At 45.7% G+C, this 144,179-nt stretch overlaps 2 protein-coding genes across 2 annotated transcripts; both read left to right on the top strand.

Moving 5' to 3' along the window:
* Positions 1-1,359: 1,359 nt before the first annotated feature.
* Positions 1,360-2,118, top strand: NEUROG1 (neurogenin 1). The gene has a single exon (XM_049858466.1). The coding sequence runs from the start codon at positions 1,360-1,362 to the stop codon at positions 2,116-2,118; it is 759 nt and encodes a 252-aa protein (XP_049714423.1).
* Positions 2,119-44,284: 42,166 nt separating this feature from the next.
* On the top strand, positions 44,285-129,816 carry TIFAB (TIFA inhibitor). Its single transcript, XM_049868642.1, is given in 5 exon segments — positions 44,285-44,473; positions 44,863-45,040; positions 45,715-45,779; positions 129,128-129,287; positions 129,290-129,816. Coding segments are annotated over 5 exon segments (1,119 nt in total).
* The last annotated feature ends 14,363 nt before the right edge of the window (positions 129,817-144,179 follow it).

Here is a 144,179-nt window from a genome sequence, read left to right as displayed (position 1 = left end):
CACTAAGGCGGAGAAGTCCTCTCCTGAGCGTTTTGCCTATCTCTGTGGTCCCGCTCTCTCCAGTGCGCACGCTTGTACGCAGTTTCGGTGGGCCGCGGAGGCCGCAAAAGCCAGTCCAAGAGGCACAGAGAAAAGACCGAGTTGAGGGTTCTCCGAGGCCAGGGTCTCGGGGCTCCTTGAGAGGCGGGGATTCGCGTGTTTCGGTTATTTTGTCGTCCCGCAGCTCTTCAGGGGGAGGGGGCGGTCAATACCTAACCCAACCTGGGGAATTATCCGACCCTTTATTTTCTCACACCATCCCCCCAGGTGAAAGTCAGCAAATTCATTCCGCAGTTTCTTCACCATCCCCGACGGAGCAGAGACGGCCATCCTCGCCTATGCTCTGTGACCCGCAGCACGGCTCCTCTTCCGTCTATTTGGATATGGGTTTTCCCGGGCTCCGATACCGTTGCATTTCCAAACCATTTATCCGGCGCTCCGTTACAAAAGCGCCGCGGAAGTGCTCCAAGAACATCATTTCCTATCATATTCAACAGGGCAGACTTTCGTCCCGCTTTAAACGTGGGGAAACTGAGGCTCAGAGAGGTTAAAGAGCTTGCCCAAAGTCAAGGGTCCACCTAGTAGCTGGAGAAGGGATGCGAACCCAGGCTCCTGGGCAGCTCGAGGTTGCCGCAGCTCTGCGCAGCTCACACTCGCCTGCCGGTGCCCCGCCTCCCATCCCCACCCCAGCAAGGGGCGCCAGAGCCGCCCCCGGAGGAGCGTGCCTCGGCCGCTAATCACCCGCCGCTCCCTCCTCGGTTTCACTGCTTGGAGACGCCCGGGCAGGCTTAGCCCGGAGACGACTCCCGGGGCCCCGCGGCGCCGCCGATTGGCCGGTGGTAATTACGGGCACGCTCCGGGAGGGGGGAGGGGCGAGGGCGGCCCCCCCGCCAGCATAAATTATGCAAATACCCAGGAGCCGCACGGGGCTGACCTGCCGCCCAGTTCCATTCAAGGGGGCTGCCGCGGGGGCAGAGGTGGCAAGGGAGGGGGGGCCCATTGTTGCGCCGGGTACTTAAGGGGTCCTGAGGCCGGTCGTGTGCCACACTCGGTGCTCACACGAGCTGATCTGATCGCCGGCAAGATCACTCGGGAGACCGGCTGGGCGCGTGGCCCCTGCAGGCGAGGCGAGGAAGCGAGGCCAAGTTCCCGGTGCGCCCCTGAGCCCTTTCAGGCTCTCGCGCCCGCAGCAGGCACACAGTAACCCGGGGCCGTTCGGAACGTAAGTGCTCCCTGGCGGCCCTGCCTTTAGCCTGGGCTTCTGCCCTCTAAGCACCCTCCTATCCGTCCGTGCCTGCGTCGGTCCTGCACAGCGCAACGATGCCCGCCTCTCTGGAGACCTGCCTCTCCGACCTCGACTGCTCCACCAGCAGCACCAGCAGCAGCAGCAGCAGCAGCAGCAGCAGCGACCTGTCCGGCTTCCTCACCGACGAGGAGGACTGTGCCAGGCTCCAGCCGCCTGGCTCTGCCTCGGGGCCACCTGCGCCACCCCGCAGAAGCCCGCCCGGGATACCCGGGGCGCCCGATGCTCCAGGGGCGCAAGACGACGAGCAGGAGCGGCGGCGGCGCCGAGGCCGGGCGCGCGTGCGCTCCGAGGCGCTGCTGCACTCGCTGCGCAGGAGCCGGCGCGTCAAGGCCAACGATCGCGAGCGCAACCGCATGCACAACTTGAACGCTGCGCTGGACGCTCTGCGCAGCGTGCTGCCCTCCTTCCCCGATGACACCAAGCTCACCAAGATCGAGACGCTGCGCTTCGCCTACAACTACATCTGGGCCCTGGCGGAGACACTGCGCCTGGCTGACCAGGGGCTACCCGGAGGCGGTGCCCGGGAACGCCTCCTGCCGCCGCAGTGCGTCCCCAGCCTGCCAGGGCCCCCGAGTCCCGCCAGCGACGCCGAGTCCTGGGGCTCGGGCGCCGCCGCCTCCCCCTGCGCCGCCGCCACTTCGCCACTCTCCGATCCCAGCAGCCCCGCCGCTTCCGAAGACTTCGCTTATGGCCCCAGCGATCCCCTTTTCCCCTTTCCCGGCCTGTCCAAAGACTTGCTCCACACGACGCCTTGTTTCATGCCCTACCACTAGGCCCTTTGTAGACACTTACTTTCCCCTTCCTTGTCAACAGTTAGTAGATGGGACCCCAGCTGCGGCCTCGGGACCCCCACTCCAGGCGGAGGGAGGAGGCGGGAGCTTTAAAGGAGTGGAGGATACCTGAGCCGCTGGTTAGGTCGCTGCACCCTCGCCGCCGCTGCCCCTTGGTCTGTTTCTCCAGCCCTCAGCCTTGGGCCCCTCCTGCCCGCCCCTAGACGGCCTTTCCTTTTGCACTTTCTGAACTCCACAAAACCTCCTTTGTGGCTGGCTCAGAGCTGACCCCAGCCACCACTTCGGTGTGATTTAGAAAAGGGACAGATCAGCCCCTGAAGACGAGGTGAAAAGTCAATTTTACAATTTGTAGAACTCTAATGAAGAAAAACGAGCATGAAAATTCGGTTTGAGCCGGCTGACAATACAATGAAAAGGCTTAAAAAGGAGAGACAAGGAGTGGGCTTCATGCATTATGGATTCCGGGCCCCGCCACCGCAGGCTTACTCTAGGAAGAGCCCAAGACTGTTGCATAGCTATTCAGGCCCAGGGCTGGAGAGTACTTTAATTTATTCAAGATGCTTCATTCATATGAAAATGTATTTTTGTACATAAAGAGTTTATTCTATTATTATGAGCTATCAAAGTTTACATTTTTGTACTGCAGATACTTCATGTAAATAAAAACTAAGAGAAAAAAACTGACCAAGTTTCTTGACTACTGTCAGTGTCTCCCTGGGGCTTTTCTTCTCCCCCGCCCCCTTCAACCAGTAAAGTGAAACACTATCCCCAACCCACCAAACCCTCCAGTCCTGCCTCAAAAACAATAAAATAAATAAGTAAATAAATAAAGTGCACCTGATTTCCACCAAGAAACGAATAAAGGCAGACCAGGGCATTTGGGGTCCATCATTTCCTTTCACCTTGTAAACACAGGGAGATCTTTCAGGCTCCCCATAAGCCAATTAAGACTTTTTAGTGGGGAATTAGCCCCAGATTTTACACAGCTACCTGTAGAGGTAGGGGCGGTGGGAGAGTCTTTCTTTTAAGGAACTCCACATCAGCTGGCCCTGTGTTTCAAAGAAAGGGGATTAAAAAGATCAATACAGTGTGACCACTGGCTAGGAAGTCCCAGTGACAGGTGGGCACAAGCTGGCCGAGCAGAAGGGTCCACTCTTATAACACTCTATTTAGGGGAGGGGAAATTGATTTGTAAACAATGCCTCCAAATTGTGGTCCATTGAGCCTGGGTTCACCCTGGTTGTGAGGCTTAGGGATAGATTACACTGGCCTGGTGTCCCTGGGTGGGGTATGCAGCTGCCTAAAATTGTGAGCTAGGGTGCCTGCCTTCCCACCCCACCCCACCCCCCACACACACACTTACACCCACTGGGGCCCACAGTATTGGGGGGCACATGCTGAGAACCCCAGTGCCTGGCTTGCTCAGCTAATCCTCAGGGGGCAACCGCCAAAGCTTTCATTTGCTGCCAGAGAAATCAGCCGTCCAAACTCAGCGGAGATTTTCCTGGCTGCAGTGTGTTTATCTGCTGTCTGACAATTAGCTAACGAAACCGGCCAGTAGTGGCCTTTGTTTTAAATTTCAGAACGTGAAAGATTACAGAGCAACAGTTCCTCAGATCCTGTTACTGCCTGCTCACCAGGTACTCTGCATTATGACCAATTTTTTTTTTTTTCACTGAGCTGCCCCTTTCATGCATGTAATCATTTAGCGGAGCAGGGGGATGGGGAGTAGGAATAGGTTCAGGAAAATACTATTCTGTAATGTTAGAGAAATTATATCCATTTAGGAGGTGAATAGAAGCAGAGGACCAGAAGCAAGGCCACTGATTACCATGCTCCCTTTGTGGAAGCGTTTTCCTCCTCACGCACATTAGACTGGTGAATTGATGCGCATCTCCATACGCTGGGTCCCCAGCAGGCAACGTTAAGTGCAGCCTTAGGCAAGGAGCCCTTCAGACAAAAAGGATCCTTCGTGGAAGGTTCCAGAAAGATGCCTTCCCTTACTGCCCCCAGAGCAGAAACAAAAAGTCCTCAAGCTTCGAGGGCTCAATGGAATCGCTACTGCTAAAAGTTCCCAGAAAAAAAAGTTGTACTCTAGAATAAACCCACCCTGTCTCAACCTCCCTCCCTTCCCCCCAACCACCAACTTCCCCCCCCCCCCATTGTGTGTCACAGAATTAATTTGCTCTCCTAGGTTTGAGTTTTCCAATAGCAAAAGACACAAATGGCCTGCATCACATTTTCTGCTCTCCCGCGCATAGCAGGCTTGGGAGTGACTCCCTCCAGCTTTCTGAGGGGCTTAGGCTGGGTCTGCAAGAAGGGCAGGTCCCCTACGGGGCCTCTGTTCAGGCATGATGTAGGTGCACGTGTCTGGGGCAAAGAAAGAGAACAGCCAATTGTGTTTATCATTGTCCCAAACCCTTGGGAAAACCACCGGCAAACAAATACCCCGAACACCCCGGGGCATCCTGGAGCTTTGGCTGGAGCAGGAGCTTTGTCTCATACAGCTGCATACAGACGGCTTTGAAAACAGGGGGAAACTTCAATACCACCAAGACTGAAGAATAGCAAACTGTATTCCCAACTTTGCAGCCATAATAGGCTCACAACTCTAGGTTCAGGGCCCAGAGCACCTTTCCATAAAGAAAGGCCTTTAACAACATCGGTTGCTGGGGGCATCTCCACCCCTGCCAGTTAATACCATTCTTCCAAAGAAGCAAGCATATGTGCACCTTGAAGCTCTCAAATGGAAGGAGGAAAGAGGGAAGGTGATTTAAAATGCTTATCCTCAGCTCAGAGGTTGCTTGCTCCCTGCAGCAAACTCTCATTCATCCACTGGGATCCGTGAAGGCAGTGTCTCGGTTACTAGAACATTCTAGTCATCTAGAGCTAAGAACTTCCCCTCAGGCAGCCATGTTTCATTATCATCAACATAGTTTTCCACTAAGGAATCAGGAGGCACTTAAGAAGATAATTTATTCTCTACCGTGACCTCTTTATTTGTTTTTGTCCTGGCTTAACATCTATAGTTTTTATAAACTTCTTCCAAGCCTTTGAGAAACCAGGGAAGGAAATCATAGGATGGAGTAGGAAAAGGAAGCATTTCATTTTCTCATATGTCTACTTTTTATCAAGTCTCTGCTTTGAGCCAAGCACCATTCTAGCCATTGAGGTGACAGAGACAAAGTCCCTGCCCACAAGGAGCTTAAATTCTGGTGGGGAACACACAAAATAAATCGGTGACATATGGTGGTAAGTGATGAGGAGAAAAATAAGGCAGGATACCAGGACCAGCTGCCGTCGAGCTGACTCTAACTCATGGCGACCCCGTGTGTTACTCTGGCAGAACTGTGCTCCATATGGTTTCCAATGGCTTGGTTTTTTGGAAGTAGGTCACCAGGCCTTTCTTCTGAGGTGGTTCTGGGTAGACTCAAACCTCTAACCTTTAAGTTAGCAGCCAAGTGTGTTAGCTGCTCTTACCACCCAGGGACTCCAAGGTAAGATACCAAAAACCAGACCCAAACCTGTTGCAATCAAGTTGATTCTGACTCATAGTGATCCTATAGGACAGAGTAGAACTGTCCCATAGGGTTTCCAGGGAGTGCACGGTGGATTTGAACCAGCAACATTTTGGTTAGCAGCCAAGCTTTTAATCACTATGCCACCAGAACTGGGGGGATATAAAATGCCAAGGCAGGAAGGAGGTTGCTATTTTAGAAAAGATGGTCAGGGAAGGTCTTTTAATGAAGTGACATTTGAGCAAAGACCTGAATGAAGAGAGGGAGTAACGCATGCCAATATCTGGGGGAAGCGCACTCCAGGCAGAAGGCACAGCCAGGGAAAGCCCTGACCACGTGCAATATATCAGAGGAGCAGCAAAGGGGGCTAAGGCTGCTGGAACAGAAGGCATGAGGGTGAAGGGGCAAGGCAGTTTATGAGGACAGATAGAGAGATGGGGGAGTGCAAATCACGGTGAGGCTTGAAAACCGCTTAGAAGGATTTTGGCTTTTGCCAAGGCAATTGAAGCAGAGTAGTGGGTGAATTGACTTATGAAGGCCACATTTGTTGCTATATGAATAATAGACTTTAGGGACTGGGGCAGAATCAGGAAACTAACTAAGCACCTGCACATTAGCCCTGGTGAGAGGAGTATAGTGGTAGAAGTGGTGAAAAGTGGTCAGAACCAGAATATATTTGGAAGGTGAAGCCAGTAGGATTTGTTGTTGGGTGTGGAAGAAAAAGAAATCAAGAATCTGGGCCAGGAGCAATTTGAACACAGAACTCATCCCAAAAACCTCTCTGTAATGCTGAAGAGGAGTCATTAATTTTGCCTGAAACTGCTAATTTTAGCATCTGAAGCAAAGATGGACACATGAGTCATAAGGTCCATAAGAGACAGGTGGATTGATACTCAAGAGAACCAAAACTTTCCCTGGGCCTGAGGCCTTAGGGAAATACTTCACACAGAATTCATACTGGGGAGACAGAAGGGAATTGTGATGCAATGAACTATGTCCTCAATAACGTCCTCCTCCTCCTCACCATCATGCCTAACACTTATACAGCACCTACCATGTTCTCTGCACTGTTCTAAACACACTGTTCATATTGCTTGATTTAATTCTCACAACCCGTGATATTAATATCATTATCCCCATTTTACAGACGAGGTAACTGAGGCAAAGAGAAGTCAGGTAACTTGCCTGAGACCATACAGCTAGTAAGTGGTGGAGCTGAGATTTGAACCCAGAAAATCTGGCTCCAGCACTCCTGCTGTATCTTACTTTGTTTATCGAGGAATGAAAATAAAGTACAGTTAAATAAAAGCATTGTGGGCCAGAAGCTTAACTCTCTGAGGTCTACTCTGATTCCTGAGTAAGCTTGATCATAGCTATAGGCATGGCTGCAGCTGCCATATAAGGCCTTTGGCTGAATGAGGAAGAGGGCCCATTCCCCCATTCTTACAGGTGCACCAACCTTGTGCCAGGGTGCCCTTTTCACCCATTCCCATGGGGGCCATGTACAGGGCATCATCTGTACAACCTTATCCATCAGCTCTGCTTAGAGGCAAGGATGAGACCCTCCAGTGTGCCTTTTCCTGATTGAGTGCAAAGGAGAACTAGCCTGCAGAGGGTTCAAGGGTGGGTTCTCTGGCAAGGACCTGGAGTGTCACTACTTGAGTTTGCAAGACCAGTAGAGCTAAAAGCCTGGTGGCATCTCTCTCTGTCTTGTCTCTCTCTTGTTTTTTTTTTTTAATTTTATTTTTGGTGAAAATACACACAGAAAAACCCATTCCCATTCCAGTTTTTAGACATAATGATCAATTACATTGATTACATTGTTCATGTCGTGTCCATATTCTCATTATTTCTGTTCTAGTTGTTTCACTTCCCTTTATTTAATCTTCCTACCATTCCCTACCCTCCCCAAACCTTTTCATCTATGCTTTATAATAGCTGTTGACCATTCAGTCTTATAATAGATAACTTTTTTGTGAAAGAAATGCAATGTTCAAAGGCGATGATCTTTGGGTTAAATTGTTACTTAGTTTAAAGGTGGGAAATAATTTCAATTCAAGATTTGGAGAGCAACTCAGGGCCAGTCTTGGAGATTTCTCCAGCTTCAATAGGCCTAGTAAGTCTGGATTCTTTAGGAATTTAAAGTTCTGTTCCACATTTTTCTCACTTTTTATCAGGATTGGTCTATCGTGTTCCTGATCAGTACGTTCAGTAATGGTAGCTGGGCACCATCTGGTTCTTTCGGTCTCAAGGTGGAGGAGGCAGTGGTTCAGGTAGAAAACTAGTACTGTAGCCTAGCTCCTTCTCTAATTCTTGGGTTTCCTTCTTTCTCTTTTGTTCCAGATAAATAAAGACCAATAGCTTTTAAGAGCCCAGGCACTACTCATTATATTGGGAGGTAGAACATAAACTTCAAGAACCGTATTATGCCAATTGACTGCTTTGTCCCATGAGACCACAGCCCTAAGCTGGTGACTCCAAGCTTGTGATAAACAAGTCTTTTCACCAATTTACACCTGGCTAGAAAGGCCTCAGACATCTTATCAAGGCCTAGATGTTGCTTAGAAAATATTTCTGACATCACTCCAAACAAGGTATCAAAGTCCCAAAGTTTAACACCAAAATGCTTAATGTTGAACATTTTAGCCTGGAAAATGTTCATCGCAAGTTTTGTCAGTGGTTTGTGATGGCCATAAAATAATAACATGTCGAGGGTGCATCTAACTTTAGGAGCTGTCCCTTCCAAGGGATGGCTCAGGACAAACACACCTCTCAAGTGCTGACCCTATCTGCTGCCAGCTAGGCTGATGGCTGCGAGCCAGGCAAACCCTGGCAGTGGGCTGCCAGACTGGAGATCGGGGTTTCAGATGGCCGATCTCATGCCATCCTTTCTTGCAGTGATTAGGTGTCAGTATTGATTGCCTGCTGAGGTCACTCTCTTGTTCAGGTGATGCCCACCATGTCATTGATGGATATGTTTCTGTCTGCCTTGAGAGCAAGGGGCAATTGTTGTGCTAATTGTGCTTATTGTCAAAGTAGTCAAAAAGTCAAAAGATGGGGGCCAGAGCGTACCACTGGTTTATCAACTCAAAATCGATCTTTGCTCTGTAGAAAGAACTATTTGTACCCCTTACTAACAAGCTGTGTGGTTCCATTAGGTTGAGCTCAGCCTGGCAGAACCTAAGTACTTACTGTGCACCCAGCATGTGAGCTTGGTAGAGTGTATTCTTTGCTCACAACTATGGGCTGCCTTCCCACTTTCACCATGCTCTCCTGTAGGTTGATGGCATTTCCCATCCCATCAGCTTTGGGCTTGGTCATGTGACTGTCTTTGGACAATGGACTGTGGGTAGACATGAGCTACACCACCTCCAAGCAGAAGCTTTCATTGCACTTGTACAACTTGTCTCTGTCCCCACCTCGAGTTTCTGCTTTCTGTATGAGGGCAGCAGGGCTGAGAAAGTGGCTGCCCTTTCAATTTGGGTCCCTAAATGAGAAGATTCATGTTTCTGAGCCAACCTAACAGAGCCCAGAAGATCCACTGATGACCTCCACAGCTGACCCTCATATAACACAAGCAAGAAATAAGTTTTTGTTGGAGGCCCCAGATTTGTGGGTTGTTTACTCCTACACCAAATGTTCACTATACATGGGTAAAGCACGTAAACTACTTGTATTTGCCTTTGTCCCTTTGCCTATGCCATGCTATGTCCATCACCCATACAAATCGCCCTGGCCTTCAAAGCCCAGCTCAAATGCTTGCCTTTCAGGAAATCTTCCCCGACCCATCATTTCTCTTTTATTCTCAACCCAAGAGCATTAAGAGCATTAGACTTACCTCTCTTGTGGCCTTGGTCAATGTCTTATCTCCTATATAAGCCTTGTAACCTTGCTTTTGTTTTGGCTGCATATCAGCTCAGAGGTACTTAAAGCTATCATACATCAGAATCATCCAGGAAGTGCTTCTTTGAAAAATGTAGATGCCTCCAAAGAGTTTTCTTCAAATATCTAGAGTGAAAACCCAGGTATTTGTGTTCTTTAAAAAGTTGCACAGATGGTTAACACGCACAGCTAAGACTGAGAGCCCATGGACTTGGAAGGCATTGTGACTCTCACAAGGTCCAAACCATTGCCCCAGGTGACCCCAGTGGGGTTGGAGTCCAGGTGTGCACAGGCCTGGAGTGATCCTTCACACATCTGCCTCATATGCTCATGGAACAAACATGAGGGGGCAGTCCTGGCCCTCTCTTCAGATTTTTTACCATCTCAACAGGACTAACACCAAAAATGGGACCAGTAAAACTCACTGTTTTACAGTGATTCCCAGTTGTTCCAAGCCTAGAATCATTTTAGATTTTACTGCTAAGGGCCTGGTGATAGATCCTGCTGGTTAAAATCCACTAAAATCCATTCTCTCCTTCTTCCTGGCCTCATGACTAGACTACATTTCCCAGGATCCTCTGCAGCTAGATGTGACCATGTGACTCAGTTCCCCTCACTGGATCATGAGTGAAGAAGCTTTGGGCTATTATTGAGACTAAGCCTTTAAACCATAATAGGAACTTGCACTTACGTATAGACTGTAGAAAGCTGCAAAGAATGTCATTCATATCCTAAAAATGAGAAAAAGCCAGATAATCTACACAATCATAACTTTTGTTGAGCCAATCACAGAGCTGAGGTCACAAAATAATTAAATAAACTGAATTACAAAGAGGAGAAAGTCCTTTCAAGGAGAGACAACTCACAAACTGCTTCACCTTGGGCAAAGCTCCAGAGAGAGAAGTGGCTGCCATACAAGTAGGTAAAAAAAAAACAATCAGCTGAAGTTTTAATAAATCTTAAAAGCCACGTGTGGACTAAGATGTCAGTTTGGAATACCAAAAACCAAAGCTGTTGCCGTTGAGTTGATTCTGAGTCATACTGACCCTCTAGGAGCTCATATCCACTGCAAGCTCTTAGCTGTGAACTTTCGCCAGGTGCTTACAAAGAAGAGTAGGCCAGGGAGACTGGAGTGAGTTCTCTTGGTGGGAGAGGTGTTCAGGAGTCCCCAGTTTCTTGGGAATAGGCACAAGGCCCACTCAATTTTCTAGACACTTTTAGCCTAAGAAACAAAAGCATTAAGCCACTGGAAAGGGGTATTCTCTTCCCTAGGATATAGGCAAAGATCTATTGCTTCTGGAGAGGAATAGCAGCAAACCCCACCCACCTCTGGTAGAAGGGGAGGAAACTGTCTCAATGTCAAGACAAAGGCAAAGATCAATCACTGCTGGAGGACGGTTAGAAGCAAACATCCATTTTCCTGAGGGAAGGCCCAGGGTCCTACACTAATACTAAGCAGAGGTCTCCTACTGCAGGAGAAAGAACAGAAAACATCAATCTAGTTCTGGGGGAGGGACAACAGCATGGAGAGAGATCCTCTCTTGGCACAGGTATGCAGGAATGGCTGAAAGCTGAGGAGGAGCAGTAACACTGAGAAACTCCCTCTGCCCTCACTGCCTCCCCTAAATAATCTTTAGAGAAAGTAAACAGAAAATCAGTAAGGATGTAAGAGATCTGAAATACACTATTAACCGACTTGATCTAATTGGCGTTTATAGAATGCAACATTCAACAACAGCAGAATACACATTCTTTTCAAGTACACGTGGAATATTCACCAAGACAGACATATTTGGACCATAAAATAATCTCAATAAATCTAAACAAAGTTGAGTCACACTAAAAATGTTCTTTGACACAATGGAATTATACTAGAAATTAATAACAGAAAGATGCCTGGAAAATTCCCACATAATTGAAATTGAACAATACACTTCAATAGCCCATCAGTCACATCAGTCAAAACGGAAGTCACGAGTTAATTTGGAATTATTTTGAATTGAATGAAAATGAAAACACAGTATATCAAAATCTGTAGGATGCTGATAATTTATAGCATTAATTGCTTATATTAGAAAATAAGAAAGGTTGCAAATCAATAGTTTAAGCTTCTCCTTAAGAAAGTAGAAAAAGAAGACAAAATTTAACTCAAAGCAATCAGAAAGGAAATATTAAGGAAAAGAGCAAATTTCAATGAAACTGAAAACAAAGAAATAGTAAACATTCACAAAACCAAAAGCTGCTTTTATTTAAACAAACAATACAATTGATGAACTTCTAATGAAATCGATCAACATCAAAACAGAAAAGAATATATTACCAACATCAGAAATATAAGGGGGAATAGTCTACAGATCATACAGACCTTACGAGGATAATAGAGAATATTATAATGTATTATGTATGCCAATGTTGTTGTTGTTAGGTGCCATCAGTCCATTCCAACTTATAACAACTTCATGTAAAACAGAATGAAACACTGCCCAGTCCTTTGCCATTCTCACAATCATTGTTACGCTTGAGTCCATTGCTGTAGCCACTGTGGCAATTCATCTCATTGAGGGTCTTCCTCTTTTCTCATGACCCTCTACTTTACCAGGCATGATGTCCTTCTCCAGGGACTGATCCCTCCTGATAACATGTCCAAAGTATGTGAGACATAGTCTCACCATTCTTACTTCTAGGCAGCATTCTGGTTATATTTCTTCTAAGACAGATTTGTTTGTTCTTTTGGCAGTCCATAGTATATTCAACATTCTTCGCCAAGATCAGAATTTCAAAGACATCAATTCTTCATCAGTCTTCCTTATTGATTGTCCAGTTTTTGCATGTATATGAGGCAACCGAAACACCATGGCTTGGGTCAGGCACACCTCAGTCCTTAAAGCAACGTCTTTGCTTTTTAACACTTTAAAGAGGCCTTTTGCAGCAAATTTGCTCAATGCAATGTGTCTTTTGATATCTTGACTGCTGCTTCCATGGGCATTGATCGTGGATCCAAGTAAAATGAAATCCTTGACAACCTCAATCTTTTCTCCATTTATCATGATGTTGCTTATTGGTCCAGTTGTGAGGATTTTTTTTTTTTTTCTGTTTAGGTGTAATCCTTACTGAAGGCTGTGGTCTTTGATCTTCATCAGTAAGTGCTTCAAGTCCTTTTCACTTTGAGCAAGAAAGGTTGTGTCATCTGTATAATGAAGGTTGTTATTGAGTCTTCCTCTAATCCTGATGTCCCATTCTTCTTCATACAGTCCAGCTTCTCAGATTATTTGTCCAGCATACAAACTGAATAAGTCTGGTGAAAGGATACAACCCTGACACACACCTTTTCTGACTTTAAACCAAGCCTTATTCCCTTGTTCTGTTTGAACAACTACCTCTTGATCTATGTATAGGCTCCTCATGAGAAAATTTCAGTGTTCTGGAATTCCCATTCTTTACAATGTTATCCATAATTTGTTGTGATCCACACAGTTGAATGCCTTTGCCTAGTCAATAAAATGCAGGTAAACACCTTTCTGGTATTCTCTGCTTTCAGCCAGGATCCATCTGACATCAGCAATGATATTCCTGGTTCTACATCTTCTGAATCCAGCTTGAATTTCTGGCTAATACATTAGATTATTTAGATGAAGTGACAAAGTCCTTAAAAGACACAAACTACAAAAGCTTAATCAAAGAGAAATAGATAACCTGAATAGTTCTATATCTATTTATAAAATTGAATTTGTGCTTAAATCCTTTCCACAAAGAAATCTTCTCCACACCCAGATAGCTTCACTGAAGAATTCTGTTAAACACTTGAGGAAGAAAGAATACCTGTTCTATGGAAAGTCTTCTAGAAAATAGAAGAGGAGGGAACACCTCCCAACTCATTTTATGGGGCCAGAATTACCCAGATTTCAAAACCAGAGAAATATTTCTTTAGAAATAAAGTTATAGAGCATATCTGTCATAAACATGAATGTAAAAATCATCCACGAAATAATAATAATTGGAATCTGGCAATAAATAAAAAGGGTAAATGTACCATGATCAAGTGCGGCTTATCCCAAGAATGCAAACTGGGTTCAACATTTGAAATCTAAGGTAATTCATACCATATCAGCAGACTAAAAGAAAAAAAAATAATGATCAATCATTTGACAAAATTCAACATCCATTCATGATAAAATTGGTAAACTCGGAATAGTTATGAACCTGATAAATGGCATTTATGAAAAATCTTCAGCTTATATATTACAGTTGAAAGGCTAAATGTTTTCCCCCTGAGATCAAGAACAAGACAAGGAAGTCTGCTCTCATCACTCCTACCCCACACTTTATCGAAGGCCCCAGACAGTGAAATAAGTCAAGAAAAAGAAATGAAAGGCATATAGATTTGAAAGGAAGAAGTAAAAATGTCTTTATTTGCTGACAACATGATCATCCACATCTAGAATTTTGAAAAAGAACAAAGCTGGAAGACTCACGGCACCTGATTTGAAGGCTTAATATAAAGCTACAGTAATTGAGACAGCGTGATATTTGTAAAAGGATAGACTCAGAGATCAATGAAATCAAGTAAATAATTCCAAAAGTAACCCACACGTATATGGCCAATTGACTTTAGACAAATGTTTCAAGGTAATTAGAAGGCTATTCTTTTCAACAAATGGTGTTGGAACAATTAAACATTCATTTGCAATAAAAAAATGGACATTGACCCATAATCATACCATATAGAAAAATTAACTCAACACATAAGACTTAAAAATTAAAAACTTTTAGTAGGAAACGTAGAAAAAAAATCATTGTGACCTTGGGTTAGGGAGAGCTTTCTTAGATAAGATACAAAAAGCATAAATCATAAAAGAAAAAATCAATGTTAGATTTTATCAAAAATTTAAAACTTCTGCTCTTCAAAGGACACTATTAAGGGAACGAAAAGACAAGCTGTAGACTAAGAGAAAATGTCAGCAAAACACATTCTGATAAAAGGTTGAAATCCAGAATATATATAAAGAACTCTCACAACTCAGTGATAAGAAAACAAGCACCTCAATAAAAACTGACAAGAAATAAATTCTGGACACTCCACCAAAGAAGAGACATGGTTAGCAAATGAGTACACAAAAAGATTCTCAACACAACTAGTCATTAGGGAAATTCAAGTTAAGACCACAATGAAATGAGATACCATGACTCCACAATTCTTAGAATGGCTAAAATTAAAGCAACTGACAATGCCAAGTGCTGACTAGGATACAGAGCAACTCAAATGCTCATATATTTCTGGTGGGAGCACAAAATGGTACAAACACTTTGAAACAGTTTGGCAGTTTCTTATAAAGTTAAGTGTGTATGTACCTTATGACTCAGCAACCCCACTCCTAGATATTGACCTAAGAAAAATGAAAACATAGGTTCACACAGACTTCTATGCAAATGTTTATATTAGCTTTATTCATACTGTCCAAAAACTTGAAGTACGCATCAACAGGAGAATGAATACAGAAATTATGGTATATCCAATTGAAAGCAATTAATAGGAAGGAACTACTGACACATTCAAGAACATCAATAAATCTCAAAAGCGTTATGCTAAGTGAGAAAAAAAATAGACTCAAAAGGCTACACACTTGATGAGTCCATTTATACAATGTTAAGAAAAAAGCAACACTATGGAGACATAAATCAGATTAGTGATTGCCAGGGGCTAGAGTGGTGAGTAAGAAGGTTAAATAAAAATGGGGTAAAAGAACTTTTTGGGGGTGATGGAAATATTCTATATCTCGATTGTGGTGGTGGTTACACAACTGTATGCTTTTGTCAATACTCATACAACTGATCTCATACAACTGTACAAGGGCAAACTTTATGTAAGTTATATTTTCATTAACATCGCTTAAAGTATAAAACATGATCATGGAATAAGGTGGGGCCACTTCTGCACTCTATTCTCCCTTCCCATGATTACTCTTGGACTTGTTGACGACCTGCTTCAGCCACACAGGTGATGAAAATGCTCCAAGTCAGTGCTACTCAAAGGCTCTTCCAACACAAGTCCATAATAAGTACAGAAGTTGAGAGGACATATTTAGTAAATTTTATAGAAATTTAAGAAAATAATTGTATTATGTCTGTTGTATCTAACACTGTAAAAAAAAATTAGCCTTGAATTTTGTATGTCTTTGGGTTTTTTCCTTCATTTTTTCGCTAATATATTTTTATTATTTTTTAATAAAAACTTAGTCTGTAATGAATTAAAATATAAAAAATGGGTCCTTCACCCCAGATAGGCTGGGAAGCACTGCCTTAGGGAATGCAGAGCAAGTTGGCAGGAACTCGAATCACTGAGTGACTGCATGGAGCAGTCACCTGGCAGCACGGAAAGCATCTCTTGGACTCTTCCACGAATGAGAAATCAACTTTGTTCTTCAAGCCACTGTGTCATTGGGTCTGTTACAGGAGTCAAACCTTACCCTGTCTGCTCTGCTCAAGTGGCATCCTCACAAAGGCACGAAACTGGTTCACTCCAGGCCAATGCTTTAGACCCAGGAAGAGCCAAAAGCAAGCTCTTTCCAGAGAGAACACAGGCTCAAAATATTTGAGAAAGGCAAGCACTCTGAGCATTACTTTTCACATCACAGAGGGTCCCTAAAAAAGAGAGGACGTAAAAGTTAAGTCCTCACTTCTTCAGCGGAGCACTCTGACAGAGGTGGAAGAGCAGTGTCATCCCAATTGCGTGCAAGTCCCCAGAAAAACGTGGCTTTCTGTGATCTGGTTGTGGGAGGAGCAGGACTTCTAGCAGCAAGTACAACAGTGGCAGCTTGAACAACCACGGCTGCCTGGAAAGGTGGCGCTTGGTCCTGCCTTTATGGGGCCAGTTGGGGATGGGTGATTCTGAATTTTATTGAGGGAGCTCAGGCATTGTAATTTGCCAGGCTATTTCTGTTAATCTGTAATTGTTGGCCTTGGGCAATTACTTGACCTCATTTTGCCTCGGTCTCCTCATCTGTAAAATGGGGGATAATAAATCACCTACCTATATCATAGGATTTTTCAAGGTTTTGATGAGAATTCATGAAAGAGATAAAACAGTGCCTGGCTCATTGAAAGAGTTTGATAAATGTTAGCTATTGACTGATTTAGCTGCAAGCCAATTACCCTTTGTAATGAGGTGATCTTTCTTTGGTCACCAGATGGTCCCTACAGTGCTTGAAGGCCTTAGATACAAACCTGGCTGGTGTAACCTGATTCTAATGCAGCAATTTGAGTTTAGCACCCAATGCTATACTTCAAGTGTAAAACTGTGATTCGAAGACTTAGGAGGGATATTAAATTATACCCAGCGATGGTCTGGTTCAAGCCCAGACTCAAATCTCACTGCCTGAAAGAATTCGTCATATCTAGCTTGAGTACAGTGTCTTCCAGTTTACAAAGCAATTCCACATCCATCATCTGGTATTAGTCTCACAGTGTCCAGTGAAGTGGAAGGGATTATTGTATCTGTAGCACAGATGAGGCAAGGGGCTCAAAGGTTAAGTGGCTCACCCAAGGTCACAGGGTTAATGAGAGAAGAAGGTGGTGCTCAGAGCTGCATCTGGCTCCAAGTCCATTTCTTTTTTCCAGATACTTTTCTGCCTTTCCAGCCTTGCCTCACCTGACCCAGAGCACACCTCCACTTCATAGTCATTTATACATCATGATTTGTACCCAACCAAAAGATTAATAATAATGCATGTACAATTAAATTGAGCCACACAAAACTGCTGATATTTGAACTACAGAAATGGCACTTTCATATAATTCAGCCTAGTAACTAACACTTATTTGGATACTCGCCAGGGGTTAGGCACCAAGCCAAACACTTTACAATTGCATTGGCTTAGATAATCCCCACAATAACTCTATTCCCTCCGTTTCAGAGATTAGAAATCTGAGCTCAGGACAGCATAGCTAAGTGATGGCGGGATTCAAATCCAGGCATCGGAGCCCAGAAAACAAGCACCTAACCACTGAACGGTCCTACCAATTCATTCTCTAGCACACATCCATGAACTCCAATTGACAGAAAGCATGTCTTATTTAACCATGTAGTGCAGAATACAGCACCTAGTATTCACTCATTCATTCAACAAATTTGTTACAAGACAATTTCCCATAGGTCTTCAAGCATTTCTGCACATCCTGTGAGTGGAAGCACTGACTGGTATTTGTTCTGGACTACCTTTTCAAAGGTATTTGTATATCAAACAACCTTGGAAGATAAAGATAATGTCTCTCTCCAGAACAAAGTACAGACACGCTTAATGTCTGTATAAAATAATCAGGTTTCCTAAACTCAGGGTTCCTCTCTTGCAGTCCCCTGAGTGTGCACGTGTGCCATTTTACTCTCTTTGTATCATCCTATGGAAATTAGGGATTGGGGAACCAGCACAAAGATGCTGATACTCTGGTTATAACTATTGCTGTGAGTAATAAGCTATCCTTCATCTCGGAGCCAAGAGTCTCATGTCTTGTACCAGGATGAAACTGTGGCAGACTAACTTGTTAACTTGCAAGCAGCATAAAAGCTCAGACTCACAGTTCTTGACAAACCCTTTGCCACTGAGTCAATTCCGCTTCATAGCCACCCTGTAGGACAGAGTTGAACTGCCCCATAGGGTTTTTAAGGAGTGGCTGGTGGATTTGAACTGCCGACCTTTGTTGGTTAGCAGCTAAACTCTTAGCCACAACACCACCAGGGCTTCTTGACAGTACTACGCAAGTACTAGCCAAACGAATAAAATAAATGAATACTCATAATGAGCACTCCCTGTGTACAGAGCACTGTGTTTTAAACATTCTAATGGTGTCTCTCAGGAAGCTGTAACTGCCACTCTCAGAGAGGTAATGCAAAGAAGTAGCCAGGAGAGTGGGTCCAGTCTCCCTGGGCTGACCACTGATCTGTAAGAGAGCCATGCCAACAACAGAACTTATTGAGAACCTACAGTGTGTCTGGCTTCAAACTTCTGAATTCCACAGTGCCTACCTAGATGGCACGAGACAATTTTATAAGTGCTTATTAAGCAAAGGATCCATTAGCCTATCCACCAAATATTTACTGTTGTTGTTAGTTGCCATCTAAGTCAGCTCCAACTCGTGGTGACTCCATGTACATTAGAACAAAATGTTGCCCAGTCTTGCATCATCTTCATGATCATTGGTATGCTCAAGTCCGCTGTGGTCACTGTGTATTTCTGAGTGCCTTGCAACCTAGGGGATTCATCTTCCAGCACTATACAGGACAATATTCTGTTGTGATCCACAGAGTTTTTATTTGTTAATTTCAGAAGTAGACTACCAGGACTTTTTTTCCTAAACTGCCTCATTCTGAAAGCTTTGCTGGTAGTATTTGACCTGATGGGTATTTGAAATATCATTGGCACAGCTTTCAGTGTCATAGCTACAGATAAGACACCACAGTACAACAGACAGATGGGTTGTGGAATACTTACTGAGTGCAGCACCATGAAAGAAAGGTCTAACGCTCTGCTCCTGTAAAGATTATAGCCAAGAAAATTTGCACATTGGGCCACGATGAGTAGTAATCAACTCTATGGCAAACGGGTTTGGTTTTATTACATGCTTGGCTCTGTTCTAGACTTTGTGAGACTAAGACAGACAGGACCTCTGCTCTCATGAGGCTTATAAACTAGAGGAAAAGACAGCCAACAAACGAACACCCACGTAGGTAAACAAGAAAATAGCAGAGTGACAAGAGCTCTGCAAAGACTTCAAAGAGAAAGATGTGCTTAAGAGTGAGCAAAGACCACTTTAAATGTGGTCAGGGGAGAGTCACCTCTTCCAAGAGGGAACCTCCAACCTGAGACCTGAGCGATGAGCATCAGCCTTGATACGATCTGGGGGATGAGCACCCCAAGCAGAGGGAATAAGATTGTTTGAGGAACAGAGAGGAGGCCAGTAAGGCTGGGCCCAGTAAAGCTGAGGGAGGAATGGAGGTGAGACAGAGAGACAGAAGCCAAATCATGTGGGGCTTCCTGAAACATGCCGTCTGCTCCAAGGATGTTTCTTATCAAGATGACAGAAGGCACAACCGGGTGCCCTCAGTCAGAGCCTGTCAGCCACAGTAGTGAGAATCACCACACGAGAGAATGTGCTCAGCCCTATGTTGTGAGACACTTTCACCTCAGCAACTCTGTCAGCCATAAGACCACCATTGGCTGAAAAAAGCAAATAACTATGGTAGCATGAATCTCCAGAGAGTATTTAACAAAACTGAACTTATCATGGAATTTATTTATTTATTTTAGAGCAGGGCCTCTGTGACACCCAGGTGAGTTCAGTCGACATGGGCTCACACAGAAAACCCTTCCCAGAGGTGGCTTGAAGAACAAAGGTAGGAGTCTCCCAGTGATTACAGGCTACAGAAGGCCACTGACATGTGAGGGACTCTGCTATAGACTTCAGAGGAGGGGCTGGCGAAGACCCCGCAGGTGCGTGTCAGGTCTGGAGTTTTTAAAGGAAGTGTAAGGGGACGGGATAGAAGGCTGGGGCCCCTTGCAAATCTCAGAGCACCTCCTGGAACCATCTTTTCTGCTATAGGTAAAAGAAATCATTTTTTTTTTTTAAGTCAGTGAACAAAGAGGCAAATAATCCATTTATAACAACAACTACAACAACAAACTTCTAAATACTCAAGCCCAGGCAAACAGAAAGAGCAGAATAGCATCAAGTAAAAAGTAGTACCTATTAAGAATTGCTATTAAGTATACTATTATTAAGTATGTAAGTATACAAAGCTTGAATAAAACCTTAGGGGAAAACAGATAGCAAACTTTACATATACATTGATCAAAATTATTCAAAAAGTAGCCATTTGTAAAAATCAGGATTAAGGAGTTAGAGGGAGACAGACAGTAATTCAAAAGTAGTGAGAGGGTAAAGCTGTAGGTTGTACAAAGTTGCTTACTCAATTAAAACGTTTGCAACGAATAGTCTTTCCTGATTTCAAAACCAGAATATAAGTTGAGGAAAATATGTTTTCCAGAGCTAGCAGTATTTAAAACAAGTGAGGTATCTCCATTCAGGAGCCCGTTACCCCATTACTCTGACCAAGAGATTCGCTTGTGAAGATACTACAAGGAGTTATTAGAAATTTTAAAAAGCACATCAAAAGCCCTTGAATGTCCTTAGGTGGTATGGCTTTCTCTCTGCTGTAGGCAGCAGTTTTAATAAGTCGCCCTGTCCAGATTCCCCTAATGATATGCTTTCTACATAAAAAAGGGCTTGTGAAACCTAATTCCTCTGACAGAAGTGAGCTCGGGTCTCTGAAGCAGCGAAGATTTCAGATTTCCGCTGGGTTTCCTTGCACCTGCCCTCGTGAGGCATGAGGTTTTGTGTGCAGAAGCCTCCAGGGGTTGAAATTTAGCCCTGTCCATGTAGCGGGAAGGTCAGCCCAAGTCACTGGGTCCCAAGACACTGGACTTCAATCTCCGACAAAAAACAAAACATCAAAACACTTCTATTCACGAGGACGTGCTTAGCAGCGCGCTGGCATTTACAAATGTAACGCAGCACCGCGCGGCTGGGAGCAGGGGCTCCGCTTGGAAAGTCAATTGTTCTTCAGAGATCTGACAACCTCTATCAGATCTGTGTCAGGCCGGCTCCAGCAAGCGCTCCAGAGAAAGCCAGCTCCTTGGGGCTGCGCCCTGGCAGCCACCTGATACCTGAATGAAGAGCAGAGCCAGCAGAATCCAAACTCCTTTGGAGACGTCTGCTTCTGTGGGAAATGGTTTTGACTTTCTCAAAAACCATTAATGAGGAAGAAAATTAATTTTCAATTGGCTTTTAAAGACTGATGTTATGTGCCTACTAATCGGAACAGCTGTTAGGGGAAAGAAAACATTTGCTCCATTTTCCAGTGTACTCCTTAGTTAAGGAGTATCTCAGCTGGGCAATCCCTCACTTTATGTTATTATTGTTATAACTGGAGATAATGATGATAATTAAAATAGAAGCCTGCGCTAACTGAGCACTTACTGCATGCCAAAAAAAGCAAAAAGCAAAAAACAAACCCATCACCATGAAGTTGATTCCGACTCAGGGCGACCCCATATGTGTTACAGAGTACAATTGCTCCTTCTGGTTTTCTTGGCTGTAACCTTTACCAAAGCAGATCATCAGGCCTTCTGTGTAACAGTGGGTGAGTTTGAACTACCAACCTTTAGATTAGTAATCAAGACCAAACCATTTACACCACTCAGGGACCTCTGAGTGCTAAGCACTATATATTTAGGCCTCACACCAAACCAGGGAGATATCATTGCCCCCATTTTGCAGAATGGACACTGAGGCTCAGAATGGTCAAGGAGTTCATAGGAGGTTACATGGCTAGAAACTGGCAGAGCTCGGACTTGAGGCCAAGCTCTCACCTGCTCTGGGTCCTGCTTCAGTTTCCTCCCTTCACAGGGGGTGTATATACATGATGGCAGTCCTTGAATCGTACAAGAAACTCCCTGTCAGTCTGACAAATCCCAGTGTAATTTGGCAAACACTGAATAACTACCTGTCCTGTTTGGGGCCTGGTGCTAGGGTCAGCCCTCTTATCCACCAGGTGTGTCAGGGTGAGGAACCAACTACACAGGTAGTAGTCACCAGGTGTCTGAATGGACTCTGTGGCAGCTAACAACGGCACTAGCCCAAGGCAGAATGCAGCTGGTACCCGTGGCCCCAGCAAGGGCAATGGGGTATGGAAGGGGGACTGCAAGAGGAGACAGCACCTCGGCTGAGCCTTCACAGACGGAGAGAACATTTTCACATTAACAGCATTTGTTTGAAAAGTGATGAGATTACTGCAGAAAATTTAGAAAGACAGAGAAGCATACAGAATTTTTTTAAAAAGAGCTTTAATTCCATCACCCAAAAGTAACCACGTTTCTTTTTTTTAAATCAAAACAACTTAATTGAGGTATAATTTACATGTAATAAAATGCACACATTTTAAGCACACGATCTGTTGAGTATTGACAAATGAATACACCCGTGTAACCACCACCCCCAATCAACATATAGGACACTTTTACAACCTTAGAAAGTTCCTTCATGTCCCATCCATCCAATTCTCTTACTCCCCTGGTCCCAGCAAAAACCACTGATCTATTTTCTGCCACTTGAGTGCAATTTTCCTGGTTCTAGAATTTCTTATAAATGGAAGCGTACAATAGGTATTCTTTAGCATCTTTTTTGCTCAGCATAATGCTTTTAAGATTCAGGGATTCTGCTATGTACGTCAGTGGTTCATATTCTTTTACTTGCTGAATAGTATTCCACTGTGAGTACCACAATTTGTTTATCCATTCACCTGCTGATAGACATTTGGGTTGCTTATGGTTTGAGACTTTTATGCATAAGGCTTCTAGGAGCATTTGTGTACAAGTCTTTGAGTGAACAAATATTTTCACTTCTTTTGGGAAAATACCTGAGTGGGATTGCTGAGTCATATGATAAGCATATGTTTAACTTCATAAGAAACTGCCAAACTGTCTTCCAAAGTAGTTGTACCATTTTTACTTTCCCACTGGCAGTGCTCTGAATTCTTGCCCACATTTGACATTCTTATTCTTTTTAATTTTAGCCATTTTAGTGGGTGTGTACAGGCATCACATTATGGTTTCCATTTGCATTTCCCTGGTGACTAACGATGTTGAACCTTTTCCTCGTGCTTTATTGGCTATTCATACATACCCTCTTTTGTAAAGCATATGTTCAAGGCTTTTACTCTTTCTTATGCTGATATTTTTATTACAAAAATATATTAGATGTGCAAGCAGATTAATATACCACAGATGATTCTAGTCATTCTCAAACACCACTGTGAGAGAGACAGCAAAAAAGAATAAAATAGTGAAATAAATTTCTGAAACAAAATCCGTGTTCTATATATTTTATTTAGATCAGAGATGATTACCGCTACTTACTTTTTTCCTTTGCCAAGTTTTTAATTAGGTTAGTTGTATTCTTATTGCTGAATTTTAAAAGTTCTTTATATATTCTTGAAACAGGTCCTTTGTCAGATCAATGCTTCACAACTATTTTTTTTTTCCCCATTCTGTGGCTTGTGTTTTCTTTTTCTTAATAGTTGTCTTCTGAAAAGCAGAAGGTTTTAATTTTTATGAAGTACAATTTAGCACTTTTTACCTTTATGATTCATGATCCTTGTTTCCTATCTAAGACATATTTGTCTAAACCTATGGTTGCAAAGATCTTCTCCCATATTTCTTCTAGAAATTGAATAGTTTTAGCATTTACACTTAGATATGTGATCCATTTTGACACAGGTCTCTTTTGGCATATGGGACCCTTTTCCTTCAAAAGATCACACGTTTGTTTTCAATGGGGAAGGCTGAGGATCTGAGAGGAGAGAAAAATGTTAGAGGTGATGACAGACCCTGGGAAGAAGCAACCATGACCCAGGCCGGACTATCAGGAGCAAAGGCAAGAGATGAGGATGCCAGGTGTGTGGAGCAGTGGCTAGCTGTGGTCAGCCAGCTGGTGCTTGAGGAGTCCCTGGGTGGTACAAATGGTTAAGAGCTTGAATACTAACCGAAAGGTTGGCAGTTCGAATCCACCCAGGGCACCTTGGAAGAAACCTGGTGATCTACTTCTAAATAGTCACAGCCATTGAAAACCCTATGGAGCACAGTTCTACTCTGAAACACATGGGGCTGCAATGAGTCGGAATCGACTCTATGACAATTTCTTTTCCTACCAAGATCTTGGGGGTAAGGACACGGAGAAGCAGGATACTAGGAGAGAAGGCCGAGGAAGAAGATGGGATCCCACCACAGAAGGACTCAATCTCTCTCCACTCTTGGCTTTAGGCCCTGTGTCTGAAAGTCCAGAATCAGCAGGAGGACTTTTCAGGTTGTGTCCTCTACCCTCTACCTCACCATCAACTATATTTCTGGCCCATCTGCTGACATTCTCCCTCCATTTGCCTTTCCAAGCCTCTATTCCTGAGCTCCAGCTCCTTTATGGTCTTTCCCAATCATCCCACTGAGGCTAGTCAGCATGGGGTCAGGCCCTGAGGGTGGGGAGGAAGGATATGCCCAGTTCGGACCAAGTTGTTGGCACCAGCATGGGCTCATACACCCATCTGAGACGTATAATAGGACAAGGTAATACCAACATGGCTTCACTCTCACATGGGGGTTTAGAATGTTCAGAACATTTTCCTCAACATTATTTCATGCGGTCATCACAATCCCCCAAAGGCAAGTGACCACCCAGTTCACCTAGCATGGTAAATTTGTGCAGAGTAGGTGCTCAATAAGTGTTTCACATCTAGCTAAGATGTGGTGGTTGAAGGTGATCACTGAGAATGAAGCCATGATAATTAAGAACGCTAAAATCTTTCCTCACCACCCTGTTTCCCTACGGACACAACATCCCCCAAGAAGTGGGCTTTTCCACCATCTGTGGACACAGTCTCTTTGAGCTGCTGCTACAGAAGTGTCCTGACAGCCTTGGCACATCAGAACTGAAAGTTCTAGGAAGCGCACTGGCACTGGGGGAGAGGGTGGGCAATACTTGCTTAGGCACATCTCAGGACTTTGTGGCATCGACATGGCTACTCTGAGTAATGGCAGCTTCATAAATATTAGTTCAAATGCTCCTAGTTTGCACCCAGGCACCCCCTTGAGTGAGAACAGAAAGCTTCATTGTATGATGCAGGGGCGAGCTCTCTGTGGACAAGGAAACCTCAGTCAGTGGCTGCTAACTTGCCCTGGGCAGTGCAAAGCGAAGGGGAGAAAGGCATGCTTCTCACTCCCTGGTGTAAGAACTGCATTTTGTTCTCTCAGATAAAGCAAGTGGATCTAGCTGTGGTGAGCAAAGCTGGAGGCAGAGCTAAAAACCATAGCCAAGCCAGAAGGACAGATGACCAACCTGCCATCTGGCTCCGCCCCACACTACCCTGAGACCCTCTGGAAAGAGACCTCCCCCTCAGAGCAGGAATTGCAGCAGGAGAATGCTTTTCCTCACGAATCTCAACCCTGGCACATGTGCAAACTCTGATGTCATCTCCTCCAGGCCCACATACCCTTTCAAGCTTTTTGATAAAGGATGCAAAGTCAGGAAAATGGGATGAAGGTGGTGTGTCAGAGCCGGCAGTGCAGAAAGGTGGAGAGAACAGGGCTGTCGGCTGCAGGCAGGCCTGGGTGCGCATCTCAGCTCCACTCTATACTTGGTGTGTCACTGGGTAAGTCTTTCCTCCTCTCTGAGCCTCAGTTTCCTCATTCATAACATCTGTCAGGGGTGTTCTATGACTAAAATGAAGGAGGGAACAGATACTGAGAGTCTCTCTGAGGACTGTCTGGGTGTGTGAGCTCTACAGAAGCTATATCAAACAGCAGCTGGGGCATACTCTCTGAGAGATACCTCCTCTCCGTTACCCCCTGACTTCCAGGAGATTCTTGTCGAAGTGGCAGCATGGTCTCAGTTGGGCAGTGGGGAATAGAGGGAAGGGTTTGAGAAATGGTGGGTCATGCCCACCTCCATTCTGCCAACTCCAGACCTGCAGCACATGACCGGCAGAGACTTGGACAGAGATCTGTGGTCCAGCACCAAGCAAGAGCCCAGGCAGAGACACAGACCAATGCAGTAGTACATATGTGACGCCATCATCCCTGGGGACCCTCCAAAGAAATGCTATAAGGAAAAGGGCACCTGGGAAGGGGAATGAGGCTCTGCATGAGTAGGTACAGGCTAGAGTTGTTACAATTTGAGCATAAACCATCTCTTTGGTACCCACAGGTTGATAAGTTACTTGGGAAAGTGTAAGCACTCTACAGGTTAAAGCTAGAAGGAACACATTAGTCCGCCCCGTCATCTTACAAATGAGACGCTGAAGGGGAGGTCAGGCCTTTTCCTATGTCACCAGCAGGGACTACAGCAGGAACTTGTAGAACAGGGAGTGCAGGGACAGTTGCCCTGGATGTTTTTCCCTCCTCTCTCCATCCTGGGCATTCTTTCCCTCTTGGGGAAGAAGCCTGGATCAAACAAGAGGCAGAATCTTCCCCTCTAAACACAGCTCTTCTCCACAGGAGGTGGGAGGGGAATGCCCAAGAGTAGAAAAAGAAATAACATCCATTAATTTAAGCGCTCAGCTGCTACCTGAAAGATTGGTGATTCAAACACACCCAGGGATGCCTTGGAAGACAGGCTTGGTGATCTTCTTCTGAAAGGTCACAGCCTGGAAAACCCCACGGACCACAGTAATACTCTGCACAGATACGGTTGCCATGAGTTGGAGCAACTAACAACAACAAATCTCACTAAAAATTTAGTTTCCCGGCCTCCAATTTGTTAAATCTACAATCTTCTGAATAAAAGAGCAACCTGATATTTAAGATGTGAGCGTTAAGCCTGAGTCCAGGGCATAGTTCACGTGGACCCTGTCTCCGCAGCCACAGGGCTTCAAACCAGTTCATCCTGGTTCAGTCACAGCTGAGGGAGTAAAACTGGAACAGACCTGAATTTTTAAAATTTGGGAGAACTGAAATGATAACCAGACGGGAAAAATTACAGCTCAAAGCCCTGCTAGAAGCCTAATCTCCCTTTTAGAAAACAAGGGCAGTGTAACTGTTGCATAGCAACCAAATCTCTTGCTGGTGGGATTTTGAGCAGAGTAGGAAACAGCGGTGCCCAGCTGAAAGGTGGTGGCCAGCCATACCACTTTGAATGTGTGTCACTCTCCACAGTCTTGCCTATAGTCCAAACTCATGCATCAGGCTCCTGAAAGGGTTCACTATGCCTCTTCTGAGTCTCCCATTCCAAGCCTTCGACCCGTAATTTTTTTCATTCTGGTTATCATTTCGGATCACCCAAATTGTTCTGGTTTTGTTTCGTCAGCCATGACTGAACCTGTTCAAACCGGTTTGAATCCCTGTTCAGCCAGCTGACTGCCCTAGGCAGAAGACCCTTCTAGTTTGTGGAGTCACCAGGGACCCTGAATTGTCCATGGTCTTCTCACCTCTATCCCTGCACGTGGGGCTGTAGTCAGTCTGGGTTAGGTCTGCCAATGAGAGACACTGTATGAGATCAGGAAGCTGGAAGGGGAGGAGAAGCAGTGACTCTCCCTGGCGGTGGCAGGTTCAGGGGGGCAGACAGCAGGTGAGAGGTTCACCTTGGCTTCCAGACATCCTCCTGACTTACCCCCTTCAGTGCTGCAGGCAGCTGACGTTATCAGAGGCAGTTTCCTGTGGGCTCTACAGCTTCTGAGTGCAAAAAGCCAGTGCCCATTTCCCTGACTTCATCCCCAGTCATGCAACAGTTCTGTCAGCATGTCATTTGTATCGATCTCCTTTCTGCTTGACACCTTTAGAGTGGCACATTGGTTTCCTAGAGCTGTAGTAACAAAATGACACATGGGTGGCTTGCAGCAGAAATGTATTCTCCCACAGTTCAGGAGGCCAGAAGTCCGAAATGCAGGAGTTGCAGGACCATGTTCCCTCAGAAGGGTCTAAGAGGATTCCTCCTTGCCTCTTCCTAGCTTCTGTTGGTTGCAATCCTTAGTTTTCCTTGACTTGCAACTGCATCACTTCGGCCATTTTCCTGTGTGTGTGTGTGTGTCTGTGTCTCTTCTTATAAGGACAGCAGTGATTGGATTTAGTTTTAGTTACCATTGAACCAGCTCCAACTCATGGTAACATTATGTATAACATAATGAAACATTGCCTGGTCATGTGACATCTTCCTGATCATCAGTATGTTTGAGTCCATTATTGTGGCCATTGTGTCAATCCACCTCACTGAGAGTTCCCCTCATTTTCCTTGGCCCTCTACTTTACTAAACATGATGTCCTTTTTTAGCGATTGTTCTTTCCTAATAATATAAACAAGTTGCAGTCTCACCATCCTACATTCCAAGGAATATTTTGGTTGTATTTTTTCCAAAATGAATTTGTTCTTTTGACAATCTACAGTATATTCAGTGTTGTTGTTAGGTGCCGTCGAGTCAGTTCCGACTCATAGCGACCTTATGCACAACAGAACGAAACACTGCCCTGTCCTGCGCCATCCTTACAATCGTTGTTATGCTTGAGCTCATTGTTGCAGCCACTGTGTCAATCCATCTCGTTGAGGGTCTTCCTCTTTTCCGCTGACCCTGTACTCTGCCAAGCACGATGTCCTTCTCCAGGGACTGATCCCTCCTGAAAACATGTCCAAAGTATGTAAGGTGCAGTCTCGCCATCCTTGCCTCTAAGGAGCATTCTGCCTGCACTTCTTGCAAGACAGATTTGTTCGTTCTTTTGGCAGTCCATGGTATATTCAATATTCTTTGCCAGCACCACAATTCAAAGGCGTCAACTCTTCTTCGGTCTTCCTTATTCATTGTCCAGCTTTCACATGCATATGATGTGATTGAAAATACCATGGCTTGGGTCAGGCGCACCTTAGTCTTCAGGGTAACATCTTTGCTCTTCAACACTTTGAAGAGGTCCTTTGCAGCAGATTTGCCGAGTGCAATGTGTCTTTTGATTTCTTGACTGCTGCTTCCGTGGGCATTGACAGTGGATCCAAGTAAAATGAAATCTGTAACAACCTCAATCTTTTCTCCGTTTATCATGATGTTGCTCATTGGTCCAGTTGTGAGGATTTTTGTTTTCTTCATGTTGAGGTGTAATCCATACTGAAGGCTGTGGTCTTTGATCTTCATGAGTAAGTACTTCAAGTCCTCTTCATTTTCAGCAAGCAAGCTTGTGTCATCTGCATAATGCAGGTTGTTAATGAGTCTTCCTCCAACCCTGATGCCCCGTTCTTCTTCATACAGTCCAGCTTCTCGTATTATTTGTTCAGCATACAGATTAAATAGGTATGGTGAAAGAATACAACCCTGACGCACATCCTTCCTGACTTTAAACCAATCAGTATCCCCTTGTTCTGTCCGAACAACTGCCTCTTGATCTATATAAAGATTCCTCATGAGCACAATTAAGTGTTCTGGAATTCCTGTTCTTCACAGTGTTATCCATAGTTTGTTATGGTCCATACATTCGAATGCCTTTGCGCAGTCAATAAAACACAGGTAAACATCCTTCTGGTATTCTCTGCTTTCAGCCAGGATCCATCTGACATCAGCAATGATATCCCTGGTTCCATGTCCTCTTCTGAAACCAGCCTGAATTTCTGGCAGTTCCCTGTCGATATACTGCTGCAGCCATTTCTGAATGATCTTCAGCAAAATTTTGCTTGTGTGTGATATTAGTGATATTGTTCTATAATTTCCACTTTCGGTTGGATCACCTTTCTTGGGAATAGGCATAAATATGGATCTCTTCCATTCAGTTGGCCAGGAAGCTGTCTTCCATATTTCTTGGCATAGACGAGTGAGTACCTCCAGCACTGCATCTGTTTGTTGAAACATCTCAATTGATATTCCATCAATTCCTGGAGCCTTGTTTTTTGACAATGCCTTCAGAGCAGCTTGGACTTCTTCCTTCAGTACCATCGGTTCCTGATCACATGCCACCTCTTGAAATGGTTGAATATTGACTAATATTCAATATCCTTCACCAATACCACAGTCCAAATGCATCAATTCTTCTGTCATCTTTTTTCATTATCCAACTCTGGCATGCATATGAAGTGTTTGAAAAGAGCATAGCTTGTGTCAGATACCCCTTAGTCATCAAAGTGAAAGATGAGAAAACCCTATGGATTGAATTCAGAAAATTGCCCTCAGCTGAGTAGAGCAAAGGACAACCTGGATGGCTACTCCCTCCCATCTGGGCATCCTGAGCCAATGACCAACCAATAAAGGTACAAGGTGGAACAATTCCAGGTACTATTCATACTCCAGTGGAGTCTTCGAGTCCACCTATAGGCTCTTTGGAAGAAAGGTCTGGCGATCGGTCAACAAACCAGCCATTGAAAACCCTGTGGAGCACAGTTCTACTCTGACACACAGGGGATCTCCATGAGTCGGAGGTGACTCAACAGCAGCTGCTTTTTTTTTTTTTTTTAATTCATACTCCAGAGCTTTCGGGCTGAGGGTGGACTTCAGCTGAACCCACGTCTTTGACTAGCTTCTTCCCTGGCCCCATGCTGTTTTCTTCACACCTGAACAGATTTTACCTGAGAACACTGGTTCAATAAACATTTGCATAAAAATCCCTGATTCAGGCACTGCTTTGGAGGAACGTGATCCAAGACAACTAACTAGGCATTCAAAAACAGACCAGTTACCTCTAAGGCCCACATGGAAAGCAGGAGCTGATCAGGACTCCTCTTAGGGCCTCAGGCTCCCCATCAGTCCAGGGGATTTGCTAAGAGCCTTTGCTGTGCTCACATTCTGTAGTGAGGACCGTGTGATCTAGCTGGGACAAATGATGCCTTACCCTCACCCTGCAGAAAAGGTATACACCATTATATACTGACCCATGTGGGCTGTCAGCGTGCCTTCTCCTCTGCCGGCTTTAATATATATAATTTTAACCAATTGTTGGGGACACCTACATCCCCCTCCTCAGAGTAAGCAGTGGTAAGCATCTTTTTTTTTCAAACTTATCATCGGGTATATGATATGCAAACTTGCTGAGATGCATCACACCACAATAGACTTGATTTGGGCGTCTAGAAAACACAGCTTTCAATTGTAAGCACGTGAAATGCTATACCATAATTACAGCTTCTAGGCACCTCTAATGACCCATTAAGATGGATTTGTAGAGCAGGCAGAGACTATGCAGCCAGAAGCAGGTGAGACTGCAGGGTCTAGTGCTTTCTGTCTGAGGACAGAGACCCACCAGAAATAATCTGTTATAGAAGAAAATCATGGGGGAAAATGAAGTCTGATCATGTAATACCTACCACCACAGAGAAGACAAATCCTGAGATTTTTATATTTGCTGAACTAAGAAATTCCTTTAAGCATGGAGAACATCTTGTACGTAGCTGATGGGAATGCAGATTGGTACAAACACTTAAGAAAACAATTTGACATTATCGCGTAAAATGCTAGTCTACTCACTACCTTGGGCCCACCAATTCAACTCCTAGTCATATATTCTCAAGAAACTTTTACACCTGAGCACCAGGAGGCAGCTACAAGAAGCATCATTTGAATAGCCCCCAAGTGGAAACAACTCAAATATTCATTTTCAGGAGAATGGATACATACAGTGGGGTACAGTACACAACAAAGTGTTAAACATGAATGAACTACAGCTATATAGATAACATGAATGGCTCTTAGAAATGTATTGGATGAAAAAAGCAAGGCAGAAGAGACTACACACACCACGTAATACCAATTTCTATAAAGCACAAAGGCAGGAGGGTGATGGCCATTAATTTCAGGATGGTTGTCACAGGCAAAGAAGAGGGATAAGACTCAAGAGGAGCACATAGGTAGATGCACTGGTATTGATGATACTCTAGATCTTACATTGGGCCATGAGTTTCTGAGTGCTCATTTTTAAATTTCATGCTAAAATTTACATATACATTAGGCAGGTAGCTCTGTTGAGTTGACACTGACACATAGTGATCTTACGTACCACGGAACAAAATGTTACCTTGTCCTGTGTCATCCTTACAATTGCTGACATGTTCAAGTCCATCGTTGTGGCTATCATGCCAATCCATCTCATCAAAGGTCTCCCTCATCTTCACTGGCTCTCTACTCTATCAAACATGATGTCCTCCTCCAGTGACTGATCCCTCCTGGTGATGTGTTCAAAGCAAGCAAGTCAGACAATGTTCTGTTGTGATTCATGAGGTTTTCATTGGCTTATTTTCAAAAGCATATTGCCAGACCTTTCCTTCTAGTCTGTCTTAGTCTGGAAGTGCTGCTGAAACCTGTCCACCATGGGTGACCCTGCTGGATTTGGAATACTTGCGATATAGCTTCGAGCATCACAGCAACGCATAAGGCACCACAGTCCGACAAACTGACAGACAGGTGATGGACATATATATTACACGGGTTCTATTGCAAGAATCAAATATTTCAAGGCACACTCAGGAAAAAAATTTTTTTTTTTCAAAAGCATGTGTTAGCAAAATAAAACCTCCTAAGCCTATTTAAGGTTATTCAAAGATTTCAGGGATTTCACGTGCATCAAGTCTCTGCTATGTGCCAGATGATGTGACATTTAATCCTCAAAGTAGCCTTGCTTTATTTAGCACTGAAAGTCCGGCATCCCAGGAACCCCCTTCTTGTTGTTGTTGTTAGGTGCCGTCGAGTCAGTTCCGACTCATAGCGACCCTACGTACCATGGAATGAAACACTGCCCAGTCCTGCACCATCCTTACAATCATTGTTATGCTTGAGCCCATTGTTGCAGCCACCATGTCAATCCATCTCATTGAGGGTCTTCCTCTTTTCCACTGACCCTGTACTTTACCAAGCACGAAGTCCTTCTCCAGGGACTGATCCCTCCTGACATGTCCAAAGTATGTAAGACGCAGTCTCACCATCTTTGCTTCTAAGGAGCATTCTGGTTGTACTTCTTCCCAGATTTCTTCATTCTTTTGGCAGTCCATGGTGTATTCAATATTCATCACCAACATCGTAATTCAAAGGAATCAATTCTTCTTCCATTTTCCTTATTCATTGTCCAGGTTTCATATGTACATGAGGTGACTGAAAATACCATGGCTTGGGTCAGGCGTACCTTAGTCCTCAAAGTAACATATTTACCCTTTAACACTTTAAGAGGGTCTTCAGCAGATCTGCCCAAAGCAATGTATCTTTTGATTTCTTGACTGCTGCTTGCATGGGGGTTGATAGTGGACCCAAGTAAAACGAAATCTTTGAAAACTTCACAATCTTTTCTCTGTTTATCATGATGTGGCTTATTGGTCCAGTTGTGAGGATTTTTGTTTTCTTTATGTTGAGGTGCAGTCCATACTGAAGGCTGTGGTCTTTGATCTTCATCAGTAAGTGCTTCAAGTCCTCTTCACTTTCAGCAAGCAAGGTTGTGTCATCTGCATAACACAGGTTGTTAATGAGTCTGTCTCCAGTCTTGATGATATGTTCTTCTTCATATAGTCCAGCTTCTTGAATTATTTGCTCAGCATACAGATTGAATAGGTATAGTGAAAGGATATAACCCTGACACATACCTTTCTTGACTTTAAACCACTCAGTACCCCTTTGTTCTGTCCAAACAAATGCTTCTTAATCTATGTGCAGGTTCCTCATGAGCACAATTAAGGGTTACATAACCCCCTTAGTCCTAGGCAAGCTGGGACAGTTACTCACCCTACCGGGGGGAATGTGCTCCTTTTCTTCCAGGGTTTTTTTTTGAGTGTTTTTTTAATTGTGCTTTAGGACACAGTTAGATGAGAGTTTACAGAGCAAATTAGTTTCTCATTAAACAATTATACACAAATTATTTTGTGACATTGTTTGCCAACCCCACGATGTGTCAACACCCTCCCCTTCTCCACCCCAGTTTCCCCATTTCCATTCTTCCAGTTTTCCCATTCATTCCTGGTGTATTGTCTTTGCATTTGGGCTGGTGTGGCCATTTAGTCTCATGTACATGACTGAACTATGAAGCACATTCCTCACGTGTGTTGTTGTTTGCCCTATAGACCTGTCTAACCTTTGGCTGAAGGGTGAACCTCGGGTGTCTTACAGGATTTGAAGTATTTACAAAGAGGTGAGAAGGGAAAGCCTGGGTCATCTGATTCAACCTTTTCCTACTTTCCGAGGCCCAGCTTGAAATCATGTCCTGCCCCCTATTTTTCCTACAAGAAAAGACACTTGTCAGACTCTGAGGCCAAGCCAGGATGCTGCGATGGACAAGGCAGGACTCCACTGGTGCAGGTGCCCACGGCTTCATTCTTCCTTCCCTGCCCCACTCAGCAATCAATGGATCTTAATTCATTGAAAACAAAGGTCAGCTTCCAGAGCTGCATCCCAGCTACCCTGCCAACATGCTCCAGAAGAAAAGTTGTGGTGACACCATGCACCAAAGTCCCAAAGCAGCAGAGTGCCGCTTCTAGTGTGATGCTGGCTCCTTAGGTCCTCGCATCATCATCAGCAAATGGCAGGTTCACTTCACTCTAGAGTTTATAAAACCTCTTGCATATATTGCTTATTGGGTTCTCAGGCAAACAGTGTGCCTATGTGTGCCTTCATTTTACAGATGGAAACAAACCTAAGGTCGCAGGTCAAGAAAGTGGCAGAGACTGGCCTGAAGTGAGGTCTGCCTCATAAAGCCAGCCCCTTCTCTGAATCTCCATGACCAGCAGTGAAGAGGTTAAGAAGGAATCATCAAGTTCCCACCCTCTACCTTCCCACCCCCTCAAAAAATGTATCATAACCCTGGAAAACATACTCAGCAGATGGTTGATTCAGGGATAAATTCAGGGCTGCCAGGTTTTCCCCACCACGAGAACCTGACACTTCTTCTCCACCGCTGGCACCTTACCCAGGGTGGGAGGTGGGGATCCGACAGGGAGAGCCTGGCGCCAGGGGAGGGAGCCATAGGGTGGGAGGGAGGGAGAGGTGCAGAAGCTTGTGGGTTCTCTGTCCCTTGCAAGTCAGTCGGCAGGTTCCCTACCACACGTCAAAGGCAGTGAGTTGGTTCAAGAGACTTGCAGACTGCCTCCAGAGGCCTGCCTCAAAGTCCCCAGGCTGGGCAGGACAGATGTGCAGCCCTTTCATTGAGACCTGAGTCATTTGACTCAAAAGGAAAAGCACGGGGCTCATCTTTCACTTCCCTGGCTTTAGACGAGGGTGGGAGGAATGGGGTGGAGGCTGCTCTGATAGATACTATTCTGAAGATGGCGGGGGGGTGGGGGGGACAGTGAGTGAGTATGGATGTGAATGTGTGCACACGAATAAGGCTCTCTGCAGAAAGGCTTTAAACCAACGCTTGAATCAGTTTGCCAACATCATCTGCTTACTGGGCCTCTGTTAAAAAGCCTAGACCCTCTACTAGGAGGGAAGGCCCCAGGTGGTGCAAACAGTTAACATGCTCGGCTGCTAACTGAAAGGTTATAGGTTCGAGTCCACCCAGAGGCACCTTGGAAGAAAACCCTGGTGATCTACTTCCTAAAAATTAGCCATTGAAAACCTTATAGTGCACAGTTCTACTCTGACACATATTGGGTCACCCTGAGTCGAAATCGACTCCACAGCAACTAGCTGGTATACTAGAGGGTGCAGATGGAGCAAAGGTGGGTGGGTCCCAGGCTCTGGTCTCCAGGGGAATGAATCAAGCAGACACTGTCATTAACCCAAGTGTACGCAGAGCCAGGCATAGAGTAAGTGCTGGGAGGACTTAGAGGATCATTGTAAAGGCATAAATTTCATGTCAAATGGAAGAAAAAAGGAAGGAGGGGGCAATGGAGCTCTTCTGAAATGGGCCCTGCTATTGATTAAATTGTGTCCCCTAAAAAGAAATATGAAATTTCTAACTCCAGTACAGAGTCCCCAACTTACAGAGTGTTCACGTTAGAAGGAAACCGTACTTACGACCGTCCGTTTTTTTTTAACGTCTTATGGTTAGTAATACCTACTGCATACAAAGGCCCAGCTCATGATTTGCTGATGTCATCACTCTCAGATGTAATGTTTCCCACCTTCAAAGACAAATAAAGATGGATTTATAAAGATACTGATGATAAAAGGCAATAATAATGAAAAAAAAAGTATTCAACTAGTGGCCTCACTAGGGTTGGTGTCACTCAGTGCAGTAACCCATGTCACTCCCCCCATGGACCTCCTTCCATGCCAGACCTTACAGAATTGTTAGTAATGTTTTATGTTACTCATAAAATGTAGTTCCTATATAAGCATTCCTTCTTTTAATTGCTACTTCATTCTCAGAAAAGTTATTGATGTAGGTCCACATATATTAATTACCACAAAATTGTAGCTAAAACACCAGAAAATCTGACAAAATCAGCAACTATAAAAACCAGCAGCAATGAAAATAACAGCTTTGTGTTGTAGCGCAAGTGCAAACGAAACCACATGATTCGAAGCGTGATTGTAATTGGGTAGTAATGACAGCTCTGACCAGAGAACATTAGAAGGTTCAAAGAGTAAATCAGCATACAGTTTTAGCCTTGTAGGTATATTAATAAATGTAAGTTGGGCTTACAAAAAATGTTTTTGTTGTTATAACTAACTACAGGAATATTTTTATAAAAAATAATAAATTTCTGCTGAAACACAGCACAGAAGTTTTATAGACAGTCGTTTCGGTGTCATTCCTTCTGACAGTATCACCCAGTGTAGTCTGTACCCCTTGTACCCCCCTAGTGACGCCACTGTATTCGACTTACATCAGAACTGGCTTACAACGGAGTTGTCATCAGAACAGAACCCCTTGGTATATTGGGGACTACCTGGACCTCTAAATCTGACCCTGTTTGGAAATAGGGGTTTTCTTTTGTTATGTTAATGAGGTCATACCAGAGTAGGGTGGTCCCCAAACCTAATCACTTCTGAGGGGTATCTTATAAAAAGGGAAAACAGACACAGAGTCATACACACAGGGGGAAGACAGACACCCATCTGTCTACAAGCAAAAGAATGCCAAAAACTGTTGGCTGACACCAGAACCAAGGAGAGAGGCCCATGGAAAGAACTGACACACCCAAGATCCTGACTAGGACTTCTAGCCTCTAAAACTGTGAGAAAAAATTAATTTCTGTTCTTTAAAGCCACCCAGTTGTGGTATTTTTGTTACAGCAGCGCTAGCAAACTAAGACAGGCTCCCTTTTATCTGTATCTATGCTATTGTTCATATCACTCAGAAGTGATTAGGTTTAGGACACACCCTACACTGATATGGCCTCATTAATGTAACAAAGAACACACTATTTTCAAAGAGAAGTACATCCACAGGTATAGGGCTAGGATCCTAAGACATATTTTGGGGGACACAATTCAACCCATAACAGTGTGGAAGCCAGCCTTCAAGATGGCTCCAATCATCCTCGCCTCCTGGTATTTATTCATGCTCTTGTGAGTCCCCCTCCCACACTGAACAGGACTGACCTGTGTAACCCATAGGCTATTGCAGAAATGACAGAATCTGACTCCCAAGGCTAGGTCATAAAAGACAGTGCAGCTTTGCCTTTGCTTTCTCTTGGAGCACTGGCTTTGGAGGAAGTCTGCTGCATGTCTGAGGGCACTCAAGCAGACCTGCAAAGGGGTCCACAAAGTGAAGAGCTAAGGGCCCTCACCAATAGCCAGCACTCATGCACCAACCATGTGACTGATCTATCTTGAAAGCAGGTCTTCCAACCCTTCAAATGACTGCAGCCTCTTGAGAGAGTCCACATCAGAACCACCCAGCCAAGCCATTCCCAAACTTCTGACCCACCAAAACGGTGAGACAATAAATATTTACTTTTGTTTAAGCTCCTTGGATAAGTGCTCTCCTGTCCCTTATCTAATTTGCTAGAAAATCTAAGAATCTAGGACAGCGCAAGGTTCCAATTTACAAAAATCTGATTTATATATAATTTTCAAAAAAATGCCTTCTAGAGACACAAAAAGCTACAGTCTGCCAGGACATCATATCAGAGCCCCAGAGAGTAAAACTCTGGGAATCAGAGCTTGCTAGCATGCTTGACTGTTAACTGAAGGGTTGGAGGTTCAAGTCCACCCAAAGGCACCTTGGAAGAAAGGCCTGACAATCTACTACTGAAACCTCAGCCATTGAAAACCCTGTGGAGCATGATTCTACTCTGACACACATTGGGTCAAAGTTGCAATTGACTACGTGGCAACTGGTTTTTGGTGAGTGTAGAGACAGAGAATCTCTTCGCCATCCAACTTCTCAGCCGGTGGCTGCTCTGTGATTGGGCTTTTTGTTTCTAAGCTCCTACCATGTCAGGCTTATGCTGACTTTTAGAGACTCTGAAAGGACAAATGAGGCCCAGCACACTTCATGTACTCAATAAACATTTCTTGAAGGATTATGAGCTCTTCTGGAATGGGCTTCTAAGATGCTTAAGGAACTTGAGCCTCAATCATCAAGTATCCCATGACCTTATAAAAAAGAAAGGAAATAAACCTCAGTTGTCGGGATACTTTTCCCAGCCAGTGCTGACCCAGGCCTTCTCCGGGGAGAACTCCTGGCACCTCAGGCCAGCCAAGGAAAAAGCCTGCTGCCTCACCAGTGGCCTCCATCTGCAGGTCTGAAGTAGGCCCCCCGGGTCTCTGTGCAGCCTGAGGAGCTGCTCCAGCCTCCATCCTAAACCACTGGCCACATCAAGCGCGGTGGGCTGAGGGTCAATGATTGTGCCTGTGCAGCCCCACACAGAGGGCATCTTAATGATTAATCGGGACAACAGGGTAAATATTTAGACAAAGAAGCTCCCTCCTCAGAGGCCAACCTTTGTCTTCCTTGGTCTGATGGGGGGTCTGTTACAATGGGATGGAGAAGAGGGAGCAGCAGCAGCCAGACCAACCCTGAGGCCAAAATGACAGAGAGCAGAATCCCAACCAGATGGAAGGGATCTCTGCCAGCATTTGCCAGAACACCTCTCCAGGCTGGGAGTCACTCCCAGGACAATTTCCATGCCTCTGGCACAGTGGTTAACAGCTCAGCTGCTAACCAAAATGTTGGCACTTTGAATCCACCAGCTGCTCCTTGGAAGCCCTATGGGCAGTTCTACTCTGTCCTAGAGGGTCACAATGAGTCAGAATTGACCTGACAGCAACCAGTTTTTATTGTTTTTTTTTTTGTTGTTGTTTTGTTTGTTTGTTTCTCTAAAAGGAGTTCCCAGGTAGGGCAAATAGTTAATATACTTGGTTGCTAGCAGAAAGGTTGGATGTTTGAGGGTACCCAGAGGTGCCTTGGAAGAAAGGCCTGGCAATCTACTTCTTAAAAATCAGCCACTGAAAACCCTATGGGACACAGTTGTACTCTGAAACACTGGGGTCACCATGAGACAGAATTGACTTGACTGTAACTGGTTTTCTCTAAAAGTATTTCCAAGTTTCCAGAGGACAAACAGGGCTCTGGGCCCACTCCTCCGGTCCTTTCCCAATCCCCTTCTCCCATCCACACAACCTGCTCTCCTCTCTTTGGTTATGCCAACCTCAAAGAGCCTTTTCCCCAAACCAGACTCCAGGGCCCTACTCTCGCAGCTGGCCAGCAACTCTGGGTGGTTACATTCCTCCTATTCTTGACTCTTTACCTCAAGACACTTACAACCTGGTTCTTAGAGAGAAAACCTTTTTAGACCCTTCATGCTAAGAGACCCTGAGGATCCCTTCTGTGATATAACATTTTGTTTCAGAAATAATGGATTAAGTCCCACCTGTACATGGTGATTGTGCAGACAAGGCGTTCTGGCGCTTGCCACCTCCTGGGTCTTGGTGGACACCAACATGAATGGTGGCTGTCAGCAGGAGCGACTCTAATTCACAGAAGGAAAACAGAATCCACATCTTTAAGCCAGCATCAGCCAAAACTAGTCATTTCTCACAACAGACTTTGTTAGAGATGGTGGTAAAGTTCCTGCGGGAAGTGTAAGTAAACGTTGATTGGCCTGACCCTGACTCAAGAGCAAGACAGAGCGTGCTGGTGAGGCCTTCCGCTCTCCTCCAAAATTCCAGCAGAGCTCCTGGCTGGGGAGAACCAGGTCTGAGTCTTAGCAGTGCGTAAGTAAACACTCAGCAGGCACACTCTTTACAGCTAGGCTGGCTTGTCCCTCACTGCACAAGCCTGGTTCTCTGTTTCTGGTGGTCTGCATGGAAGCTGTGGGGTCTGGTTAGATAAACGTTCAGAGGAGCCATACTTTTACAGTGCAGCATAAAAATGTAAAAATGTAGACATGGCAAATACTGTGTTATATACATATATATTTAGTACAATTTTTTAAGGTGAGAAAACCAATGTGATAGCATCCATTCTCTACTTCCCCCACCCCCCATTAACATTTATTCCAGTGCAGGGCTGGAAGAATGCCTGAGGCTGCCCACACCAGTCTTCATCTCTAAGTCTGGAGCCTGCACTTCTTGACACTCTCGAACAGACTACTGGCTCCCCAGTCCAGCCAGAGAGTCAGTGCCCATTTTGCCAAGGGAGGTGGACATTTGCCCCATGTGGGGTCACCCAGCATCCATTCGCCCATCAAAACAACACTCCGATTTCTTTTGGGGTTATTGCCACTACCCAGTTAGGTACAAAACCAAAAAACAAACCCATTGCTGTGAGTTGATTCTGACTCATGGCAACTCCATGTGTTACAGAGTAGAACTGCTCCACAGGGTTTCTTGGCTGTAATCTTTATGGAAGCAGATTGCCAGGCCTCTCATCTGTGGCACCACTGGGTGGATTCAAACTGACAACTTTTAGGTTAGGAGTCAAGTGCAAACATTTTGCACTCCTCCCCCAGGGCCCCCTCCAGCTAAGTACAGTCTCAGTGAAATGGTAAATCCTGGCACCTGTATCTCATCACTGAAGTGAAGGGCCTCACTCTCTTCTTACGAATCCACACAGCAGGCAAATGGTGCATAAAATTAGCTGGTGTTGATGATCTCTCTGCAGACTTTGAGTCCTTAGCTAGTGGCCTAGGTACTGCGTGCACTGCCCAGACGCTTCTGAGTTAACTACCTCCTGTTGCTCCAGACCTCAAACCAATGCTGCAAAGGATTGTCTGTGACAGGTGGGCATAAAGGGCACCACAGTCCCCTTCTGCAGTGGGCTGAAAGGAGAAATGAGGAGCTGGGTGGTGGATGAATTGAGGGCATTGGGATGGAAGCTTTAAAGGGATACATCGAGTCTATACAGCGGCCCCTGGGGCAGGGAAAATTAAAGGCACCAAAGTGTGCTTAACCAAAAAAACCAAATCTATTTCCGTCCAGTCGATTCCGACTCATAGTGACCCCGCAGAACTTCCCCAGTGCCTGGCAGATTGAAACTGCCTACCTTTTGGATAGCAGCTGAACTCTTAACCACTACGCCACCAGAGTTTGTAACAAGCCATACCACAAGCAAGAACCAAGTGGGGGCCCAAACCAAAAAAGGTCAAAATCCAAATGTCTCTCATGATGGTAACCTGTCGCAGTTGAGTCGATTCCGACTCATAGCAACCCTGCAAGGCAGAGTAAAACTGCCCAATAGGGATTCCAAGGAGCAGCTGGTGGTTTCAAACTACCACCCTTTTGGTTAGCAGCCAAGATCTTAACCACTGTGCCACCAGGGCTCCTGAGTGGTAGGTGCCTCTTAAACAACAAATACCATCCTTTGACCTGCCTTCTCAGCGGATAATAGTCCCTTAGCTGACAAGTGTTTACTGAACACCTTCTCTGAGCTGTGCATTGTTTTAGCTGCTTCAGCACTGATCCCGCCCCTGCCCTCAGGAACTGTGTTAATCAGGTAACCACACAAGTACACACACAAACAACAAAAAACTAAACGCATTGCCCACGAATCAATTCCATCTCATAGCCCTTAAAAATAAAAAAAAGAAGCCATTGAGTAGATTCCGACTTATATGGGAACAGATCATTAGGTCTTTCTTCCGCTGCTCTAGGATGAGTTGGAACCGCCAATCTTTAGGTTAGTAGCCATTGCAAACCGCTTTCCCGGTAAGTGTATGTAAGTACAGACTGTAATGAGCAAGACAAGGATTTGGGGAGATGGACAAGGTGTTTGGGTGCGGGGGTGTGACCAGCAAAGGCAGGTAAACATTGAAATCTTGTTTCCCCTCACCCTTGCCTTAGTGACCTCCTGAAGCAGCCCAACTTAGAAGTGCTTGTGGCCCCATAGCCTCCTCTCCCAACATCCCTTTGGGGTTCTAGGCCCCCGTCTTAGCCCCAGGTACTCGGTTTCTTGGGAGTAGAAGGCACTCCCGAGTTCTTCCCTCCGTTCCCCGAGGCTGCCTCCCTGACAGGTTAAGAAACGGGCTCGTTAGGATTTCATCCATCTTTTCAGTGCCCAGCCCTTTCCCCCAAACCGGCCGCATCACTAAGTCAACATTGTCTTTCTGTCCCAGCTAAGCGGTCCTTAACGAGTGAAGCCCGGCGCGCCGGCGGACCAGGGAGCCCGGTGGCACCTGGCCTCTTGCGCGCTCACCTGCGGAGCACTCAGAGGTGGGAGGCGCGTGAGGGGTGGCAGCTGAGCTGTCCCCACCTAGGCGGAGGAGGGGCGGGAGGCCCGGCGCCCGACCTGTCAATCAAGGTCCGGCCCGCAGCTGCGCTCTCGGCGGCCCCAGCCCACTGCTCCTCAGGGGGAGATAAACATCGAGAAATCCAATCCAGCGCAGCTCCAGAGATAAACAGATGTGCGGGCCGCCATCGGTCAGGAGATAACGCCCCCGCCCCGCCCCACGCGCCCGCCCGGTCCTGCACCTGCCCTAGGCGACCGGGACGAGCCTCTTGGGAGGCAGGCTGCATCTCCCCAGCCTTGAGAAATGGTTTCCAGAGCTGTGGGTGGGGGTGGGGTTAGAGAAGAAAGAAGCTCCGCTTGTAACAAACTAATAAAAGAGCCTGCGCTTTGTAGTCAACTGTCAGGGTTCGAATTCTGGCTCTGCCACGGTTTGGACAAGTGACAGCAACCCTGAGCCTAGGTCTTCTCATCTCTAAAATGGGGATAATCACGGTGCTAACTCACTGGGTTGATGTGAACATCAAAGGACGTCTCACAAAGTTAGCCTCAGTAAATAGTGGTACGTACCATTAGCCAGTCTATGATCACTGTAAGCAGCCACTGCGGCCACTCTTTGAGGGCATTAAAAGTGGCTCAAGGCATCGGAGGTGGACGGGAAATGCACACATGGAACTTCGTCTCTTGCAGAGGAGCAGTTTGATCAGATCTGGAACTGAGATCTGCTACTCCCCTCCGTGCAAGGGCCTGTGCTAGATAAACCAAAAACCAAAAAACCCAACTCCGTCGTGCTGTTGGTCAAGTCGATTCCGACCCATAGATACAGCCCTGAAAAAGACAGCCCGGGGCTGACATCGCAAATGGTGACAAGTGAAAGTGCCACCACGGGGTGGGGGGAGGCTGGGAGCACAGAGAGGGAGCTGGAAAATAGGATGTCATCAAGGGAACGGTTCTCTTTCTCTAGTACCCAAGGTTCCCACTGCTGGGTGCTTGGGAGACTTCCCTGCCTAGAACGCCACACCTCTTCTCTCCCCTCATTCATTATTTCACAGACATCCGGATAATGCCCCCCAACAGGCCCTGTCCCTATAGGCGGTTAAGGACTCAGCAAGATCAGAGATACCTCCAGGCTCGCCCCTGACACTCAAACGTTTGCGGTCCTTCAGTGAGGCGATCTTTTCTTCCCTACCCCCAGTAACTGGATTAAGCCGGTTAATAGCACCTAACAACAACATCCCCTAGTAACTGGACTAAGCCGACTCTTCTTTTAGAGCGGTCCCCACGTAGGCGGACCTAAGTTTAGATATGATGGACCGATGGATCTCTGGGAATGTACAAAACGTATATATATATATATATTTTTTTTATAGCTTGATTTCTGCCCCTGAGACCGCCAGGCCGGAAGTTCATGAAGGCAGAAACGCCTGGAGCCTGAGCAAATGTGGATGTGGATGTGGATGTGGGTGTGGGTGTGGGTGTGGGTGTGGGTGTGGGTGTGGGTGTGGGTGTGGGTGTGGGTGTGGGTGTGGGTGTGGGTGTGGAAGACAGTGCTTGGAAGAGGGCGAAGAAGGCAGGGGCAACTCGTGGTTTGCAGCAAATGTGTCTGCTGCGGGCTCGGCCTTCCAGCCCGCGCAGACTGCTACAGCGCAGGGTGGAGGGAATGAAATGGCCGGGCTGGACCCTGGACTGGAGGCGGCGACCGCGTGGCTACATGAGGCGGACCAGTGGCTGAGTCCGCGCCTAGGCTGGCTCTTTTGCTGGCGGTTTTTCCTCTCCGGCCTGAGGTCTCGAGGTCCAGACACAGTCTTCCGAAGGGTCAGGAAATACCCGAGCCTCCGGGGCCGCGAGGTCCAAGTGAGCGAGCAGGACGCAGGGGTTTGGGGCTAGCTAAGTACTGCAGAGGCAGATCCCTGGCGCCTCTGCCCGCGATATTGGAAGGAAATACCTGGCCCAAAGAGCAATGGTTGCCCTGGGGTCTCCGAGGGACGCTGAAGGACAGAGTGTCTGTTCCCCGAGGGGCCGGCAGGGCTCACCCCGGCTCTCACCGAGGCGCAGGGCGCACAAAGGGAGCGGCGATGCCTTCGTGCGTGCTAGTTAAAAGCTTATTAGTGTGTGATTCCACTTTGTTCCCGAGCGGCCAGAGCGCGCCCTTTCATGCTATTGTACGCGCCGCGATTTAGTGCGGCCTTTGTGGGCCTGAAACGACCGGCCGCCTCTTGGAACTTGCATTCCCGTAACACCAGCTTCGGCTGCACGATGTCCCCGCTGGGCCTGAGGAGCGGAGTCCCCTAGAGCCACTGCGCCCTTTTCCCGGTCTACGCGCGCAGCAGCCGGAGTCGGTGTCACAAACCGCTAAACCAGGGCCGCCCTCGGTCCGCGCTCCCGAGGACCCTCACCGCCCCGCCTTCGCTTCCAGCCAAAGTGAAAAAATGCATGTGGACCCTTTACCTCTACTTGGGGGCAATTAGACTGGGTTTAAAGGGCTATTGAACCCTCGAGAGGCCGCCTCGCTCTGAATCGCTCTGTACAGTGTTTGCAGAGATATTTGCATCTGTTTGCGCTTGGGGAAACGGCCTGTAGGCTCAGTAACCAGAAAGCCGGAGAACTGTTTGGTGTTGCCCTCCCCGACCCCACTCGGCGCTGGCGGATTTTTTGCGCCGCGCGGCGGACGCGGAGCTGAGGCATGCAAAACTGGCCCAGTTCAAAGATTGGGCACCCTCACTGTCGGCCCACTTTTAAACAATTGCTGTTAACAATGCAATTTTAAGCAGAAAATCGTCTAACTAGATTAAATCCACATGACATAGAAACGGGGTGTAGAGTCCGCAACCGCGTAGGAGTGCGGAGGCCTAACAGGATAAAAACAGGATAGAAAGTGTGAAATGCATGCAGAGGTGGAGCCACCGGCAGGTGCCCCGGCCTCCCTCCAGCCGGACGACGACTGCACTTCTCGCCTCCTTCCAGCCCCGACGCCCAGGGAGAGGAAGGGGCTCCCAGAGGGGCAGGTCGCTCGATGCCCAACGCTTTTGGTGGCCCGGGGAGGGGTCATGTGTACGCGAAATCAAGCCCCCGGCTCCCCAATTCCCCACCCGCAGGTCCGGCGTCCCTGGTCCAGCTGCGCCTCACCCTTCCCAAATGCAAGGGCGCAGGGCAAGGCTGGGCAAGCCGGAGCGCTCTCTCCGCTCGCGAGACTGAGCAGGCTCTTTAATGGAATCGGATTCAAAGTCAGGCCTTAGAAAGCCGCATGGCTATGGCAGCAGAGTTCCCTGAAAGCGACAAAGCCCCGAGCCCCGGAACCTTCCGTCCCGGGCCTTCTCCTCCAATCCATCCCCCTGCGCTGCCTGGAGCCACGCTTGCAGCGCGCTCACAGGGGTTAATCACTGTAAAAACAAAGAGATGAAAGGCTCTCCAATTGGAAAGCTCTCGAATGCCTTCTCCCTGGCCCGGGGGAGTGGAGGAGACAGCTCAGGCACAGCTTTTCTTCCAAGCTAGGAATGGGCTCCTGCCTTCAGCTGGGTGGGAGGGAGCCACATCCCACCATTCCTCCGCGACACCGCCCACACAACCTGGCACCTCCCAAAGGGCCTGCTGAGGCTGGGAGAGGGACAGGCCTGCTCCTTCGACCCACAGCCACTACCTCACAAAATATAGGCACAAAGCCCTGGGCTTTTTCAAGGGCCTTAGTTTAGGAAATGTTGAGACTTGAAAAAAATTACTTGCTATACATTTTTAAAAAACTTTAAATTGACCTTAATAAGCATTTAATTAAATGCCTGTAATATAACATTGTTAATTATTCAAGTGTAAACCAACTCAACTTATATGTTGTTGTTGTGTACAGTCCAGTCAATTCCAACTCATAGTGACCCTACAGGACAGAGTAGAACTGCTTCATAGGGTTTCCAAGGAGCACCTAGTGGATTCCAACTACTGACCCTTTGGTTAGTAGCTGTAGCACTTAACCACTATGACACCACGGTTTCCAACCGCTTACTTAAAAAAAAAAAAAAAAATTCTATATAAATTAAATTTAATGTGGGATCTGGTGGCATTTTTATGTCTTCCATATGATGTGGGGTGGGGCTCAGGGCTTAAGATTTTAAAAACACTTAAATCCTTCCTTGAAAAGGTCATCTGGAGCCAAGGGCATGAAGTCCCAAACTGGCAGGTACCTGTTTATTCATGGGGTGCTTGGCCCTGCCTTGCATCCCTCCCTTCCCTTAGGCAGACAGGACTTTCAGACCCGGAGATGGGAAGCAAGGCAGGAGCTTGCCTGGTCACTCGGAGATTCTTAAAAACTTAGTAAGGTAATGGGCAGGGAGGAGGGGGGGGGTGAAAGAGGGCAAAGAACTGGCCTGGGTGATTCCAGTAGGATGTCCCTGAGCCTGAGGATGCTTGGGGTAGGCACTGGCATGAGCTTCATTTCACAGGTGGACATTGATGAAGGGGTTGCCCAAGGTCATCCAGGTGAGACAGCTCTGCCATCCCTAGCCCTTGCACACCACCACCCAGCAGTACTGATTCACTTCTCCTCTCTGTCCTGGCAGGGCCACCTTTACCGGAGCCCCCAAGCTGTTCTAGGGGAGCACTGGGGCATGTCCCCAAAGATAGAAATGCCACAGAGGGAAGTGGTTTTCTCAGGGAGTTTTGATCCCGGCCTGACTCTCCTCCCTTCAGCTGGGCAGAGGTTCCTCCTCTCTTCCTATTTGCGTCTTTAGGGACCACCATCTGTCCCTGATTGCCACATCCATCACTGCTGGGGTGGGGGGTGATGAGCCCCACTGGGAGCAGGAACAGCGTGGGGCCCACCCCCACCTACTCACTCTCAAACTCTGATCAGGGAGGCTGCTCACCCCATCATTGGGTTCACTTTCTCTGGTTTGTGCCCCAGGCGTTGCCAAGTTCTAGGACTCTCTCCAAGCACACAGCCAGGAACCAGGCCTTTGAAGCTTGTCCTTCTGCCTTTACATTTTTTTGTTATTTTCACATCTCTTCTGCTTTTCTCACCTTGAGACATAAGCTTTCCTACACCCCCACCCACCCTTCTTCACACAGGAACATAACAATATGTGGGGGAGGGGAAGGGGCTCTGACCCTTGTGGAGCATGATGTCCATCACCCAAGGCCACTGTGAGCCTGGAGCATGGAGCACCCATGCCCCTCCCCAGCCTCCTGCTCAGCCCCCAGGATCTGGGAAGCCTCAACCCTCTTTCTATGGGGGAAGGCACAGTGGGCTCCCATCTCTGCACCACTTCCCCCAGGATTGGACAGTACTGGGATCCCAGTTTCCCTGCTTTCTGGCCAACCCCAGTCACTTTCTGAAACAGCTTGAGATTGCAAGGAGGCCTGTCTTACAAGCACAGGAGCTTTTGTTTAAAAAAAAAAAAAAAAAAAAGCAAAAAAACACTCAGGCTCTGAATCTAAGATCTGTCTCAAACCCTAGCCCCAGCTCCAGGCTTCGAAGAGCTCATTTGTAAAGTGGGTTAGTACCAACCTCCCACCATGGGGTTGTCCATAGGCTTAAATGCCATGAAAAGTGTAAACAGCTGGCACCTGAAAGGGAGTAGTTCCCGTTTCCCTTCAGTCTATTCTGATTCAAGGTAAGCCCGCGAGTTGCAGAGTAAAACTGCACTCCACAGGATTTTCATGGCTGTGGACTTTTGGAAGATCACCAAGCCTTTCATATAAGGCACCTATGGGTGGGCCTTTCAGTTAGTAGTCAAGTGCTTAACCGTTTGCGCCACCCAGGGCAGTGGAGTGAGCACTCTACAGCTATCAGCAATTCTTACTATTCACCACCAGGAATCTCATCCCTCGGGGCTGGAAAACTGTAGCAGGAACTTCCCGAGAACTTTGAACCATTATGCTCCTTCAATGTTTCATCCTCTCTTCTCAGTGTTTTAATAGACTTGTCATTTATTGAACTCCATGGGGGCAGTTCTACTCTGTCTTATAGGGTCGCTAGGAGTCAGAATTGACTCAATGGCAGTGGGTTTGGTTTTTGGTATTTTGTCATTTATTGAGCACTTATCATGTTGGAGACTCTGCTAAGTGCTTTCAAGTACATTATCTCATTGAAGCTTCATTATTATCCCATTTTATAGATAGAGAGCCCAAGGCAGAGAGGTTAAGTACCTGTTCAAGTTTTATAGCCAGTAGTGGAGCCTGGGGTTTCTCTTCCTTCTTCCTGAGTCCAGGACCTTCCTGCAAGTCCGCAGTGAGCTGCTGCTCACGTCTCTGTCCACATCTGGTGTTTTCTCAGGCCAGCTGTCTCCCTCTGGCCCACCAAGATGGGACAGAGCAGTCCTGGAGGAGCCTATGGCTTTAACCCTAGCACCCCGAGAGGTGGCTTGGGCACTTCCCTGTTTAAAAACAGAAACCCCATGTCCTAGTTACCTAGTGCTGCTGTAACAGAAATACCATAAATGGATGCCTTAAACACATAGAAATTTATTTTCTCACAGTTTAGGAGGCTAGAGGTCCAAATTCAGGGTACCAGCTCTAGGGAAGTCTCTCTCTTTGTCACCTCTGGAGGAAGGTCCTTGTCTCAGCTTCTGTAGCCCTGGTGTTCCTTGGTTCCTTGGAGATTTTCACTTGGCATCTACCTCCCCTCTTCCCCTCCTCCAACCCTCACATTTGTGCTTGCTTGTCTCTGTGTTTATCTGTTTGTTTTTTTTTTTTAAGAACTCAGAAGTGATTAGGTTTAGGGCATACCTGCACTGGTATGGCCTCATTAACATAACATTGGATTGCATTATGGGAGGTGATTGCATTACATTACATACATCCATGGAGTCTATTCTGACTCACAGGGACCCTAGAGGACAGAGTAGAACTGCCCCATAGAGTTTCCAAGGAGCAGCTGGTAGATTCAAACTGGCAACCTTTTGGTTAGCAGCCTGAGCTCTTAACCACTGTGCCACCAGAGAGAACACAACACAATTCAAAATACCATCCTCATGAGGAAAGGAAAACTTGTGCAATTTGTCTTCCCTCACTTTCCTCCTCCATCAGGTCTTGCGCAGCTACTTTGTGAAGCCCCAATCATGCTCAATACGCCCATTCTGTGTGAGGCCGATCCTCTGGGCAGGACAGCTGGCAGACACTATGATGACAGCATCCTTATAGATACACCTTGGTGTTGCCCCTGGCTAGTCAGAAGAAAGCAAGTGGTAGAATAGTCCACCAAGTCCCAATGAATTCCACTGTGCCCTTAGAACAAACCAGCCCCCTCAACCTTGCAACCTGCCCCATGAGTGGGTCCTGATGGACGCAGACCCCTCTGAACCAAAGCCATCCAGCACTGCACCCTCTTGGGAAGGGGAGAGGAAGGTGGACAGATGTGAGGGGGCTGAGGCTCAGCTTGGGGCTCAGCCCCCTCACTTGCTCCATCATAGACTTACAGGGTCTGCTGTCATCACCAAGCTCCCCAGGAAAAGATGTTGCAGCCCCCCTCCCCACCGCAGGAGTCCTGGTCAGGGCCCACAATCATCTTTCCTTTTGTCTGTCTTTTCTAGCATAACTCCCTCTCACTGCCCAACAACAGAAATACATTTAAGGACTAGAATCAACTAAGACATTGGAACTATTGCCATTGATTATCAGAACAGGAAGAGCCTTGCAAAACAATCAAGCCCAACCTCTTTATTGGAAAGATGGGGAAACTGAGGCCTCCAGAGGCAGTGACTTGCACAAGATCAGAGCCAGATAGTTAATGACAAGGAACTGGAGTATGGACAGTCCACACCAGGAGGGCAGTGTTTCCCCAGTAAATGAAGGCGCATTCCCTGCAGGCCTACCTCTGCTCTAGGGTTCGGGAAAACACCTGTGAGATATTTGTCTCAGGACTGATGGGTAACCTTCTAGGGTGAAGGCTTAACCCCTCTTAACTTTTGACCTCTGGCCATTGGGCCCTGCTTGGCCCCAACTCCTTCTCCCAGGCTAAGTGAGTATAAATCCAGCATCAGCCTGCACAGAGGCCACCTGGGGGGACAGAGAGGCCAAGAGGCCCCAAACGGACAGAGCCCTTTAAGCCGATCAGCCCAGCCCCAGTGAAGGGAGCCCTGGAAGGAGAGAGATGGTGGCACCTGGGTGGGATAATTGCATAGGGGAGAAGGGCTGGGCCAGGCCCAGGCTTCCACGGAGGCCCCTCTGTCCGCGTTCCCCTAAACCAGTGCCCACAGCTAGGACGGGAAATGTTCCCGGGATATGGGGCGAGAAGCAGCTGGGTCTGAAAACCCCACTGCCCTCTCTGGAGAGGGCCCCTCCAGCAGAGGGTTAGGGTAGCAGAGCTGAAGGACTTTGAGCCTACTTGAAAGAATAAACAGCTTTTAAGTGCTCTCTGGAGCACCTATTCCAGTGTGAACTCTTGTGATGCTAATGAAAGATTCTCCTTTCCTATTCATTAAAGCACATCCCCCCCAAGAGACCTCTTGGTAGCCACTGTGGTAAGTGAGTGTCTCAAACAAGGGTTCCAGAAAACAACGTTTGGGCTGCTGGGGTCCACAATACACTCCGCACACAGTCAATGGGAAAAAACATGTCACCATGTCACTGATAAGTGAATGGGAAAAAACATGTCACCATGTCACTGATAAGCGAATGGGAAAAAAAACACGTCACCATGTCACTGATAAGCAGGCAGCCTGCCAGGCAAAACATGCCAAAGTTGCAAAGGAGATGTCACCGAGTTCTGCTCAGGACCATGGTGGATCAAAGGGTGAGCACCAGAGTCAGACGTCCTGGTTCCTGTCTTGACTACACTTATAAAGCAAATTACCTGTGCCCCATTCTCCATCCCCTTTACCTCAATCCATTCTGGGGCTCGAAGGGGGAGCATGATCACACAGAGAGAGGAGAGGGCTGTTGCCTTGGGGAAGAGAAAGCCCTCAAGAGCAGGCCACTGATCTCAAAGGGAAATAATGGGATTTTCTGGGATTCACATTGATCCCCAAAGGAGAAAAGCTTCTGTTTGCCTTTTTTAAGCCGCCAAACAAGGAACTAAAGCCTCTTTCAGCCCTGAGTTGAGGCTGTCCTTTCTGAAGTCCTTATTATCCCCAGGGCACTGGGAGAATGGCCTCAGCGCCTGGCCCTCCACCCAGGGAGCTTTCCGCCAGGCAGAGGCCTGCCTGGTTTCCTAGCGACCGATACCCTACCAAGCCACAGCCGCTGGCACCTTGACCCACAGTTCTTGACTGTGGCCCGGCTCCTGTCCTTGATCTGCCCTGAGATGTGTTTCCACAACCAGGAGCAGATGCGTGAGGCACCAGCTCTCTGAGCCATCAGATGCCACACACACATTCGCCCACCCTAACTGCCCACAGCGATGGCAATGGTGATGATAACAATCACAGTGATGATAGCAACTACTAGTTCGTGAGCAGTGCAGTGCCACAAGCGCCATCTTCCTCTCTACCTGGCCTTACCTCCAATGACGTCAACATCTTGTGAGACAACCAGCCCTCACCCCAAAAAGCTGCCTACAGCTCCAGGCCTGCCTAAGTGACTCCAGTGACTCTCACATTTTGCCACTTGAGCTGTCCCTCTCATAGCCATACTCCAGAGGAGGTTATTAGCCATCACTGCTCCACCTCTGAAACCTCACATATACACTCACACACTCTCTCACAGTCACGTACACACATACACTCACACCCACATACTCACTCAGATACTCACACACCACAAACACACACCCCAAACTCAGCGTCCAACCTTCTCTCTGTCCAGCTCTTACACTCGCGTTTCCTGGGATACTCCCCTACCCTAATTGCTCTCTCCACCCCTGGCCGACTTCCTCAACTCCTACCCCTACCAATCTGTTCCTCCTCCGCCCACCAGTCACCCAGCCCAGGGAACTGAGCCATTTCCTCCTCCCCTCTCACTTCCTCTCCCCCCTCATCTCCTCTTGCAGATTTGACTTCTTAACATTGCAGTGGTTCTCCATGGCACTTGTGGATGGAGACAAGGTTCCTTTTTGAAGTTCACAAGGCACATGACTAGTGATGTGTCCATATTTCCAGTCTCAGCTCTTGACAACCCCCTCCCAACACAGGTGCACACACACACACGCACACACATGTGTGCACACACATAGGCGTGCAGCTATATCCCAAGCCTATCTCTTGAGCTGTATTTCTCTCACGCAATGCCCTCTGCCTGGAATGTCCTTCTGCCTCCTCCGTGAATGGCCAGTTCCTATCTTATCTTTTAAGATTCACTTCAGATGTCAAGTCCTCCAAGAAACCTCCCCAAATTCCCACCACCCCCACCTCCTTGTGTGAAGTATCTGTGGCAAAGACTGCTGGTCGTCTTTTCTTCTCCCATGGTAAGAGAAGCCTTAGCTTGGTAAATAAAAAATGAAGACCAAAGAAGAGTTGACGCATTTCAATTATGGTATCGGTGAAGAATATTGAATATACCATGGACTGCCAGAAGAATGAACAAGTTTGTCTTGGGAGAAGTATAGCCTGAATGCTCCTTAGAAGTGAGGATGACAAGACTTCACCTTGCTTACTTTGGACATATTATCAGGAGAGACCAGTCCCTGGAGAAAGACATCATGCTTGGTAAAGTAGAGGGTCAACAAAAAAGAGGAAGACTTTCAACAAGATTGACACAGTGGCTGCAACAATGGGCTCAAACATACCTACTATTGTGAGGATGGCACAGGACTGAGCAACTTTTGTTCTGCTATACACAGGGTCGCTATGAGTTGGAGCTGAACAAGGAAACCCTGGTGCCTTAGTGGTTAAGCGCTACAGCTGCTAACCAAAGAGTCGGCGGTTTGAATCCACCAGGCTTTCCTTGGAAACTCTATGGGGCAGTTCTATTCTGTCCTATAGGGTCGCTATGAGTCGGAATCGACTCAGCGGTACTAGGTTAGGTAATAACAAATGGTTTAGAGGGAAACTACATTTCCCAGCCTCCACTGCAGCTAGATGTAGCCATGTGACTAAGTGCTGGTCAACAGAATGTAATCAAAAGTGGCATGTAGCAGCCTGTAGGAAATTTCCTTGAGAGAGAGCAAGAGTGTGCGTTTGCCTCTCTTTCATCTCTTCCTCCATCCTGCTGCCTGGAACAGTGTCACCATCTTGGATGATGAGGAGGAAGTCCACAGGCTAGGGATGGAAGTAGCCTAGTTCCTGAAGGTTTCATGGAGCAGAGCTGCCATGTCAACTGTGGACAGAAAACCTCAAGAGAAAAAGAAATTTTACCCTGTTGAACCAACTCTTGTTATGGATTTTGTGTCACTCCAAATAGCACCTTCCCTGGTGCCCTCTTTATACTCTAGGCATATTTTTATCACTGAGCCTATCACATTGTGATACCATTACTTTTCATAGGTAAACATTGTGTCATCAGAGCCTGGAGCATGGTTGTTGTTGTTGGCTGCCACTGAGTTAATCTCTGATTCATGATGACCCCATGCACAACAGAGCGAAACAGTGCCCAGTTCTGCACCATCCCCATGATTGATTGTAGATTGGACAATGTTCTGTTCAGATCCACAAAGTTTTTATTGGCTGAATTTTGGAAGTAGATTGGCAGCCCTTTCCTCTTAGTCTGTCAGCTCCGGTGGACCCTGCTCCGCAGCATAGCAACATGCAAGCCTCCACTGACAGACAGGTGGTGGCTGCACGTGAGGCGCATTGGCCAGGAATTGAACCTTGATATCCCTCATGAGAGACAAGAAGAACAAGGCAGGCACTGAACGATGTATGGATGAATAAATGGTTACTTGATAATTTAGACAGGCATATTTGGAAATAAAAGGCTTATCTGGAGAAGGTAGTGTGATAACACAGAGGAGAAGTTCCTGGACTCAGTTTTTGTGCCAATCCAGATCTGCATACTTGTCTTACTTCCTGGCTTGCATTGGTCCCACAGCCTTGGAAATAATGTATCCCTGGCTACAGATCAATGAACTCACTGCGGTGGCTGCTTCTGGCCCCTCCTGTCACTCGCAGCAAGACTGGACAGCATCTCTTGCTTAGAGGCTTCCACACATGCATATCAACCAGGCTGGGGGCTGCAGGCTAAAGGTGGACAGGAAGGGGGCACGGCTCACGCGTGCCCGCTTACTGGCTCGCTCAGCACGCTGTGCCTCAGCTGCAGATGCTACCACCGCTGCCTTGGAACCTGACTTCCCTGGTGGCTGCTGAAGGGCCAAGTGGCACAGCACAGAAGGACAGCGGGATTGACGTCCTGTGGGGTGAACTTTAACCAATGAGAGACACAGCCAGCAAGCAGATAAATTCTTCTCTCTTCTTCCTTGCACAGTCTGGAGACACAGTAGCTTCATAAAGCCTCTCTGAAGATGTCTTGCCACACTGAGCAGTCAACTGTGCTGGTCACAATGCAGTGCCCCGATCATAATGCTCTCTGTCCCTTATGTTTGCTCTCCTTCCTTCCTTCCCCACTCCGCTTTTCCCTTATTCCTGCATTCGCAGGAGTGAACTCCTAATAAAACGTTAGCACTTAAGCTTTTGTGCTCTATTTTCCAAGCATACCCTTGGGTATTATGTTTGAGGGACAGTGAGAACTCTATTGTGGTTGAAAAGTAGCAATAGTGAAAACAAGGCCCTGCCTAATGCCCATCAAAGTGTCTTAGCTAAATAAACAGAGGTGTACACAGATACTGGGACTATGTGGCCGTCACAAGGAGGGGTAGAGCGCCGTTTGAGGCTATGGGAAGACATCCACACTCTGTCATTACATGAAAAAGGCAAGGAGTGGAGTGTTGTTAGGTGCCGTTGAGTCAATTTCAACTCATAGTGACCCCATGTGACACAGTAAAACTGCCTTATAGGGTTTTCTCGGCTGTAGTCTTTACTGTAGCAGATAGCCAGGTCTTTCTCCCGTGCAGCCACTGTGGGGGGGGGGGTAGGGTGGGGGAGGTTAACAGGCAGACATGTGATATTCTCCAATAAGTGTGTGATTCCTAAAGGATGAAGACACACGTTCACACTGACACACACAGTTGCTTGAATTTTCATCTAAGTGTACAAGAATTTGTTACAAAACAGTTTTTATGTATGAGAATTTGATGTGTGCCCACTACATGCACTATTCTAAGCGCTCCACGTGTATGATCTCATTTTATTCTCACATTTCAGTGATGTTGATAGATGATTAGCCCCATTTTACAACTGAGGAAACTGAGGTGCACAGAGCTGACCACAGACCAAAGTTCCGTAGATAGCAAGTAGTGATCTGAGACTCAAACTTATTCCTCTAACTGTCTCAGGGCGCTGATCTCCTCTCAGCAGCGGTGTTTACAGTGTTCCCTTCCATACTGCTTGTTTAGTGATCAAGGTCACGCATGCCCAGGGTATTTTATTCATGAAGGAAAAGTCTGGAGAGGCCTTTCAGCGGTCCCTCTGTGTGGTACACAGCCAGAGCAGCCAAGATAAGCTGGCTTGGCCAAGGAAATAGCTCTGTGGCTCGGACAGGAACCTGGAGGTAGCAGCAGGGACTGAGTCCCCTTAGGCCTTGGAACTGTCTGTGCTGGCCAGAGCTGATGAGCCTCCTCTCTCCTATTTTCCGAGCAGGCAGGGCCCGGTGACCATCACCCAGCTTGGTGGAGGTCAGCCTCTAGTCCCCAGGTCTATGGAGCCAGAGGGCATCCAAAGCTCCAGAACAGGGCTGGGCAGCTGGGAGTGAAGTAGCACTGCCTGCTACGACTTAAACTGGCTCAGATGTCCAGGGGGTGTCCGCCACACTAGGCCTCCCCAACAGGGGCATAAACCCCAGGCCTTGTCCCCAAGGCTGGGCCCTTTGTTGGGGGATGAGAGGCTCCTTGGCAGCTGTGACACTGCTGCAGTGACCTCACCTCTCGCAGAGGAAGACCTGGTGGTTCAGGGAGCGGCCAGCTCTCTTCATGCTTTATTTGGAACTTGGGCTGCCTGCTGGGTATTGTGAGCTGCCACAGTCTTGGGATTATCTCGGAGTCCAGAGCCCTCCTCTGTGCCAGGTGGACAGTCAGCCCTGTAAGGGCACGGGGTGGCAGTAGGGGTGAGTGAGAAATCACAGGGGCTGGCCTCTATTTTTTTTTTTTTTTTTAATTTTTTATTGTACTTTAGAGGAAGGTTCACAGAGTAAGCTAGTTTCTCATTAAAAAGCTAGTACACATATTGTTTTATAACATTGGTTAACAACCCCACGACATGTCAAATCTCCCTTCTCAACCCTGGGTTCCCTATTACCAGCTTTCCTGTTCCCTCCTGCCTTCTAGTCCTTGCCCCTGGGCTGGTGTGCCCCTTTAGTCTCGTTTTGTTTAATGGGCCTGTCTAATCTTTGGCTGAAGGGTGAACCTCAGGAGTGACTTCATTACTGAGCTGAAAGGGTGTCCAGGGGCCATATTCTCAGGGTTTCTCCAGTCTCTGTCAGGTCAGCAAGTCTGGTCTTTCTTTTTGAGTTAGAATTTTGTTCTACAGTTTTCTCCAGCTCTGCCCCAAACCCAGTGCCGTTGAGTCGATTCTGACTCATAGTGACCCTATAGGACGGAGTAGAACTGCCCCAGAGAGTTTCCAAGGAGCACCTAGCAGATTTGAACTGCCTACCCTTTGGCTAGCAGCCGTGGCACTTAACCACTATGCCACCAGTGTTTCCCCAGCTCTGTCCAGGGCCCTCTATTGTGATCCCTGTCAGAGCAGTCAGTGGTGGTAGCTGGGCACCATCTAGTCGTACTGTACTCAGCCTGGGCCAGGCCATGGCAGATGTGGTCCTTTAGTGCTTTGTACTAACTTTTCCCTTGTGTCTTTAGTTTTCTTCATTCTTCCTTGATCCTGAAGGAGTGAGATCAGTGGAGTATCGTGGAGCAAAGGCTGGCCTCTATTAACCCTTTCAGCTTAGGGTTAGCATGGGCTGGCCCCTCTCCACCTCCAGATGCCTCCATGTCCCTTCCTTAGTAACACTGTCAGCTGCCACACCCCCAGCCCACCTCAGACCCAGTTTGATGCTGACCCCTCAATATTTGGAAGTCTTAACCCTCCCCTCCCACAAAAATGCTTTCCCAAGAAGCACAGTGTGGCCAGGTTAAGAGCCCAGATTTGGCATCTGAAATCGGTGAGTTCTGATCCCAGACTCATCACTTCCTGTGCATTCATCCAGAAGCATCACTCAAGTGCCTACTCTGTGCTAGGCCCTGTGCTACACTCGGAGATAGAGCAGTGATAGAGCAGCAAAGAAGCCACAACAGAGGCTCTGCCTTAGAGTCTGGTAGGGGAGGAGATTTTTAACATTGTTTGTGTGGATGTTTTGGGTGAATGTCTTACTGGTACAAGTGTTGCAAAAGAGAGATACAAGCATTGAGACTTGTAGGAGTGGGGGTGAGGAGGTTTTGGCTTGGTTAAAGGAGGAAGGATGCACGGGAACTCAATAAGGAAGAGGGAGACAAGGGATGTTCCAGTTAAAAGCAACAGCATGTGTAAAGGCCCCATGGTTGGGGGGAGTGTACTACACACTAGGGGTTGAAAACGAGGTCATTGTGTCTCTAGTGCAGACAGCATGAGGGAGAGTGAGGTGGGAGATGAGGTGGAAAGGCCTGTGGGGACCTAAGTCATGGAGAACCACCGAGGGAGGGGAAGAAGGTGAGGCAGGAGCTCTCAAGATCAGTTTGTGTTTTTGAAAGATCATTCTGGCTGGGGGCAATCCGGGTGGGCAGCCTGAACAAGTTATATACCCTCTCTAAACCTCAGTTTTCTGATCTTTACATAGCAATGGTAATATTCTTGTCTCTGAGGTTGTTGACAGAATTACATGAGCTCTATGTAAAGGACATAGCACTGTGCAGGACACACAGGGACCTACTATTACTGGGGACAGAAGCTGTCCTGGGGCCTTGGGATGGGCGGCTGGTGAGGCTGAGGCGTGAGTTCCTGTTCGTGGGGTCTCTGATGCCTCCTTTTTCTAAGTAGGACAAAAGCCTCTCCAGAAGGTAGCTGTTCCTGCAGTGGCTTCTCTGGGAAGGAGCTGGAGGCACTTACAAAAAAGCAAACTCAAGAGTTGTGAACCTGGGATGGAGGCCAAAACACACAGGAAGGGCAGAGAAAAGAAGAGGGAGAGTCTGGGTGGGCAGAGTGTGGGCACAGACCCGCCTCACTGGGGAGGGCTGACCCTATGAACTCTGCAGCCCTCTCCTGTAGGACATGCCTCACACAGGCCTCAGTCCAGGGCCAGATAGGGCAGGGCCTGTCACCATTTTGCAAACAAGGAGGGTGAAGTCACTATTCAGAGTTGCTTAGTGAATGGCCAGGGCAGCCTGCATACCTCCAGAGCTCATGACCACTGAGCCAGGCTCACACCAGCAAGGAAGGTGGGTGTCCAGGGAGGAACAGAGAAGTCAAGAGGGAAAGGGGTGGGGGACACAGGGCCAGGCCCATTCCTGCCCTTCTCAAGGCCTGGGTATCCAGCTTGCCTTGGGCTTCTGGGCAAGTGTGTCCTTTCACTTTCTTCTCTCACCAGCCTGTCTTGTTCTGCAGTAACACTATGCCTGGTCCTGCCAACCTGACCAGGATGTAAGGCTTCCTGGAGGAGTTGCCAGAGATGCCAAACCTTAAAGGGTAGACAAAATTCAACAAGGGCATTGTAGGTGGAGGCACGTCAGGTCAAAGGCTCAGAGACCAAAATGGGAATTGCACAGCATGACTAGGGTGAGGAAACAGCCTAGCCTGGCTAGGATAAAGGGGGCAGGCAGCAGATGGGGCTCCAGGAGACGCTCTTGGAGCCAGCTTCTGGGGGGCTTGAGCATCAGGCTGAGGAACTGATTGTTCCTCCTGTAGACAACGGTGCGTGAGCAGAAGAGGCACAGGATAAAGGTGGCACTTAATCACTGAGATAAACTGGGAGGGGGTGGGAAGGCAGAAACCAGGTCAATGCCTTGGAGGCCCATTGGGGCAGGTGTTTGCCTGGTGCCTGGTGGGAAGGATGAGGCAGGTGCAGAAGGCTTTGGCCCTGGCCCGCCCCCTCTCTTCGAAAAGGCAGCTCCAAGGCCTGATTGTGGCCCAGCTAGCTCCCCTGCTGGTGGCTTGTGCCCCTTGCCCCCCAAGGCTAATCAGCTTAGGATGGCAAATGAAGGCTCCAGAACTGCAGGCCTTCATTCTCTGCTGCTACAAATTAACACTTCAATTAAAAGCCAGCCAAGCCAGACCTGACCTCCACACTCTCGCTGGGTGAGGATTTAATTAAGGCATGGTGGACAGGTGGGCAGGAGAGGAAGTGACCTGGGAAGGTCCTGTCTTGAGCTGACCATCTTGATCAGCTTGTTGGTGTTCTGGAACACAGATTTGAGATTACAGAGCACAGTGGAAACATCGAAGTTTCTTAAGGTGCAACAGAATCCCCTTTAACAGGGAGGAGGGCTTGTAAAAAGTGCCCATTCTTGCCCACTCTAGCGCCACTGAACACAAATCTCTGAGATGGGCCTACTCAAAAAAAAAACAGTTGCCATTGAGTCCATTCCAACTCATGGTAACCCCATGTGCTGCAGAACAGAACTGTACTCCACAGGGTTTTCATGGCTGTGACCTTTCAGAAGCAGATCACCAGACTTTTCATCCAAGGCACCTATGCGTGGTTTTGAACTACCAACCTTTCCGTTAGTAACCAACTGCTTTACTCTCTGAGCCACCCAGGGACTCCTGAGATGGGCCCAGAATAGAAAATAGAATAAAAAAAAAATAGAATAGAAAAGAAAATATCATCACCACCCCATTGCTGTCAAGTCAATTTTGACTCATAGAGAGACCCTACGGGACAGAGTAGAACTGCCCCACAGAGTTTCCAAGGAGTGCCTGGTGGATTCAAACTGCCGACCTTTTGGTTACCAGCCATAGGTCTTAACAACTACTTCACCAGGTTTTCTGAAACTATCATAGGAAGTACAATTCTATGCAACTTTTGCTTTAATTATGTATGTGTGTATGCTTAGACTGGGTTGCTATGAAAAAAAAATTTTTTTACTGTGAATTTCAGACAAAAAGTTTGACAAACGCTGTACCCATATCTCTCTAGCAACACGGAGGTACCAATGCCCTCCATAAAGCTCTGAGCTTCATAGATATGTCCAGTAAATGAAACCTTATCATGGCTGTTCCTCCAACCCTACTGAACCTAAAACTATGACCCCTGGAAGCCTGCCCTCTTTCCAGAAGTCATCTACAGACAGGTGGGAGAATGCCACCACCAGCTGCTCCACAGGGTGATGACCCCATTCTCTGCCCAGGTTGGAGGCAGGTGTTGAAAAGAGGCCAGAGCTGAGATCTGTACTGATGGCAATCAAGGAACCTTCAGGTCAGCCTGCCAACCAGCCTCAGAGCCTGGGCACCACGGAGGGGTCAGCAGACACTACTGTACCTTCTAGGAGCTCACTGCGTGCTTGGGAGAAGGGGAAGCAGGTACAGAACAGGGCCTGAGCCTGTGACAAGGCAGCGGAGCAGAGGGAGGAAGGTTGAAGGGAAGGCCTGGGCCGCACAGGAGGGTGGGGCGGGATCAGGGCAGGCTGCCTTCCCGAGTGCCACATTCCCTGGCCCTTTCCATGCCGCCCCTGCCCTCTCTGCCTTGGAAATCCCTTTGAGCTCTCGAGGGCAGATGCGGGTCAGAGAGTGATGAGCCCTGGCCCTAGCCTCGTTTGAAATGGGAGCATTCTGGGCCAGGGGCGAGGCCTACGAGGTGGGGTCGCCACCTCCAGGGCAGTGGCGAGCTCCGGCCTGGGCGGCTCGTTGCTAGGGCCCTTTTTCCAAGGCATCAGGTTATAGGGCCGCGTGGAGCAGCCCATCTGCCGGCTAACTTCTCACTTTCCCCCCTAAGGCTGCCTGTGACCCGGCTCCCCGCGCTCAGGCCCGTGTGTAAAAGTGGCGGGGGGCCTTTATTCCCACCGAGCCCCTTCTCAGCAGCTCGGCAGCCAAACTGCTCTTGGATTACATTTTGATGAGTTTTCAATTTAGGCCCAGCAGACAAGGGGAGGGAGGGGATGGAGAGAGGGGATGGGGCGGGGGGCGGGGGGGGGGCGGGTAGGGGAGCCAGAGGAATAAATGCAACAGATGGGTCCAATTGTGCTGCCTAGGCAAATGAAGGGAGACATCTGTAGCCCCCGAATACTGGTGGTCTGAAACGCAATTAGTCCTCTGTGAAAGGGGCCCCTCACAGCCCCCTCGGCCAATCCCCTCCGAGGCACTGCTCACGTTACAATGGCCTTGACCACAATCCATTGAGCAGAAAAAGGAAAAAAGAAAAGAAAGAAAGAAAGATTAATCCAGGAGTTGCTGAGCGGTGGGGCTTCGAGCAGAGTTGCTCTGCTGGAAAGGAAAGGTTACTTAGGCTTCTGCTTTTCTCTGTTTTCCTTGGCGCATCTATTCACGGTAGGTTCCCAATGAAGAGAAGGAGAGTGAGTTAGGGTGCCTTATTTTTTCGCTTGGTGGACCCACACCTTGAGTGGTTATTAATCGGCAAATTGCTCAGAAACCTCAATGTTCTACTGACTTGTTTGGAAAATAATGCATGAAGACACAAGTCCCTGTGGTTGCGACTGGGCCCCACCCCCTGCCCCCTGAGGGGTAAGAAAGCTGTTATGTGATCAGACCCCTTCCGCACGTGATGAGGATCATGGCTGCTGTGAGTCTCAGGGAGTTGTCTTGTGCAGCTGGAAATGCTAGTTCTTACCCCATTCCTCTGAGGACCTGCCTCCACATTTCCTTCTTGTCCTGACTATCAGCTGGAGAATTAGGATTTATTCGGGCATTACAGGAGAAAGATGTGGCAGTCTGCTTCCTTTAAGATTTTCAGCCTTGGAAACCCCATGGGCAGTTCTACCCTGTCCTGTAGGGTCACTATGAGTCGGAATCCACTTGACAGCAGTGGGTTTGGGTAATTCATGTATATTTATTTTTTTTATGATAGGGGTTCTCTGAAGAAAAGGGGGGAAAAATCCTGCACAATGGTGGGGACTGCCCCTGAGAGTTCAGCGTACCTTTAAATTATCCTCCTGACTTTGTTCCCCACCAGGCTCATGGGCATCTGTTCAGGGAGATAGTGGCTCTGCCCGAGGAGCTGAAAGAAAGCCCGTGTTCTGGTGACACCTTCTTGGGTTTCTGCTCCCTGTCCCCTGTCAGAACCATCAGCTGGCCCACAAAGGCTCCTGAGCCTGCTACCCCAGAACTCTTCCAGGAGATGGCTTCAGCAGCTCAGTCCTCCTACAGGGAGAAGACCCTCCACAGGCTAGGAGCCCAGGTGACATGCAACTGTTAGTTTTTTTGTTTTTATTTTTTCAAGACTGAAAGCTCCAAACAAATGAAATATCAGTGCAGTCCCATGTTGTTTTTAGCTGTAGCAGAGTCAGCCCCTAAATCATGGTGACTCCATGTACAACAAGATTGGACTGTTGTGATCCATAGGGTTTTCATTGGCTGATTTTCAGAATAGGTCCCCAGTTTGTCTTTGTCTGGAAGCAAAGCTGAAACCTGTTCCAGGCAGATGCAGGTTAAAGATCACTTGCATGGTTATTTCTAGCAGCCTTCAAAAACTGTTGCTTGGATTCATTTTGGATTCAGGCCCCAGGAGTTTTGGTTTGCTTTGGTTTAGAATTGTGCCATAGGGTTCTCCATACAACTCAGCCAGCTATTGAAGCTGGTTTGGGGTTCACATTTCACTCAGCTCAGCCTCCATCCAGACCTACTCACTCCATCTTCTTTCTCCTCCCAGGTCCACATAAAGGTGCTTTAATGGCCCAGGTTTTGTTGTTGTTTATAATTACTATTATGTGTGTTTAGACAAAGTAGTGAACTCTTGGATTTAATTTTTTAAAGGGCCACTAACCAAGTGCTCTAAGATTCAGGGACTTCCTGATTAATCAGTATCTGATGCCATTTGGTTAATCACAGGAGCCAGAACAGAAATGAATTTTCTGTGCTATAGGGTTGCTATGAGTCGGAATCGACTCGACGGCACTGGATTTTGGTTTTGTATGTGCCATCTTCTTGGGAACTCCTGGTGTTTCTCCACGGGCATAGAGGTCTTCCCCTTCCTCAAACCCCTGTAGTGGGCATAGTTTGAAAAAGTTGGTGGTCACATGACCACCCATCCCTGGATTCCTGAGATGACCATGATCCCAGCACTGTATTCTGTGGTGTCATTTCCATGAACCCTCTGCACAGTTCGGAAACTGACAACATCCAAAGTATCTCTCCTGTTCCAGAAATAGCATAAAAATCTTGTGTCAGGCTCCAGGGTTTGGCAAGGAAGTTACCATGTGTTCTAAGGGGGTAGGCATCACCTGGGCATAAGGGAGATGAGGGAATATTGTCGCCTCTCAGGAATCTTGCCCCCAAGTCTGAGCCAGTTTCTCCAATGAAGAGCATAAAAATCCCCAAACAGATCCTGCCTCGGAGCCTCTGGGAATAGGTCAACCAAGCAACACTGTTTCCTTTGCTGGGGCCTAGTGTGCACTAAGCTCTTGTACGAGTGTCAACTGATCCCTACTGAACTGTCAGACCTTTACACTGTCCCCAGCCAGCTAACTTCTCCATTGGAGGTGCCATCCTCCACCACAGTGGATGGGCTGAGGAGACTAACATGGGAGGTGTGGAGTGGGAGGTAGGGCTGCATACCCCATAGGCTTCACCTGAGACCATGAGCATGAGGCCGTTTCTGCTGGGACCCTCCCCCAGCACTGGTCCTCAGCATCTGCCACAGAAGCCATAACCCAGACCTTGCCCACAGCTGGGACTGGCTAGGAAAAAGGCAGCCCTGCTTTCCCTAGGACTGGGCTGTACCCCAGTTCTCATCATGGGAAGTCTTCGCCCACCGACCTAGACCTAATGCCCTACCTCCAGGCATAGACTGTGCAGGTGCACCTGGCTTTGCCCGGGCCCAGCATCTAGAATTACACACATCGTGTCTGAAGGAAAGGAACCCTACGTGCAGCCTCAGCTGATGCATTTTCAGCACTTTAGAGCTCAGGAAGCACTTTGAGATGCAGGCCCCATTTGTCTCTCCAACCAACCAGAGAGAATGGGAAACAGTTGGCACCCTACCTCCCCACCCCGTTCATCCGTTGTTGCTGTTGTTAGGTGAGGTCAAGTTGGCTCCGACTCATAGCAACACTATGCACAATGGAACGAAACACCACCCGGTCCTGCACCATCCTCATAATCATTGCTATGTTTGAGCTCATTGTTGCAGCCACTGTGTCAAGCCATCTCAGTGAGGGTCTTCCTCTTTTGCTGACCATCCACTTTTCCAAGCATGATGTCCTTCTCCAAGGACTGGTCCCTCTTGATAATATGTTCAATGTACTTGAGACAAAGTCTCGCCGTCCTCCCTTCTAAGGAGCGTTCTGGCTGTACTTCTTCCAAGGCAGATTTGTTTGTTCTTCTGACAGTCCATAATATATTCAATATTCTTCGCCAATACCATAATTCAAAGGCATCAATTCTTCTTCCATCTTCCTTATTTATTGTCCAGGTTTTGCATGTATATGAGGTGATTGAAAATACCATGGCTTGGGTCTGGTGCACCTTAGTTCTCAAAGTAACGACTTATTTTTTAGCACTCTAAGAGGGTCTTTTGCAGCAGATTTGCCCAACGCAATGTGTCATTTGATTTCTTGTCTGCTCCTTCCATGGGGATTGATAGTGGATCCAAGTAAGATGACTTCAATCTTTTCTCCTTTTATTATAATGTTACTTATTGGTCTAGTTGTGAGGGTTTTTGTTTTCTTTATGTTGTAGTGCAATCCGTACTGAAGGCTGCAGTCCCTGATCTTCATCAGTAAGTGCTTCAAGTCCTCTTCACTTTCAACAAGCAAGCTTGTCTCATCTGCATATCACAGTTCATTAATTAGTCTTCCACCAATCCTGATGATGTGTTCTTCTTCATATAGCCCAGCTTCTCGGATTATTTGCTCAGCATACAGATTGAATAAGTATGGTGAAAAGAGAAAATCCTGACAGACACACACCTTTTCTGATTTTAAACCACATAGTGTCCCCTCATTCTGTTTGAATGACTGCCTCTTGGTCTATTTATAGGTTTTGGAATTCCTGTTCTTTGCAATGTTATCCATATATTTGTTTACAAGTCCACACAGTCAAATGTCTTTGTCTAGTCAATAAAACCACATGAACATATTTCTGGTATTCTCTGCTTTCAGCCAAGATCCATATGACATTATTAATGATATCCCTTGTTGCACCTCCTCTTCTGAATCTGGCCTGAATTTCTGGTAGTTCCCTGTTGATACACTCTTGGAAGTGTTTTCGAATTATCTTCTTTGGCAAAATTTTACTTGCGTATGATATTAATGATATTGTTCAATAATTTCTGCATTCTTTTGGATCACCTTTCTTTGGAATGGGCACAAATATGGATCTCTTTCAGTTGTTGAGCCACTACAATACGCCAGGCCCTGTTCTAGGCACTAAAGATAGAGCAATGAACAGTACAAGACAAGGGGCCTGCCCTCAAAGAACTCACATATTAGAGAGGCAGATAATAATAAGCAAACCAGCATCTGATTGTCAGGTAGTGATACATGCTATGAAGAAAAATAAAGCAGGTGGGATAGGGACTTCTGGTGCTCAGCAACCATCAGCTCTCTCTCATGAGAGGCTGATAGTCCCTGCCCCTTGCAGGTAGGCGGAGCCATGAAACTGGTGATGGCCAGTGGGCTATAAGCGCAAGGTATCTGTGTCACTTCCGGGCTGCAACATTTAATTGCTAGTGAGGGAAAAACTAACCCTCTTTTTTCCTTGCCAGAAGGACTCACAGTGTCTGGAAAGTGGATCTTTATTCAGCCTGGTTCCCAGAGGGGTCATGTGGAGCACAGCTCTCCACCAACCCACAGTGGAAAGATGACATGAGCAAGAAAATAATCTGTGTATTAAGCATTGGGATTTGAGGTTATTACCACCTTATGTCCCTGGATGGTGAAAATAGTTAAGCACTCAACTTAACTAAAACGTTGTTGGTTCGAGCACAACCAGAGGCACCTCGTAAGACAGCCCTGGTGATCTGCTTCCAAAATGTCACAGCCTTGAAAACCCTATGGAGCAGTTCTACCCTGCACATATAGGGTGGCCATGAGTTGGAATAAATTTCATGGCAACTAGCAACAACCACCACTGTAGAGTAGCCCAGTCTTACTAATACTGTCAGAGGCCAGAGCAGGGATTCTTTTTTTTCTTTTTCTTCCATTATTTGTTTATTTATATTGTACTTTAAATGAAGGTTTGTAGAACAAACTAGTTCTCACTAAACAGTACACATCTTATTTTATGACATTGGTTAATGACCCCACAATATGTCAACACTCTCCCTTCTAGACCTTGGGTTCCCTACTACCAGCTTTCCTGTCCCCTTCTGCCTTCTAGTTCTTGTCCCTGTGCTGGTGTGCCCCTTTAGTCTTGTTTTGTTTTATAGACCTGTCTAAATCTTTGGCTGAAGGGTGAACCTCAGGAGTGACTTCATTACTGAGCTAAAAGGGTGCCCCAGGGGCCATACTGCTGGGATTTCTCCAGTCTCTGTCAGGCCAGTAAGTCTGGTCTTTTTTTGTGTGTGTGTGAGTTAGAATTTTGTTCCACATTTTTCTCCAGCTCTGTCTGGGACCCTCTATTGTGATCCATGTCAGAGCAGTCAGTGGTGGTAGTCGGGCACCATCTAGTTGTACTGGAGTCAGTCTGGTGGAGGCTGTGATAGATGTGGTCCACTAGTCCTTTGAACTAATCTTTCCCTTGTATCTTTAGTTTTCTTCATTCTCCCTTGCTCCTGAATGGGTGAGACCAGTGGAGTATCTTAGATGGCTGCTCACAGGCTTTTAAGACTTCAGACGCTACTCACCAAAGTAGAATGTAGAACATTTTCTTTAAAAAATATGTTACACTGATTGAGCTAGATGCTCCCCAAGACCATGGTCCCCACAGCCCTCAGCCCAGCAATTCGATCCCTCAGGGAGTTTGGATGTGTCTATGGAGCTCCCATGAGTTTGCCCTGTACAAGTTGTCCTGGCTTTGCTGGTATTGTGTACTGTCTCACCCTTCACCAAAGTTACCACTTATCTATTGCCTATTTAGTGTTTTTCCATCCCTACCCCTCCACTCCCTGGTAACCATCAAAAATTGTTTATTTTTGTGTGTAAAGTTTTTCACGAATTTTTACAGTAGTGGCCTCATGCAGTATTTGTCCTTTTGTCATTAACTTATTTTACTAAGCATAATGCCCTCCAGATTCATCCATGTTGAGATGCTTCACAAACTCATCATTGTTCTTTATTGTTCCTTAATACTCCATTGTGTGCGCATACCACAGTATGTTTATCCACTCATCTGTGGATGGGTATCTAGGTTGTTTCCATCTTTTCAGAGCAGGGATTCTTAAACATTTTGGTCTCTTAAAAATTATTAAGGACCCCAGAGAGTTTTTATTTATGTTAGTTGCATTTATTGATATTTACCTTTTTAAAAACAAAACAGCATGTATTTAATTCATTTAAAAATAAAATAACAAACCCATTACATGTAAACATATACAATTTTTATGAAAAAATAATTATATTTTTCAAAAATAATTGGTGAGAGAGGTGGCATTACTTTATGTGTTTGCAAATCTCTTTAATATGTGGCTTAATAGAAGACGACTAGATTCTCACATCTGCCTCTGTGTTCAAGCTGTTCTGATATGTTGTTGAAGTATATAAAGAAAATTCAGTTACACACAGATATGAAGTTGGAAAAGTGAGGAAATTGCAGATACCATGAGAAGGTCTTGGGGACTCCCAGGGTGTCATTGGATCACACTTTGAGAAACACTTGGCTAGACAGTGAAGAGAATACTGGAGGCTAGCGTGTGGTTGCTCAGCCCAGAGGCAAGAGTGGGCTGAAAACTGGGTTGGGGTAAAAAAGGATGCACTGGCAGGTTGAAGCCATTGGCCTTGGTGAGTTGGAGCCTGGCTGTTTGGAGGGTCTGCCAGGCAAGAAGGCCAGATCAGACAAAACTCAAAGGTCAGTGACTGGCCTAAGTTTCCGTAAGTACGAACAGGTGGAGCAGGAACACAAGGCCATGTGGGATTCTGATATTAGCCTCAAGTTCTGTCCACTTGTCCCTCCTATTAAATGCTATTAACTGGCATTTAGGACCATCTTCACCTTTTTCACCTTTAGGCACCTTCACACTATTCCTTTGTAAAACTATTTATCAGGTGTTGAGGTCTTCGTCGAAGGTAGATGACCTCAGACACCCCACCAAAGCTTCTGAGAAGGGTGGATCAGGCAGAATTACGGCCTCATTCCAGGCTCCTGGGACATGCCCTGTGAGGACATTCCAGGACATCAGAGATTCAGTTCTAATGACCTTAGAACTGGTGGTGGTGAGGAACTGGGACATTTGCATGGGGGTCAGATGCCGGATCAGGAGTATCACATAAATCCCTTCATGCCAAAAGAGGAACACAAGGATGACCCCTCTTTCCTTGGAAATGATTATAAGTAAAATTAGACATTATTACTAATAATCCGTTTTCTTTATTGCATTCTTAAAAACGCAAGGCATTTTCTCCCAACCAATTCAGGTATTATTATTTCTCTTTAACAGTTTAATTTCTAACTTACAAAAAAAGTTGCAAGAATAGTAAAAAAGAACTTCTGAATACCTTGATTTGTCAACTGTTAACATTTTGCCACATTTGCTTTATCATTCTGTCTGCCTCCTGATAGATAATCAAATGCAGGGTTTTTTTGTTTCATTTTTGTTTTTTGGCTGAACCCTTTGAAAATAAGTTGCAGACAGCATAACCCTTGAGCACTAAATGCTTCAGGGTGTATTTCCGAAGGAAAGGACACTTTAAGATGTAACCTCAATACAATGACCAAAATCAGGGCATTAAATGCTGACACAATGCTAACATCTAATGCCGACCATATTCAAATTTCTCCAATTGTCCCAATAATATCTTTTACAGCTGTCTTCCCCCAGACCAGGATCTAATCCAGAATCAGCCATTGCTTTCAGCTATTTTCTGAATCTCCTTTAATCTGGAATTAATCTTTAGCCTTTTCTTGTTTTTTAGGATCTTGACATTTTGGGGGAGTACAGTCTTCTGTAAAGACTCCAAAAAAACCAAAACCAAACCTGATGCTATGAAGTTGATTCCAATTCATGATGATCCATAGAACAGGGTAGAACTGCCCCATAAAGTTTCCAAGGCTACAATCTTTACAGAAACAGACTGCCACATTTTTCTCCTTTGGAGCAACTGGTGGGTTCGAACTGCCGACCTTTCAGTTAGCAGCTGAGTGCTTAACCACTGTGCCACCAGAGTTCCTTTTCCATCAAGATTACAGCCTTAGAAACCCTATAGGGCTGTTCTATTCTGTCCTATAGGATTGCTGAGTTGGAATGGACTGGATGGCAATGGGTACAGGCCAGATATTTTGTGTAAGGTCCCTCAATATGGCCTGTCTGATGTCTCCTCATAATTAGTTTCAAGTTGTATGTCTTAGCAGCAATGCCATAGAAGTGATGTTGTATGCTTCTCATTGCATCATATCAGGAGGTACTTGAGGTAGAATTGTCCCAATACAGGTGATGTTAACTTTGATCACTTGGTTAAAGTGTGTCTGCCAGGATTCTCCACTGTAAAACTTTTATGTTTCCTTTGTAATTAGTAAGTCATTTGTGGGAAGATACTTTGAAACTGTAAATATCCTAATCCTCATAAAACTTCCACTCATTAGTTATAGCATACATTTGTGATTTTTACCTGAATCAATTATTACTTAATGTTTGCAAAACAGCAATTTTCTACTTCCATCATTCCTTCTGCATTTATTAGCTGGCATTCTACCATAAGGAAGAGCTTCCCCCATTTATTCATTTACTTATTTATACCAGTTTGAACTAATGGATTCTGTTTTTATTCAATGGGTTATGACCTTTTACAATCATTATTTATTTTGATGTTCATATTGTTCCAGATATGGCTTGTGGCTGGTGAGAGCCTATTCGAGCTGGCTTCTTTGTCCTTTTAAGATATCCCCATCATTATGGCATAAAAAGATGTTCCAGGTTCATCTTGCACTTTTCCTGCCCTTACCCTGGAATCACCCATTCCTCCAAAGATCCCTGGTTCTTTTTAGTAGGGAATGATATTTAGAAACCAAGATTTGGACATTAAGTGTGCTCATTGCTTATGGAGTGTTATTGCTTCTAGGCCCTTTCATTGTACAGAGCTAGGAAATATATGTATTTATGAATATTATATTTGTATATACAGTATATATATGCATACACTGGTGGCATAGTGGTTTAGAGTTTGGCTGCTAACCAAAAGGTCAGCAGTTGGAATCCACCAGACGCTGCTTGGAAACCCTATAAGGCAGTTCTACTCTGTCCTGTTAGGGTCACTATGCATTGAAATTGACTCGATGGCCGTAGGTTTGGTTTTGGGTTATAAAAAACCCAGAATTGCCCCATAGAGTTTCCAAGGAGATATATATATATAGAAACCCTGGTGGCGTAGTGGGTAAGTGCTATGGCTGCTAATCAAAGGGTTGGTAGTTCGAATCCACCAGGCGCTCCGTGGAAACTCTATGTGGAAGTTCTACTCTGTCCTGTAGGGTCGCTGTGAGTCAGAATCGACTCGATGGCACTGGGTCTGGTTTTTTTGTTTTATATATACATTTTTTTTATATGTATATATATATAGCCTTGGTGATGCAATAAACACTAGACTGCTAACGAAAGGGTGGCAGTTTGAACCCACCCAGTGGCTCCATGGGAATAAGACCTCGTGATTTGTTCCCTTATAGATTAAAGCCTAGAAAACCCTATGAGGCAGTTGTACGCTGTTACATGGGATCGCTATGAATCAAAAATAAATTCAAAGGCACCTAACAACAATGACAGATAGATAGATAGACAGACAGAAAGACAGATAGATAGAGAGAGAGAGATTGATACCTATAGTCCTCCAATTACAACCCAACTTCACAGAATTCTTCTTAGCTTTCCACCATTCCATATTTGTAACTCCCTTCTCCAACAGTGAGAACCTGACTTACAACATTATCTATATATTCACTCATTTGCTCAGTCCTATAATACACAGAAAATTGCTATGCCCATGCCGTGGTGAAAAACACACCTTCCAAGTACAGCTCAATATTTATTAGCAGCTCTTTTTGCCTTTAGGCTGAGAGTATATAGACTTTGAACTATACTCAGAAGTTACTTGGGTTATTTCGCCCCTCCCTTCAGTATGGTTATATTATTCATTGGAAATACAACTTACATTCATTTATTTGCTTGTATTCCATTTTAAGGTTTCCCCAATTGTTGATTTAATGAATTCCACACCCTTGACCACTTAAATATTGTCACAATTCTTGTTCAGGTGTGGGCTCAGATACTGTGGGGATTTTGGACATGTTTCCAGTGTTATTTATAATCTCCCAACAACACATATTTTCACCCTGATTCATAGTTCTGGAAGACTTCGCCCACTATCATTTCCAAACTTAGCTGCCATAAACCCTCTTCTCTCCTTTCAAACTTCTGTTGTATTTCCTACCTCTTGGCCTTTACCCACACTCGTCCTGCTTTCACAGATTCCCTATCTGTTCTCTCATATACCAAACCCTTCAAGGCCCCACCCAAGTCTCACCTCCTTTAAGCTGGCTAGGCTCACAGGCTGAGCCCAAGGAGGCCTGGGGAGCCACCTTGAGTGGAAAACCCGGGGGCGGATTACCCAATAAGCAAGGTAAGCACGGGCTTACTTGTGCTTACTTCCTAATCTATAGTGAACAATTTCACATGGGTGCTTACCTTGCTCACTAGGTCATCTGTCTCTATCAGGGATTGTAAATTTGAAAACAGGCTTTGATTCTGTAGGAAGGTGCTTTGGGGTTGGGAGAGAGACAGATGCCAGCCATACCTAGAAGCAGAATCATTGAAGTGGTGAAAACAACGTGAAGTTGTTCACTAGAGATGACCTGGTAAGCCAGGTAAGCACCTATAACCCACCTTTGGGAAAACCACAGCAGCCTTGGGGCCTCTCCAGGCCACAGTGTGCCCCTGAATGGCTCCTGGGATGGTGGGTGCCCTTCTGCTCTTTCCTCAGCTTATCTGAGGGGAGGCCTTGAGACAGGAAGTTTTGGAGGAACTTGCAGAGAGAACCAAGTCTCCTTACTCGTGAATGGAGCCTGAAGGGAATGGGCCCCTGGTAGAACCCTTAGGTCATGGTCTGGAGAAATCCATCTTGTCTTCTCCATCAAAAGTCACTCCTGGGGGGCAAAAGGAGTGGGCTGTGGGATGCTGGGAGTCTTATGGCTGAGGTCTTGGGCAGGTCCTTGTCTCCTTTGGAGGCTCAGAGACCTCTGCTATCCCCAGCCCTTGGCATCCCCTAGTCCCTGGACACACTCCCTCTGCTCCTCTTTGCTGGGCCCCACACAGGGAAAACACCCCAGACGAAAAAGAAATGAAAATTGCATGTCAAATATCGTTACCCTGTAGTTCAACAGAGTAGCCCCATCACAGGGGTCCCATTGAGACCACTTATTTCTTAGCTACCACCTTCAGTTTTAGGACTTCCGTCACGCTTTCAAGGGCTCAGACTCCCTGTGCCCAGCAGCCTGAGCATGCAGACCCCCGAGCTGCTGCCCACCATCTGATGCTCATGAGGGGTCAGCCCGGGTTGGTCTTCCTATTGACAGCCCAGGAGTCCCTGGTTGGTGCAAACGGTTAAACACTCAGCTGCTAAATGAAAGACTGGAGGTTTGAGTCCACCCAGAAGTGCCTCAGAAGAAAGGCGTGGCAATCTACTTCTGAAAAATCAGCCACTGAAAACCTAGCAACTGTTCTATTTTTAATTTTTTTTTTTTTAACTGAGAATCCTGCTTGAGCCACTTGCATTCCCTCTTGCCCCTCTCCACAGACATCATCCTTGGGTCCATGGCCCACAAGATGGAAGCCCTGACTCAGGCAGCATCTGATATCCCTGGTCGATTGGCCCTGGCCTGACACCGGGTTGCAGAGAGCAGCAGATGCTGCTGAGCCTGATGGATGCAGCCTGGCATTTGGGCAGTCTGTTCACACTTGGGGACAGTGAGTGCACATGCAGCTCTTGTCACTGGGTCACACCTCGCTGTGTGCACTTGTACTGAGGCAGCACATACACGTACATACATGCAAGTGGTTGAGCTGTGGACACGCTGCAGCTTTCCAATGAGAGAGGATTTCAAGGGTGTATTTTTATAAAGAAGAAATGACACAAGCGTCCCTCTTTGTTATTTAAATTTCATGAAAATCAACTATAGATGGTGTGTAATTGAGCACAGAATAGGGCCCAGAATATATTCTGAAATAACGGGAGCCCTTTTATCAGGTTATATATGAAAGAAAAAAAAAAAAGAAAAAGTCAAAGAAAAGCAAAATCTCCATGCAAAATAATGAACTATTTGAAAGAAAAAAAAAAAGGCAGAATAGGGATCAAGCATGGCTGGGAGAGTATTCAAGGGACTGGTTTTCAGAAGGCGCTTGGGAGTGGGGTTTAGAGACGGGGTGGAGCTTGGTCAGCATTGGTCGACTTGAGCTCAGAATTAGGCCACAGTAATTCAACCAGAAACCAGGGCAATGGAGCAAAAACACAGGATCCTCCCAAGGTTGGCCAGGTCTTGCACCAGGACAGGACAGGCTGCGGGTCCAAGAGAAAGACTCCCCCAGACTCTCCTCCCCCTCCTGCCCCCATAATCTGTGCCCTGTGGCCCCCAGAAGCAGAGCGCCTCAGTGGCCAGGAACCCAGGTGATAAACCAGGGCGGGTCTGGGGGCCTCACTGAGGAAGGGGCACTCACCAGCTGGTACAAGAAGCTTCTCCACCCTCCTGTGCTCACAAACAGCCCACAGATAGGCCTCCTCTCCAGCACCAGCAAAGAAGGGCCTGACCATAATCTCCAAAAGTACACCGCTATGTATGCAGGTAGTACAGCTTCTCCTGGTCCTGAAATTTGCTCCTTGTAGCCTTGGCCTGAGATCTTCCTCCCCTGAACCTCTATTATTCTGTCTTTTAACGGGGAAGATAATGTCTACCTGAAAGTGCTGCTGTGAGATAATGGGATAGTGCATAGAACAATGTCCGCCACAGGGTAGGTACTCAATGCAGGGCCACGTTTTCCTTGTCCCAACTCCATTTACTCATTTTCTTCCAATCTTGCTTCCCATGGAGGCTGTCCTGTGCGCCCTGTAGCTGAATCTTTCTGCCCAGGCAGGGTGCAGCCCTGAGGTGTGGCAGTGGTGGACACCTTCAGACCTAGGGAGCTGAGCGCCTTGAGGGAAGGTGCCCAGAGTCCAGTATTGAGCTCTACAGAGCCGAGGGGCTGGGAACAGGAAAAAGAGCAAGTGACCCAAGAAACCACCTCCCTGCTGCTACAGCTGTTGCTGGTGCTGCTGCTGATGTCCGGCCTCAGCACAGCCTTCAGAATGCCCACACGTACTCACAGTCATTTTCTGAGCACCACTGGCGCACCTGGCGATACCTGGCCCCAAACATGCCCTTGGGCACAGCCCTGAGAAAACACTACGTACAGTCTTCTCCTCAGAAGGTGCAAGGCCACTCAGTCCAGGACCTAAGTGCTCCCAGGCCCCCACACCCTGCCCTAGGACCTTCCTGTCCTAGTTGCCGTCACACTGAATTGCAGTAGCTTTGTCCTCTGCATTGGACTGTGAACTGCTGGATACCCAGCACCCACCCTAGTACCCTAGTATTCAGTTTATGCTACATACACGACTATTAAATGAAGGACTGACGCAGCGAAGAAGCAGCCCTTGCTCTGAAAGTGCTTTCATCTCCCGTGAGTCAGATGAGCAGGCGGCCAGTGAGAGCGGCAGCGTTGACCAAGAGCAGGGGGCGAGGTCGGAGCGCCATCTACTGGCAGCTCTGCAGACTGGCAGGAAAGGGCGGCACCGGCTTGGGCTTCAGGCACCTCGGGCACCTGCTGCATGGGATCAGCCACAGTCTGCCACGTTGCCCCTCGTCTATGCTCCAACCACTCTGCACACTGCCTCACAATCCCCAGCAACCTTGGCCTCATCAAGGAAAGAAGAATGGGGTCAGGACGGAGTTGCAAGTCCTCAGTCGTGTTGAAAATATCCAGGAAGGGGCTTCTCTTCCACCGGCTTTTCTGGGGCCAGGAATTTCCAGGAAATTCTCCTGATTGGGAGACTTGGGCAAGATTCCATGACTGCAGAGCTGAGGCAAGGCCTGCTCCCTGGGGACCAGCAAGCTGTGGGGACAGACAGACCCAGCATCAGTTCCAGCTCAGCTACTCACTAGCTATGTAACTGAAGGTAAGTTCCTTACTTGCTTTGCACCTCAGTTTCTCCATCTGTAAAACAAGCCTCATAATAGTACCTACCCTATAAAGTTACTGTGAAGATGAAAAATATCACGTCTGTAACCTGATACTCAGAGACCCACTGTTCTCAAGGGTCATGCTTCCCTTTAAGGCCCCAATAGCACAAGAGACCCAGCCCTGGGCATACTTGATCATAGTGTGGCTAGCTTTTATCAGGTTCCCCTCCCCAAAGTGTTTCTAGGAGTCTACAGGTTGCATGTGCCCATCCTTCAGATGCTGGTTGCTGCTATTCTCTCATTCCACTTCCTGACTTGAGCGCCTCACTCGCCTTTTCTTTTCCCGTCTCATAGTGAGATTGCCCAGGTCCTGCCACCCCCAAGACCTTTTCACTCCAAATATGGTCAGGGCTGACATCCTAACACCACAGAGCACAACCAGGACCAGGCTTGACTGTAAGAATAACAAAAAGGAGCCACAAAGCATGATGGAAAACCCCAAAATAGTTCTTGTGACTGGGCTTGAAGTCCTAAAGCCACCCCTACCCCTCAGAAAGGCTCCTTCTGACCCACTCTCTCTAGTTCCCTGGCCAGCACCTTCCCGACAAGGCCTGTAGCAGGGCAGTGGGGTGGCCTAGGAATCAGCCTCCATATGTCCCACCCTATCAAGGATGGTGAAACTTTGTCTCACATACAAAGTATGGCCATATTATCAAGAGGGACCAGTCCTTGGAGAAGGATATCATGCGTGGTAAAGTAGAGGGTCGGCAAAAAAGAGGAAGACCCTCAACGAGATGGATTGACACAGTGGCTACAACAATGGGCTACAACGATCATGAAGATGGCGCAGGACCAGGCAGTGTTTCATTCTGTTGTACATAGGGTCACTATGAGTCAGAACTGACTTGATGGCACCTAATAACAACAACAACAATCTCCCCAAAGGGGAATTGCAGGAGCCTTGCCCCATCTCAGATACAATCCTGAATAGCTCGTGTCTCTTTGTTGCTGAAAGTCCTCCAATGGCTCCCTATTGTGTTAGAATACAACCCAGACCCTCTACTGTGAATTTCAAGGCCCTGCAAGGACTGTCTGTCCCCCACCTGGTTCTCCAGCCTGCTGTGGCACTACACTCCCCCGTGCTCATAGGCAATCCCCTGACCAGCCAAGGTGTTTCCTGCTGCATAGTAGTCCTGCCTCCTCTCCCCACCTCCCTACCGGTTACACACTCCTCAATCCCATTTGTCTCCTCCTTTTTTTCTTTTAATTCTTATTGTGCTTTAAGTGAAAGTTTACAAATAAAGTCAGTCTGTCATACAAAAATTTATATACCCCTTGCTATATATTCCTGGTGGTGTAGTGGTTAAGCTGCTAACCAAAAGGTCAGCAGTTCGAATCTGCTAGGCACTCCCTGGAAACTCTATGGGGGCAGTTCTACTCTGTCCCATGGGGTCGCTATGAGTCAGAATTGACTCGACGGCAATAGGTTTGGTTTTTTGTTTTGATACTCCTAATTGCTCTCCCCCTGATGAGACAGCACACTCCTTCTCTCCACCCTCTATTTCAGTGTCCATTCAGCTAGCATCTGTCCCCCTCTGCCTTCTCATCTCCCCTCCAGACAGGACGTGCCTACACAGTCTCATGTGTCTACTTGAGCCAAGAAGCTCACGCCTCACCAGTATCATTTTCTGTCCTATAGTCCAGTCCAATCCCTGTCTGAAGAGCTGGCTTTGGAAACAGTTCCTGTCTTGGGCTAACAGAAGGTCTGGGGACCATGACCTCCAAGGTCCCCCTCGTCTCAGTCAGGCCATTAAGTCTGGTCTTTTTCCAAGAATTTGCGGTCTGTATCCCACTGCTCTCCTGCTCCGTCAGGGGTTCTCTGCTGTGTTCCCTGTCAGGGCAGTGATCGGTTGTAGTTGGGCACCATCTAGTTCTTCTGGTCTCAGACTGATGCAGTCTCTGGTTTATGTGGCCCTTTCTGTCTCTTGGCCTCATAATTACCTTGTGTCTTTCATGCTCTTCATTCTCCTTCGCTCCAGGTGGCTTGAGAACAATTCATGCATCTTAGATGGCTGCTTGCTGGAGTTTAAGACCCCAGACGCCTCTCTCCAGGGTGGGATGCAGAATGTTTTCTTAATAGATTTTATTATGCTGATTGACCTAGATGTCCCCTGAAACCATGGTCCCCAAACCCCTGCCCCAGCTACACTGGCCATCAAAATGTTCGGTTTACTCAAGAAACTTCTTTGCTTTTGGTTTAGTCCAGTTGTGCTGACCTCACCTGTATTGTGTGTTGTATGTCTCTTCAGCTAAAACAGTTCTTGTCTACTATTTAATTAGTGAATACCCCTCTCCCTCCCCACTCTCGTAACCATTGAAGAATATTTTCTTCTCTCCTTAAACTATTTCTTGAGTTCTTATAATAGTGGTCTCATGCAATATTTGTCCTTTTGCAACTAATTTCACTCAGCATAATGCCTTCCAGATTCCTCCATGTTATGAAATGTTTCACAGATTCATCATTGCTCTTTATCAATACTTAGTATTCCATCATGTGAATATACCATGATTTATTTATCCATTCATCCATTGATAGGCACCTTGGTTGCTTCCATTTTTTGTTATTGTAAACAGTGCTGCAGTGAACATGGGTGTGCTTATATCTGTTCATGTGAAGGCTCTTATTTCTCTAGGATATATTCCAAGGAGTGGGATTGCTGGATTGTATGGTAGTTCTATTTCTAGCTTTCTAAGGAAGTGCCAAATCGATTTCCAAAGTGGTTGTACCATTTGACATTCCCACCAGCAGTGTATAAGTGGTCCAGCCTCTCTAAAACCTCTCCAATATTTATTATTTTGAGTTTTTTGGATTAATGCCAGACTTGTTGGAGTGAGATGGAATCTCATTGTAGTTTTGATTTGGATTTCTCTAATGGCTAATGATCGTGAGCATTTCCTCATGTATCTGTTAGCTACCTGAATGTCTTCTTTAGTGAAGTGCCTGTTCATATCCTTTGCCCATTTTTTAATTGGGTTATTTGCCTTTTTGTTGTTGAGTTTTTGCACTATCATGTAGATTTTACAAATCAGAGGCTGATTGGAAATGTCATAGCTAAAAATTTTTTCCCAGTCCGTAGGTAATCTTTTTACTCTTTCGGTGAAGTCTTTGGATGAGCCTAGGTGTCTGATTTTTATGAGCTCCTGGTTATCTAGTTTCTCGTCTGGTGTTTGTGCACCGTTAGTAATGTTCTGTATACAGTTTATGCCATGTATTAGGGCTCTTAGCATTATCCCTATTTTTTCTTTCATGATCTTTATCATTTTAGATTTTATGTTTAGGCCTTTGATCCATTTTGAGTTAGTTTTTGTGCATGGCGTGAGGTATGGGTTGTTTTATTTTTTTGCAGATGGATATCCAGTTAAAGAGAGTGTCTTTTCCCCCATTTAACTGACTTTGGGCTTTTGTCAAATATCAGCTGCTCATATGTGGATGGATTTATGACTGGATTGTCAATTCTGTTCCGTTGGTCTATGTGTCTGTTGTTGTAGCAGTACCAGGCTGTTTTGACTACTGTGGCGGTACAATAGGTTCTAAAATCAGGTAGTGTGAGGTCTCCCACTTTGTTCTTCTTTTTTCAATAATGCTTTACTTATCTGGGGCCTCTTCCGCTTCCATATGAAGTTGGTGATTTGTTTCTCCATCTCATTAAAAAATGTCGTTGGAATTTGGATTGGAATTGCATTGTATCTATAGATGGCTTTTGGTAGAATAGACATTTTTACAATGTTAAGTCTTCCTATCCATGAGCAAGGTATGTTTTTCCACTTCTGTACATCTCTTTTGGTTTCTTGCAGTAGTGTCTTGTAGTTTTCTTTGTATAGATCTTTTAGGTCTCTGTTTAGATTTATTCCCAAGTATTTTATCTTCTTAGAACTATTGTAAGTGGTATTGATATGGTTATTTCCTCTTTGATGTTCTTTTTGTTGGTGTAGAGGAATCCAACTGATTTTTGTATGTTTATCTTGTATCCTGATAATGTGCTGAACTCTTCTATTAGTTTCAGGAGTTTTCTTGAGGATTCCTTAGGGTTTTCTGTGTGTAAGATCATGACATCTGCAAATAGAGATACTTTTACTTCTTCCTTACCTATCTGGATGCCTTTATTTATCTAGCCTAATTGCTCTGGCTAGGACCTCCAGCGCAATGTTGAATAAGAGTGGTGATAAAGGGCATCCTTGTCTGGTTCCTATTCTCAAGGGGAATGCTTTCAGGCTCTCTCCATTTAGGATGATGTTGGCTGTTGGCTTTGTATAAATGTCCTTCATTATGTGGAGAAATTTCCCTTCTATTCCTATTTTACTGAGAGTTTTTATCATGAATGGGTGTTGAACTTTGTCAAATACCTTTTCTGCATCAATTGATAAGATCATGTGGTCTTGTCTTTTGTTTTATTTATATGGTGGATTACATTGATTGTTTTTCTAATATTGAACCACCCCTGCATACCTGGTATGAATCCCACTTGGTCAATGTGAATTATTTTTTTGATACATTGTTGAATTCTATTGGCTAGAATTTTGTTGAGGATTTTTGCATTTAAGTTCATGAGGGATATAGGTCTGTAATTTTCTTTTTTTATGATGTCTTTACCTGGTTTTGGTATCAGGGATATGCTGGCTTCATACAATGAGTTTGGGAGTATTCCATCCTTTTCTATGCTCTGAAATACCTTTAGTAGTAGCGGTGTTAACTCTTCTCTGAAAGTTTGGTAGAACTCTCCAGTGAAGCCGTCTGGGCCAGGGCTTTTTTTTGTTGTTGTTGAGAGTTTTTAAATTACTTTTTCAATCTCTTCTTTTGTTATGGGTTTATTTAGTAATTCTACCTCTCATTGTGTTCGTTTAGGTAGGTAGTTTGTTTCTAGAAATTCATCCATTTCTTCTAGGTTTTCAAATTTGTTAGAGTACAATGTTTTGTAGTAGTCTGATATGATTCTTTTAATTTCAGTTGGGTCTGTTGTGATATCACCCATCTTATTTCTTATTTGGGTTATTTGCTTCCTCTCCTGTTTTTCTTTTGTCAGTTTGGCCAGTGGTTTATCAATTCTGTTAATTTTTTCAAAGAACCAGCTTTTGGTCTTGTTAACTCTTTCAATTGGTTTTCTGTTCTCTATTTCATTTAATTCTGCTCTAGTTTTTATTATTTGTTTTCTTCTGGTCCCTGAGGGTTTCTTTTGTTGCTCTCTTTCTATTTTTTCAAGTTGTAGGGATAATTCTTTGATTTTGGCCCTTTATTCTTTTTGTATCTGTGTATTTATTGATATAAATTGACCTCTGAGCACTGCTTTTGCTGTGTCCCAAAGGTTCTGATATGAAGTGTTTTCATTCTCATTGGATTCTATGAATTTCTTTATTCCACCCTTAATGCCTTCTGTAACCCAGGGTATTGTTTTGAGCAGGGTATTGTTCAATTTCCAAGTGTTTGATTTCTTTTCCCTGCTTTTTCTGTAATTGATTTCTACTTTATGGCCTTATAGTCAGAGAAGATGCTTTGTAATATTTCGGTGTTTTGGATTCTACTAAGGTTTGCTTTATGGCCTAATATGTGGTCTATTCTGGAGAATGTTCCATGTGCACCAGAAAAGAAAGTATACTTGGTTGCTGATGAGTGGGCTGTTCTGTATATGTCTATGAGGTCAAGTTGGTTGATTGTGGCATTTAGATCTTCCGTGTCTTTATTGAGCTTCTTTCTGGATGTCCTTCCTGTCCTTCACCAAAAGTGGTGTGTTGAAGTCTCCTACTATTATTGTGGTGCTGTCTATCTCACTTTTCAATGCCGTTAGTTTGTTTTATGTATCTTGCAGTCCTGCAATTAGGTGCATAAATATTTAATATGGTTATATCCTCCTGGTATATTGTCCCTTTAATCATTATATAGTGTCCTTCCTTATCCTTTCTGATGGATTTAACTTTAAAGTCTATTTTGTCAGAAATTAATATTGCCACTCCTGCTCTTTCTTGATTGTTGTTTGCTTAATATATTTTTTTCCATCCCTTGAGTTTTAGTTTATTTGTGTTTCTAAGCCTCAGGTGTGTCTCTTGTAGGCAGTATATAGACGGATCGTGTTTTTTTAATCCATTCTTCCACTCTGTATTTATTAGTGTGTTTAGTCCCTTTACATTCAGCATAATTATGGATAAGTACAAGTTTAGTGCTATCATTTTGATGTCTTTTTGTGTGTGTTGTTGACAGTTTCTTTTTCCCACTGAATTTTTTGTGATGGGTAGTTTGTCTTTATATATTGCCTTTTCCTCTTATTTGTTTTTGTAGATTTTGTTTCTGCTGAGTATTTTTTTTGTATTTTATTTTGATGACTAGAATTGTTAGTCTCCTTTGCAGTTACCTTAATATTTACCCCTATTTTTCTAAGTTTAAACCTAACTTTTATTTCTTTATATCGCCTTGACTTCTTCTCCATATGAAAAATCTATGACTACTTTTTTTTTTTTTTAACTTTTCTTAGTCCCTCTTTATTGTTTTAATGTTGTTTTCTTTTGTATAATGAATTGCTGTTTCCCTGTTTTGAGCATTTTTTTATCTTGATTTATTTTTGTGATTTCCCTAACTGGGTTGACATCTGGGTGCCCTTTCCTGTGTTCTAGTCCTGGGTCGATATCTGATATTATTGATTTTTCTAACCAGAGAACTCTCTTTAGTATTTCTTATAGTTTTGGTTTGGTTTTTACTAATTCCCTAAATTTCTGTTTATCTAGAAATGTCTTAATTTCACCTTCATGTTTGAGAGACAGTTTTGCTGGATATGATTCTTGGCTGGCAATTTTTTCCTTCAATACTTTATATATGTCATCCCGTTGCATTCTTGCCTGCATGGTTTCTGCGGAGTAGTCCAATCTTATTCTTATTGGCTCTCCTTTGTAGGTGATTTTCATTTATCCCTAGCCACTCTTAAAATTCTCTTTATCTTTGGTTTTGCACTTTTGATTGTAATATGTCTTGGTGACTTTTGAAATCTACCTTATGTGAAGTTCGATGAGCATCTTGGATAGATATCTTCTCATCTTTCATGATAATCAGGGAAGTTTTCTGCCAACAAATCTTCAACAATTCTCTCTGTATTTTCTGTTATCCCTCCGTTCTGGTACTCCAATCACTTGTAGGTTATTTCTCTTGATAGAGTCCCACATGATTCTGAAGGTTTCTTCATTCTTTTAAAAAGTGTTTTATCTGATTTTTCTTTGAATATACTGGTGCCAAATGTTTATCTCCCATCTCACTAATTCTGCATTCCACTTCCTCAATTCTTCTCCTCTGACTTTCTATTGAGTTTTCTAATTCTGTAATTTTATTGTTAATCTTCTGAATTTCTGATTGCTGTCTCTCTCTGGATTCTTGCAGTTTATTAAATTTTTCATTATGTTCTTGAATAACCTTTTTAATTTCTTCAACTGCTTTATCTCTGTGTTCTTTAGCTTGTTCTACATTTTGCCTGATCTCCTTCCTGGTCTCGTTCCTGATGTCTTGAAGAGTTCTGTATATTAATCTTTTGTATTCTGCATTTGGTAATTCCCGGAAGACACCTTCACCCAGAAGATTCCTTGATCCTTTGTTTTGAGAATTTGTTGAAGTGATCATGGTCTGCTTCTTTTTGTGATTTGATATTGACTGTTGTCTCTGAGCCATCTATAAGTTATTGTATTGTTTTTTTTTTTATGTTTGCTTACTGTATCCTAGCTTCTCACTTTTTTTTTTTTTTGGTATGCCCAAATAGGCTGCTTTAGTGAGCTAACTTGATTATTTTTTACCTTTGAGGCTGTATCTTCATGTCACCAGATGGATAGAGTCGTTACCTGGTATATAAACATAGGACTCCATTTACTTTTCTTGTATGGATTCAGCACAGGTGTCCAGGTAGTTGGTTATCAAGTGTGTGGTACAGGCTCTGTCCTACAGTTTTAGAGGGTCAGGGTAATTGGTGTAGGTATAGGTAACTGGTTACAGCTGGGGGTCATTCTCTGAACAAGGCAGGGGGCTGACAACCATTCCCTGAGTGTCTGTGAGGAAAGCACATCCCTGTTCCCTAGAGCACACAGGTGGGTGGGTTCTGCAGACAGACCATGGTTTTGGTTGTAAGGACTGGGATGTACCACTTATCCTTGGACCCCTGAAACAGCTGGCTAGGTGACGTGGGTGGAGCCACCAGTCTTCAGGCTTCTGATGTGGGTAGGTGAGGACCCTGTTTAGTAGGTAAAGTGGTGTCAAACATCAAACACCTGCCTCTGCACTGCACAGCTGAAACAGTTGCAGTCTGCCAACAAGAGCCTATTCTGAAATTGGCCTACACAGGTCCATGCATGAGTGAAAGGTATTCAAAGTCCACAGACCATTTATGCCTGGACAGGAGCTGCTCCTTTCCTGAGCTGCCCAGCTTAATAGAGCTGGTAGATCACCTTTTCCCACAATTGTGAGCTTATTCCTTCTCCAAGGCCGAGAGAATGGCTCGGGATGTGCAGCCGACCTATCTCAGGCCCAACAAAATTGACAGCCACTGAAGCCAGCTTGGGGGCTGGGGGAGTGGTAAAATAAACACAAGTACTTAGCTTTTGCCGAGAGTGCTGTTCTTCTCTGGTTCCAGAGGTGTGAGTAGACTGTGTGGCTTGTTGTCTCTCCCTGAGGAAACCACCTCTGGAGTGTTACCACCAGCACCGCCATAGTCGCTCCAGGGAATGGTTCTTTAGGGTTCCCAACGATTCAGGTCCTGCAACTCCTCTCTGCTTCTGAACCATCTCTCCCTCCACCTGCTGCTCACTCTGTTTTCTAACTTTGCCTTTGATGTTCAGGGCTCCTAGCTTGACATAAATACAATCATTTCACTTGTTTTATGGGGTTTTTGTTGTAAGACGGTTTACTGGAAGCATCTGACTACTCTACCATGTTGGCCCCACCTCTCTGCTTCCTTCTTCTTTGTATGACTCTCTCTCTAGAATACAAATTCCCTAGGGAAGGCTCCATGCCTGGGGTAGGTTGAATAATGGCCCCAAAGATATATTCCTCCCTACTATTGGAACCTGAGAGTATCAGCTTATATGGGAAAAGATGTGGTAAAATAAGGATCTTGAGATGGAGAGATTATCCTGGATTATTAAGCTAGGGGAGTCCCTGGGTAGTGCAGATGGTTAAGGCACTAGGCTGCTAACTGAAAGGTTGGTGGGTCGAATTCACCCAGAAGCACCTCAGAAGAAAGGCCTGGTGATCTGCTTCTGAAAAATCAGCCATTGAAAACTCTATGGAGCACAGTTCTCTGATACAGATGGAGTTGCCATGAGTCAGAATAAAAACTTGACAGCAACTAATATCAGGGTAGGCCTCAAATGCAATCACAAGGATCCTTATAAGAGACAGGCAGAGGGAGATTTCATATGCACACAGGAGAAGGCCATATAAAGACAGAGCAGAGAGAGATTTGAAGATGCTGGACTTGGAGTAATGTGGACACAAGCCAAGGAATGCCGGCAGCCACCAGAAACTGGAAGAAGCAAGGAATGAATTCTCTAGAGCCTCTGGAGGGAGCCTAGCCCTGCTGACACCTTGATATCAGCCCAGTAATGCTGGTTTAAGACTTCCGGCCTCCAGAACTGTGAAGGCTTAGAGTTTGTGGAAATTTGTTACAGCAGCCAAAGGAAAGTAATACACCAACTCAGTCATTACTATTGAATCCTTAGGGCCAACCCCAGTGCCCAGCACAGAGTAGGTCCTCATAACTGTGAAATCATCATTGTTTTTTTTGGAGTCCCTGGGTGGTACAGTTAAGTGCTCAGCTTCTAACTGAAAGGTTGACGGTTCAAGTCCATTCAAAGGGCCCTTGGAGAAAGGCCTGGTGATCTATTTCCAAAAAAATCACAGCCTTGAAACCCCCTATGGAGTGAAGTTGTACTCTGACACACAGGGGGACACCATGAGTTGAAGTCGGCTCAATGGCAACTGGCTTGATTTTACACACCTCACACAGGATTGCAAACTCATGTGCTTAAATGGGTGAGGCAGACCTGGAGGGGACAGAGGCAAATGGGACTGAATGACCAGCCATCTCGAGGGGCAATGAATACCCAGCTCCACAGATTAGTGACCTGTGGGAACATGGCCCCCAGGAGACCTCATTTTCTGACTTTTCTAGAGGAGCTACAAATTGAGTATCCTGACTTTAAAATGCTGATAATGTAGACAATATTTACAATCCCACTCCCTATGGTCCAAACAAACCACTAGCCTGTCCTTTGAGGACAGGAAATCCACTGTGGCAGAAAGTGCCAAGTGTAGATGGCTCCCAGCGTGGACAGGAGTGCTTCAAAATTGGAGTAGCTTTCCTCATGGATCAATGTGGGAATTAGATTCCCCTGGGTTAAAGCACCTTAAGCAATTTGAATGCTGATGCAGCTGCATGTTTGCAACAAACGCTTAGAAGAAATAAAAGAATTGTGACATTAATCATTCCCAAAACAGCAGTAAATACAAGAATTGAATGAAAAGTTGTGTTCTTGATTTTTCTTAAATGCTGGTGTTAAAAAAAAAAAAAAAGTTCTGTTCACTTCTAAGAAATCCTCTAGGCCCTAGCCTTTGAGGTAAAGAATGAGAGGGAACCATAAACTGCTACCTCCTTTGCCATGAGACCAGAAGAAATGGGTGATGCTCAGCTCCCACTACTGAACATTTTGTTTGATCAAAGACCCAATAGATGGATCCTGATCAAAAACAGGAAAATTATGGAATGGAATTTCAAATTCATATGGAAATCAAGCTACTGGATCCACTGAGACTGGAAGAACCTCTAAATCTATTGCCCAGAGATAATCCTTAAACCTTAATCCAAAACTATTCCATGAGACCATCATTAAACTAAAAATCAAACAAACAAACACAAAAAAAAAAAACATTGCTGTTGAGTCGATTCCAACTTATAGCAACCCTATAGGACAGAGTAGAACTGCCCCATAGGGTTTCCAAGGAGTGGCTGGTGGATTCCAACTGCTGGCCTTTTGGTTAGCAGTCGTAGCTCTTAACCACACCAGTTTAGTTCAATTAATAAAGAACTTTTGCCTTGAGCCTTGTGTTCTTATGAGGGACTGTCTATATGAGTTCAAACTGACAACAGTTAACATAAAACACAGATGAGAACTTTAAGGGGCTACCTGCTATTGTCAAGTCGATTCCGACTCCAAGTGACCCTAAAGGACAGAGTAGAACTGCCCCATAGGGTTTCCAAGGCTGTAAATCTTTACAGAAGCAGACTGCCACATTTTCTCCTGGAGCAGCTGGTAGGTTCAAACCACCAACCTTTTGGTTAGCAGCCAAGTGCTTAACCACTGTACCATCAGGGCTTCTTTAAGGGGCAGAGAGTCTAAATTAATGAGACAGTGAGGATGCGGACGTAAGGGAAAGAATGTAACCAGTGTCACTGAATTGTACATGCAGAAATTGTGAATGGATGTATGTTTGGTTGTGTATATTGCCACCAAAAACAGATTAAAAAAAAAAGAATGAGATGGCGAAGGGAAGATTCACATAGCTCTACTCATATCTCTCAGGATGTCTCCAATGCCACTGAGAAGGAGCAGAGGCTCTGAAGGGGTGTGGGGGAGGGGGTAGCTCTGGCCCTGCCGGAGACTGGATTCTGCGGGGGTCCCAGCGAGCTGATTGAGTATGTGGGCAGCTCTCCCCATGGAGCATCCTGTCTTCTAAAAACACAGGCAAGGCATTCTGAGCACAAAGAAGTTGCCCAGAAGTGCCCCCTAGCACCTGCAAATTATAAACTTTCTTATATACAGAGAGGAAGGCTTGGGAGGTGCTTGTATTTGTTTTTTAATTGTGGTAAAATTACATATAACAACACATTTGTCACTTCAACATTTTTTACGTGTACAATTCAGTGACATGAATTACATTTCCCAGGTGGCACAACCATCACAGCTGCTACCAAAGTTTTCCGTCACCCTCAATAGGAACTCAGTGCCTCTTAAGCAGTCATGCCCCCTTCCCCTCTCTCCCACCCCTGGTAACCACCAATCAACTTCTGTCTCTATGCATTGCCTATTCTGGATATTTCATATAAGTGGCATCATACGATATTTGCCCTTTTGTGTCTGACTTATTTCATGTGATATGTTTTCATTTTTCATCCATGTTGCAGCATGGCTTGGGAGGTTTTTAAAATATACGACATCAAGGGACTAGATGGAAATTGGTTTCTAAACCACACTTATCAATAACTTGTGGGAGGAGGAGTAGGAGGGAGGGAGGGGAAGGAAAGGCAAGTTAAGGCTGGCCCTGGGTCCTTGTATTTTAGTCGGGGTTCCTCAGTTCCCAGATCACAGCCTTGTACTCAATTCCAACTCATGGCGACCCTGTGTATGCCAGAGTAGAACTGTGCTCCACAGGGTTTTAATGTCTGATTTTTCAGATGTAGGTCACCAGGTCTTTCTTCCAAGGTGCCTCTGTGTGGACTTGAACCACCAACCATTCAGCTAACAGCAAACACATTAGCTGTTTGCACCACTCGGTGGTTCCTGGCTTTGCACTAAACGCAAAAGGTCTGTCAAGGATGAGTGAGAACTCCTGGGCTTTATGGAATGGCACTGGAGGCCTTCTACGAACTGTAGCAAACCCATCATCAGTAGGCTTTGCCTCCAAATGCTTGAACCACAGATGCCCTGGATCTCAACTAGAAACACCACAGACCTACAGGGTATGTCTTTGCCTGGAAAATGGGCACATAGCATAGTGTACACCCACCCCAGAGTCTGCTGGCGGTGGGCAGATAGGTGGACAGCCAAAGGTAAACACCAATGACTGGTTCTGAGGTAGGTTCCCAACACTTATACAGCAGGGACACTTTTGGTAAATGGCCACCAAACAGAAACAGCCAATGCCACTCAGCGAGCCACTGGATGACAACTTCACCAAGCTCAGTTGGTGATTTATGCTTCACAAGGTGATACAGTCCCAGGGAGCCTCTGGAAAAGTACTTGGAGAGAGAGCTCTGTAGGCAGGATATCTCATTTTCTCATCACTTTTCTATTTTAATGATATAGTTTCCCCCTGGGGCCGGGGGGGGGGAATGCTTTTTATATTACACTGGTGGCCATGTGGAAAAGACATATTTCCCACGACGCTTGGTTCAGAACGAAGACGTACATTTGTAAAGCATATGTGAAAAATGTCATGCGTGGAGGGTATGAAATATTTGTTGTCATGGCTCGGGCTAGTTTTGTGAAATATCATAGGGCAAGGAGGAAAAAATTTAAGAGTGAGAAACCATTTGGGAGAATGTGAGCTGCTGGTTTTAAGGACACTTTCACTGAGGAAGGCACTGAAGAATGTTTAGAAAAGAGAAGGCAGTGGTTAGAATACATATTCATTTTGCTTGGACTTTCATGGAGAAACTTCAGAAAGATATACAGGAAACAAATTACAGCCATTACCTGTTGGGAGGGTAGGAGGGAGACTTTTCACTGTATTTATTCTTATCTTTTTAAAAATTGTCAACTATATGAACATATTTCCTTTTGAGCCTATTACATAAAAATAAAACAAAAGCCTTTCACTTTGTGAGTCTGTATCTCAGAACAGACTAGAATATTCAGAGAAATACTGTAATATTTTGACTGGAAAAGGTCTCCAAAAGTAAACTTCCTCCCTCTAGACATCCCTTTCTCCAGATCCAAAGACTGGCCCTCAGCCATCCTTCAATTCACAGTGACATGCTTCTACAATTAAGAATTCTCTCTTTTGAGGAAGTCTTCTTCAAAGTTAACCCACAGCCCTCATGCTATTTTTAAGCCTTTCGCCTTGTTCTGAACTCTAAGAAGGTGGATTGTGGTCCTTTTTAATACAGCAGTTCTGAGGAGCCAGGTTAGCAGTTAGCCTCCCTCCAGGAGAACAAATCTCTACAGTTGAGGATCCTTTCCTTGGACCCAAATCTGAGCTGGGTGAGGTGCAAGCCTCCTTGAGGAATTTGCTATGAGGCTGGAAGAGAAGATTCAGTTGGCTTCCAGTGCCTGGTCTCTTTCTTTTACCATAATGGAACCCTCATTTTGTAGGTGAGTGACTCTCCAGCCTCCCTTGCAGCTAAGTATAGATATTGGCTAAGTCCAGGCCAATGGAATGGGAGCAGAAGTGATATAGGCAACTTCCAGGTCATGCCCTTAAAGGAAGGGGGTGTACTCTGAACTTTCCCCCTTCATCCCTTCTCACTGGTTGGAATGTAGTCATGCCGGGGGCAAGGCATTTTGGACCACATGGATGAGGGCAATCCTCCAAGGTTGGCAGAGTAATAACTGGAAGGAGTCCAGGTTGCTGAGACTGTGAAGCCACGATTATTAGCCTTGGACTGCTTACACCTGGCCTATTTGGTAAGCGAGAAATACACTTGTCTATTGTTTAAGACCTGGTGGCTCAGTGGTTAAGAGCTATGGCTGCTAAGCAAAAGGTCGGCAGTTTGAATCCACCAGCTGCTCCTTAGAAACCCTATGGGGCAGTTCTACTCTATGAGTCAGAATCGACTCATGGGTTCATGGGTTATTGTTTAAGCCACTGCTTTAGGTCTGTGTTATGCCAGCCGAGCTTACCATAGAGAGAGAGAATGAGGAGAGAAAAAATGAAACAGAATAATGTAAGGAATCTAGAAAAGACAAGATAGGAGATCACCTTTTTGCCTCCTTTCACCTGTGTACAGTCAGTCAACACAAATCACACCAGCTAACATTTATTGAGTTCTCACTATGTGTCAGGCTCTGTGCTCCATGCTTTATATCTTGTTTAAGATGTCATCTGAAGATTGCCAAGGAACTGAGGAATAATGGGGCTATGGAAGCTGAGACAAGGATCTTCCCCAAGAGCTGACACAGAGAGAGAACCTTCCCCTAGAGCTGGTTCCCTGAATTTAGACTTCTAGCCTCCAGAACTGTGAGAAAATACATTTCTGTTCTTTAAAGCTACCTGTTTGTGGTATTTGTTATAGCAGCGCTAGCAAACTAAGAGAATTCTTTTTTTATATATAATTTTTATTGTGCTTTAAGTGAAAGTTTACAAATCAAGCCAGTCTCTCACACAAAAACCCGTATACACCTTGCTACACACTCCCAATTATTCTCCCCCTAATAAGACAGCCCACTCTCTCCATCCACTCTCTATTTTCATGTCCATTTCACCGGCTTTTAACCCCCTCCACCCTCTCATCTCTCCTCCAGGCAGGAGATGCCAACATAGTCTCAAGTGTCCACCTGATCCAAGAAACTCACTCCTCACCAGCATCCCTCTCCAACCCATTGTCCAGTCCAATCCATGTCTGAAGAGTTGGCTTCGGGAATGGTTCCTGTCCTGGGCCAACAGAAGGTCTGGGGGCCACGACCACTGGGTCCTTCTAGTCTCACTCAGACCATTAAGTCTGGTCTTTTTATGAGAATTTGGGGTCTGCATCCCACTGCTCTCCTGCTCCCTCAGGGGTTCTCTGTTGTGTTCCCTGTCAGGGCAGTCATCGGTTGTAGCCAGGCACCATCTAGTTCTCCGGGTCTCAGGATGATGTAGTCTCTGGTTCATGTGGCCGTTTCTGTCTCCTGGGCTCATAATCACCTTGTGTCCTTGGTGTTCATTCTTCTTTGATCCAGGTGGGTTGAGACCAACTGATGCATCTTAGATGGCTGCTTGCTAGCGTTTAAGACCCCAGACGCCACTCTTCCAAGTGGGATGCAGAAGGTTTTCTTAATAGATTTTATTATGCCAATTGACTTAGAAGTCCCCTGAAACCATGGTCCCCAGACCCCTGCACCTGCTACGCTGGCCTTCAAAGCACTCAGTTTATTCAGGAAACTTCTTTGCTTTTGGTTTAGTCCAATTGTGCTGACCTCCCCTGTATTGTGTGCTGTCTTTCCCTTCACCTAAAGTAGTTCTTATCTACTATCTAATTAGTGAATGCCCCTCTCCCACCCTCCCTCCCTCCCCCCTCTCGTAACCACAAAAGAATGTTTTCTTCTCAGTTTAAACGATTTCTCAAGTTCTTAAAATAGTGGTCTTATACAATATTTGTCCTTTTGCAACTGACTAATTTCACTCAGCATAATGCCTTCCAGGTTCCTCCATGTTAGGAAATGTTTCACAGGTTCATCATTGTTTTTTATTGATGCGTAGTATTCCATTGTGTGAATATACCATAATTTATTTATCCATTCATCCATTGATGGGCACCTTGCTTGCTTCCATTTTTTTGCTATTGTAAACAGTGCTGCAATAAACCTGGGTGTGCATATATCTGTTTGTGTAAAGGCTCTTATTTCTCTAGGATATATTCCAAGGAGTGGGATTGCTGGATTGTATGGTAGTTCTACTTCTAACTTTTTAAAAGCGCCAAATCGATTTCCAAAGTGGTTGTACCATTTGACATTGCCACCAGCTGTGTAGAAGTGTTCCAGTCTCTCCACAGCCTCTCCAACATTTATTATTTTGTGTTTTTTGGATTAATGCCAGCCTTGTTGGAGTGAGATAAAATGTCATTGTAGTTTTGATCTGCATTTCTCTAATGGCTAATGATCGTGAACATTTCCTCATATATCTGTTAGCTACCTGAATGTCTTCTTTAGTGAAGTGTCTGTTCATATCTTTTGCCCATTTTTTAATTGGGTTATTTGTCTTTTTGCAGTTGAGTTTTTGCAGTATCATGTAGATTTTAGAGATCAGGCTCCGATCAGAAATGTCATAGCTAAAAACTTTTTCCCAGTCTGTAGGCAGTCTTTTTACTCTTTTGGTGAAGTCTTTGGATGAGCATAGGTGTTTGATTTTTAGGAGCTCCCAGTTATCTAGTTTTTCTTCTACGTTCTTTATAACATTTTCTATACTGTTTATGCCATGTGTTAGGGCTCCTAAGATTGTCCCTATTTTTTCTTCCATGATCTTTATCATTTTAGGTTTTATATTTAGGTCTTTGATCCATTTTGAGTTAGTTTTTGTGCATGGAGTGAGGTATGGGTCTTGTCTGATTTTTTGCAGATGGTTATCCAGTTATGCCAGCACCTTTTGTTAAAAAGACTGTCTTTTCCCCATTTAACTGTTCGGGGCCTTTGTCAAATATCGACTGCTCATATGTGGATGGATTTATGTCTGGATTCTCAATTCTGTTCCATTCATCCATGTATCTGTTGTTGTACCAGTACCAGGCTGTTTTGACTACTGTGGCGGTATAATAGGTTCTAAAATCAGGTAACGTAAGGCCTCCCACTTTGTTCTTCTTTTTCAGTAATGCCTTATTTATCTGGGGCCTCTTTCCCTTTCATTTTAAGTTGGTGATTTGTTTCTCCATCTCATTAAAGAATGTCGTTGGGATTTGGATCAGAATTGCATTAAATGTACAGATCGCTTTTGGTAGAATAGACATTTTTGTAATGTTAAGTCTTCCTATCCACGAGCAAGGAATGTTCTTCCACTTATGTAAGTCTCTTTTGGTTTCTTGCAGAAGTGTACTGTAGTTTTCTTTGTATAAGTCTTTTACACCCCTGGTAAGATTTATTGCTAAGTATTTTATCTTCCTGGGGGCTACTGTAAATGGCATTGATTTGGTGATTTCCTCTTCGATGTTCTTTTTGTTGGTGTAGAGGAATCCAACTGATTTTTGTATGTTTATCTTGTATCCTGATAATGTGCTGAACTCTTCTATCAGTTTCAGGAGTTTTCTTGAGGATTCCTTAGGGTTTTCTGGGTATAAGATCATGTTATCTGCAAATAGAGATACTTTTACTTCTTCCTTGCAAATCTGGATGCGCTTTATTTCTTTATCTAGCCTAATTGCTCTGGCTAGGACTTCCAGCACAATGTTGAATAATAGCGATGATAAAGGGCATCCTTGTCTGGTTCCCGATTTCAGTGGGAATGTTTTCAGGCTCTCTCCATTTAGGATGATGTTGGCTGTTGGCTTTGTGTAAATGCCCTTTATTATGTAGAGGAATTTTCCTTCTATTCCTATTTTGCTGAGAGTTTTTATCATGAACGGGTGTTGAACTTTGTCAAATGCCTTTCTGCATCAATTGATAAAATCATGTGATTCTTGTCTTTTGTTTTATTTATGTGGTGGATTACATCAATTGTTTTTCTAATGTTGCACCATCCCTGCATACCTGGTATGAATCCCACTTGGTCAATGTGAATTATTTTTTTGATATGTTGTTGAATTCTATTGGCTAGAATTTTGTTGAGGATTTTTGCATCTACATTCGTGAGGGATATAGGTCTATAATTTTCTTTTCTTGTGGTGTCTTTGCCTGGTTTTGGTATCAGGGATATGGTGGTTTCACAGAATGAGCTTGGTAGTATTCCGTCCTTTTCTATGCTCTGAAATACCTTTAGTAGTAGTGGTGTTAACTCTAAACTAAGACAATTCTTGAATGCAGGGCTTGTCTCAGTGTCTCAACTGCTGCAGAGCCCACCCTGGGCTAGGCACAAGGGAGGCCGGGTTCCCTCTAGGCCCAGCCTTCCCCTAGGGAAGAGATCCAGTAGTCCCACTTGGAAATTCAGACACACAAGCCAGAACTTGGCTCTAGAGGCTTACAGGGCTGGGTCCTGGAGCTGGGAAGTCTGGCAAACTTGAGGCTCTTGTTCCTCATTTCTGTTCTGTGCATGGAGACAGCTGTTAGTCCCCATGGACTAGATTCACGTGTACACATGGGGGTGGTACAGGAGCTCCAAAGCTTAGGAATCTCACCACCAAAGCCACTACTCCCCAGAAGTTTCCCGCATCTCCTTTCTTTTTCCCAGACTGAAACGTGTATCATGTGGGATCTGCCATCTCCTCCAAAATGAGGTTTCTGTCTTTCACTGGTTTTGAAATTCCAATTTGTATTGAACTGGTAAAAGAGAATTAAAAACAGACAATTTAATTTTTCAAAACAAATCCACAGAAATTGCTGAAGGGACTTTCCTTTGTTTTGGCAAAATCAAGCCAGATGTGCTACCTACTGTGATGGCAGCTTCCTGAGCCACAAAGCTGGAGCCAGGCTATTTTTCTTGGCACCAGAATCTCTGTGGTTTTAGTGTTCTCCCCAGGAGCATCAGGTCCTCTGCCAGCTCACGTTGACTATTCCAGATGCCTGAAGTGGCTTGAGGTGTAAGATACCGAGGGTAGATAGACACCCAGCGTGGGAGCACTTCTGGTGGCAACACAGTGGAGACCAGTTTTCCTTGTGTGTATTTCCCAACATTTTAAAAGGTCAGCCTTCTAAGAAGAGTTAAGTATGGGCAAGTCCAAGAGTCCTCTGTCTAGAAATGCTGTGAGCCCTCTTGGTTTTGTGTGCCTAGTATATTAGAAAGCTGAGAGCTCTGCTTGCATCTGTGGTCCAAAACCATTAAAAATGATGCTCAGTGGGTGCTCTTAGTTCCCTAGTGCTGCTATAATACAAATACCACAAGTGGGTAGCTTTAAAAAAAAGAAATTTATTTTCTCATAGTTCTGGAGGCTAAAAGTCCAAGTCAGGGTCTCAGCCTGGTAAATTCTTTCCTGGTCAGTAGTCCTGGAAATTCCTTGATTCCTTGGCTTGTAGATGATCCTCACAAGGTGTCTGTCTTCTCCTGTGTGTGCATATCTTGGTGTCTAATGTCAAAGTACAGAAATTAACAGGAGCTCTGTAAGGAGAGAAATGATGGAGTTTTATTGGGGAATAGAAGCAAATAAAAACAACCCAGGTTGAGGTAGTGCCAGGAGGTGCTCCTAAGCTGAAAAGGGGGGAAGGATATTTATACATGAGGGCTAAGAGTTACATATGAGTTACATACAAGTCACAAATAAACTTTTCACAATGTCAGTTAATCATCACAAATTTTCTGGAGGCAAACCATACATAGACATCTTTTGGGAGAACATTCTCACCATTCACTTCCTGGAACATTCTTATCGCTTGTTTAACCATAAACCACAACTTTGTCATACATCAGTTACAAGTGTTCTTTCTGAGAACAAAACATTTTTATCATAGTCTGAAGTAAGCGTAGCCACACAGTTGCTCACCTGAATTAGGGGGTAGGGGAGGAGTGCACATATTCTGAAAGCAGAAGAAAAAAGGGAATATAGGGTAAAGGGAAGTTTGGATTCAGACTTATGTCAGTCACTTAGTCATGCCAGTTGCCTCAGTTTTAAGGTGTTCTTTCACATTCCCCTCTTCTGTTCATGAATCTCTGTACAGATTCCTTGATCACAATTATAAGGGTTCTTTCTTCTGCATGGGATTATGTTATGAGCATTTTTCTTCTGTACTTATTCTAACATAGACAGATGCCCTGCTTCACCATATCATAGCTCAGACACTCTGCTTCTGTGATCTTCTGGTTGGGACATGTGTAGAGCAAAGCCACATTTGGAGGAACAATTTGGCACTTCCAAAAGGCTAACTCAAGGTGTGAACCAGGGTTCCCTACAAGCTTGGTTTCTTCAAGATACATAATTTTATGCATTGTTGGGTGTGATGGTTAAGGCTGTGTGTCAACTTGTCTGGGCCATGATTCTCAGTGGTTTGGCAGTTATTATGTGGTTCGGTAGTTAAGTAATGATAATCACCTCCATGATGAGATCTGATATAATGTAATCTTCTCCATGATGAGATCTGCTATGAGAAGCCAATCAGTTGAAAGTGAGTTTCCTTGGGAGGGGGGAGGGCTATGGCCTGCATCCAATATATAAGGACTTTCTGGCAAAGCTTACTGGCTTTTGCTCTCCTCTGGATCCTGCACTTGGCTCATCATCATCTGGACTCCCATTCTCAGAACTTGAGGCAGCAGCCTGCCACCTTACCTGTCCATCTTGAATTTGTCAGGTTTCGCAGTCAGTGAGCCAGCAGCCTGTGAGCTAGCAGCCTGCCATCTGACCTACGGATCTTGGGTTTGTCAGCCTCTGCAGATACATGAATCAGAAGCCTCCAACCTGATGCTTCATCCACAGACTTGGTACTTTCCGGCCTCTACAACTTTGAGTCATTTCCTTGAAATAAATCAGTCTCTCTCCCTCTATCTCTGTCTGTACCTGTCTATTTCTATATCTATATATATGTTGTTGTTAGGTGCTGTCCAGTTGGTTCTGACTCATAGCGACCTTATATACAACAGAACGAAACATTGCCCAGTCCTGCACCATCCTCACAATCGTTGGTATGCTTAAGCCCATTGTTGCAGCCACTGTGTCTGTCCATCCTGTTGAAGGTCTCCTTCTTTTTCATTGACGCTCTACTTTACCAAACATAATGTCATTTTCCAGGGACTGATCCCTCCTGATAACATGTCCAAGGTACTACTTGACATTCAAAAGCAAGTTTCAGAGCCTCTTCTGACATCCATTTTGATCTTTTCTTTCTTTCCTTTCTTTTTAATGACCTCTTGCTTTCTTCATGTATGATATCCTTAATGTCATTCCACAACTCATTTGGTCTTCAGTCTTAGTGTTCAATGCATCAAATATATCTTTGAGATGGTCTTTAAATTCAGGTGCAATATACTCAAGGTCATACTTTGGCTCTCACGGACTTGTTCTAATTTTCTTCAGTTTCAACTTGAACTTGCACATGAGCAATTGATGGTCTGCTCTGCAGTCAGCCCCATCCTTGTTCTGACTGATGATATTGAGCTTTTCCATCATCTCTTTCCACAGATGCAGTCAATTTGATCCTGTGCATTCCATCTGACAAGCTCTACGTGTACAGTCACTGATTATGTTGGTGAAAAAAGGTATTTGCAATGAGGAAATTGTTGGTCTTGCAAAATTCTATCATTTGATCTCTAGTATCATTTCTATCACCAAGGTCATGTTTTCCAACTACTGATCCTTCTTCTTTGTTTTTAACTTTTGCATTCCAATCATTAGTAATTATCAATGCATCCTGATTGCATGTTCGATCAGTTTCAGACTGAAGAAGTCGGTAAAAATATGCTTCCCTTGTTTTGCTTCTCTAGAGAACCCAGCGTGAGACACTAGTGAAACAGTGGCTTGATTACAAATGTTAGAGAAACAATTCATATAATCAAGATAATTAATTTAGCTTGTAATAAAAAATGCAACTAAGAGCCAATACTATCAGGTAATCAGCTAAAAATATCAAGAAAATAAGTGCTAGGCATAGGAGGCATTGAATGAAGTCAAATAGTTTTTTGGTGAATTTTTCTGATATGTTGTTCTATTTCTCTTGTAGTATTTACCTAGATGTAATGTAAAGTATTAGCAATGACACAGACAAATACTAAACAAAGTTCATAAAATTCAACAATATGCATAAGGTCTTATTCTGAGATCTTGGGATAAGTTGCCTACTTCAGATGTCATCTACTTCTGGCCACTAAGCATTTGAATATAATTTTTAAGTCCCCAAAAGGATGGCTTGTCCAAAGAGTTGTTTTGGCTTTCTTAAGTTGAGATAAATGGATTCAAGTTTTAATTTTTTATAGTTTGTCTGCACATGGATTGGTGAGGAGAATTAAGTATGGTCCTTCTAAGTCCAACATAGTCCATTTTTGTTGAAATATTTTGGTCAAGCATTTTCAGTGAATCAACAAAGTAAAACTTATTTGAAAATGACAACCTTAAAAATAACTATGGTTAACTTATAATAGTAATAATAATTCCTGAAAGTGGGAATTAATTACACAATTAATGCAAAGCTAAATAAAGTCAATTCAAAATAAGAAAAAAATTAGAGGAAAATGTAACTCTTCCACCCAGTAACCAAGAAAAATTTTATTGTTTTAACAGTGAGAAGCCTAATTCTTTATTTATATGCTATTTGGCATTAAATTTTTTTTTTTTTAATTCTCATGAATTAACCCATTAAACTTTTAGCAGCAGCAAACAAAAACTTTCACTATATCAAATTCCTCCTTAACGAATCTTCCAAATTTCCTATTTTTGTTATATATCTCTCATATCATAATCTTTCAATGGACTTACACAAAACCTGCAATACACATACATATATCCTTCCTCGGGGGCATAACCTATAACTTTCCATTTGATCTTCTAAACTTTTATAACTATTCATATCCATCCAAATTCTTTTTCCATGCTTTTCTCTTTTTCACCTCAGCTACGCAACCTCTTTCTAACCAACAACTTTCCATATCCACCTAAATTCTTAATAAAACACATTCCATATGTTCTATCTAGCCTAAAGTCTTGGAAACTGCTATTAAGTTGACATATTACAAACCATAAAAAATTTTGTTAGAGCAAATTCATTTTCATTAATTCTTGGGAATATTAGGACTATTCAATTTACATAAGCTCTTATTTATCATTAAAACAATCAGAGTAAGTTCTTTGAAAAATATTATAATCTAATTTTGTAATACCATTCAGAGGTTGGAAATTATTATATTTTCATAACCCTGTCTTTTGTATGCTTTGCAAGGTTCTTTAGAGAAGCAATTTAGAATAATTTATCCTTCTTTAAGGCTTTGTTATATCAATTAAAATAAACAATTCTTTTTTTTTTTCTTCCAGTGCACTTTTCAAATAGACTGATCCACATTAAAGTTTCTTTGAGTAACCATCAAAGAGTCCAGGCAAGAAGCAGTTTTGGGGTTTTTTTTTTTTTTTTAAAGACTTGAAATTTAGGTAGCCCCATGAAAAACATTAGCCATGGCCTTCAACTTGATACAAGACAGAAACTTAAACATAATGCTTTAGAGGCAAGCTTCTAGAATAAAACAACAGGGGGTGAAGGGTGGGGGATCACATAAACTCACATGTCTGTGAGGCCAGCTCAAAATTAAGTTTATATAATATCACATGACACAAATAACCTCGTTTCTTCCAGGCTGATAAATTTTATTTGTACTAAGGTGGATTTTAAAGGGCATGTCAGAAAAAGGTTTATCAGCTGGTTTCTCTGGATGGAAAGGGAATTCAGACAGCTTTGTTATCAGAGGGAGAGAAGGAGTAGAAGTTGGCAATGAAGCAGAGGGGGAAGGAGCTGAAATTTGACCTTGTAACTCCTCATTCTGTTCAGGTGATTTAGAGCTCAGAAATAAACAAATCCTACAATAAAGCTTGGAAAACTTTGATGTAAGAAAGCAGAGCTCATTTCCAAGAGGTTATTCACCTTAAAGCAACTCCAGAAGCCAATGGAGATGAAGACCAGAGCCTAGATCTTTGTTACCTTGGGGGTCTCAGAAAATAATGCACCTTTAAAAAAAATCCCACTTCTGACACCAAATATGTCAAAGTACAAAAATTAACAAGAGCTCTATAAGAAGAGAAATGATAGAGTTTTGTTGAGGATAGAAGCAAATAGAAACAACCTAGGTTGAGTAGCACTGAGAAGTGCTCCATATCAGGGTAGCATCAGGAGGTGCTCTGAAGCCTGAAAAGGGGGGAGGATATTTATACATGAAGGCTGGGGGTTATATATGAGTCACAAGTAAAATTCGCAATGTCAGTTAATCATCACAGATTTTCTAGAGGCAAACTGTACATAAACATCTTTTGGGGGGACATTCTCGCCTTTCTCTTCCTGGAACATTCTTATCACTTGTTTAACCATAAACCACAACTTTGTCATACATCAGTTACAAGTATACTTTCTGAGAACAAAACATTTTTATCATAGTCTTCAGTAAGCATAGCCACACAGTTGCTCACTCAAGGTGGTGGTGGGGAGCATGTATTCCGAAAGCAGAAGAAAAAAGGGAATATAGGGTAAAGGGAAGTTTGGATTCAGACTTGTGTCAGTCACTTAGTCATGCCAGTTGCCTCAGTTTTAAGCTGCTTTTTCACATTAATCTGTTCTTTTTATAACACAGAAGTGATTAGATTTAGAATCCACCATACTCTGGTATGATCTAATTAACGTAACAAAGAAAGCCCTACTTCCAAACAGGGTTACATCCGCAGGTAGAAAAAACAAAACTGTTGCCATTGTGTCAATTCCAACTCATGGTGACCCCATGTATGTCAGAGTAGAACTGTGCCTCATAGGATTTCCAAGGCTGTGACCTTTCTGAAGCAGATTGCCAGGCCTTTCTTGCAAGGTGCAGCTGGGGAGGGACTTGAACCACCAAACTTTCAGTTAGTAGTCAAATGCATAACAATTTTTGCCAGCTGGAGACTCCTATCCACAAGTATGTTGTTATGTGTCATTGAGTCGAATCTGACTCAGTAGAACTGCCCCATAAGAGTTTCCTAGGCTGTAAATCTTTATGGGAGTAGATCACCAAGTTTTTTCTCCCACAGAGCCACTGATGAAACCACTGGTCTTTCCTTTAGCAGCCCAGTGCTTAACTGTTGCACCACCAGGGCTCCTTCATCTGCAGGTATAGAGGCTAGAATTCCAATACATATTTTGGGGTGGGGGGCACAATTCAATTCATTACAGTGGAGATTGTCTGCCGACAGCTTTGTTTAGAAGTCCCTAGTGGAAAAAGCATAACAATAATACTTAACCCTTGCCCTTAAAATCTCTAGCACCAGGACCACCGGGGAAAATGCAGCCAGTGAACATACATCTGACTGGCAGGAAATGGCAGAATCCCAGCCCTGGCAAATAACCCAGGGCATGGGTGCATCATTAATCTTCCCATTAACACCTTCTTGAGATTTATATTGTTACAAAACAACTCACACTGCTGAGAGTTCAGGAGCACTTTTTAAACAACGAATACTTCTATTAACAATACAAAATGGGGACATAAAATTATCAAAACCTACAAGGTGAATTTGAATACTTTATGTTTTGTATTATTAACAATACAAAATGGGGACATAAAATTATCAAAACCTACAAGGTGAATTTGAATACTTTATGTTTTGTATTATAACAAAGGTATATAAAATATTTTATTTGACTAGTTATGGCTAAATATGGTAAATTGTGACTGTATGATAAATCCTACCTTAATACAAGTATTTGCAGAAGGACTATTGTTTTTCCTCTCCTCCTGTTATTGGATCTGTACTTGTAGGCTCTGGGAACCATCTAAATTCCCACCCAGAAGTCTTTTTCATGGTATGTTAAAAATATGCCTTTGAAGACATGCTAATTTCAGAATAAGCTTTATTCTTAAACTTTACAAAAAGTATTTATGCTAGGATTTTACTTCACTTAATGCAAAAGGCATTCGACTGTGTGGATCATAACAAATTATGGATAACATTGAGAAAAACGGGAATTCCAGACCACCTAATTGTGCTCATGTGAGACCTGTACATTGACCAAGAGGCAGAACAAGGAGACATTGCATGGTTAAAAGTCAGGAAAGGTGTGTGTGTCCTTTCACCATGCTTATTCAATCTATATGCTGAGCAAATAATTCAAGAAGTTGGACTATATGAAGAAGAACCACACATCAGGATTGGAGAAAGACTCATTAACAACCTGCGATATGCAGATGAAGTGTTTTCAATCCCCTCGTATGCATGTGAAGGCTCAGCAATGAATAAGGAGGACTGAAGAATTGATACCTTTGAATTACAGTGTTGGCGAAGAATATTGAATATATCGTTAACTGCCAGAAGAACAAACAAATCTATCTTGGAAGAAGTACAGCCAGAATGCTCCCTGGAAGCGACGATGATGAGGCTTTGTCTCACATTCTTTGGATATGTTATCACGAGGGACCAGTCCCTGGAGAAGGACATCATGCTTCGTAAAGTGGAGAGTCAGTGAAAAAGAGGAAGCACCTCAGCGAAATGGATTGACACAGTGACTGCAAGGATGGGCTCAAGCATACCAACAATTCTGAGGATGGTGCAGGACAGGGCAGTGTTCTGTTGTACATAGGGTCGCTATCGGTTGGAACTGACTCAATGGCACCTAACAACAACAAAACTGAGTCTTGGTGGTGCAATGGTTAAGAGCTGGCCTGCTAAACAAAAGGTTGGCGGTTTTACTTTGGAAATCGACTTGGCGCTTCCTTAAAAAGCTAGAAATAGAACTACCATACAATCCAGCAATCCCACTCCTTGGAATATATCCTAGAGAAATAAGAGCCTTTACACGAACAGACACGTGCACACCCATGTTTATTGCAGCACTGTTTACAATAACAAAAAATGGAAGCAACCAAGGTGCCCATCAATGGATGAATGGATAAATAAATTATGGTATATTCACACAATGGAATATTACACATCGATAAAGAATAGTGAGGAATCTGTGAAACATTTCCTAACATGGAGGAACCTGGAAGGCATTATGCTGAGTGAAATTAGTCAGTTGCAAAAGGACAAATATCGTATAAGACCACTATTTTAAGAACTTGAGAAATCGTTTAAACTGAGAAGAAAACATTCTTTTGTGGTTACGAGAGGGGGGAGGGAGGGAGGGTGGGAGAGGGGCATTCACTAATTAGATAGTAAATAAAAATAAGAACTACTTTAGGTGAAGGGAAAGACAGCACACAATACAGGGGAGGTCAGCACAATTGGACTAAACCAAAAGCAAAGAAGTTTCCTGAATAAATTGAATGCTTTGAAGGCCAGCATAGCAGATGCAGGGGTCTGGGGACCATGGTTTCAGGGGACATCTAAGTCAATTGGTATAATAAAATCTATTAAGAAAACATTCTGCATCCCACTTGGAAGAGTGGCGTCTGGGGTCTTAAACGCTAGCAAGCAGCCATCTAAGATGCATCAGTTGGTCTCAACCCACCTGGATCAAAGGAGAATGAAGAACACCACGGACACAAGGTGATTATGAGCCCAGGAGACAGAAACGGCCACATGAACCAGAGACTACATCATCCTGAGACCAGAAGAACTAGATGGTGCCTGGCTGCAACTGATGACTGCCCTGACAGGGAACACAACAGAGAACCCCTGAGGGAGCAGGAGAGCAGTGGGATGCAGACCCCAAATTCTCATAAAAAGACCAGACTTAATGGTCTGACGGAGACTAGAAGGACCCAGTGGTCGTGGCCCCCAGACCTTCTGTTGGCCCAGGACTGGAACCATTCCCGAAGCCAACTCTTCAGACATGGATTGGACTGGACAATGGGTTGGAGAGGGATGCTGGTGAGGAGTGAGTTTCTTGGATCAGGTGGACACTTGAGACTATGTTGGCATCTCCTGCCTGGAGGGGAGATGAGAGGGTGGAGGGGGTTAGAAGCTGGCGAAATGGACACGAAAAGAGAGAGTGGAGGGAGAGAGTGGGTTGTCTCATTAGGGGGAAAGTAATTGGGAGTGTGTAGCAAGGTGTATATGGGTTTTTGTGTGAGAGACTGGCTTGATTTGTAAACTTTCACTTAAAGCACAATAAAAATTATATATATATAAAAAAAAAAAAGGTTGGCAGTTTTAACCCACCAGCAGCTCTGCAGGAGAAAAGACCTGGCGATCTGCTCCCATGAAGATTACAGTTTAGGAAAGCCTATGGGGCAGTACTACTCTGTCCTGTTGAATCAGAATCCACTCCATGGCACAAAATTGTTGCTGTTAGGTGCTGTGGAGTCCATTCCGACTGATAGCAACATAGCGTACAACCGAACGAAACACTGCCTGGTCGTGCACTATTGTCACAATTGCTGCTATGCTTGAGCCCATTGCTGCAGCCCATTGCTGTGTCAGTCCATCTCTTTGATGGTCTTCCTCTTTTTTGCTGACCCTCTACTTTACCACGCGTGATGTCCTCCAGGGACTGATCCCTTCTCATAACATGTCCAAATTAGTGAGGTAAAGTCTCACTATCCTCGCTACTAATGAGCATTCTGGATGTACTTCTTCCAAGACAGATTTGTTCGTTCTTTTGATAATCCATAGTATATCCAATATTCTTCGCCAACACCACAATTTGAAGGCATCAATTCTTCTTCGATCCTCCTTATTCATTGCCCAGCTTTCTCAAGCATATGGGGCAATTGAAAATACCATGGCTTGGGCCAGGCGCACCTTAGTCCTCAAAGTGACATCTTTGCTTTTTAACAATTTGACGAAGTCTTTTGCAGCGGATTTGCACAATGGAATGTGTCGTTTGATTTCTTGACTGCTGCTTCCATGGGTGTTGATTGTGGATTCAAGTAAAATGAAATTCGTCAATCTTTTCTCCCGTTTATCATGATGTTGCTTATTGGTCCATAAGAACAACAAAATTGACACCAATAATGTTGAATTTTACCTGAACCCTGTGATACTGGAAAACAACAATGCTTAAAGAAATCCTCCGTCTTTTGCATTCAGGGGAAAACCTGGTGGTGTAGTGGTTAAGTACTACGGCTGCTAACCAAGAGGTCGGCAGTTCGAATCTGCCAGGTGCTCCTTGGAAACTCTATGGGGCAGTTCTACTCTGTTCTGTAGGGTCGCTATGAGTTGAAATTGACTCGACGGCAGTGGGTTTGGTTTTTTTGGGTTTGTGTTCATGAAAACAGCTTCCCAAATAACACCTTTCCATATGAGTTGGCTAGACTCTAGGATGCCCTCTTATTTGCCTAGGACAAGGTTGGACACAGACCCTCAAATTCTCATTCCTTGCCTCATAAATTAGTAACAATTTCTTGTCCTCACTGCTCAGTCAGAAACATATGCTTGTTAACTGAACTTTGGTTAAGCTTCTCTCCTTCCCCCAAGTATCTAAACTTTGGTCTACCTTCAGCCTGAGCTAATGTACTGAGCCCTGGTGGCACAATGGTTAAATGCTCGGCTGCTAACCGAAAGGTTGGCAGTTTGCAGTTTGAACCCACCAGCCCCTGTGCAGGAGAAAAGACCTGGAAGTTTGCTCCTGTAAAGATTACAGCCTAGGAAACCCTATGAGACAGTTCTACTCTGTCCTATTGGGGCACTATAAGTTGGAATTGATTCGATGGCACACAAAAATAACCCCAAGAATAGGCTGACCTCAGTGAAAACATTCTGATTCACTATCCGCTGGAGGCACCCTTTCATCCCACTTCCTCACACCTGAGTTTTTCCTAGCCTTGTTTACTCTCAGTCTTCATAAAAGAAAATGCTTTTCACCTAGCTCTTTGAGGTACTTGCAGATCTTATGTTTGGAGTGTTCTTCCTATTGTAGTAGCCCCTCTCCCACTATTACAATAGGGCCTTTCCCTTTCCCCCTTTTCTTCCAAATAAAGCTTCTCACTATCAAAGTCTGGATTTGTTTGTTTTCTGTTTTCTACAGTTAATTGTGCTGGGCCTTGGACGGAGTGCTGACTGAATGCTGACTGCCCCGTTATCTTCACCTAGGCATTCGTGCTGGCATCTGAGACCCTTTGTGTCCTTCCTGGCTGAGATCCATGATGGTGAGTCACCACTACTAATCCAGTGCTCCAGACATTTGTCTGCAGTAGCACAACTCATCCCAACCCCGTGTGTCACAGAGTAGGTTCTCTTGGCTGTAATCTTTATTGAAGCAGATCACCAGACCTTTATTCCATGGAGCCACTGGGTGGGTTCAAACCTCCAACCTTTAGGTTAGCAGCCAACCACTTTAACCCCTGCACCACCAGGTCTCCTCTTTAGGTGAGTAGTCAAGTATAAACCATTTGTGCCACTCAGGGACCCAGTAGCATGCTAAGTCTATTCGACGGGGCTTTTCCTGGTTCATTTCTATCTGAGCAGAACTCTTCCAGTTCTGTTTGAGCATGACTTTCCCCGGCTCTTTTCCTACGAGGCCTTATGGTCTTTCCTGCCTTCTTGACCAGAGATTGCTCAGATCAAATCTTTAACTACTCAAAGAGGTTTGCACTAGGGACCCATTTGGCTCTCAGACAGGGATTGTGTGTGGAGCTGACTTTTTTCTATTTTCCTCCTTTTTCTATTTGGTCCTGCTCTTCTCACGATAACTCTCAACCTACTAGGTACCTCTTTTCCTTCTCACCCCTTACCGACCACATGCTCTGCCCCTATGGCACTCTTTCTGTCTAGTGACTCCCCAAACAGCAACATTTTACTAAAGATAATTCAGAACTTCAGTGACTTCTTTGGAAAACTTGAGATCTCACCAAACTGGCTCACCTATGACCTTTTCCTACTCCTTCTTTTTTACCAACTCAGACTTTCCCTTCAGCTTCCTTCTGTCTTTTGATCTCTCCCGCTTCAGGAGTCCCAGCTGCTAATGAAAAGTTGGTGGTTTAGACCACCCAGAGGCCTCAGAAGAAAGGAAGGCCTGCAGATCTACTTCTGAAAACTCGGCCATTGAAAGCCCACGTGAGTTGGAATCAGTTTGATGGCAACTGGTTTTATCTCCCTTCAACACCCCTATGTCTTCAATCCCTCAGCTCCCTACAGTCATTAGAGCTTTAGGCCCCCCAGCCCCAAAGCTCAGAGACCCCAAGAACAACCATCTGAGTTTAAAAAAGCTCAGTGGAAACAGTTTGGGTGTTTTATAGACTCAGATGGGTTTTGGAGAAAAGACATAATTGGAAACATCTGTTAAATAACCAAAACTTAACTGGAACATCGTATTTGAGAATGATGCTCATAGAATCAGATATGATCAGACTCTGGTTTAAACTGCATGGTTTAAAGTCAGGAAAAGTGTGCGTCAGGGTTGTATCATTTCACCATATCTATTCAATCTGTATGCTGAGCAAATAATCTGAGAAGCTGGACTATATGAAGAAGAACGGGGCATCAGGATTGGAGGAAGACTCATTAACAACCTGCGTTATGCAGATGACACAACCTTGCTTGCTGAAAGTGAAGAGGACTTGAAGCACTTACTCATGAAGATCAATGACCACAGCCTTCAGTATGGGTTACACCTTAACATAAAGAAAACGAAAATCCTCACAACTGGACCAATAAGCAACATCATGATAAATGGAGAAAAGATTGAAGTTGCCAAGGATTTCATTTTACTTGGATCCACAATCAACAGCCATGGAAGCAGCAGTCAAGAAATCAAAAGACGCATTGCACTGGGCAAATCTGCTGCAAAGGACCTCTTTAAAGCGTTGAAAAGCAAAGATGTCACCTTTGAGGACTAAGGTGCGCCTGACTCAAGCCATTGTGTTTTCAGCCGCCTCATGTGCATACAAAAACTGGACAATGAATAAGGAAGACTGAGGAAGAATTAGTGCCTTTGAATTGCAGTGTTGGTGAAGAATATTGAATTTACCATGGACTGCCTAAAGAATGAACAAATCTGTCTTGAAAGAAGTACAACCAGGATGCTCCTTAGAAGCAAGGATGGCGAGACCACGTCTCACATAATTTGGACATGTTATCAGGAGGAATCAGTCCCTAAAGAAGGACAACATGCTTGGTAAAGTAGAGGGTCAATGAATAAGAGGAGGACCCTCAACCTGATGGATTGATACAGTGGCTGCAACAATGGACTCAACCATAGCAACAATTTTGAGGATGGCACAGAACCAGGCAGTGTTTCATTCTGTTGCACATAGGGTCGCTATGAGTCAGAACCAACTTGACAGCACGTAACAACAACAACAAGGCTAACTTTAAGAAGCCAATGCTTATGAAGCCCTCCCAGGAAAACTGGTCCGGTGTCTGGCTTACAGGGTTCCCAGCCTTATAGGTGAATAAGGAAGGTCAATTCCTGGCAGGTCCAGGAATCTTACTATATTTTGTGGACTTTGAAAAGAGAGAAATTCACCCAAATCTATAGGTACTACAGGTGAAACCTGGTGGCAAGTCTTTGACTTGACTTCTTAGCCTCAAGGGGTTTCTTAAAGTCCATTCTGAGATTCTTTGTAAAAGTTTCAGCAAAGAAAACTTTAAAAGGCCTATATGATAAATTAACATTCTCACTGCACCTTTGTAAATACTAAAACAAAAAACCAGTTGTCACCGTGTCAGTTCCAACTCATGGAAATCCCATATTTGTTAGAATAGGACTGTGTTCCATAGAATTTTCAATAGCTGATTTTTGGAAGTAGATCACTAGGTCCTTCTTTTGAGGCTCCTCTGGGTGAATTTGAACTTTTAAACTTTTGTTAACAGCAAGTACATTAACTGTACAACTGAGGACTCCATGTAAATGATAAAGACAAGCCTTATTTTATAATCAAGAATAACCTTGCTTTGAGATTTTCTTTGATCAAAAGGGGGGTGATTATAGGCAGACATTTTATGTTTCAATAGAAATCTATAGCACTCTCTTGTGGGTTATTGGTCTGGCCCTGTTCATTGTCTTTGAGCTATTTTGTAACTCTTTGTAAAAAGCAAGCAACTGATGATTTTGTTACCCACCTGTGAATTGGACTGACTGCATCTTGCCTTCTTACACACATTGTCAACCCTTACCAAATTTTCAATTCTTGTACTTTTCCTTTAATGTCTGGTTACAACCCTCCAAACTAAAGTTTCTAATTTTTCTCCCTCCCTCTCAACCTGGTGTCACTGAGGGCTAAAACCCAGTTACCTAGATCTTTATCAAGATCTAGCTTGTCTTGCAGCTAGATTTCTCCCCTTGGAACTTACAAAGCCCTGAGAGTTAAAACCCAACAACTTGAGATATACCTCAAAGACTCATCACCGCAGCACACCATGCATGGGCAGATTTCTTTCTGGACAAGCTGCTGTCTAAGTCACTCAAAAAATCTGGTAAAATGCTCAGGTCATGCATGCCCTTAGTAGGGGTAACGATGACTGGACACTACCACCAAGAGTGTCTACAACTAAACTTTAAGAAACCCTATGAGCCGTGCTGTAAAATCCACAGATTTTCATCCACTGACCTCTTGGACTTTAATACAACTTTTCATATTAACAGTTTCCTTTTTCATCTCAGATATCCCTCTTTTAAGATGGCTGACCCTAAAACAACTTTCAACACCTTTCAACAGATAATTCAACTGATTTTACGGACACAACATCAACAAGAGTCCTCAAGATACTATTTCTTAAACTCTGCTTCACCCCAATCAAGAAATACATAATCCTTTGTCTTAGGCTGGGCTCTCTAGAGAAGCAAAACCAGTAATGCTTATAAATATATAGAGAGAGATTTAATTAAGGAAACAGCTCATGCGATTGTAGAGGTTAGAATGTCCCAAGTCCTTTCCCAATTCATAGAGCCACAGAAGCTTATGAACCCAAGATGAGCAGGTTGGACAGTAGGGATCCCACTCACAGGTTGTGATGGTCTAGGAATCCCCAAGGTTGGCAGGCAAGACCTCAAGGTTGCTCCTGAGTCACTTGGCTGCAGGAGCTGGAGAACCCAAGATAGGCATGTCAGGGAGCAGGATTCTTGCTCGTAGGCTGTGAAGATCAGCGAATCCCAAGATGCACAGGTAAGCTGCCGGCTCAAGTTCCAAGAACCAGAGGCCACACAAGAGACAGCTACTAGATCCAGAACAAGTCAACAACCTTTGCAAGGTGAGTGGGAAGGAAGTAGGGAGCGGAAAGCGGAGAGATGAAGGCTGAGGGAGCAGTGAGCCGCCACAGGCCCCAACCCCACCAGTACCACTCAGCAGATTCCATCATGGGGGTGATCACATATCACATTTCAACAGGAAAGCGGTCACAACGTTATACAACTGCCAAAACACTGAGAGTCATGGCCCAGCCAAGTTGACACACATCATATCCTTTGAGGTTGTTCAGCGATAAATGAATATCATTTATCTTAAACAAAAGGAGGGATTGATAATGTTGAATTTTCCCTGAGCCCTGTGACACTGGAAATCAGTGATGGTTAAAGAAATCGCCCCCACGCTCGTGATCAGGAAATGGCTTAGTGCAAATGCAAATAACCACCCTTCCCACATGACTTAGATAAGAGTCGTGGATGTCCCCTTAGTTACCTGAGACAAGGTCAGACACAGACCCCCCAATTCCCATTCCTTGCCTCATAGATTAGTAACTGAACTGCTTGTCCCCACTGATCAGAAACAAAGTGCTTCTTAACCAAACTTTGGTATAAGTTTCTCTCCTTCCCCCAAGTCCCTGAATTTTGACCCACCCTCAGTCTGAGCTCACGTACTACCCCTCTTTAAGGGGAGAACAGGCTGAACTCAGATTAAAATATCTTGATTTACTCACACTTTCACTCCATTTTCCACACCTGATTTTTTTTCTAGCTTTGTTTACTCTCAGTATCTATTAAAAGAAACAAAACAAAAACAAATAAAATAAAAACCAAATCCATTGCCATTGAGTTGATCCTGACTTATGGTGATCCCATGAGTTACAGAGTACAACTGAGCTTCATAGGATTTCCTTGGCTATAATCTTTATGGAAGCAGATTGCCACGCCCTTCTTCCGCAGTGGTTAAGAGCCCAGCTGCTAACCAAAAGCTTGGCGATTCAAATCTGCCAGCCATTCCTTGGAAACCCTATGGGGCAGTTCTACTCTGTCCTACAGGGTCACAGCGAGTCGGAATCGACCTGATGGCAATGGGTTTGACTTTTTGTTTCTTCCCCAGTGCTGTTGGATGGGTTCAAGCCTTCATTGGTAGCCAAGTACAAACCATTTGCACCACCCAGGGATCTATATGTCTGTAAAAGAAAACACTTTACCCCAACTCTTTGAGGTGCTTGCACATCTTATGGTCGGGGTGTTCTCCCTATTGTAGTAGTCGCCTTCCCCAATATTACAATAGGCCCTTTCTCTTTCCTCCTTTTATTTCTGAATAAAGTTTCTCTCTATGAAAGCCTAGATTTGTTTTTATTTGACAACATACATTAGGAATTTAGAATAGTAAACAGTAGAATAGAATTTAGAATAGCAAGTTGGGCTTAGCACTGACCCTGGAATAGGGAGGGAGCACAGGCCAGAATGGCAGCAGCTCCTGAGGATTCCTGGCTCCTCAGCAGGTGGAGGTCACTAAGGCCATATGGGCCAGCCCCAGCTCTGCAAGGAGGCCCAACCAGAGCTCCGGAAGGAGAATGCTGGAGGATTAAGCACTAAAGACCAGCCCCGATTGCCACTTGCTTCCCACCAGGGCTCACGTTAGGAGACTGGTAGAGCTTGTCAGACCCTAGAGATAGGGTAGGAGGTAGGAACAAAAAGCCCAGTGAAGGATAGTGCTTACTTTTGGGAGGCTGTAGAGCACAGGGGTTGGGCATAAGAATTTGGGGATCAGACCCGGGTTTGCATCACAGCCCAGTCGCTTACTATCTGGGTGGTCTAGGGTTGCTTTACTGCCCATCAGTTTTCTCATTTGTGAAGTGGGATTAATACTGGAACCTATGTCAGGGTTGGAGTGAGGACTGAATAAGGTAATTCATGTAAGGGCTTACCATAAAACATAGTACGTAGTAAAGATTCACTAAGTGGTAGCTTTATTGTTGTTTCCACCACCCGTCTGTCAGTTTGTCATACTATGGTGGCTTGTATGTTGCTGTGATGCTGGAAGCTATGCCACCAGTATTTCACATACCATCAGGGTCATCCATGGTGGACAGGTTTCAAGTCAGCTTCTAGTCTAAGACAGGCTACGAAGAAAGACATGGTTATCTGCTCCCGAAAATCGGCCAGTGAAAACCTTAGGGATCACAACAGAATATTGTCCAGTGTAGTGCTGGAAGATGAGCCTGCCAGGTTGGAAGGCACTGCACAATGATCACAACAATGGATTCAAACATACCAACGATCATCTTCGTTCGGCAACGTTTCATTCTGTTATATACATAAGGTTGCCATGAGTCGGAGATGACTTGACAGCAACTAACATTGTTGTTTTTTAAAAATAAAACACATCATATTAGCCAAGGGCATAAAACAAGATGAGGCAGGGCCATTTGCAAGACCTGGGTACCTGACTCCCCACCCTCCCTTCACCAGCTCCCACCCCTGTCCCACATACTACCTGTCACCTGGCCAACTCCTAGTCATCCTACAGGGATCAGCACAGGCTTCTCCTCCTCCTTGGGGAGGCCTTTCCTGGTGGCCCCCCTCCTTGGTGGGGTAGATGCCTCTCCTGGGTTCCCCACAGTCCCGTGTGTCTGCCATCATAGCACCTACCTCCATTAGTTACAAGTGTTCTCTTTCTTATCGGAGAGCTCAGGGAGGGCCAGAAGCCTCTGTGATGATTACAGTAACAACAGCTCCATCCACATGCCGAGCACTTACAATGCACCAGCCCCTGGGCTGAGTGCTTTCCACACACTTCCTCACTCGGGGCCCTCCCTGGGGAAGATTATTGTTACTGCATGGTTTAGATAAGAGAGCAAAGCTGGTTTCTCCTGCTGGCTGTGCTGTGCACTAAGGCTGTGTGCTTGGGCCAGTAACTTAGCCTTTCTGAGCCTGTCTGTCCCCAGCATCTGTGCTTGTGACCACTACTCCATATGGCCTCAGGCCCTGGCTTCCTGCTTTACGTCTTTGCTTAATATGATTTGGATGACTAAACTAAAGAAATCGTCAGGGAGAGCTGTGGGTTAACTTTGGGCTATTTCAGGCCATTCTGGAGTCTAAGAAGTAAGCTCCGCTTCACCCACCTGCCCCTCTCACCCTGCACTTAGCCTCTCTATTGCTCCCCTCCCATGGGTGGCTCCCTCAAGCTTTCAAACTGTGTCTTGTCTGTCTGCCTGGAAGAGCAGGTCACTTGGTTTAAGGATGCTGCCATCTGGTGGCCACAGTCTATGAGGACACTCGGAGGGCCAGCCATCCTGGCTTGGGAGGACCCTTCTTTCTGCTGAGTGTTAGCTGCGGCCAGCCAGCTGGAGCACAGGTTTGGAGGTCAGGCAACTGGACCCCAAGAAACACCAATCAGGTGTCACAATGGCCTTGTGATTAGGCAGAAGAGTCCCACAGACTGGGTTCAAATCCTTGTTCTGACACTTAGCAGCTGTGTGACCTTGGTCAAGTTGACCTCAGTCAAGGGACTTGGTCAACAACCACTCTGACCCTCAATATCCTCATCTATAAGATGAGTAGCCTTCTGCTCCTGTGTCAGGGGCACTTATGCTAGTAATAACCCAGAGACTCTTCCAGGAGCATCTTTTTATTTCATTATAATTTTAAACGAACTTTATATTAAACTCATGCAAGTTATGGCTTTGATTCCAAAATTATGTTTCTTTTAAGCAAAATCTAGAGCCTTCTGAGAATTTGGGGTGTGTGCAGGCCGTGTTAGTCTACTCCGAAGGCCCCTCTCCCGAGGGTGCATGTTCATGCTAAACTGCTGCCAAGGTTTCTACCGATAGCAGTTCTTATTTATCAAGTGCTCATCATGTGCTCAGCACACTTCACATATCTCGTTTAGCCCTCGCAACAACAAATTGTCCATTTTATGGAGCAGAAAACTGAAGCTCAGAGAGGCTAAATAACTTGCTTGAGGTTACACAGTGGCTACACCAAGGAGCGAAGCCTCAGACCAAAGTTTGCCTGACACCAGAGTTTTCACCAACATTGTAGAAAAACCCAGGGGAGGGGGCAGGTATTTCAAGAGGATGTCAGAGGACGCTGTTGTTTTGTCCCTGAGTTACTGATTTAACACGTTCCACGATCCAAAGACCAGAAGGCCAACGGACAACCCAGGGCTGTCATAGTCATAGGGGACCAAGCAGAGTGAAACCAACACCCCCCACCCCTTGCGGCATCTATACCTAGCTCTCACTCTCCCCACATGAGACTGCCAGTTCACCCAGTTACCAGTATCACATCTGCATTAGAAAAGCACATAACCAGCACCGTCTATGCATAACCCTTCTTCACAAGCCCTAGAGGGTTCCTCCTGGCTTTCCAAACATGTAGCCTGGGCAAGACTTCCTCTTCCCAGATGAATTGCCTACCTGTTGCGGTTCTCTTTCTTGACAGGAACTTCTCTGACCTGAGGGCACATCCCCTCTGCTCACTTTCTGTCCCACACGAGGGCTGTGTGCACGCATGGTTGTGGGGAAGGTTGAGCGTCCCCTCCACAAAGCATGAAAACTAAGGCCCAGAGAGGGGAGAAGACTTGCCCAAGGGTTTTGCCCACTACACTACTCTGCTGGTGGCAGGAACACCTGAGTGGCACTGAGGTCTTGCCCAGACTGGAAGGCTGAGCATGTGGTCCTGAGGAGGACACCCTTCCCATGGCTCAGGGATGCTCAGCTGGCTGAGTGGTCTTTGGGCTAGGGAGACCGACAGGCAGAGAGGAAGGCACTGGGAACATGGCCAGCCATGTGCTTATCTGTCTCCTGCTCACTTGGTGGGCCAATAGATGGCCGGATGCCTGACCCCGGGCAGCCTACAAAGCACCTCAGAGTGGCCTTCAGCTTTCTGTCATCCATCCGTGCAACCATCTGGGAGATGCATCTGTTTGCACTGAGCAGAGGTGTGGTGCTGGCAAGAAGTCTGGGTCTAGTCTAGCTGCCTTGCCTGCACATGGCTTCTCTCCTTACTAGCCAATCGCACATGGCTCCTCTCCTTACTAGCCAAGCGGGATGCCTGAAATACTTTTGGTTGCTGCCCTCCCTAGGTTTTCTGAGAAGGAGACACAGCTAGTAAGCACTAAAGAATTGTCCAGAGATAATTTTTTCAGTGACCTGAGTTTTGCTCCCCCTTCCCCCAAACCAGAAGGGCCCAGAACACAAGGGGTGGGGAAAGGTTACAGAAAAGACAGTTGGAGGCTGCAAAGACCATGGTTGTTGTTGTTAGGTGCTGTTGAATCTGTTGCGACTCATAGCGACCCTGCATACAACAGAATGAAACACTGCTGAGTCTTGCGCCATCCTCACAATCATTCTTCTGCTGGAGCCCATTGTTGCAGCCACTATTTCAATCCATCTCGTTGAGGGTCTTCCTCTTTTTCACTGGCCCTTTACTTTACCAAGCATGATGTCCTTCTCCAGGGACTGATACCTCTTGAAAACATGTCCATCCTTGCTTTTAAGGAACATTCTGGTTGTACTTCTTCCAAGACAGATTTGTTCATTCTTTTGGCTGTCCATGGTATATTCAGTATTCTTCACCAACACCACAATTCAAAGGCATCAATTCTTCTTCCACCTTCCTTATTATTGCCCAGCCTTCACATGCATACAAGGCGATCAAAAACACCATGGCTTGGGTCAGGCGCACCTTAGTCTTCAAGGTGGTCTTTGCTTTTTAACACTTTAAAGAGGTCATTTACAGCAGATTTGCCCAGTGCAATGCGTCTTTTGATTTCTTGACTGCTGTTCCATGGGTGTTGATTGTGGATCCGAGTAAAATGAAATCTTTGACAACTTCAATCTTTTCTCTGTTTATCATGGTGTTGCTTATTGGTCCAGTTGTGAGGATTTTCGTTTTCTTTATGTTGAGGTTTAATCCATACTGAAGGCTGTGGTTTTTGATCTTCACGAGTAATTGCTTCGAGTCCTCTTTACTTTCAGCAAACAAGGTTGTGTCATCTGCACATCGCAGGTTGTTACTGAGTCTTCCTCCAATCCTGATGCTGCATTCTTCTTCATATAGTCCAGCTTCTCAGATTATTTGCTCAGCATACAGATTGAATAAGCGTGGTGAAAGAATATAACCCTGACACACACTTTTCCTGACTTTAAACCACACAGTATTCCCTTGTTCTGTTTGAACAACCTCCTCTTGATCTATGTACAGTTTCCTCATGAGCACAATTAAGTGTTCTGGAATTCCCATTCTTCTCAATGTTATTCATAATTTATTATGATCCACACAGTCGAATGCCTTTGCATAGTAAATAAAACACAGGTGAGTATCTTTCTGGTATTCTCTGCTTTCAGCCAAGATCCATCTGACATCAGCAATGATATCCCTCATTCCACATCCTCTTCTGAATCTGCCCTGATTTCTAGCAGTTCACTGTTGGTGTGCAACTGCTCTTGAATTATCTTCAGCAAAATTTTCCATGGCCCAGCTAAGTTGACACACAATCTTAACTATCACAATAGGGTTTAATATTAAGTCTTTGTCTTGGTGCTTGTTAACATGGAGGTTTAGTTCCCAGCAGCAGACCATCACCAGTCTACCCTCGGGTTTCTAAAGCAGCCCCTCTCCTGTCAGGATTCGTTCCCTGCTCTGCAAACACTCTCTCCAATGCAGGAAGAAATCACTTTTTCTACCCTGGAAACAGCCCTAGCTGGGGTGGCCTGCCCCAGCCCAGGAGGTGTGAGGGTCAGTGCATCCCAGGCTGGAGAGGCCATTCAGGCTGGCAAGGCCGGCATGCCTTACCAGTTCATTCCTCCCCGATGCCCAGCTGGCCAGCTGCCCACTTTGGGCTATTTGAATCTCCTGCTAGTATGAGCACTATAGGGCAGATAGGAGAGCCAGGGGCACAGGGGCATCTTGCACCCCAGTGCTTGCTTGCATCTGCACCATCCTGCTACCTGGCTTCACGTGAGGCCAACACTGTGGGACCTGGGTGTACACAGGCAACGGCCCAGCCCACCTTGGGACCAGCCTGTGCTTGGCTGTGGCAGCCTCACACCCGTCTCTGGCAGGACATAGTTGGATGCAGATCAGCAGCAAGAAACGCCATCCTTCTCGGGCCCAGCCACAAACTTCCCCAGAGCAAACGCACAGTTGCAACTATTCCTTTTCCGATTACAGGGTACTACCAAACTCAATCCATGACTTCTTCACCATGGTTTATACCTTTATTATACACACATGATCAAAAGTAACATTTTTGGACTATTGAATGAGGATAATGAGGCAGAATTCACTTCTAGAAATGGCAGGAGATACGCACGGTACATGCATGGGTGCGCTATGCCAGAACTTTTTAGATAATTTTGTCATTTTCGTGCATCATATGTGTGTACACATGATTTAAGTAGGCACACTATTTGCAAAAAGTACAATGTATACCATATTTTAGGAAACCCTGGTGGCATCGTGGTTGAGTGCTATGGCTGCTAACCAAAGAGTCAGCAGTTCGAATCTGCCAGGCGCTCCTTGGAAACTCTATGGGGCAGTTGTACTCTGTCCTATAAGGTCGCTATGAGTCAGACTCGACGGCCCTGGGTTTGGTTTTTTGTTTTTTTTGGTTTTTATACCATATTTTATCTATTCATCTGTCAATGGGCATTTTTGGTTATTTCCATTTTTTGGCTATTGTGAAAACATTGGTGTTCCTGCTTTTGTTTGTGTTCCTGCTTTCACTTCCGGGTACATACTTAGAATTGGGATTGCTGGGCCATACGGTAATTCTATGTTCATCTTTTTGAGGAAACCCCAAACGGTTCTCTACAGAGGCCGTGCCATTTTACATACCCACCAGCAATGGAGGAGAATTCCACTTTCTCCACAACCTCGCCAAAGTGTGTTGTTTTCAGTTTTTGTTTATCTTTATCATTGCCATTCTAATGGGGGTGAGGTGGTATCTTATTGTGGTTTTGAGTTGCATCTCTCTAATGACTAATAAATTATCTTTTCACGTGCTTGTTGGCCATTGGAATACCCCTTTTGGTCCTCTGCCCATTTTTTGATTGAGTTGTTTGTCTTTTTGTTGTTAAGTTGTAGATATTTTTGATATGTTTTGGATATCAGATATACGGTTCTAGAAAGTTTTCTCCCAATCTGTAGGTTGTCTCTTCAATTTGCTGATAAAAATTTCTCTGATGAATAATAGTATTTAATTTTGATGAGATCCCATTAATCTATTTTGTCTTTTGCTGCTCATGTTTTTGTCATATCTGATAATCCATCATTAAAAACTAGGTCCCAAACCTTCACTTAAAGCACACACACACACACACACACACACACAATCAGCAACATTCTCACATAAAAACAAAACAAAATAAAATAAAAAACTAGGTGCCACAATCTCACTCCTACATTTTCTTCTAAGAATTTTATGGTTTTAGTTTTCACAGTTAGGTCCAGATCTCGTCATGGAGGGATTACATCATTATATGACTGCCAAACTACATCGTAACTGCCAAACCACTGAGAATCAGTGGACATACCACCTTAACGACCACAGCAGTTATTTGCATTTATCATTTTAAAAATGTTATTTCATTATCTTTAGGCTATCAATTTTGTCAAAAGTCCATTATGAATTATAACATTGCTTCTTTTTTATTTTTATTATATTTTGGATGAAGGTTTACAGAACAAACTAGCTTCTCATTAAACAGTTAGTACACGTACTGTTTTATGACATTGGTTAACAACCCTAGGACATGTCAACACTCTCTCTTCTTGACCTTGGATTCCCTATTACCAAGTTTCCTGTCCCCTCCTGCCTTCTAGTCCTTGCCCCTGGGCTGGTGTGCCCCTTTAGTCTTGTTTTGTTTCATGGGCATGTCTAATTTTTGGCTGAAAGATGACCCACAGGAGTGACTTCATTATTGAGCTAAATCAGTGTCTGGGGGCCATATTCCTGGGGTTTCTCCAGTAAGTCTGGTCTTTTTTTTTTTTTTGCGAGTTAGAATTTTATTCTACATTTTTTTCCAGCTATGTCTGGGACCCTCTATTGTGATCTCTGTCAGGGCACTTGCTGGTGATAGCCAGGCATCATCTAGTTGTACTGGACTCAGTCTGGTGGTGGCTGTGATAGTGTCAGTCCATTACTTCTTTGGACTAATCTCTGTCTTGTGTCTTTAGTTTTCTTCATTCTCTCTTGCTCCCAAAGGGGTAAGACCAGTAGAGTGTCTTAGATAGCCACCAACAAGCTTTTAAGACCCCAGATGCTACTCACCAAAGTAGAATATAGAGCATTTTCTTTATAAACTGTGTTATGCCAGTTGAGCTAGATGTTCCCTGAGACCTTGGTTCTCACAGCCTCAGCCCAGCAATTCCGTCCCTCAGGAGGTTTGGATGTGTCTATGGAGCTTCCATGACCTTGCCTTGTACAAGTTGTGCTGGCTTCCTCAGTATTGTGTACTATCTTACCCTTCACCAAATAATATTACTTCTTTGAAGGTGATGTGTCTTTTTTTTTTTAATTAACTTTTATTAAGCTTCAAGTGAACATTTACAATTCCAATCAGTCTGTCACATGTAAGTTTACATACATCTTACTCCCTTCTCCCACTTGCTCTCCCCCTATTGAGTCAGCCCTTTCAGTCTCTTGTTTCGTGCCAATTTTGCCGTCTTCCCTCTCTCTCTATCTTCCCATCCCCCCTCCAGTCAAGAGTTGCCAACATACTCTCAAGTGTCCACCTGATTTAATTAGCTCACTCTTCATCAGCATCTCTCTCCCACCCGCTGACCAGTCCCTTTCATGTCTGATGAGTTGTCTTCGGGGATGGTTCCTGTCCTGTGCCAACAGAAGGTCTGGGGAGCATTGCCGCCGGGATTCCTCTAGTCTCAGTCAGACCATTAAGTATGGTCTTTTTATGAGAATTTGGGGTCTGTATCCCACTGATCTCCTGCTCCCTCAGGAGTTCTCTGTTGTGCTCCCTGACAGGGCAGTCATCGATTATGGCCGGGCTCCAACTAGTTCTTCTGGTCTCAGGATGATGTAGGTCTCTGGTTCATGTGGCCCTTTTTGTCTCTTGGGTTCTTAGTTGTTGTGTGACCTTGGTGTTCTTCATTTTCCTTTGCTCCAGGTGGGTTGAGACCAATTGCTGCATCTTAGATGGCAGCTTGTTAGCATTTAGGACCCCAGACGCCACATTTCATAGTGGGATGCAGAATGTTTTCATAATAGAATTATTTTGCCAATTGACTTAGAAGTCCCCTCAAACCATGTTCCCCAGAACCCAGCCCATGCTCCGCTGACCTTTGAAGCTTTCATTTTATCCCGGAAACCTCTTTGCTTTTAGTCCAGTCCAATTGGGCTGACCTTCCTTGTATTGAGTGTTGTCTTTCCCTTCACCCAAAGCAGTTCTTATCTACTGATTGATCAATAAAAAACCCTCTCCCTCCCTCCCTCCCTCCCCCCTTCGTAACCACAGAAGTATGTGTTCTTCTCAGTTTATACTATTTCTCAAGATCTTATAATAGTGGTTTTATACAATATTTGTCCTTTTGCCTCTGACTAATTTCGCTCAGCATAATGCCTTCCAGGTTCCTCCATGTTATGAAATGTTTCAGAGATTCGTCACTGTTCTTTATCGATGCATAGTATTCCATTGTGTGAATATACCACAATTTATTTACCCATTCATCCATTGACGGACACCTTGGTTGCTTCAAGCTTTTTGCTATTGTAAACAGAGCTGCAATAAACATGGGTGTGCATATATCTGTTTGTGTGAAGGCTCTCGTATCTCTAGGGTATATTCCGAGGAGTGGGATTTCTGGGTTGTATGGCAGTTCTATTTCTAACTGTTTAAGATAACGCCAGATGGATTTCCAAAGTGGTTGTACCATTTTACATTCCCACCAGCAGTGTATGAGAGTTCCAATCTCTCTGCAGCCTCTCCAACATTTATTATTTTGTGTTTTTTGGATTAATGCCAGCCTTGCTGGTGTGAGATGGAATCTCATCGTAGTTTTAATTTGCATTTCTCTAATGGCTAATGATCGGGAGCATTTTCTCATGTATCTGTTAGCTGCCTGAATATCTTCTTTAGTGAAATGTGTGTTCGTATCCTTTGCTCACTTCTTGATTGGGTTGTTTGTCTTTTTGTGGTTGAGTTTTGACAGAATCATTGATGTGTCTTTTTAAAGACTTTCTTTTTAATTTAGTTTTTTAGCAGTCTCACCACGATGGGCTTTATTGGGGTTTCTTTGTATTTATCCTTCTTAGAGTTTGTCCTGCTTCTTAAATCTGTGGCTGTTGTATTTAATCTGTTTTGGAAAATTCTCAGAGTAAATCTCTTCAAATACTGCTTCTGCCCCATGATCTCGCTCCTTTCCGAGGCCACAGTTGTATGCATTTTTTTTTTTTCCTCAGCATCCCATATTTCTCTTATACATTTTCCTGTTTTTTCTGTTCTCTTTGCTCTGCATGCTTCAATCCGAATATAGTCTACTGACCTATCTTCCAATATACTAATCATCTTTTTTGTTGTATCTAATCATCTATTAGTCTATCTATTGAATTCATTTCAATTATTAAAATTTTTTGTTCTAGAATATCCATTTGATGTCTTTTTTTAAAATAAATTCACATTCTTTGATGACATTCTCCATCTTGCATCCATTTTCTTGAATATATTAATCAAGTTATTTTAAAGTCAGTGTCTCATAATTCCAATATCTAAATCCCCCCTGGATTGCTTCTCTTTTTTTTTTTTAAATTGAGGTGTAATTTTGGTAGAGCAAAATGCACAAATCATATGTGTGCATCTTGGTAAATTTTTACCCATCTGTACACAATGTCCTGGGTGGCGCAAATGGTTAAGCAATGGACTACAAGCCGAAAGGTTGGTGGTTCAAACCACTCAGACGTTCTTCAGAAGACAGGTCTGACTATCTGCTTCCAAAATGTCACAGCCTTGAAAACCCTATGGAGCAGTAGTTCTACCCTGCAAACTTGCTTTGCCATTAAGTCAGAATTGAGCTGACAGCGACTGACAACAACACACATAATGTCACCACTACATTTTCATCATCCCAGTATATTCTCTCATGCTCCTTTCCAGTCACTACCTCTCTGCAGAGATGATCCACTTTTCTAACTTCCTTTACCATAGGTTAAGGAGAATAGGTTGGCCTGTTCTCGTACTTCATATAAATGGAGTCATATAGTATATGTCTTTTTCCTCTGGTTTCTTTTGCTTTACAAAATGTTTTTGAGGTTTCTTTACATTGTTGCATGCATCATTAGTTCATTCTTTTTTTTATTCCTTTGTACTGTTTCATTGTATACATACTGCATAATTCGTTTATCCATTTTCCTGTTCATGGACATCTGGGCTGTTCCAGTTTTTGGCTAATAGAATAAATCTGCTATGAACATTCTTGGGCAGATCTTTTTGTGGACATGTATAGAGAGGTTGCTTCTGTTGTCTGTTTTTTCTTTTGTTTTTTACTGGCTGATCCCATATCCTAGCTTGCCTGGTAATTTTTTTATTAATTGTGGAACATGGTTAAGGAAAAATTGTACAGATTCTTTATAATATGAACTTTGTCTAGCAAGAATTTCCTTTTCTTAGACCAGACTTAATGGTCTGACTGAGACTAGAGGGACCCCGAAGGCTGTGGTCCCCAGATCCTCTGTTTGCCCAAGACTGGAACCATTCCCCAAGCCAACTCTTCGGACACGGATTGGACTGGACTATAAGCTGGAAAATGATACTGGTGAGGAGTGAGCTTCTTGGATCAAGTAGACACATGAGACTATGTGGGCAGCTCCTGTCTGGAGGTGAGATGAGAAGGTAGAGGGGAACAGGAGCTGATTGAATGGACATGGGGAACACAGGCTGGAGAGGAGGAGTGTGCTGTCTTGTTAGGGGGAGAGCAGCTAGGAGTACAAAGCAAGGTGGGTGTAAGTTTTTGTATGAGAGACTGACTTGATTTGTAAACTTTAACTTAAAGCACAATAAAAACAAATTTTCCTTTTCTTTTAGAAAGCAGTTAGAGAAGATATACTGAAATCATTTGAGGCTGGGTTTCAGTTTTCTTAAGGCCTGGTCTATTTTGGTGTGTCCTTCATGCTGGGTATACCCTAAGGGGTCTCAGTTGAAAGCCCCGTGTGTTTAACAGGTCTCCTCCTACTTGGTTGGCCCTGCACACTAATTTTGATTGCCCTGGCTCCATGGCACAGCCAAAAACTGCTTAACTTCTTAGCCTTTTAGCAGGTACTTTTACTTGGTTTCTCAGCTTCTCATTCCACCAGATTTGGAATCAGCAGATGCCTTGAGATAGTGCAGAGTGATGGGTTCACTTCTCTGTATTTCCTTTCCATCTAGGATATTGGCCTCTCAGGTCCTAAGCTCTAATTTGTATTTCTCCTGTCCTATGAGACTCTTGGAAGTTCTCAACTGCCACTTTCGGCTCAGCCTCTAGGCCCATGTTCAGGGTCGGATTAACCAGTAAGCAAGGTACGCACAGGCTTACTTGTGTTTACTTACTGACCTGTAGTGCACAATTTCACATGGGTTTCACCACATCTTTGACTGTTGCTTCCATGGGTGTTGATTGTGGATTCAAGTAAAATGAATTCCTTGATAACTTCAATATATCTCCATTTACCATGATGTTGCTTATTGGTCCAGTTCTGAGGATTTTTGTTTCTTTACACTGAGATAGCCCCAGTGATAGAGTCACACTGGCTGGGCAGTCAGGAATGGGTAACTGTTTTCAGAGTTATCTGTTTTGGCTCCTTAGTTACTAAGTAAGCAACCAACTGGAGTTTAAAGTAAGACACAGGTGCCCAGGGTAAAATGAGTACCCCTTTCAGGAGCGGAGCTGACCAGAGGCCCTGAACAGCCACCCAGAGGGGGCTATCCCCTGATGTGTGGGCTGCTGAGGTCTCTGGGGCCATGAGAGTCACCTGTGAGCAGTAAGTAAGCAGTGGGCATGAGGCCAGTGAGGCAGATCAGGGAGGCGCACCTGCTGGTGGATAGGGGTGGCCTGGCCTGCACCCTCACCTGTGATGTACATCCTCTGAGAACAGAGTCCCCAGGACAGCCAGGGTTGGATAGAAGGAAGAGAAAGGATTGTTCTGGAACTCAGACAGGACATTGCCCTTCTAGGGCCTCGGCTGCCCCCTGCATAAGATGGGCACATGTTTACTGCCTCCTTGGCAGGTTGCTGGGTACGATAAAGGTGACAAGAGCACACTGGGGGATCATGAAGAGCTGTAGGAAATGCTGGTGGCGTAGTGGTTAAGTGCTACGGCTGCCAACCAAAGGGTCGGCAGTTCGAATCCACCAAGTGCTCCTTGGAAGCTCTAGGGGGCAGTTCTACTCTGTCCTACAGCGTCGCTGTGAGTTGGAATCGACTCAACGGCACTGGGTTTGGGTTTTTAGTTTTGGTGCCATGTGAAGCGTACACATCATCATTTGGTCACTTCCTGGGAAGCCTGAGCCCATAGTGCTGGGCAAGAGCCCACCTTGACCTCTTCTAGACTGCCCTGGAGGCCAGGAAAGCCCAGGAGGGGTGGGCAGGAGAGGGCCTCCTCGCTGTCCTCCTGCAGAAGGGGTCGCCCTAGGGAGCGGCCACTATCCCCACCTCAGGCCCTGCCTTTTCCTGAGATGCTCAGGGGACTGCCCCATTGCCTGAAGCTCCCTCAGCCACCCCAGTCCAGCCTTAGCACTCTGCTCACAGTTTCCCAGATGCACTGGGGGCTCCTCCCACCAGCCCTCTATTCAGAAAGGCTCTTCTTGCTGACATGCCTGTGATGCTTCTGCCCCTTTTGGCTGGCCAGGAGAGAAGAGGGAGAGTGGAAGCTTGCTGATACCCTGGATGCAGCTCTCCAGGTCCAGGGGACAAAGTAGGGACTGATGGAGCTGAAATCCAGGAGGGAATCCCCCTACCTGGGGATCCCTCCTAGCAGGGTCCCAGGCTGGGGTTTCTCAACCTCTCAGCAGTGAGGTTGCACTTCTGCAGTGGGAAATTACATTTTCATTTTCTTTCCTAAAGAGAAAAAGGAAGAAAGCAGCAAACTGAAGACACATCATGTCCCTGCCTCACAGCCATAAGAGCCCTTCTTGTCCCTGCCCCACCCAGGTCCACCCTCTCCCAGAGTTCAGAGCTGCAGAGACAGAGCCAGATGTGCCCCTGGCTGTAAGGTGAGTGGGGGTCAGCTTGGACCCACAGGGAGGGGAAAAGGCCTAGTGGGGCAGGGTGGAGGACCCACCCCTGCCAGGTCTTGGCCAGACACACCCCGAGTGTCTTCTTCCTGTCTCATCCCAGAGGTGGGACAGTAAGACTGATTTCTCCTTCCTCAAGGACAGCTGGAATTCAGGAGACACGTGGGGGCCTCTTCAGGAGCTCCAATTTGTCAGCTCTGCATAGCTCTGCAGAGCAGAGTGAGATCACACGGGAGCAGCGATAAGCCCTTTTTGCTGGGGGAATCTTTCAAGGTCCCTGGAGAATGGGGTTGGGTTCTAGAATTGAATTCTGAGTTTCTGGTTAGGCCTGAGAGCATGGATGCTGCCCGTGCTCTTCTGGACCCTGTTCATCTCACACACCTCAGGAAGAAGCGCTCTGCTGACCGAGGGCAACAGCTTGGTCTCCTGTTGCACCTTAATATCCCTGGCAGCCAGCTGAGTCCCGGGCCCAGAATAGGGGATCAACAATGGTTTGTAGTGTGACTGTCAGAGGTGGACAGAGGTATGCGTGTGTCTGTGTGTTAGGGAAAAGGGGGTGTCCTGAGGGCCCACCCCTTGCTATCAGACTGGAAGGTCCCCACCATTACACCACTTCATCCAAAAGACAGGAGGTGCACAGGGTGCGGGGCTTGGAGGGACATCAAGCCTGTACTGCCTGGGACCAGCCTTTAAGGACCAGATCCCCATCTGTGGTCTGTCTGGACTTGATCTTGCCATGCATGTGATCTTCTCCTCAGCATTTGGCAAGTGTGCCCCAGACATTTGCTCTGGCCGGGTCCTGTCTGCCCTGGGCAGTGGGACAGCTCAGACCAGACCCTGCCCTCTGGAGGCATCAGGGGAGACAAGATCAGGGAAGACAGACACAGACCCACAGGCCTCTGACAGTAATGCAAAGATGGACTAGGTGCCCTGGGGTGACTGTCCCTGCTGTCAGGGTCAAAGGGCAGAGAGAGGTCACCTTCCCTGGGGAAAATATTTCACGGAAGGGAACATTTGAGCCAGACCTTGAAAAACGAGCGATATTTGCATACACAGAGTTTTGAATGGGAGGTGCATTCTTAGCAGAGAAAATAGTGGGAGCAAAAGCCAGGTACTGGGAAGTGTTTGACTTCTGTTGAAGGTGACTCTTGGGCCACATGGGGTTGATGGGCAAGGCGGAGAGTTTGTGGTCCTCAAGTCCGTGCAGGGACAAGGCTAACCACTGTTAGTGGCCTTTCCCATGTGTGCCAATAAGATTCTAAAAGATAAATTACTGGAGATGTGGTTTCTGAGACAAAACACGGGTGCATTTCACCTTGTGGCAGACACTGCCAGTTGCCCTCTTAGTTTTCTAGTGCTGCTGTAACAGAAATACCACAAGAGGGTGGCTGAAAATAACAGGATTTATTTTCTCACAGTTCAGGGAGCTAGAAGTCCAAGAGTTTATCAGTTGTGTCGATTCCTTCTACAGATTTCTCCCTAGTTTCTGGTGACTGCCATCAATTCTTTTTTTTTTTTTTTTTTTCATTTTTACTTCAACAAATTTATTTAAAAAGGAAATTATATACATCCGTACTGTAAACAGAAAAACCATACTCCTTACTAGATATAAAATGTAATTTTTTTTAAAAATAGACAAAACGAAAGCCAAGAGGTATTATTCTAGCTGTACACTCTTGTCTGCTAGAGGAAGTGGCCCTGGGGATGTTGTCTCTTGGTTGGAAGAGGAGGATGAAGAGGTGTTGTTCATGTTGTTAGCTGCCATTAAAGTCACCTCCTACTCACAGAGGCCTTATGTACAACAGGACCAAACATTGCCTGGTTCTGCACCATTTTCTCACCTTCTAGCGCTATACTGGACAGTGGTCTATTGTGCTCCGCAAAGTTTTCGTTGGTTAATTTTCAGAAGTAAATCACCAGGTCTTTCTTCCTAATCTTAGTTTGGAAGCTCTGCTGAATCTTGTCCACCATGGGTGACCCTGATGGTATTTGAAATACTGGTGACATAACTTCTAGCATCACAGCAACACGAAAGCCACCACAGTAGAACAAACCTACGGACGTGTGATGGTTCTCAGAGGTGTTAGAGAGGCGTCAAGACACACCAGCACTGAGCTGAGTCTTTTTTCTTGATGTAATCAGCAAGGCTGCAAAAGAATTGCAAAAAGGGTCTTTCTCCTACTGGGTGATTCTCTGTTCTTCTAGGCAGGGTCTGGGGCCTCCATGGCTGGTGCCTCCCTCACTGGGTGCCATCAATTCTTGGCATTCCTTGGCATCTATCTTCTCCCTGTGTGTGTCTCTCTGTGTCTATTCTGCTCTTTTTGTAACTCAGAAGTGATTAGGTTTTGACCCACTCTGTTCTATATGACTCAATTAACATAACAAAAGAAAACCCTATTTCCAAACAGGATTGCATCTACAGGTGCAGGGGCCAGAAATTCAGCACATATTTTCAGGGACACTCAAAAAAAACCAAACTGGTTGCCGTCCAGTTGATTCTGACCCATAGAGACACCACAGGATAGAGTAGAACTGCCCCACAGCGTTTCCGAGGAGTGGCTGGTGGATTTGAACTGGTGACCTTTTGGTTAGCTGCTGACTTTTTTATCACTACACCACCATGGTTCAGTTCAATCCATAACACTCTCCGTGGAGCTCCTACCAGTTATTTAGTGAAAGGTCTCTTAGCACTCTTCACCCTCTTGGTCAAGATCTATTCTCTGACCCCGAATGTGAGCTTATAGCACTGACGCCCTGTAAATCACCTAGCCTGGCCTGGGCCATGGTAAGCATGGGGAATGTGTTAGTTGTTATCACTCATCCTTCCAGTTTCTGGGCAGGCTTTCTGATTCCCCGGACCAGGCTGGACTTCCCCCTTCTATGCCTCTCTGTAACTTCTGGTGCTAGAAGTACCTCTCTCTTCTACCCACTGGGTGGCCTTGAGGGCAACGGCTTGGTATCCCCAGCAGCCAGTTCAGTGCCTGGCTTAGAGCAGCTGCTCAGCAACTGTTTGTTGTGTGACTGTCAGATATGAGGAAGGAAGGTGTATCCTGTTGGCCCTACCCTTCCCATATGCAGGGCCACACTGTCCCCAAATGACAATGTTGTTGTTGTTAGTTGCTGTTGATTCTGACTCATGGCGACCCCATGTGTGCAGAGTAGAACTGCTCCGAGGGCTTTCAAGACCATGACCTTTCAAAAGTGGATCGCCAGGCCTGTCTCCAGAGGAGCCTCTTGGTGGCTTCAAACGGCCAACCTTTCGACTGGTAGTTGAGCACTTAACTGTTTGCACCACCCAGAGAAGTCTCAATAAGACTACCAAAACCCCACCCCACAAGCTGGATGTCCTATTTCTTTCCTGTAATATAGGTATGTCCCTTGCATAAATAAGGACAGACTTATCTATATTATAGAAAAGAAAACTAAAATTCAGAGAGGGTGGGTGGCATGTCCTACTCACAGAGCATGGGAGAGACAAAACCGGGACCAGACCCAGTGGGCCTGACCCTCCACCCCAACATGGGCTTTATCGACACCGGCCCTGGCTTGCTCCTGGCTGGGTCAGAATGACTGGGCCCACAGTGAATATGTGGCTCTGTTTGACTGGGGGTGGTCCCGGTCGCCATGATGGGCAAACACAGTTGCTCAGGGAGTGGCAGAGGTACACCAGGGCCCATGTGAGGCTGTGTATCTGTGTTCCATCCTTCCAGGCTCTCTCCGTGAAAAGGCCTATCACGGTCCTTCAGGTGAGCCTGCACCACCCCATGACAGGCCTGGCTGCCTTCACCAACATCACACGGAGGCTGCAGCATGACACCAGCCCACTGCTGGTTGGCCGGGGGCAAGACTCCCACCTCCAGCTGAAGCGCTCCTCCTCTCCCACCTTCACCTGTCCCTGGAGCCCTACCAGGAGAAGGGCAGCTCTCTGTTGACCTTCTGCCTCAAGGCCCTGAGCCACAGGGGCTGCGTGTGGGTCAAGGGGTACCTAGAGCAGGTCCCCCTGAGAGCCATCAACAGGGTCACCTTCTCCAGAGTCCAGATGGTGATCCACATAGAGAGGGGCGTCTCCCTCGAGGCCTTTGTCTGCTACTTCCATCTCAGCCCATTGGCCCTGATTTACAGGCTTGAGGCTGAGGAGACTGATGAATATGAAAGCACCCCCCCTCCAGCAGCGGCCTCCCCTGTGTTCAGGGGAGTGGACTCCAGGTCATCTGGGGTTTCTCCAAGACCCTTCTCAGACTCGGGACGGCTCTCCCCAGCCAAGCCCTGGAGGGAGAACAGAAACACAGCTCCAGAGGGAGCCCCCAGACAGCATACTCTGGTAGCGTCACCGCTGCCTATAAGCAAGCCTTTACTGAAACAAGACCTGAAATATTCGAGCTACATCACGCAAGGTTGACGATGAGGCCCGCTGGCCGCCTCACTCATAATGAGCAGGTTCTGCCGACACTGGGCGGGGGGGGGGGAGGGGGGGGCGGGGGAGGGGGGTTGACGGGGACAGTGCCCTGGTGGTTACAGCTACACAAGGTAACGGGAACTTCATATACTTTAGAGGCCTTAAGGGGGTACGGGGAGCCTCTCCCAGCCTTTCCCCACATTTCCGTCTCCTGTTTGACTAGGAGTTACTTTATGTTGCTAATTTTGTGTGCCATTTAAGAGCTGGAGTTTGAGGTTGCACCAGGAATGCCTGGACACATGTAACAATTACGTTTGTGGTAGCTCCAGGTTACCTTCGGTTTTCAAATACCCACAGGCACTTGGGGCTTAGGGAAGCCTGTGTTTAATAAACTGCAAGTATTTCATTAAGCTGGCATGCCCAGTAGGATCCCCAGGTCCCCAGATGGGCTGCGTATACACGGTGTTGTCACGCAGAGGCTGGGGGTGGGAAACATGGGAGAGGTGTCAGAGGAAATTGGAAAGGCAGGGGCTCATGTTTCTGGAAAGGACGTAGGTGGAGCTCAGGGCTTTCTGGGGATGGGCAGCTCAAGCTGGTCTGCCTGGAAATCCATGGTCACTGTCATCTTTCTCATCCTCATGCTCCCCCACTCCCTGGTACTTCTGGATCGAAGCCTTGCCTCACCGGAGGGCAGAGGATTTCAGGGTGGTTTTCCAGGGCAATGGGCTCTTTCAGGGACTATTTCAGGGAGTAAGTGAGACGAGTGTGTTAGAATGCAGTTCAGCACTTATTTCACGCAGGGTAGGTCATATGCCAATGATCCTTCCATATGCAGACTAGCAGGGAGCAAGGCCAAGGGTGAAGAATTTTCTCAATGAACAGGAGAAGCAGAGTGCAGGCAGCCACTAGCCATGTCACTCTGAGATGGGGCTAGTGTGGTTCAGAAACAGTATTTACCTAAGTAATGGAGGTAAAGACACACAACACAGAGGGTCATCACAATCCTAGACCCCACAAGGAGAGGATAAAAGGTAGAGACTGGCTCACATCTTGGGGACAGGGACCATCTCCAACAAGGCTTCCAACATTCTTCCTTTCCCACCTAAGCAGAAACACCCTTTTGTACCCAGGGCCATCTACAAGGAGGCTCAGCTTCACTCTCAGGCTTGTGTGTGTGCCTTCTCCACAGGGGAGACAGCAGGGGGCAAGACCCAGGCCTGCCCCTTCTTGGGAAGCTTCCCTTCCAACACGGAATGAAGGCCACACGTTCAAGTCATAGCCACAAGGCAGAGAGGGCAAGGGCTGCAAGGGGAGATGGCTGTCCAGTGTTGTGCATGGCGCCATGTGCATGGCAGTAGCGCCCTCATTCACTCAACAGACTTTAACCAAGCACCCACATTGTGGCAGAGGCTGTGAAAAACCCCAGGGACCAGCAGTGACAAGGTGGACACAATTGCTGCCTTCATGAAGCTTACACTGGACTCAAGAAAGACAAAGCATTCAGGAGCTAATTACATAATCAATTATGTGATCACACTGTGATCTATAGACTAGAGCAGCCACCAGTCACCTTCTTGGTGCCCATTAATTCTCGCAACAACCCAGATCAGCAAGATTATTCACCACATTTTATAGATGAAGAAACTGAGGCTCACAAAGGGTAAGTGTCTTGCCCAAGGTTACACTTGTATTATCTGGGGCAAGTGACTTAACCTTTTGCCTCCGGTTCCTCTTCTGGAAAATAGGTAAGACAACAGAACCTACCTACTAGAGCTGCTGTGAGGGTTGTAGAAGGCAACACTGTGAGTGCTTAGTGTGGTGCCCAGTACACAGTAGGCACTCAAAGGTTAGTTACTATCCTGTGACCTGAAAGAGGGAATTCAGTAGGTACAGACCCAACGGCTCACCACAGACACTTGCATGGAGCTAAGGAAGACTCAAACCACAGCAGAATGGCTCCAGAGCCCAAGGGTTTACCATACCCTGGAATTCCCTGCCTGAGGATCTTGTTTTAGCCACGGACCTGGTGGGCAGTCAGGTTCCTTGCACCAAAAGGCCCAGTATTCAGGGTTTGTAGCACATGGACACATTGTCAGGGCTGGTGAGGAGAAGCCCCATGTGGTTTAGCCCAACCAAACCCACTGACTTGAGACTGCTTTTATATTTCACGTACAAATTCTCTATGTAGCAATGATCCCTCCACAGACCAAGTGCTCCCAAGTTCTACATCCAGAGCAGCAGCTCACATACAGAACTTAAGAAGACACAGCCTAACACTGCACCTGAATACCAAAGTTCAGAGAGAGGAAGCTGACTGGGCACCCCAAGACCCTGAGGGTGCTGCTCCCCTGACCCACCTGGGGACCTTCAGGACAAGTTGCTGCCACTTAGCCCCCTCTCAAGGCCTTCAGTTCTCTGTGAGATCCAGGAGGGTTCTCTCTCCTCCCACAAAATGCAAATAATCCCAGCTGGATTCTCCAAGAGGAAACTTACTCCATGCGTCATACCAAGTTTCCAAGACAACAAAGCCCTGCTCCATCCTCTGCTCCATTTTCCTGAGTAGAAAACCACTTCACTCGTTAGATCCATGACACGCACCCTTACTCTTTCCTAACAGTTGGCTTCAGGGTCCTGGTTTATGAGCTGACACAATTTTGTTTTGCCTGCAGAGACAGTCTGAGCGAGTTGGTGAGTTCCTCCCAACAATCTCTTCTACATTCTCTCAGATCCCACACACAGTGAGGCCCATGTGGCTGAGAGGTACACACAAACACACACACACAAACACACTGTGGTGGTTACAAGCTGGGGCTCTGGAGTCAGACCGCCTGGGTTAGAATTCTTGCTGCACCACTTACTAGCACCGTGACCTTGGACAAGTGACATAATCTCCCCCCGCCTCTTCTTCTTCTGGAAAATGGAAAAGGTAACAGTACCTACCTCCTTGGAGTTATTGTGAAGGTTAAATGAGGTGCCACATGTAGAGTACCTAGGGCAGTGCCTGGCACACGTTAAATGCTCAATAAAGATCAGCAAATGAGGAGGGCAAGACCAGGTCACTTACTTTGGACCTGTCATCAGGAAAGACCAATAATAGCTAGAAAAGGGCATCATGTTTGGTAAAGCGGAGGGCTGGCAAAAATGAGGGAAACCTTCCATGAGGTGGATTGACACAATAGCCACAACAATGGACTCAAACATACCAGTGATCATGAAGATGGCACGTGTCATGGATGGAATTGTGTCCCCCAAAATATCTGTCACCTTGGCTAGGTCATGATTCCCAGTACTGTATGACTGTCCACCATTTTGTCATCTGAGGTGATTTCCCTAGGTGTTGTAAATCCTATCACTGTGATGTAATGAGATGTGGCAGTTATACTGATGAGGTCTACAAGATTAGATAGTGTCTTAAGCCACTCTCTTTTAAAATGTAAAAGACAGAAGTGAACAGAGAGACAGGGGGACCTCATGCCACCAAGAAAGAAGTGCCGGGAGCAAAGTGCGTCCTTTGGATCTGAGGTTCCTGTGCTGAGATGCTCCCAGACTAAGGGAAGACTGATGCATCACAAGGACCTTCCTCCAGAGCTGACAGAGAGAGAAAGCCTACCCCTGGAGCCGGCACCCTGAATTCGGACTTCCAGCCTACTGGACTGTGAGAGAATAAATTTCTCTTTGTTAAAGTCATCCACTTCTGGTATTTCTGTTATAGCAGCACTAGGTGACTAAGACAGTACAGGACTGGATAACATTTCATTCTGTCATATATAAGGTTACCATGAGTCGGAGCTGACTCGACAGCAACTAACAACAACAACGTTATTGTCCAATTGAGTGGAATGAATTTAATGTATGTAGACACAGGGACTCAGCTTACACACACACACACACCCTGCTACAAGGAGCTACATAAATTACATTCAGGCATATACCCCAGAGCACTACAATTCTCTGAAACCACGTCTGGAAATTTAGAAACCATCCCCCGTGCCCTTTAAGGCATTTAGCCCTCACATTCCTCTACTTTCCCAAGAATGTGAATCTTCCCAGGCCGTCTGAAAGTGAGACACTCTGTCCCCTCGAGCCTGTGTGTCAAGGGAGACGTGCTAAGTCTCCGTAAACAGCCACAGCACGGGGCTCACAGACACGGGTGAGGAAGTGCAGCAGACACATTAAAATGCTGCAGTCCTGGTGCAGCTAGAGGAACGAAGGCTCAATGATGGAGCCCGGCTCAGGAGTCCAGGCCTCCTACTCAAGACATGAGCACATAGGGCCATGGTCCCCCGAGTCTTCTCCCCATTGAGACCTCAAGCTCCACACAGATGAGCACCAGTTTTTCACTGCTGGACTCCAGTGGCCATCACAGAGCTGGGCAGATGGATGGACAGACAGACAGGCATTGGTGGTCAAGGAAGCAGTCACCTTGGTGGTGCTGAAGCATGAGCCAGGCTTGTACCACCAGCCACGTCAGGGCCAATGCCTGCAGTGGTGGAAGCCGGGCATCCAGCTGTGGCGAGAAGGCCATGAAGCCTCAGGAAGACAGTCTGCAGAAGTGAAAGCCTCTTGTCTCCTCTAGGCCTCAGAGGGGCAGCCCAGATCTTCTGGCTGGGGCAGAACAAGGTTGGTGCTGTTGCCTAATTTTTAAGTTTCTCATAGCCCAAACTCAACGAGACCCTGGGTTTTGGGGATTCTGTTGTGGTGACTGTTGAAGGAGGGTGATGAATTTGACAGGGCCCCTGTCACCAAGAGACAGCTCTCAGCCAGCACTTCCTTCCTCCAACAGAGGCACAGAAGGGGACAGGCACTCCCAGGAGGCCCCAGGAGGGGCTCTGAACAGCAGCAGTCAAGGGCTGGGCTGACTGGACTGAGTCCAGGCCTGCTGCCCACCAAGTGTCCTAGGATCTGGTTTGACTGCTGTCCCACAATGCAATAGAAGCCAGCTCTACAAACCCCTTTCCCAAACACACCTGCCTCCCTGTCCCAACACTCCAACCACATCCATAAGACCAGAGTTGCCTGGCCTAGTAAAGAGATTTCCAGGGGCTGTGGAGCCCTGGGGAAACCCTGGTGGCGTAGCAATTAAATGCTATGGCTACTAAACAAAAGTTCGGCAGCTCAAAGTCACCAGCGGCTCCTTGGAAACTCTATGGGGCAGTTCTACTCTGTCCTATAGGGTGACTATGAGTCGGAATTGGCTCAAAGGCGACGGGTTTGGGTTTTTTTTTGGTGATAAGAAGCTAAGGAGCCCTGGTGGTGGGGTGGTTAAGCACTTAGCTGCTAACTGAAAGGTTGGAGGTTTGAACCCACCAGTTGCTCCAGGGAGAAAGTTGTGGCAGCCTTGGAAACCCTATGGGGCAGTTCTACGCTACCCAGTAGGTTTGCTGTGAGTCAGAATCGACTCCACGTAAATGGGTATAAGAAGCTAATCTGTCACCCTGCTGGAGGCATTTGTATTTTCAAGCAAAGAATTGGCGATAGCAATTGCTTAACCTGAAGGAATGAGTTTCATAGTAGAAGGAGAGGCATTAAAAGTTTTATAGGAGACCAGTAAGAAGTCCCTGGGTAGTGCAAACAATTAATGCACTCAATGGCCAACCAAAAAGTTGGAGGTACAAATTCAGCCAGCGGTGCCTTGGAACAAAGGCCTGGTGATCTACTTGTGAAAAATCAGCCATTGAAAACCCTGTGGAGCACAGTTCTACTCTGACACACGTGGGGTCACCATGAGTCTGAATCAGCCACTGGTTTAGTAGGCCATTAGGGGAAATATTTCCCTTCCTCATCAAATAGCTGATCACTTTATGAATGTGTGAAACAAAGCCTAGTCAAGTGGCTGATTCGAGATCGCCCTGTGTCTAAACAGAAAAGCCAAAGCAGAAACTGAGAACTGGTTCTTCCCACAATAGCCCACTGAGTGGCCAGGCTGTACTCAGCAAAGACGTGTGCAGAAGCAAGGAAGCCCCATGCAGTATGGACAGTTCATTGCCACCCTGACCCCGACTCCTGACTGGGCTGCAAGCTGGGAGACACGCCTTCCACTCTGTCTACTCTGCCAGGAGCTCAGCTCAAAGGCTCTGTTTTGTTTCCTCTTCCTTGGCTTCCACCGTGTGGCGTCCTATGGTCACTGAGGTAGCCACGCTTCCTTCTATACAGTTAGCTGCTCCCCAAGAATCTTCAGGACTGTTCAGGCCCTGCAGCTTCTCTTCACTGTGGTGATACTAGGTGCTTGGTGATTAACCTGAATTCCTGGGCTCCAATCCCTCCTGCCTCAGCTGGCCCTCAGAGGTTTGCAGGGAGGAGTAAACAAACCCAGCCTTTAAGTGGAAATGCTGAGTATAATGAATTCTATTCGCAACGCAGGGCTGTGAGTCTTCTTACCTTTAACGTGAACTCACTGGCGGATTAAAGTGAAATAAAACCTACCATTTGAGTTACATTCTCAGCTGATTGGAAACATGCATTACCTCCCCATGACCGGGCCATGAGAAGGGAAGTTATTATCTTTCTTTAGAGTTTGTAAACTCTTTATGGCTGAGGCAGCCTTAATCCTTCTGGGGGGAAAAAATGATCCAGGAATAAATTGCTCCCATTTACCTTTGTTTTCCAATCCCACGCCCCAGTGGGATCACAGCATCCTAAGTGAGGGGATGTGGGGAGCCAGGTGATCCCCGACAGAAGAGTTCAATTATTTTCATCTTCAGGTACATGAGTCGAAAGGGCTTGGAGGTGTCATTCAGCAAGAGGGCTTGCTCCACAGAAATGTGCCCTCTGGCAAGGATGCCAGTGCTCCTGAGCTGCTACAAGTTCCTCTGCCTTTTGTTTTTGGGGGCAAATGTTCCCATAACGCCCACTTCTTGTGGCTCCTGGGAGCTCCAATCAGCTCCCTCAGATGGGGCTACAAACTGGGGCTGGTAAGTATGTATTAGGCACCTACTGCATGCCAGGTGCTGTGCCAGGCTCTGGAGTACCACAGCGAACACAACTAGGCCATATCCCTCCCTCATGGATCTTGCTAGTTCTTCGGGAGAACAGATATCATGAAAGACCCACACCAGTGAGGAAGACGTAGTTACAACTGAGAGCTGAGCAGCCTTGGTCCCTGCCTTCTTGGGACTGAGTACTCAGGAGAAGGATGACGCTCTGAATGGAAACAATTTCACATGCGGAGTTAAGGCGTGCAGCTCAAAACACTGGGAATCACCAGGAAAGAGTCTGAGAAATGGTAGATTCGAATCAGAGTCAAATCATAGTCCGGGAATAAGAGGAGACCCATCGGATCTGAAGTTTCTGGAGAGCCATGTTTCTCTCTGTTTTGTCTTTGATCTCCTCTATGTGTTACCAAACACAGCTTACGTGTAACAGGTACCAAGCAAAGCCATCATGAAGACGCAGGCTCTGAGCCAAGCATTCTAACTGCTGGAAAGAGCCCTGGCTGAGATGTCTGTCTTGCTTTCCTTTAAAGATGTGTAGGTAGGGGGTAGGAGTTGGAGGTTTTCAGAATAAAGCAGAGACAGGGCCCTTCAGAGTGAGAGCTAAGCCAGACAGCCAGCCATGGGGTTTCCATAATTGCTTCTCTCAGGGATCAGGTGATGTAATGATGTCATTCTTCCTGAGAGCTTGCTGCTGTGGGGCTGGGAACATGGACCTTATTAAGCCAGCCTGTTTAGGAGGACATATCAGTCAGGATCCAGTGGGAAAACAAAAACCACTCGAAGAACTCCAAAATTTTAATTCAGGGAATTGGGTACACAGGTCATAGAATCTCTAAGAAGCCAAATGAGATGGTGAAGCTATCCAGAGATTAGCAACAGCAGGAAGTTGCTAGCACTGTTGGACACCCCACCCTTCCCGCCCCTCCCCCAGGGCTCAAGGAGCAATTACAGGAAGAGGTGTTACCAGAGCCAGCGCACTGGAGCTGATCAGCACAGGGCTACCAGTACTATGGAGGCTCCCTGTGAAAGCCGGGCCTCGGAGGGAGAGGCTGTCCCAGGAAGAACTGGAGCTACAGAGACTCCACCTGAGACACTCAGAAAACTGGAGAAATATCCTGGCTTCTCCTCTTTCCCTCCCTCTGCTCTCCCATCAATGATTCTCATTGGCTGAAGCCACCCAGAAGCCACTTGCCAAGGAAGCCTGGGAAATGCAGTCTGCAGGGATCCACTGCCCAGCAGCACAGATCAGGGGAGGGGAGAGAGGGTGATGAGTTGAGGGCAAACACAGATGGCCAGCACAGTGAGCACACCCCCTGCCTAGGGCCCTGGGGTGGCCCACAGAAAGGAAAGAGAAGGGGGCCACAGTGCAAAGTCCTCCACTGCCCCCCGAGGGGGTTCCTGAAGGTGATGGTCAAACACAGATCCCTCCCCTATGCCTCATCACCTTAACCTATGTGACCTTCAGCACCTAAAAGAAAGGAAAGAGGAGGGCCAAACACCAGGTGTGGGCTGGCCTGGTATACACACATCCCAGCCAGGATGCCTTGCTTTGAACCCCACCACCTGGAGGCAGGGCAGTAGAACAGAGACACTGGACTTAGGAGGGTGCAGATGCAAATCCCCTCTCCCCTCCACTTACTGTCCCTGGAAATGTCCTTCAGCTCCCAGGCCTCCCTTACCTCACCCATCAGATGGGGATAATATCAGTACCTACCTCACCTCTGTAAAGACTGAAAGACACAACATATGTAAAGAACTTGGCACATGCACCTCGTAAAAGCTCAATAAATATCAGCCATTAACATTAACCACCACCCATCCCCAAAGGCCGATTTCTCTCATGAAGAGGGGCACTCTCCCTCCTAGCTCCAAGCTAGTGCTGAAACCCTCAGAGGAAATGTTCAGGTGTTTCCTCGGGTGGGAGGCGTGTTCTGAATACGTGCTGCGTGCCGTGCACTGTGCCAGGCCCATTAGAGGTGCTGACTTGCACCTTCCCCAGCAGAGTCTGTCCTGTACACGTCGACTAAATGACAGAACAGTGGCCTGGAGAATTTGAGTGGTGTGCAAATAGACCTTTTGGGAACTGCTGGTTAAAAGCTTAAAATGCATCTTAAAAGACTACCCCCTCTGCCCGTGGGTGAGAAGTGGCCAGAGCGAGTGGCTTTGCTTAGTGAATGGAACCATCGTATCCACAGGACCCTAAGCCCAGGAGCCAATGACAAATTCCAGCAGGGCTCCACACCCCCTCATGCCTCCACTATCTGTTGCCAAGCTTGCTGGCTGTGCTGGCCTAGGAGTTGGGTACAGATCCCAGCTGGGTCCTGTTTCCTTGGTGCAGCATGACCACCCACCCAGTCCTTCACTGCTCAGAAACAGATGCCCGAGGTACAGAGCTCCCAAACTTGGAGATGTGCCTCCGGGAGTATTGGAAGCAGGCAGGCTGGATGTTCAGTGTCAGAAGCGTCCAGAACCAGTGCTGGCCTTCATTACCCAGGAAGCCACGGTGCCCTGTGAACACTCGTTAGAGGCCAAGGGGAGAACCTAATAACCAGGGGGCTCCACTTGTCAGTTTTAAGTTCCTCTTCCCCTGGGCCTGCAGGGTCTGTGGTTCCTGTGCAGATTTCAAGTTGAAACATCAGGAAAGCCTCATGTGGTCTGACTTCTCCTTCCCCATTCTGTCCCTGCCCCCAACACACGCACAGGCTACACACACCACACACGCACGCACACGCCTGCCTCTGGGTTCTGTCAAGCACCCCAGGTAAAACGCTGAGTAGAAAATCACACAGTAATTAGGAACTGTGAATTTTGCTCCTCAGTTAAAGAAAGAGAAAATACACCACTTGAGATTCTCAGCATTCTTTACAAAACAGAGTGGACTTTGGGCTCAGCTCAGGGGAAAACAGAAGCAGAGGAGGAACCTCCTTAGAGGAATAGTAGGAAAGTGTTCTGAGGAGGCCAGGGTGCTCTGGATAACGAACTGTCATGTGCCCTGGCCACAAGTTCCCCAGCATGCTGGAATAGCTGAGTCTGGTGAAGAAAGCACGGGGTAGAAACGAAGACATATCAGCTTGGCCTGATGCCCTGTGATACTCAAAAAGTCACCAAAAGCTCAGCTCACTTTGCAATCTCCACAATCAGTGATGGACTGGTAAATGGTTAACAACCGGCTCTCTGAGTTGGGAGAGAGGTCTGATTTATAACGTTTGCCCACTTCCACGGCATTCCATATTTTTATGCACATGATGCACACCTTCTACATTTGTTTGCCAACACGCACCCTCCCACCTTGAAGTATTTTTGTAAGTGCCTCTATGCTGTAAAAAAAAAAAAAAAAGTCATAGCAGTGCATATGAAAATACCTCGTGGTGGGAGGGTGTGGTTGGCAAACGAATGTAGAAGGAGCATGTTATTTGTGTAAAACTGCAGTAAATGGCCAGTTTCAAGGTATCAAGGTGACATTACTGAATGTGGAGTTGGAAAGAGGTGCACAGTGAGTACACCATTAGGTAGCATTTCTACCAAACAGATACAACCTACGTAAATAGCTTTGACAACATAGAGTAAATTGAAGTAAAACAATCAGGAAGCAATGATTTTTGAGTATTAACTTTATATTTAATATAATTTAGGAGGCTATAAGTTTATATAATTTAATTTTTAACAATGGCTTGCTATTGCAAGAAAGTACGAGACAGCTCTAGTACCCCACTGTACAGAAAACGTTCCAGCCCTTGTGCCCAAGCAAGGGCCGGAGAAATAAAATAACTGATGTGAAAATGCCTTCGGAATGAAGCCCTGGAGAAGAGAAAGTAACCAATTTAAGAAATTGGTACACTATTTTGCTATCCAAAGGTTAATTTGCATATGTATATCATATTAAACCAAAGCCTGTTGCCATTGAATTGATTCTGACTCATAGCAACCCCATAGGACAGAGTAGAACTGTCCCATAGGGTTTCCAAGGAGCCGCTGGTGGATTCGAACTGCTGACCTTTTGGTTAGCAGCTGAGCTCTTAACCACTATGCCACCATGGCTCCCTTTATCATATTAGATATTCCAAATAACCTTCTGAGGTTGTTAAGCTATCCCATGTTACAGCAGAGGAAACTAGGGATTAGAGGAGTGTGCCCAAAGTCAAACAGCTGGTAACTGGCGGAGGCAGCATTGAATTTGCTCTAAATCCTTTCTCTTCACCCCTCCCCCTCCATCTGTCCACACTTGGTGGGGGCATCCCTCAGGCAACCCGCAGCTCTGGCTCTGTTTGGGATGCAGAGCCCAATTGTCAGTGCCCAGTGGAGGTCTAAAAGCCATCACCAGATGTGGCTCACAATTGGAGTGCTTGTGCTGGTGGACTGGAGTTAATCTTCTAGCCTAAAACTTAGCCCGTTGCTGTCAAGTCAATTCTGACTCATAGCGACCCTATATGACAGAATAGAACTGCTCCCACAGGGTTTCCAAGGCTGTAATCTCTACGGAAGCAGACTGCCACATCTTTCTCCCTCGGAGTGACTGATGCATTTGAACTGCTGACCTTTCAGTTTGGCAACCAAGTGCTTAATCACTGTGCTCCTTTAAAACTCAGCACAACAGGGAATATGGGATAAGAGGTCATCCTTGCTTCTTTCCTGAGACCACTTCTTCTAGAGCTTGGGAGCCAGTAACAGTTCATCAGACCTTGAGCCATTGACCAGCACTTAGAGGCCAGCTTCGCTCTCACAAGGTTGGAGAAAAATGCAGCTTTCTGGGCCCTACCGTATTCCTCTGCCCTCCTGGACACAGCCAGGATGTTGGTGTCTCTGGTAAACTGATTAGCAGTAAGCAGGGGACTTTAAACTCAATCCTCTGAGCTGTGGCCAAACCCTGAGGCCTCCTGGACACTGAGAGCTGGGCATACCTGCGTGGCCACCCAGGCTGTGTGTGCAACATTACCCAGAGTCCCTCGGGGGCCCAGGCAGCCCCCCATCACCCAGAGTGACTGGCATTGAATTCATAAGGGACGAGGACCCTGCTGGAGGTTTAGATTTCAGACCCCAAACTTACATGTGGCTGGAAACCAGCCCCTACAAAATCCTCCGGTGCAAAGTGAGCCCTCTTCCACCCCGCTCCTCCCAGCTTGGCCACTTACCCTCCAGCTTCTGGGCAGGAGATGCCCCACTGCCCAAGCCGTGGCCCCTGGATCCTTTGTCATTTCAAATTTTCTGGGATTGTAAGTTTGGTATGCTTGGCTCTTTTAAACATCACACTTTATGGCCTCTTGCAGTGTAATTTTGTTCCTGTCTTGCCATTCAATTTGAATTAAATATCAAACAGATGTGAGTCATTTTTTGCTCTTTTTAAAGAAAAAGTTTAATATTAGGGAGCATGCCCTTCTATAAGATCAGGAAAGCCATTCGGAGAAATAAGCCCCTTCAAATTAAAAAAGAATCACATTGGTTAACGTTATGATGCTTTCAAGTGATACATTTCGAAGTGCTAAGGGAAGGTGTTTCCAGCAAGCTATAAAGCAGCCAGGAGAAAGGAGGAGAAGATATATGACCCAAGGCTGTTGGGGAAATTGGAGCTCAGAGAAGGGGCAACCCCACCTAGAGAGGAAGCCCTGGAGATGAGGTTCACAGATGACGCTGGGGGAGGCCATCTTCCCTGAAGGCCGAAGGAGACCCTGCTCTCTGCAGCCTGTGTGGTCAGGCAGGGAGGCAAGGAATGGAGGCGGGAGGAGCCCCACTCTGCTCTGGGAGCCAGCCTGGCCCCTGCGCCCACTCCCCATCCTCACACACTCGCACCAGCTTGGCCCATCTACTACCCACTTCTCCCAGTGGTGATTTTGTAACTCTGGACATGCTGAATGACTCAGTCTCTGATTCTTGCTGCAGTGTCTTGGAGAGTAGGGGTTTTGGTCATTTCTGGGTCTTGTGTGCCTCTGAAAATGCAGAGACAGCTATGGCACCTCTTTGCACACAGCAGCAAACTTGCATACAGCCTCAAGGGCCCCTGGTCCCCTGATTTAGGCCCCTCCCCCACGATAGCAAGAACACAGAGCATATCCTTACCAAGGTGCTCAGCCCACTGGACCCAGGGCCTTTCTCTCACAGAGGACAGGCACAAGGTTTGCTGAGAACCCACGTGCCCAGCATGGTGTAAGGCCTTGGGCATGAGCTAGAGGAGCTGGTCAGTCTCCAAACCTCTATCACTTCTTGGCAACACGCATATTGAGAGCTTAGCATTATTGGACCTGCCTCCATTCGTGGCCAAGAGCCAGGGCTTCTCCAGTGCCGGCTCAGGCTAAAGTACTTCCATGTGGTCTTTTGACTCACTGCACCTAAAAGGCAACTCTCCGACTGCAGACGACTGACTGCAAATGACATTTCCACGTGGCGGGGAGAGGAGCCAGAAATCCTCTGATTTCCAGCTGGTTCTGGACAGCCTGGACCCTGAGATGAGGCTCCCCACACCCAAGCTTTGTCTCTGGGGATGATGAGCAAATGCCCTGAGACTCTGCTCCATGGGGAGCACCAGGCTCTGCTGATGAGAAACAGAACCAACACTTACTTCCTAGAATTCCACAGACAAAGAGAAGACGGGGTGGAGGGATTTAGAGCAACAGAAAGCCTTGGTGTTGTAGTCAGACAGCAGACGTCTGCATCCCAGCTCTATCTCTTACTAGCTCTGTGACCCTGGCAAAGGACCAAGCTCTCCCAGCCTCAGTTTCTCCATCTACAAAACAGGACTACCACCTATCTCATTTGGGAGGATGAAATGGGATATTGCATGTGAAGTGCTCAGCACAGTGTTTGACTCACAGCAAGGGCTCGATGTTTGGGAGTAGTTGTTTACTGCCCTTCTCTTGAAGGTGACAAGCCCCCTATCTGATGTCACTTTCTGGGGTCTGGGGGACTGGGAGTGGGTCAGAGCTAGGCTCAGCCCCCAAATGAACCATACTGATAACCGCTAAGAGGAACAGGAGATGCAGAGGGAGAGGCCGTGAGCTACTATCTCAATTCCTGCCCCAGGGGAAGGAAGTAGTGGGAGGAGAGAGGGGAGGAAAGCAGCAGAAATATCTAAAAGTGGTTTCAGAAGAGGAAGTGAAATTCACAAATCATTGCTGCTATTCCAACCGTTCTTTTGAGTCAAGACAATTCAATAAGAATGTACTGAAATCCATTCTGAGAGTCTGTGGGGAGGGGAGCTGGGGCAGAGAAAGGGTGAGGCCTGGCTCCTGCCCTCCAGGGACTTAGGACCACACCTAAATTCCAGAAGGTTCTCTGAGCTTCAGTTGGCAAGGGCTGGCCTGGTCAGAAGAGGCTTCCGGTAGGATGAGGATAAAGCTGTGCTTTGAAGGATGGACAGTCTGTCGAGGGAGAGACACTCACTATGCCTTGCTCCCCACCAGTCAGGGGTCTGTGGGCAAGGCCAACAGCTCTTGGAGTTCTCAG

This window comes from Elephas maximus, chromosome 2, assembly GCF_024166365.1.
Source record: "Elephas maximus indicus isolate mEleMax1 chromosome 2, mEleMax1 primary haplotype, whole genome shotgun sequence".
NCBI classification, from domain to species: domain Eukaryota; kingdom Metazoa; phylum Chordata; class Mammalia; order Proboscidea; family Elephantidae; genus Elephas; species Elephas maximus.
The sequence above is the reverse complement of the archived record's forward strand: the minus strand, read 5'-3'. Positions and strand labels throughout refer to the sequence as shown.

Bases quoted from the DNA above. Each gene is read 5' to 3' on its own strand.
- NEUROG1 (XM_049858466.1), top strand. From the start codon at position 1,360: ATGCCCGCCTCTCTGGAGACCTGCCTCTCCGACCTCGACTGCTCCACC.